Raw genomic sequence first — 134,352 nt, 5'->3', positions numbered from 1 at the left:
ACTCGACATGCCGGATCACAGTCCCGCCGTGCGCGAAGGCCGACAAGTGTAGGGCGAGGACCCGTCCATCGCCGCTTGCGGCTTTAATTTACTTTGTTTCTCATTCCCCAGCTGGTGCACAGCCTACCAGCTGATGTCAGTCACATATAGACACTGACATGGCCCTCCAGCCAATAAAGAAGAAAATAATTACTTCTGATATTTCCTCAAAAATCTGACAACACATGCACACACTGAATTATTTGTGACTGCAAAAGGACAGCGAAATGTGATTTCAGCGGGACTCTAACAATGCAGTAATGTTTTTATGGGACAGACTCTCCCCCATGTATTATGTAATTAGACCCTCATTTGTTTACCAGGGGAATGCTGAGTTTTAAAATAGCAGTGAGGGACCTAGTATTCGAATGTACAGTACTTTAGAACAACAATTTTGACATCAAAAGTTATATATTTTAATTTCGTAACAAATACCACATGCTTAATCATCTGCTTCCAAGGCAGCTTGCAGGATCATCTGTGTGAATGAAACTACTGTTGCAGTACTGAGAAAATTGCTTATTTGTCTTTTGTAATGGAGCTGAGCACCTCAGTTGTTATTCTGTGTTCTCCATGTGTGTGACCTAAAGTGTGGTTATCTCTGTGTAGAAGAATGCAACGCAGGTACACTATATTTTGGCCCATTTAGCCTTCCACAGGGCGATCTGCATATACGTAGGTGTTAATGAAATCCCTCCGCCCATGGTTTCCTGACTCTCTTCCGTGCTCTCAGTGATGCTTCAGCAGCAATTCATGCTCAATCTGTCGTGCCGTGGCTCTGCCTGAAAACACAGATGGGACTTCGACACAAGTGCCCTGGTCCCAGAGGCCCTGGGAATCTATCAGAGAACTGCAGAAGTAGATTCAATCTAGCAGGACGTCTTCTTAACATCCCCTCCATTACCTCCACGCTGCCTGGCAACCACTGCCACGTTGGTGGGCTCCTGTTTGCATGGTGAGCCCCAGAGAGACGATCCCATTGGCTGAGCACAACGCCGGAACATGGAGAAGGGTTATCCCGCAGGCCTGTGGGAATGCTGTGCCAGCACAAATGTACATAAGAGTGTGAGGGCGCAAAAGAGAGCGAGGAGAACTTGTCAAGGAGAGCAAGAAGGAGGGCGACAAAAAGATAATGATACTGATAATGATACAATTTAAAGGGAGTTGTGCTATAGATGCTGTAGTGAAGATTGGTTGCTTTGCGCCTGTGTTTATATGTGCGCTCTTGTTTATCTCCCCTGCCTCACCTTAGATTACTAAATCACAGCATGAGCTATGCGCAGGTCAACAAACATTACCGTGTTTTAAATGAAGCTCAAGTGGGGGGACGAGGTTGAATTACCATTCATTACCATACTCTTACTGAGCCAGGTATTCCTGCTGGTGCTCCACAGTATATGGTTTGCATGAATATGTATGGAAATTTGCCTATGAAGACGAGGCGTGCATGCATAAGCACATGGAGATAAGCAAACATACATCCGCGCACTGAATTAACCCCCCTCCTCCTCCTCCTCCTCCACCTTCAGTGGTGAATGAGGCCCCGACTGAACGAGCTCTCCGTCTGCTCATCGTCTACACAGCTCACATTATTCCTCCACCAGTTTCTCTTCAATGAATCCATCATTCAGTTTTAAAATGCAGAGAGGAAAGCAACGACAAAACACACACACACACACACACTTTGTAGCTGCGCCGAGCTTGACACCCAACTCTTGACTTTGATGGGAAAATGGCAGGTCTTTGAGAAGTGAGTGACTCGGATTACACTATCCTTTAAAAGCAGTTGTCCTGGTAACTGAGAGATTTATTGAGACCTACGTTTTTACATAGACCTGTGTATCGAAACTAATGTGCACTCAGACTTGTTTTCACACACATTCAGTACGTGCAGTGTAGTAAGAATGTTTCCGTACATTCCACTGTGTCAAAGCTACTTATTTAAAAAAAAAGAAAAGCACTCCAAGGACCAGAGTGTATCTGTTCCTCCTTGTTGCCTTTTCTTCTTCATCATCATCTCTGCTGCTGACTGCCTCACGTACAAGATGTTTGACAGCATGAGGGGGAAAAAGAGAGGAAAAAAGAGACTCTGAACTGTACTGTAATCGTGATGTACTGGGTTTGATGACTAAGGATGCATATGAGCCAACACTAACATAGTGGCTCAGGAGTAAAGAAGCAGAGCAATATGGGAATAGACACATACTTGATTTATTTTGCCAGACAAAACTGCGAACATAGCAGCACAGAAACGGGCCGAATTAAGTGAATTCCGTGCTTCAAATACAGAGTGACGTTTAGCTGCTTAATTCATACAGGATTTACCTGATCTACTCCTAACTGCCACTCTAAGTGATTTTAAACCCAAGGAATGTGTTATCGTGTAGTCACCATAAATCATTCATAAGTATCACTGGAGATCAGAGTGAATTTATCACCGGAGATCAGAGTGAATGCTTAAGTAGCCCATGTTTGATTTGATCTATAAGATCACAACTAAAATATCAAGCATGCAAAAGTGCTGTAGCTCAAATCAGTGGGATGTCAGGATGATCCGCAGTCGCTCTGACATAGGATGTGGTGTAAGCACTTGCTAACAGGTGGTTTCTTTGGTCTTTGCAGAAAGCCCGCTTGGCCAGGATACGAATATCCAAGACTGGAAGCTCCAACGCCTTCCTCCACAGCAAGCGCAACGGCCTGTTCAACGAAGCTCTAGAGCTCACGGTAAGACCTGTCTCAGACGCACAGACACCGCAATGCACAATGTTACGATCAGGTCACAGAATACCAAACCCCACAGGACACAATTACTGTTGTGGTATTTTTTTTTTTTAGTATTTTTAATGATGACACAAGGAGACTGACCTCTGTGGTAACTCTGTTGTTAGGTGCAGGCCTTGCTTGTCTGTCCTTTAATTATCCCAACATCCCATCAGTGCAGCTCACTGCAATCTTGTTTGATAAGCGGCACTTATAATGTGAGCATCTCTGAACCCAGCTGCCCAGCTGAGGAACAGGCTTCAGGCAATGCAGCAAGAAAAGTAAACACAACTCAAGGATGTTCCTTGCTTCACCAAAAATGTTGCGGTTCACAAGCACTATAGCGGCCCGGGGCTGACACAGCACGAAAACAAGTGCTTCCTCCACCCTCTCACTCACTCTCTGTGTGTCTCTATTGCTTTATCGCTCTTCAGTAGCAATGGTGCGGACAAAATCAAAATGGCACCAGCAACACACAAGCTATGAGTGAAATATGCATCAAATTTATATGAATGCCTTAAAAAAAACAATACACTAAGACAACGAGCTGCCAAGGTGTCTTTAGTAATGTGTAGTATACAACAGAAGTGTATACGCCACTGCGTGATATCACTTAAAAGTCAAATGATTTAAAATTGTGTCACCTCTTAATAATTACATTTTTTACTAAGTTGACAAATGGAGGATTTTCTTGTGTGAACAGTCAAAAACAAATACTTGAGGAAGACTTTATTATAAATACAGGCATTATCAGTGGAGAGTCTGTGACAGCTCCAGCTCTAAGGACAAAATCTAAAATAGGAAAACAATTCTGGCTTGCTTTTTGGCACCAAACTGCAAAATTATACAAAATTAATTAAATAACATGAAAAGAAGCTGATGATTCTTTGGTCGGATGAGACCAAGGGGATTTTTTTGCCATGAACCTGGCCAGGACTACCACAGTGAATGCATAATCCCGACAGTCTAGCACAGTGTTCAAAGTGTGTGGATGTGTGGCTGCATGAGTGGAAAAAGACATTTATAAATTATACCTGTGGATATACAGATATACTGGCTGGCAACATGAGTCCAACAGACTAGAAGCTTTGAAGGAGAGGAATATTTCAGCGTGGTAATGATCCAAAGCACACTGCCAAAATCACACAAGAGATCTAAAGAAGCAAAAAAAAAAGTGAAAACCATGACCTGGCCAAGTATTTCATCTATCAGCGATGAGCAGCTGAAACAGTCTGTGAGGACAAGCAGAACATCTCTCTGGATTGCTTACAGTGCTCCGTGTGCTAATCGTTTTTGTTTTATTTAAGATTATATTCATTGCAGAGTGTGCACTGCTCCATGAAGACCACCATGTCCAATTTTAAAGTTAATCACCAGCACAAAAACACATAATTAAAATATCTGATAACATCCAAATGTTTTCTTCCCTTTTCCATATTGTGCAACTTCAGCTTAAAACTAATTAGGTTCAGCGTTATCAGTAGTAAGACTTTTCCCCTTTCTTTTCATAGATGCAACCGTTTTAAAATTCATGAGACATTCACCTGTGCTCGCTTCTCAGAATAATAATCTATCTTTTATGTTGTATAACATTCATTTTGACCATGTTGGACTTAAAAAGAGCAACATGCTGGTAGTCTGCCGATGTCCAAAGGCGACAGCTTAGGGGCGAGTGTTTGAAAACACATGCGAGCTGAGTAAAATGATAATTGCTGTCAGACGTAGGTTTAATTGTGAGGCAGCTATTTACCAACAATATGAACAGCGCCATGCAGAGCGACACAGCGTGTTTTGTCACTCTGCAGATCAAGCTGTTTCCACTCTGCAGTATGGCGGCCACCTGGGTGGTGAGCCATAGCCGCCTCCAGACAGACTGCCGATATGGGCTCGCAGTGGCATGTATAGAGAGGGACAGAAATAACTCAACCTAAACACCTGTGTTTTACTGCTGCGTTAGGTAGAGATAAGCAGCACGAACACAGGTGAGCAGTCCTGTCTGCGAGAAAACCGAGTCATCAGAGCAGGAATTTACCCTCTCAGCAAAGAAGTCTCTGCTTACAACACCCGCCACCCGCTTAACAAACAGAAAATTGCTACTACAAATCTTCCAAACATGGCATTTCACTTGCCTCTCGGCGGTGCTGTGGAGCATGCAGGATAAGGGCAGTACTTTCTGGCTTTGTTTTTTTTTTGGTTTTTTTTTTTATAAACAGCTCAACCACAGATTCTGCTGGGAAAGACTGATGCAACCCATTGAAAGTCTATATGTGAAACACGGCCGTAATTCTGACGAGAGCAATGATGGCATTCTGCGGTATACTTGAAGAGACATCGTTCCGGGCTCAAGTTAAAGCGATTATGTAGAATTTTTTTTTCCAATAATGCAAAGTAATCTGTGTTTTCTGGGCACTAACTCTTCCAAAACATCCCACTTAGATGTTAGATACACAGAAATATGCAAGCTCCAAATCATTGGACAAATTTAGTAAGAGGCTATTTCAAATTTTGCCGTAGAAATAGTTCACACAAAGCCAAAAAACAAAAGCCTATAATGGTTTGTGTTTCTAATGTGATCTCGGTTTTTTTACACAAAAGAAATGTTTTTCTACAAACCTCAACTCCCTCTCAAGGTGTGACAGCAGAATAATTTACTGAACTAATAAAACAATATAAATAGGGAAAAAAGAAGCAAATGAACTGCGGTGTATTGACAATCAAACGCTATTTTAGATATTTTTGCAGCTTCCTTTACTTTGTTAGAGGATCTGTGAGCCTCCTCAGCAGTCGATAGTCCACTTATTGTCTGACTCACCTCCCCACTGCCTATAAATGAGTTTTGTATCCGAACCACCACAGAACTTGAAATAGCACCCACTTGTTCACGGAAAGATACACACACACAAACAAACAAACACATAAACAGGCCACAGCAGAAAAAAAAATAGGGAATATGGAAAACAAGTCATTAACGAGTTGCCTCTAGCAAGCCTTTGCAATAACAGAGATGGAGGCAAAATGTCACGATGGAAATTTTTATATGAATTGTATATACTGTATATCTATTAAGACGGGAGTTGTGCTAAAAGTCTCCCTTCTGGCACAGATCAATGCACCGGCTCCACTGATGTTAGCAGACATCCCTCTCAGGGTCAGAATAGTAATGTCCTCCGTGTCTGACTGGCATTACTGCAGCCCTGACGGCTGCCTGTTTTCAGTGCTGACCTATGAACACTAGTAAAACCCCATGTCTGTTGTTCCTTTTGTCTCCTTCTCCAATTCAAGCAACTTCCATACAAGATGAACCTTTCAGATCAGGTACTGAGACAGCAGTTGGCCGCGCACCTCTAACATCTGATTAGTGTCTTCCGAAAAGAGAATGTTGCGTAGTATTCATTTTGTGGGTGTGTATTTGTGTCTTTGTGTGTGTGTGTGTTGCAGAGTTCCACTGAGGATGAGCAACGTTTAAGCAAGTCTACCTCTCTATTAGAGAGCCAGCACCACCACCTGCTGCACTGTCTGGAGAAAACCACCGTGAGTATGCACACGCTCCAGCTTTTTATCTGTTAGAATGTTTGTTTTTCCTCAATCACAGAAAAAAAATCAATCGATTAGATTCTAAAATTGCAATTCAATATCAACATAGAAGCCAAAATTGCGCAGTCCTCAACAGACCTTTTTGTAGCTGTGGCTCATTAGGTGAAAATAGCTGGGGCATAATGTGTATAGATCTACAGTATTTTTATGTCCATGCACAAGTACTGCTCGCTCTACCGTGATGTCCAGTACACTGCATTTCCCTTATGATACACGCTTGCCTGCCCGCATGCGATACAGACACACTGTCTGTCTCAGCCGAGCACAACTCAGAGCATGGCAAATGAAATCATGGGCGAGTGCACACGCACCCAAACTCTCATTATTCATCCTACATAAAACGGACCACGTGAAGGATGTTTGGGACACTCAAGGGGAGCTGCAAAAAGCCGGGAAGACGACACTGACGTATTGTTGCCTTTTGAAGGTGATGCAGTCTGGCCAACACCAGCAAATAGTGGCCAATTTACACATTTACACAGAAGGGCAACATTAATTCACTTAAAGTTGTATTTGCACTATTTTGCTCTCCACCAACTCTTGAGGGAAATTCTTTTAGGCTTCTAAACGCTCACTTTAACTTCCTTTCAACTGCTAAATTAGTCTGTCTGCTGTATGCAAACTGCTGCATGCTTTGGCTGAAAACAATGCTGATGAGAGCAGTGAGCGTGAACCAGAACAGTAAAGTTTCCACAGCTACAACATTGAACTCAAGGTCTGCACAAAGCTCTGTAGCACTGGCAGGAACTGCAGTGATAATTCTGTGTGAATTCATCGCTCTGAGCGATTCCTTTCACGTACAACTGGTTGTGTGATATATTGTTAATATAGAAATATTGATTATATCTGCTTTAAGGAAGTAGAAATTATTCTGAACCTGGCTCCAATACACTGAAATGTAGACATGCACACACACACAGTGCCATGCACACCTATATAAAAAATAATCACACATTCTGAGAGGAGTTATTGACCCGGGGAAGAAGCAGAAAATGACAGGATATAACAAACCATATACAGTACATGGTCATAAATATAGATGCTGTAAATGTCACGTCTTTTTTATGACTCTCTCACTCCGTCTTACTTCCTTTGCATTGTCTTTTGTTTGTAGAACCATGAGTTTGTGGATGAGCAGTATTACCAGCAGAGCTACCTGGAGGCAGGGCTGCAGAATTACCCCTCTCGAAGCCCCTCCCTGTCCAGCCAGGACGGTGTGACCGGGACATGCTGCACCCGCCGGAGCAAGAAGCACCACACCCCTTTACCGAATGCCAGTGCCCCAGCACACATGCAGCCTTTGACACACACGCACACACACCAACAAGGCTTGCAGGAGCTCAGTACCATCCACATCCAGCCCCTCAGCACCAGGTAAGATCAAGATTATCAAAGGCAAAAAGATTGTGTACCACGGTGGTGATGGGTTAAAGAAAATAGTCTATATTGAGATATTGTACTTTATATTGTACAATCTGGGATCTTACCTCATAAAATCAGGTCAAGGTTACGTCATAAATATGTTTTCCCATCTGAAAATGAAAGCATGGCAAACACAAATGTAATTTTTTAATAGAAGATGCTCGTTTTATCCAAACTTCTTGATTGCCATGTTCGGAAACCAGTGAGGAAAATATAGTTATCATTCACTGACTACATTTTTTTTCATACAATGTTCTCGCCTGTGGCAGTGTGCTTTTATAATCTGTTCTGGCAGGGGAACATCTTAGAAAGTACCTTCTAACCAGATTCACTGTTCGGGCTAATGGTTAGCAATTAACAACTTTCAACCATCCACTACCATTAGCCTGATTACCCACCATGTTACTAACGACAACTGACAACGAGGTGCTAATTTACTCTCACGTAGTCCCCATAACATTTAGTCATCTGTGATTCTGACAAAGGGAATTTTGTCCACATTGAGGCCTTCATTGAGAGACATTTAGGTTGTATTATTTGACAACTTTTGGCCAGTCAGACTTAAGAATTAACTTACAGGAAGACACCCACGATACATTGGCTGCTTTACAATTGCTTATAATTAAAGATGGAGTGTGCGATCCTTATCCAAAACACTCTCTGCCAAATGCAGTGATCAGTCCGCTAGCTGTCCGTGATGTGTATTAATACGCAGTCCTGGATGTAAATGGGAAACAAAGTGACTCTGATCAACCCTATCCCAGCGTGCCCTGTGCATGTTCACGATCATTTCCAGATTTCAGAAAACACACAGCGACATGAGGTTCCCAGTGGAGTTGTTTTTCTGTCCACCTGGCAAATGTGTGTTGAATATTTATGCACCTTTTTTCATTTGGTTTGCTCCACAAACTTGTGGCTGAAACACATTGTTTTGTGAATTTTGTGAGCTCAAGTTTGTCCACCATCCACTGATTATTCTGACTTAATGTTGTGTACTAAAGAAGCCTGCAACCATTTCACGAGCAGCTGAAAGCCGTGTAGATCTGCAAAGATGAGTGTTGGCTCTTTGTTAACACGATAAGGAGTCTGTCTTTGTGCTGCACTGTGAACGTTTAATTTCTACCTGTTGATTCTCCTTTCGTCTAATTATAGTTTGGTGGAGCTTTAAAAAAAAAAAAAAAGAATTTTAAAACCTTGGGGATTGTTGACCAATTTGCACTAACGGATATTTCATTTGAACACAGGATTTTCCAGGGTTTGTTCACTTTGAAAGGGGTCTAAGGGCACAACTATCGTTTTTAAAGGCACCTCAAAGGAGAGAGGAGGATTTCTCATTAACTTTTCTTCAGCCACAGTCGATCTGGGACTCTAACCTTCACAAAACCCATCTCCCCTGAAGCTCTGTTCTGTCTTTGAGTGAAATATTTCCCCAGGATTACCCTAATCCTTGACTTTCTTCCTTCATTTATTCCTGCAGCCGCTCCAGTCTGAACATGCGCGTAGATGAGCCAGCACCTCTGAACTGCCAGAGCAGCCAGATCACCACAGCAATCATCAGCATTCCCACACCACCGGTGACGACCCCCGAGGGCGACGCTGCTCATCTGCCCGCAGGCCCCACCCACCAAAATGTCGTGAAGGTGTCCGCACTGTGAAAACTAGAGTGCAGGGCGCGGAAAGACAGATAAAGTCTCATCAAGACAGACTGAGGGACAGAGGAGGACTGAGAATGATGGAGGAGGAGGAAGGCGTTCGGAGTCCTAGCCTGGCCCTGGTGGAGCCTGCCCTCTGCTGGTCATGTACTGTAAAGACATGGACTCCCTGTACAAACGGAGGATGGCTTTTAGATACAGTAACTTCATGTTAGCGGTTGGCATACATGTGTGTGCGTGTGAGTGAAACAATAGGGAAGACGTGTAAGGAGCTATTTTAGACAAGGAGGCGAGTGAGTGTGTGCCACCCAAGTGTCAGAGGTGAGTTCCCAGAGTAAGTCATGTGTCACTGTGCACAATGCACCTTTTTTATGATTTATGCTTCCGTTTGATTTTTCTTTTCTTTTTTTTTTTTTAGCAGGAGATATAAGGGAACAGGCGGGAAACGCAAAGGGAAAGAAAAAAAACAAATACATAATCGAACTCTTTTTTTTTTTTTTTTCCCCCCCCTCAAAATGATTCATCCTTTTGTGTCATTTTTGGTCCACTTACCTGTTGATAGATAAATATGCCACCATTCTGTTTCAGGTCCAATATTATTCCACGTGAGTAAAAAACTCTTTTAAAAAAAAAAGAAAAAAAAAAGCTGAAATGCGGTAGGTGTCTGTGACGGCGTTACCAACGAGTTTCGTATTTGTGAATGAGTGCATGTGAATTTTTGCTAGATAGAGGAGTTGTGACGTTTCCGATAGGAGGTGTGTGTGTGTGTGTGCGAGCGCGTGTGTGTGTCTGTGTGCGTTTCTCTCAGTCGATTGAAAACTCGTGTTTCAATTCTTCTGGAAGTCTCTATGGCTCAGTATACGGTATATTTGACTAGCTGCCACTCTGAAGGGTTCTTTGCACATATTTCTGTCCAAAATTCTCAGCTACAAGGCTTTTACACAATATGTGCCTGTTTTTGCTGGAGTAAAAAGAGATTTACTTGTTTTTATAGTTTTCTGAATTTCTCCCTGTTCTTTTCCCTTTTGGCTCTTACAGCCCGACGGACCTCAAATAACTCAATTTCTCTTACAAAGAAACCAAAAAAATACAAAATACAAAAAAAAAACAAAAAAAAAGGAAAAAAAAAAACAAACCAAAAAAAAATACAAATAAAATAACCCATTTTGAAATTCAAAACCACCACAATTAAAAGCACAAAACATTCGCTGAGAATTTCTGACACAAATCTGTCCCGAGCCCAGGATCTTTGTGAATATTGTTAATAGAATATTTTGTAATATTTGACCATCGTTTGGCAGAACCAGTGAAGCTGTCCTCTCGTTCTCTCTCTCTCTTTCCCTCACTCTGTCTCTTCTCTCCTCTCTCTGCATTTTTCTCTCTCTCGTTGTTGTCCTGTTGTATTCCCTACCTCCTGTGTGAACAACAGTATGCTTTCAGTAGTCTTTATAGCTGTCAACGTTTTTTCTTCCCCAAACTCAGCGGGCATTTTTCAGAAGTTGTTGAGTATGTGTACTCTATGTGGTTAGGAAACTTGGTGTTTGTACTTTTTGTCCTCCTTGGTGTTTCAAAAGGATTTTACTTACTTTATCTTCTGGAGAATTTCAAGCAGGGAAGGTCTGTTGTACCAGTGACCACAGAGACACGGAGGACGCTGGATGAACCATCCACAGATCACCAAAAATGTGCTGTTCCATGTGTTCTCTCGACTCCCAGACCAATATATATATATATATACATAAATATATATATATATATCTTTAGTATTACTTCTCATCATATCCCATCAAAGTTGACCTTTTCAACTATGGACGAGGACCTTTTAACTCTGCTAACCTCCGAGCCGATGCTGCTCTGTTGGCTTTTTTTTTTCATCTTCGAATGTCGTTTTTGGGTTCAGCAGCCACAGAGACAGTTAGGTCTGTCTTTAGGTGGGTGATACTGCTGGAGTTCCACCAAAACACAGAAGAGCAGCCTCAGTCGTAGGAGACTAACCGCCCACTTCTGCTCCAAGTAGATGAAACAAAAATGGTGATCAAGAGCACACAGACTGGGCTAGAGCTGCACCAGTTTCAGCCAACAGCATATTTCAAAAAGCAATACTGGAACTGGTCTAATATTACGTCTGCCCACATGTAGCTGATGTGTTTTTTCCTGTAGAAGTAGACTATTTAAAACTGTTACACTAGCAGCAAATGTATCATGGTCAGTTAAAAATATGTATTTAATTAACTTGAGATGGAGACATCTTAAAAAGCTTAACCAGTTTTACATATGTATTTGTACTAAGATTTAGAGAGAGAGAGAAGAAAAAAAAAAAGACATATCATTACATCAGGCAACAGGTGGAATCTACGGCATATTGGTACCATATCAGTGCACCACTACATAACATCCAAGGGTCTGTTGGACTTTACTTCTACTCTGATCCTGAGGCTAGTCCCAACCCGAACACAGCCAAAACTATTCTACAGAGTTGGAGCAGGATGTGTTTTACCTCTGATATTCCTAGTAGTGATCTAGTACTGTTGCTGCTAATTTAGTACTGTACACAGTGACAACAACTGCCTAGATCCAGTATTCGTGTTTAGTCAAACTGTGCTCAAATTTACATGGAGTAAAAAAAAAAGAAGAAGAAGAAGAAAACAAGCACAGACAGACAGACAGAGCTTTTTAAGTGTATTTTTTAAAAGTGGGGTTAAAGACACTGACTTCATATTTACAGCATAAAGTCCGACATTTAGAATCTATTGAAGTCTACATGAAGAGCGTGACGTGGGTATCGGCAGAGGTGAGGCTCCCTGTATTTTGTTGCTGAGGACAGTGATTAAACGTGATTAATTTCCTGCTTCCCTGTTTTTCAAAAACAGGTTGTTTTCTGTCAAGCTGCACTTTAAAAATGACACGGTTTGAAATATACTGTAAGCATATATTCCTGCTCAAAGTGTCAAAGGATGGCATTTTTTTTTTATTTACAAACAGCAAAAACAGGTCTGTGGTTGTGTTTGTCTCTCTCTCTCTTTTCTCTGTTATGTACTCTCCTTTGATTGTCTTTTTTCTGGGCTCAGTCAGTTTTCTTTCCTCTCACTCTTTGCTTTGCCCTCCTATGCCACCTGTCGTTGTTGAGACTACTGCTGTGCGTATCTTGTCAGGTGTTGGATATTATTTATGACCTTGTCTTGTGTCCCGACTGTGAAACGCCTGATAAAACATCTATATCTGCCACAAATACACAATCTGTGAGGCTCTCTTCTTCCCCTTCCGCCGCCTTGTAATCACTCGTAAACACAAGGTAGTGGCTCGTACATATATTTAGCTCCGGGGGTAGTTTCACTTCCAAACTCTTTTGTGACACACGTTTATATATCCGAGCGCTAAACCCTTCAGGCTCTCAGTTTGAGGGGACACCCTGGGAGGGAGGAGAGGATCTTGCTGAGTTCGGTTCGAAACTGCCTGGTGACGAAGGTATAAATGAGGGGATCCACCGCAGCCTGTACGCAGGTCAGAACCACCGCTGATGTCTCCAGCTCCATCAGCAACTGCAGGAGAGGACGCAGATTAGTGACAGGCAATGCTGTGCTGCAATTAATGATTCTGATGTTTCATTTTTTTGGACTAATTGATGAGTTTGGGGGGGAGGCTGAAAATAGTGACGCATGATATTAAAATTTCTGGCTGATACCGATATCCGATATTAAGATTTCTGATATCGCGATAACCGATATTATCGATGTTCAATTTTTGTTCACACTGAAAAATGAGTATAAGTAAGCACTATGAGAATGTGAAAACTATTCAAAAGAAGCCCATTCTTATATTTAAACATAGTTAATGTTCAAGTCCAGCATCATTTAAGTAAAACCATCTGTTAAATAGCAGCAATATCAAATGTAGAGATGCTAATGTCAGACAGCTTCATTAGTTCATCAGACTGATACTGAAATATGGGGAAAAATCGGCCGATACTGATGTGGTCGCCGATATATCGTGCATCCCTAACTGAAAATAGTGAATCAGTTTCCAGGAGTCCAAGGTGGCATCTTTATGTTGCCCAAACCCAAAAAGATTAAATATTCGAAAAATAAATAGTAGAAACCATTTACAGCAAATGGAAGGATTTTTCTTCATAAATTGCTTAATCCGTTTGCTAAATTGTGATTAAACACTCCTCGGGCTTTGTGTTTGGCTGTGAAGTGAAGTTTTCTTTGGAGAGGTGTTTTTTTTTGTTTGTTTGTTTTGTTTTTTAATTCACAGAGCTCAGATTAGAAATCTCTACAACTTGTATGTATTGTAGAGTTGTGCGTGGTTTGCATATTGTGTGAACAACAACACTCACTCTGTCCGGCCATGAGATGACGTTCATGAGCAAAATGACCACCATGGGCGCCCAGAAGAGCGCGAACGCGATGATAATGTACCCAAAGCGCTGGGCCAGCTTCCCCTCCATCTGCTTCTTGCCTCGCTCCCTGGCTCCGGGTGTCAGGAGGCAGACCGCCCCCACGATCTCTGGGGGTCTCGCCGCGGCGGCCCCGGCACACGGAGCGCCTGCCTCGGCCACCAGGAGCGTGGTCCGGCGGAGCGGCAGCGGGCTGCGGGGCAGAGACCTGCAGGAGCCCCGCTGCGCTGAAGCCGGGACGCTCAGCCAGCCCCACACGTGCTCCGCCACCGTGGGCCTCAGCTGGACCCCGCGGTTGAACACTTTCTTCCGGTGCTGCCTCACCAACTTGAAGATTCGCACGTAGTGGACGACGATCACGGTCAGGGAGAGCCCCCACACCGGCACCAGCACGTAGGGGCCGAACGGATCCGCGGGGCGCAGGTGGCCGCGGCCCCCGACGTGCGGCCGGCAGAGCATGTAGAAAAGCGCCTTTTTGGAGAGCGTCAGAGAGATTACAGCCAAGATGAGGCCGCACGCCCAGATGGACGCGATCCAGAGCCGGACTCTGGTTTTCCTCCTCTCGGTTTGAAAGGGGAAAGCGATGGCTTGGAAGCGCTCCACGCTGATGCTGACCAGAGTGAGCAGCTGGACGCAGCTGCACAGCGAGTAGGTGAACTGCTGCAGGGCGCACACGGACACCTGGCCGTCCTTCCCCTGGCACAGGAAGGAGAAGAGCAGCAGCGGAGTGTCCACGGAGCACTTGAGGAGGTCGCTGGCGGCCAAGCTGACCAGCAGGGCGTTGTTACAGTTCTGCAGACTCTTTGTTCTGAACACGACCCAGCAGACCCACAGGTTCCCGGGTAATCCCAGCGCTAGGGACAAGGTGAGGACTGTGCAGTTGAATATGAGGAACGCAGTGTCCATGTCGGTGTCGTTGCGCCCAGTTGTGCCGTTCCACAAAGTGTGAGCATCCATAATGTCATCTGCATCCTCTAATGAATGCGTCCTGGTCAGTGCTCCTGCAGCACAGGGAACCTTTGGCTGCATGATTTAACAACATAAATGCTACAGATGGAGAAAAAAAAAATGGAGCTGAAGTGGGGGCCCCTAGTTTTGATTAATTGTTTCCAAGGGTGTTTGTCTTTTGTGCTGCCCGGTGCTGATTGGGTGGGTGGTGGGCAGCTTGATTAGACTGTAATCAGGAGCATGTAGAGCCTGACCTTGGCGTGCCCTGCTGAAGAAATTACATAAAGTACATGGTACAGTCTGATCTTTCTCTATACATCAGACTGGACTCATGGCTCTAAGTGTGTGGCCTATACTCTTGTGTACACAGAAAGACTATTTGCAAACAATAAAGTAGTTAAATAACATATGAGTGAACAGAAACGACATTTAAAATGCACTACTGATCAAGTGATTTATTAGAATTTATTGAAAAGTACACAAAACCTTTAAGTGCAATGTTTTAGACGAAGGTGCAAACATTTTCCACGAGGATCATTTCTGCCAGGACAGACGAGACAATTCATCAGTGAATATGTTTTCACTGATTGGAAGTGCTTGACATAAAAGTCAGTCTTTCATGAGTTCCTCCATGTAGACGGCGTTCATACGATAAGCTGCCATCCAGTTGTACGCTGCGCTGTAGTAGCTTTGGTAACCCTGCTCTTGAAAAGGGGACATGCAGGTGTAGTAATCGTTCCAGGCTCGGTAGCAGGCTCTCCAGTAAGTTTCTGCACTCCACTCCTCCTCCTCCTCCTCCTCTTCTTTCTCAATGTAATCTTCTTCATCCCTTTCCCTCTTTAGTTCTGTCTTCATCTTTTCTGAGAGCTTTCTGCTCCGTTTCCCAATCTGTTTTTTCATCTTTTGTGATTCATCTCCCCGAGTCTCTGCTGAGGCTGTCTGATTGGTTCGCCAGTTCGATTTAATGCTCGCTACAGACTCCCTGCTCTCAGGATGAGACGACGCTCCCCCACTTGTTGCATAAGGTATCCGGGCGTACGTTCTGGGTTCAGAAGAGGCACAAGCTTTAAATTGAGTGGAACCTGCCTTTGCTTTGGGCACAGCGGGTGTATGTCTAGCTTCAGTCTGAGGCTTCGCTCTGTATTCAGTTACTTTGGTGTGATTTGGCCTTCCCGGCGTCACGTCATCCTGGTTCTCCTCCCTATCGGAGCTAGAAGAACCAGACATTAACTGAGGAGATGACAAGTTAGATTTCCACCGTTGACCATTTTGTCTTAAATTTAGAGCTCCGTCATCAGTAAGCGTGACCGACTCTTGATAGTCATTCTGGTCATCGGGGCCGCTGTCCTCTCGGCCTCTGAACTCCCTGATGATCTCCACTGATCTCCCCAACCCCGTGGTGATGAAGTTATGGAAATCCTGCTCGGCCTCCTCGAAGGTCATAAACTTTGACCTGCAATTCTTGAACGAGCTGAGAGGAGGGATCTTCGGCAGAGCGTCCTGCAGCTCTTTTCGAGTCGGGATGGCCTGAGGGGGACTGTGCGGCAAAGCGTCCTCTGTTGAAGATATCTTTCTACGACCGTCTTCACCGCGTGCTCTTTGCCTCGGGGCCGGATGGGTCTGCTCTGGCTTTCTTTGACCGCTTTGCTCTACAGCTTGATCCCCAGTAGAGTGAGACTGAGAGGCCTCGGTCTTTGTACGCCTCTTCTTCTCTGTTCTGGAGAACAACTGGGATACGGGGCCGGGGGTGGAGGCCTCAGTGCAGACATCCCAGTCACATGGCTCGTCCATCAACCCAGGCTCTATGGTGGCTGAAAGGACAGCGGACAGATGAGACTGTAATTAACCTTCCGAATTAACAATAAAGGCTGCAAACAGGAAAGTTGCTGCATGCGGACATGGGATCGGGACTCACATGGCAGCGCAGACAACCTGAGGTCACACTTCTGAGCGATGGCCATCATCTTGTTCTCCTCCTCTCCATGGCAACAGTAGGTCACAGCCAGCCCCTGAGTGCCTACAAACAAAACACAATCTTGATGAGGACCCATTAAAATAACAGGAAATGATAAAAGGAGGTTCTAACAGTAGGGCTGCAAGGTGGACCAGTGGTTAGCAATCGGTGCCTCGCAGCAAGAAGGTTGCCGGTTTTGCGACACCCAGGATCTTTCTGCGTGGAGTTTGCATGTTCTCCCCGTGCAGTGTGGGTTCTCTCCAGGTTCTCTGGCTTCCTCCCACACATTTCAAAAACATGTTGAGGTTAATTGGTGATTCTAAATTGTCCGTAGGTGTGAATGTGAACATGCAAACTCCATGCAGAAAGATCCCAGGCGTCCTCAGCGGGATGCAAACCGGGGATCTTCTAGCTGTGAGGCGACGGTGCTAACCAACGAGCCACCGTGCAGCCCGCTAAGACAGGATGAAAATGCAACATATCAAGCCACGCTGCTTTGGTTGCCTCCAATTGCTGGTTTCTATGATAACGAAACATCTCTGGGGACTGACCAAATCGCCCGGCTCGTCCAATCCTGTGCATGTAGGTTTCCCAATCCTGCGGCACGTCCAGGTTTATCACCAAGTTGACTTTCTCTGCATCTATACCCCTGGAAGTCTAACACAGAGGAAGGAATGGCAAAAAAAAAATGGAAATGTTATTGCTCAGAAGCTGATAACACCGGCATAGCAGCAGATTTATTAAAGGATAAAAACAAGGATGCAAGGTGTCATATGGAAGTTGTGTGTGCGTCTCACCAGATCGGTGGAGATTAACACCCTGCACTGGTACTGCTTCAGTTTGGACATCGCTTCCAGTCTCTGGTCCTGACTCAGGCCACCTGCACATGTCGTCAAACACCAATTCATTAAATCTGATCAGATCAATTCTGCTGAGACAGTCAACGACGCAAGGCTGTTTGTTTGCTCTTTCACTTACTAACTCACAGCAGTCACTGCTTGGATATCACTTTAAAAAGTGTATCTGTAAACCATAGTTTCACCGTTTGGCAAAATATGCTCATTAGTTTTTTTTGGCAGAGTATAAGATGGAAAGATCCACATTATCCGCTGTAGGCAACCTATTTGTTCATATTTCCTATGTTTGTGCGAAGCTAGCTGGCTGACAGCTGGCACCTTATAATAAACATTATTAAATCCGTCTGTTAATCTTTACATCACAGTCTCAAATTGGAAGTAAAATATGGAACTATTTGTTCATAATTTCATGATTCAGTTTATGAAATAAGGTTATGTGAAGTTAAAAACAACAAAAAGTGTCCTGACTCCAAAATGATGCTTTACTCGCAATTAGAAATACATAAAATAAATAAGAAAAACTTTTTAAGTAAGTAGAAATTATTTACATTTCCATCAATTTATTTCCTCAAATTATCTCATCATTACTACACATGACACAAATATCACAGTTTTTTTTTTTTGCAGGACCTCTCACCTGAGATACAAACAGCAGGTAAGCCTTTGGAGGACAGGATGTCAGCCAGGTGCTGAGCTCTGTGGGAAGAATCAGCACAGGAGGATGTCACAAGTCACTTCTGAAAATATATATAATATAATCAGTCTCCATATCTAATGTATTCTGTATCAGTTCAGCATCATGCAAAGATCAAATCCACAACTGAAATACTGTTTTTCTTGGTCTTAAAGACAACAACACCTATGAAGGAGGATAAACATTAAAATGAACTGATACCTTGTGTGTAGGTTGGAAAATACGAGAGCTTGGTTGAATGGGATTTTACTGAACAGCTCTAGTAAGTGCTGCACCTTCTCCTCAAAGACCTTGTGAGCTAGCGGATGGGCCTGCACCAGCTTGTAATACTGCTTCAGACCTGGCAGGGTGGAACACAAAGACAACATACGTAAGATCATCGATTTAAACTGACATCAAAAACGTCTCTTTTTTTTTTTTTTTGCTCCTGGTGGGATGTGTTCAGTCACTGATGTGTGTGAAGTTCAAGGTTTGTTTTCTTAGCTTCAGATAAAACCACTTTCTGTCATTTTGTAAAATATAAAAAAAAACACAAGTTGGAGGCTTCAAAGTAAACAAGGTTTAAATGAGATCCTGTCAAAGAGAAGAGTGTTTTTAGTACTGGTCTCTTATGTTAGTCTCTGCCTACCACCCATCACCTCAAATCCTCAAGAACTTCTTAGCGGGAAATAAGCTCTCAAAACATTTTGTTCTAAATCTTGATTCTCTCATCTGTCCTGCCTTATTATGGGGAGACTCTTGTCATTGGGGCAGCAGTATTTAAATATGAAAACCTTTTTATAAAAACAGAACACAATTCAGAAAAAGATGGTTGGGGTAATTTATAAATGGTGTCATTATAGTTTGCCCAGCAGAACAATACTTTCAGCACTGTCTGCAGCACATGTAGCAGAGTACAACAGCCAAGCACCACTGAGCCACTAGTGGTGCAGAGTCAAGTCTTCATAGTAAGTCGATAGCTAATTTGTGAAATACACTTCTGGTAAGTAAACACTCTGAACCTTAAAATCCACCAGTGGGTTTGCAAGGTATGTTTTTTATAAATGCCAAAATGAAACCATCATCATGTATCGATAACAGGAAGAATGATGCAATTTCCAACTTTCCATGAACTAATCGTGTAACTTTGAGGCCACGTTTACACATAGCCGGGTATTTACAAAAACAGATCTACGTTTTCAAAAATAACATTGTTCACACCAGATCGTTTTCAAAAAAATCTTTGTTTACACAAACCCGCTGTGAGCACGCCAAACCTATAGGGGGCAGTGTAACGAGAAGCATAAAGCCATGCTAGCCAATCAGAACCCTGGAAAAATCACAACAACAAATGGCACAAATTGCTTCATGTTACTTCAACGATAGTAGTGCGAGGGTCGTTTGTTTGGACCAACAGAGAAGTGGAGCTACTCCTAAATGTGTTGTTAGAGGCCAAAGAAGTAAAATACTTGAAAATATTCATTTCTATCACAGTAGCCAAACTGTAAACATGGGTTGCACACACATGACGCTTTTGTCGCATGCTGTGACGTCAAACTCCGTCTCCTCTTTCCTACATACAAACGTAAAGACGGACTTTTTCCAAATCTCCACTGTGGACCTAGTTTTCAGATATGATCGTTATCGGTGACTTGTAGCTTCGTTTACGTGTAAACCAAAGGCCCAGACGCATTGAAGTATCACCATTTTTGCTACGTTTAAATGGGGCCTTCGTTTTGTCTGGAAAAAAAAAAAAAATCAAACCTAAGCTAAAAACTGGGATATTCCATCAAAATCACTTGATTCTACAAGTCTCATTTAAAAAGAATTGCCACCAATAAACCATTTGCAGTCATCTGACATTGTAAAAAATAAATAAATAAATTCTGTGCTCTTTGGCAGAACGAAAAAAAAGCCACTATTCACTACAGCCAACAGTCATGTGGCACAACTTGAGAGACTGTCAGCTGAACTGCAAGCTATGCTTACACAGAGAAGACAGGAGACAAGTATGAAAACCAATAAAAAATGTAAATAGTAAAATATCTTTATGTTAAAGCATATATCCACGATTGTGGTGTTTCCATAGAGGTGCAGAACTTGATACTGCAGTGAAGAATGGGACCACAGTGAGTAAAAATGTGATAGAGGCACAAAAAAACCCCAAAAAACAAGAAACTAGATGTAGTTCAGATGATTAATAAATTAAACTCCATTATTTTTAATATAACTCAAACACATAGATATCATATTGGAATCTATCAGAATAGCACTAGTCATATCTGAAAGTACCTTTAGGGCCCTGCTTGACAGTGATGCTTTAGCCCCTTGAATTAGATTTTGCTACACCAACGAAAGCAACCAAATGACCATTAAAAAGCGTCCTACCCTTCAGGCCCATGTCACTGGGATTGAGCCTGACGAAGGTGGGCTCCCTCATGTAGCGGGTAAGGTGCTGAGCCAGGGATTCTGGGTAAGTGGCAGAGAGTGCAAGCATCTGTTTGTTCACAGGGAGCGAGGAGAAGATCCAGCTGAAGAGGAGCAAGGAGACGAGGCAATTTCAGCACAGAAGGGTTTGTAAATGTAGATTCAAGTTGTTGAGCTATCATTCTTGAATTTTAATGACAGGTCCTCCATTGAGGGCTTCAGCCTAAACACCCAGCCTGAAAAACAATCTGCGCGCCGTACAACGGCCCGCTGCCATAACATGCAACTCATTAAATATGATTAAAGATGTTTGTGTCCGTCTTACTTTATCTGTTCCTGGAAGCTGCCCTCCTCCAGCAGCTTGTCCGCCTCATCCAGAACAAACAGCCTGATGCTGGCGGTTGACAGCATGCCCAACTCAATAAGCTGCTTGATGCGACCTGAGTGCATAACCAGGAACATTGTTAGGAGACAGAAACAACAGCAGGGTGATTACAATATGAAAACATCCCTCTGGCCTCTTACCAGGTGAGCCCACAGCTATGTGACACTTCTTCAGATGGATTTTGTCCTGGCTCACGGGCCTGCCGCCAATGAAAACATGGCACTCCAGGCCCTCCATGGCACAGCCTATGGCCATCACCACTGAGTGGATCTGCACTGCTATCTCGCGTGTAGGAGCCAACACCAGAACCTGCAGGATGAGGAGGGGAAAGAGTTGTTTTTGAAGAATCAGCAACTACTTACACTTGATTGAGAGCGGATTAAGGATGGACAGGTGCTGGATAGTTCAGTAATGAGACGGACAGCTAATGAAACTACAGTGCACGAGAATGTTCAACATGACCAGGCGTATCTCTCCTTTATTAATATTCCTTCTTTTTCATTTAGACTCTTGACACTTACCAACTTAAACTCATCAGATTAAGAGACAGTGATAAGAACTTGATTAAACTTTGATATACAACTTTTGTTACGATTCTGCTGTAATTACAACTAAAGTGAAATTAGCATAGCAAAGACACATTTCTCTATATGTCCGCTCATCACCATGAGTTCCACTTGAGTAAATCCACTCACCTGAGTTGCAGGATTCTCCAGGACCAGAGAGTCCAGGGCTATGGTGCAGAACACGCATGTCTTTCCGGTGCCGGACTTGGCCTGCACAATCAAATCTGAAACAAGAGATGGACAGTGAGGGCTGCGCAGTTAGCCAGAATAATCACAATCACAATTTTGGCATCCACAATTAATTACACTTGATTGGGTGACGCTTGATGTCGAGAGCCCCTCACCTGCTGCATCAAATCAAGTGGCTCCTATCCACGGTTCAACCATCTGACCAATCACAGGGGTTTACCTCAAGTACAACGTGATTACCCACTCACCGCTTCACAGCTGCCGGCAGAAGCTTCTACGCTATGCAGGCAGCCTCCGAGTGGAAAGCAACTGCAGTATATCTCGTCTGTGGCACAGTTTGTTTATGTCTAGTTGCATCCTTGCGGAGCCACTTCTCCAAATTTGTTTTCAGTGGAGATTAGCCATTTCTGGAAAATGTATTTAATGCATTTTAAATGATTCGAGCAACAGAAAGTAAATTTCATTGACTGCAATTAGTTGGGAGAAAGAAAATCTGACATCTTTGCACAGGTCAACCGTACGTATTTAGCATCAGTAGATCATTAACTACAGTCTGTATGCACACAAACATTCACGTTTCATTTTGAATAGAAAGAAACGGATAATTTTCTGTTCTCTCCGGTACTCGTGTCCAACACTGGCATACAGTTAATCTGAGATTCCTCCCACTCCCACAGTGACTCATCTTTTAGCAGACAGAACAAGAGTCTCCTTCTGACATAACAGTCAGAAGATTTCGACTAGTGCAGCTGCAACTAATGAGAATCTTCATTATTGATTACCTGGAAAAATTGGCAGTGGAAATTGTCTATGTCAAATTGCGAAAAAAAAAAAAAAAGATAATACAATTTTAATTTCCCAGAGCTCAAGGTGAAATGGTACATAACAAATTATATTACAAAAACAAACCCCCATAGTTAAGCTGGAACCAGCAAATGTTTGGCTTTTTGGCTTAAAGAGTGACTAAATTATTTCAGTCAGGGTGATTGTAAACCTTCGAGTAATGGAGCTAAGACTGTTCTTTTCCCCCCACATTAAATCCCCTGTGATCTTTAGGAAAGAAAAAAAACTGAGGGTCTTAAAAGCATTTGCTGCTTTTCTGAAGGTGTTTCTAACGTCCTCAGAGTCTTCAGGCTGTCTGGATGAAACAGTACTAAACCCAGAAATGACAACAAAACTTCTTTAGTCAGAAGCTGTTGAGAAAAAAAAACAACTTCTAGGAATTTATTTCTATAAAATAGAATCACTAAACTGCAACAAGGAGATATGTCCTGTGTGGTCAGAGTGCAAATCAAATTCTGGTTTGGAGTTGGAATCTTTGGAATAACATGGACGCTATATGTCGTTTAGAACATACAGTAGATGAAGCACATAAATACCCCATGATGAGCGTAACACTGGACCAAGGTAGCAATGCATTTTGGGATGATTAGTGTGAAAGAGTCACATTGTACAAAAACTGTTGGGGGAACAAAAAGCCATTATTTTAGGCCAAATAAACAAATTACAGACAAGCAATCAAAGTAAGTGTGCTGCTATATATGAGGCCAATTTAGAGCATTTTTTCTAACTTTCATTTGGACTAATGTGGGCACGAGCGTGAACGAAGCAAGACAAAAGGTTTGCGTTGTGTCGTTTCAACAGTAATACAATAACAGTCACACAGGGCCTGGTTATGGCCTCTCAGAACCACAACGGTCAGCTGTGACCCATAGATTTGATGTAGTTTTTATAGAACGGTCAAGCAGGGAGGCACAATGAAGAGCCTGGGGGTGAAGAGGAAGAGATGCAATATCATCTGAAAACTGGGATAACGGCGCACATTTTTCAGACAGTCGCTCCAGGGAGACATCAATGGTGCTGCACTGACACATGGGAAATGCCAAAAAATAGCTGAGTGACTTTTTTTTTTTTTTAAAGAGCCAGAGAGAGGAGTGTGGCTCTTCTCACATCAAACTGTCTGTTTTGGAAATCAACAGCAGTGACTGTTTTGTAACATACATACACCCAGTCTAACTGGGCTAATTTAACTGTAACTGTCGTTTCATCTGGTTGCCAGACTGACCATTTTACATTCAATGTATTAAAATTTTGTTCTTCTGTTTTCTTCACGTTCCAGGGTCGGCCACATGAAATGTACGGGTGAGATTATTAAGAGTAAATTATTTCAAATCAGGAGTTTAGGAACATGTCCATCCATCAAACGAACTGACGTCCATCCCCAGACCCCAAATATGCAAAAACACCCAACTTACTACTCTTCCTTCATTTCCTGGGAATATTTTATGGGAACCACAGCTTCCACACAATATATTACAACTCCAGCTTTGTGAATCTTGTCATTCTTGCAATCAGTAACAACATTGCTTCAATCACACAACCTCTCTCACGTAGACAAATCATTGTTGGAGCAAAGCCCTCATTTCATTCTGTTGTCACAACGACCGAATGCTAGACTTCACGTGAGGCTCTTGTTCAGATGTTTGATCATAACACTGGTGAGAAGGAACTACTAGTAACTGACAGAAGACAAAGAATCCAAATTGGAAGACACAGAACAAGATTCAGACAGTTGCATACTGTGGGATTGTACTTTGGCACTTTAGTAATAAGCTGTAACTCTTTCTGCACATTGGGTGCCAATACAGCCAACATACAAAATACACTACCCTACACTGTGCACTGCTGCTTTAAAACCAACTAGCAGCTGATCTTTAACAACCACAATGCTCACGCACAACATCGTGCACGAGAGCTGCAACAACTAATCAAATCACTGTCGACTACTAAATTGATTTTGCTCATTTATTAATTGGTTTGAGTCACTTTTTTTTTTTTTTGAGTGCAGCTTTTTAAATGTGTACATGTTATTTACTCTTTCATGACAATAAACTGTTTGCATGTTCTCCCCGTGCAGCGTGGGTTCTCTCCGGGTTCTCCGGCTTCCTCCCACACAGTCCAAAAACATGTTGAGGTTAATTGGTGATTCTAAATTGTCCGTAGGTGTGAATGTGAGTGTGCTTGGTTGTCTGTCTCTAAGTGTGGCCCTGCGATGGACTGGCGACCTGTCCAGGGTGTCCCCTGCCTTCACCCTAAGTCGGCTGGGATAGGCTCCAGCCCCCCGCGACCCTAATGAGGATTAAGCGGTGTATAGATAATGGATGGATGGATGACAGTAAACTGAACATCTCTGGATTGTGGACAAAACAAGACATCAACTTGGAGCTTTGGGAAACACTAATTGACATTTTTCACCAATAGTTGATATTATATAGCAAACTAATCGATTACTCCAGAAAATAATCCACAAATTAATCACAATGATTACAGTGGTTAGTTGTTGCACCCACTGTGCACGATGGCAGCTCTTGCAGCGTCACTACTGGATTTTCCTTTGTGTTACTCATCAACCAGACTGCACATGCAATAACTTCCACAGCACTGTTTTCTACCAGCCACTCGCACAACTTCAGCAAATTCGAGCCACAATAACAATAATCAAACATGTCAGTTAGGCCTGTATGCCACACTTTTTACATTACAGATAATATAGCAGCCAAAACAGTCAGCCTCTGGCAGACAGTTCACTTTATACCTGGCAGCATCAGCACTGAAACACAACAAAAACCTGCAGCAACACTATCCCATGCACACTTGATTTGGGGAAAAAATGCTGATTTTGCTGGGAGTCTGGACTTCTTTCGTGCGCACATGTCATTGCAGACATTTCATATGTTGTCACAGGTGATCTAATTTGACAACAGAGATGCACAATTCGGTCCACGTGATAAGCAGGGTGCAATCTGAGAAGTTTGGTTCAACTGTCCCTCATCTACAATCCCAGCCCAGAGGTGGAGGAACATCTGGTTCCTTTCAAAGATCACTGCATATATTCAAGCAGCGTGTGTCAAATAACCTGAGAATATGGGCTCAAGATGTGTCAGCCTGGAACATGTAGGTGCACACAGATGAACCTGCTGCAGTGTGTGATCCTGGACATGACATACTTCAGAAGAACACATCTAACTTCCTCCTACAAAAAGGCAGCAGGTGATTTTGAAGTAAGCTAAAACACACCTGACCTCACGGAAACACATTTGCACCCGTTTTGGAGGAGTTCCACAACTTTTAGTAATATCTGTTGCAAATCTACTTCAACAACCGGTTTGTGATGCGTCATACACTCATGGTTCTCTGCACCCACCGAGTCCGCAGCGGCCCAGCGGGATGGCCTTCAGCTGGATGGGGGAAGGTTTCTGGAAGCCCGCGGCGGACAGTCCGTCCAACACGGCCGGGGACAGCAGCAGGGAGCCGAAGTCGATTCCCTCCGATAGAAGCACGTCGTCGGTCCGCTTTCGCGTTTCGATGTCGTGGGCTGCCTTCCTCACGGAGGCGGCCATGTTTGCTGGACTGTTTACCGCCGGGGACCAAACTGAGACGGTTAAAGGCGCCTCAGAGCGGCAGCACATCTGCGCATGTGCCGCCCTCTGGTGGCCTGGAGGAGAATTACTCCGTCATAATGTAGGTCAAGCTTTGCATTTTTTTTTTCTTCCTAAAAATCCAGAAGCAGAATCATCCATCCATCCATTATCTATACACCGCTTAAGGGACCCTCACTAGGGTTGCGGGGAGCTGGAGCCTATCCCAGCTGACTTAGAGCGAAGACAGGGGACACCCTGGACAGGTCGCCAGTCTATCACAGGGCTACACTTAGAGACAGACAACCAAGCACACTCACATTCACACCTACGGACAATTTAGAATCACCAATTAACCTCAACATGTTTTTGGACTGTGTGGGAGGAAGCCGGAGAACCCGGAGAGAACTCACGCTGCACGGGGAGAACATGCAAACTCCACGCAGAAAGATCCCAGGCGTCCTCTCCAGGATGCGAACCGGTGACCTTCTTGCTGTGAGGCAACGATGCTAACCACTGGTCCACCGTGCAGCCCAGAAGCAAAATCCCACATCATAAAACACAACCCTTTTCTTCATTCCTCCTTTCTTCAGCATGTTTTGCATGTGACATTATGTTCACCAGTGTGGCATTTTCCCATCCAGCATGATGTTTTTTATCCAACCTGTAATCTCAAGTCAAAACCCCCTCATCAAGCAAGACTGTAATTGAGTGTCATAGTGGGGGTTATTATTATGTCCACCATCTAGAAGTCTAGGAACTCTGCTATGTCTGTCAAATACCTCTCTCAGCCTTGCTTCGTAATGAACCACAGTCTCCCCCTCTTCCTGTATTACCCAGTCAATTTGGCTCCAGTCATCCTGCTGTCCATATGCAGTTCTAAGCCTTCCCCACAGCGCTGTTAACTGGGGACCTAGTGCCTGAGTTAGATCGTTGGCCCACAATAAAGCATCGCCATCGTTATCAGGAGGGTTCCAGTCCCCTCTAACTGTTGCCCAGTCAGTAGTCAGACAACGAGCCATTTTGTTCCCATTTAGTGTGTCACTGTTGTACAGTCCTCTCATTTTAACAATGAAGTCATTCACATCAGTTTTGGGAGAGGGACTGTCCTCTGCAGCTTTTAATATGTCAGACTGGTCTGTTGTGACTGCCTCACCTTCAGGATCAGGATAGAGGGTTGTTGCTCTTGTGCATGTATGTGTGTTCTGGGAATTGTGTACTTCCTGTTGCTTCCTGACCGGGGGTAGGGAGGTGGCTGCTGGGCTGGCAGGACAGGATCAGGGTCATGGAACGGAGTGGCGACGACCCGTACAGGAATTTGTAACACAAGACCGTTCGACGCAACATTAGCTTCATCATTATCATGTTCTTTTCTTGCTCTTCCCTCTCTGCTCTTCTCTTTGTCTGCTTTCCTGCCTTTCTTTTCTTTCTTTTCATCTCCCCAACACACCTTCACAATGTTTTCAACTAGTTTTTTTTTACATCCATCAACTTGCAATGTGCCTTTAAACCCATATTTGTTTCTCTATTTTTCAAAGCATTGAACACTTGAGGAATTGAACATAAACATGAATTTGAATCACCGGTCAGAGGTTTTTACTCTGATTGGTTCCCATGGTTATTTCTCCACAACCTTTCCTCTCCCTTTCGGTATTTTTTTGTTAAATTAAACTTAGAATCTGACCACCATTTTCAGTAGGGCTTACACAACACAATACCCCTTGATCAGTCACTCACTTATATTGGTTCTTTACACCCTCTTTTGATTACTGAGTAGAGAAAACCTCTATTGAACCATTTTATTGCTGATAAAGAAACGGACTTCTCACTTCAATTCGATCTCATTGACCACTCCGTCCCCCCATTTATTCTGAATTCACAGATGAGGATTTCAATTTTGCTGTGCACCGCCTTTTCAATCTCGTGCCCGAAGGAGGAAAAGAATGGCTCCAGGGATCCGGCTAGAAGGACCAAATTTATGTGGGTGAGGAAGAATCACCACTCTCAAAATGAGGATCTTGAAGTCAGCGTCTCTTTATTCAGCAGTGCATAGAATCTCACACAACACAGGGTTATGGGAGAGGAGTGAGGAATGTCAGTGTCGTTCTGGACAATTTGTCTTTGTCCTGTCATGGGAGGATAGCGCTGTTCCTTGCTCTATAAGTGAAGCACAAAATTCTCTTATCTGCCACAGGAGTGTAACTCTTTGAGGCCTCCTGCACATTCATAGACTTTTAGGCGCCTGCAGGACCGAATCCAAAGTATTTTTCTGTCAGTCTGTAGGCAAGTAGTCTAGATTGGATCCATGCATGCTTACACAAATTTGTTTGGTTGTCTAATATATAAGATAATCCAAACGCGCTGCCTGTACAAGTTGTGCTGCGGCGAATCAGCGTTAAATCTCTATGCGTTGAATATTTCAGTATATTCAAAAATGTGTGATCTAAGCAAGCTATAATCCTCTTTATATGCCTTTACCCAGCAGCAACGCATTTACCTGTAAACATACGGAAACACATATTGTGCTACGGAGTCCCTGCTTCATTACTCATGGACAGCTGTAAACCCTGCAATCAGAGAAAGTGCAGCCTTAGGGGACATAAGACAGAATTATTGTCTTCAAAATCCGGATCTACGGATTTCCAAGAATTAAAAATCATCTAGAGCCCCTCTCCTCTTACTAGGCTTATTAAGAGGGTCCTGTCTCCATCTCTTCTCTCAGTTTGCATATGAACATCAAACATGCAGCACCTGCCGAGAAGAAGTTCAAGGTCATATTGTTAGATTTTCCTATGTTGTGAACCTGCTGCTGCTGTGGACATTTTGGACATTTTAGAGTTGGATTCGTCTTTACCTGTCAATGGACCATTAACACTGTTTTTTTTCACCAGGGAGTTTTTTTTTGGCATCAGCAAGCAGTCCCACTTGCAGACTTTAATCCATTTCAGCAATATGAAGAGCATCGCCCTCCGTGGAAACTCCTCATCGTCTGACAGCTCAGTCAACACAGAGCTCCTGTCTCGGACTGGCTACACCATACTGGCCATTATCATGGGTGTGTTCTCTGTAGCGGGGATCATCCTCAACGTCCTGGTTATCGCGGTGACGGTGAGACACAGAAAACTACGGCAGCCGCTCAGCTATGCCCTGGTTAACCTCGCCATATGTGACCTGGGTTGTGCAGTGTTTGGAGGCCTGCCCACCACAGTCACCAATGCAATGGGATACTTCAGCCTGGGACGAGTGGGCTGTGTGTTGGAGGGTTTTGCTGTTGCCTTTTTTGGTGGGTCTACTTTATTAGTTTTTTGTCTAGAACGTGAGTTTGCTATCATAGCGTTACTTGTACTACAACTTGGTAAGGTTTAATTTGCACAGTGGTAGAAGGTATACTTAGTTCCATCATTTTATTAAAAGTTGCAATACAGGAATATGTTCCATTACCAGTAAAACTCCTGCAATCAAAATCAGTAATAAGAGTGTCTACACAAGTATATGCTGTTGTATACCATCATATCCAATGAAGCAATGCACATGTGGTCCTTTAGAGAACTAGTTTTAGCTTCTTTATGCACACGAATCAGCCAAAACATTAAGACCATCCATGCTGGTGGAACTTAGCATGGGCTCTACAAAAGGTACAAGGTAGTCCTGCAAGTAGCGAAGAGAAATGAAGATGAAAAAGGTTCTGCTACACAATTTGTGACAGTTTGAAGGACTTTAATTTCTTTTTGAAGTATTGGATAATTTGACCTTTTTGGCCTTGAATTAAACAGTCTGTGGTGCAAGGAAATGTCTCAGTGACTATTTTTTTTCATGGCATCACAAGTCATAAAAGGCTGCAAGTCGCTACTTGAAAAAAAAACCCACTGTATTTTTGTATGTGTGTTTTATGTAAAAATGCGTATACATATGAATAATCAAGAGTAACTATCACGTTGTGAAGGATTTTCCCTCTGATATATAGTGTTAAAGTGGAATAAATGCAAACACTTGGGTAAAATACAATTATGTCATCTTTGTGCTCGAACACCGTTTTTGAATAAATGCATTTGTTGCTTTCCACCTCTATCATTAATTTGTACAAAGCTAAACTGAAGGGGAAAAATAGTGCAGTCCTGACTTATTCTTTCTTCTCTTATAGGTATAACAAGCCTGTGTACAGTTGGAGTCATTTCTGTTGAACGCTATGTAGTGGTGTGTTATCCGATGGGTGCTGTCCTGTTCCAGACCAGGTATAGAAAGGTCTCACTAAGCAGCATCGTAAAGGGGGGAAAAAAAAAACTCATAGCAGCATGTGAGACACCTTCTCTGTTGTCCTCAGGCATGCAGTTGCCGGAGTACTACTGGCTTGGGTGTGGTCATTTGTGTGGAACACTCCGCCTCTGTTTGGTTGGGGAAGTTTTGAGTTGGAGGGCGTCAGAACTTCCTGTGCTCCTAACTGGTACAGCCGAGATGTCGGAAACATGTCGTACATTCTCATATACTTCGCCCTTTGTTTCGCCGTGCCCTTCTCCATCATCATGGTGTCCTACTCACGACTGTTATGGACCCTCCGTCAGGTGAGCAACGAAGAACATATAAATGTATTGACTCTAATGACACATTAATGAAGTCTTTTTGCTTTTATTTTGTAGGTGACCAAGCTGCAGGTGTCTGAGGCTGGAAGCACATATCGTGTGGAGGTGCAGGTGGCACGCATGGTGGTGGTGATGGTGTTGGCCTTCCTAGTCACCTGGCTGCCGTATGCCGCAATGGCCCTTGCTGTCGTCGTAGACTCCAGTGTACACATTGACCCTGTCATCGCCACTATACCTGTTTACTTCGCCAAAAGCAGCACTGTCTACAACCCCATCATATATATTTTCATGAACAGACAGGTAATCCTTCATCAAGTTTGTTCATATTCACACACACACAGAAAAAGAAACATAATTCAGGCACCTATCGTCATAATAACTAATCATACTCATGTGCTCGTGCTTGTTTGCAGTTTCGAGGCTACGCTATTCCTGCTGTTCTGTGTGGATGGAATCCGTGGGCCACAGACCCTCAGATGTCTGAGGCTGAGACCTCTGTTGCCTCTGTCAGCAAGAGCCAAAAAGGCTCACGTCAAGAATCTTTAAAAGATTAAATATGTATGCATTTTAAAAATCTGTTTTAAATACAGTCATCCTCAAATGTATTCAGACCCTTCCGTTAAAGAAAAGGCTAAATTCACAACAGTCACTCACATAACTAGAAACTGAAAAAGTAATAATAAATTTAAAAAAATGCTAAATTATAATTTAGTGAAATAAGACACTGCTTTGAATTGTGGTTGAAAAGAATCATTTAAAAAAAAAAAAACCTTTTCTGGACAAATTAGAGCACTTTGCTGATGAGCAGTGGGCCAGAATCCAAATACTTGTCAACAGGTGCAGAAGTCTGACTGAGAGTTACAGAAAACACTTGACTGCAGTGATTGGCTCAAAGAGTTGTTCAACAAAATATTAGTTTACGGGTCCCATCATGCTTGTTTGCTACCACAATTCAAAAGCAATGTCATGATTTTCATTTAATTTTTTTATTTATTATTACTTTTGTCAATTTCAGCTTATTTCAGTGACAGCTGTTTGTTCCTTCTTTAATGGGAGGGTATGAATACATTTGACTGTATATGACCTTGATCTCATTCCTGCGGTAGTCTGAGATTACGAGTTCAACTTTAGAATATTAGCCAGTCTCTGCAGTATTTACACAATCAAACAAAACATCTATAAGACTGAAACATTGAAAGAAGGCGGCCGTCGAAATCCTGTGCGGTCTCCTCATGTTGTTAAACTGTGTCTTTTCTTGCTGTCACAACTTTCCATGTATTCTGACATAAACGACACCCCTTGTTCTGGGTCACTGATATTGTGTTGTTGTTTTTGATCTCCTAATAACAGAAGATTTAAAACTGTGCAAATTGTTAATTTAGATTTACACAGCCTCTGTTATGTGAAGTTCATGTAACAACACAAGTCACAGTCTGTTTGTGGATATCATGTAAAGCGTCTCTAGTGTGAGCAAAATAATCTCCCTTTACTTGGGTCTTTTAGTCAGTGGCTGGATTACTGGGGTTAAGAGGCTTACATATAGTATAATGTAAGCTTTAAGGGAAAACACACTACATTAGCTGACGGAGCCTGAATGAAAGTTTATAGATGCAAATATGTTTTTTTTGTTTGTTTTGCTTTTGCATTAGATTTTACCGTTACACCTAATGCCACTGTCTGACTGTGAGGCTACTAGTTAGGATTAACTATAAAACTAGCTTATCTTTTGTTATAACGATTTTAAATTAGTTTTTAGCTTAACAGCACTTTGGTCAACGTTTTGATGTGTTTAAATGTGCTATATGAATTAACTGACTGAGGCAGAAGCTAAATCATTATTTTAAATAATGTTTTGCAACAAACTCCTGAAGCTTTCGAAAGATTTAAGACAAGAAAAAAAAAAGTAATTACATGATTTATTTATGTTTTTAATATTTTTTTTATTAGGTGTACAAATCCTTTTTGCTTCTTAAGGTCTGTCCTCAAACATGGTATACACCCCTCACACACCAGCAGACCTTTGTCACCTTTATGGCTTTCATTGATAAAAAGCAAAAAAAATAAAAATAAAAATCAGTGTTTTATACTCCTTTGCAACATGATACTTCATTCCAGCCTTTTGGATCCAGCATGTTAAACAGCAAACAAACAAACAAACAAAAAAAAACAACCAAAAAAGAAAGTTAAAAAAAAACAAAAACAAAAAAAACAACTGTCATTAGTTTTGTCAAGTCTCACAGTTTGATCGTTCACAGTCACCTTCCTAAATAAACACAAATGCAATCATACTCATCCTATTACCATGGCTTTTTATTGATTACAGAAATATTGCTATGACTTTCATTAAAGAAAAAGAAAAAAGCAAAAAAAAAAAAAAAAGCCAGAATGTGAATAGCTGTATCAAACCTGTACACTTTTGTATATACAGAGTGAGGGATCATCTATGTACATGCTACATACTGTCACACTCTGGGAAAATAAGTAGTCCTTCTGACAGGCACAGACGTGGGATCACTTCTCCCTTTTTCTGAATCCATTTTGGGGGAAAAAGATGCAGAAATGACCCCGAGGTCAGCGCCTGAGGTACAGGAAACTCCAAACTACGCTCACAGGCCGTCTCATAGATACAGTACATGTTGACATGTCAGCTGATCAGTGTGTGAAACAGTTGTGTGCTTGAACACCTGGTGCTTGGAGGACTGACTTTGGTCTTGTTGTTTCTGGCAGCCTGTAACATTAACAGCATGAAACAACAGTGTGTCTGAGTGCTTCGAGATACGTCATAGCCCAGTTAGACGGGCTACGGAACAGTTTCTACTGCAGTATACACCTAGAAGATGAGTCCGATTTGTCGTACAAACTATCTGGTCCCAGTGCTGCGAGCACAACCACACTGTTGTCGACCAGTGTGTTGTCATTGTCTTCATGTTCTTTAAGGTACAGTCTCTAGATGTTGATGTGTTTTGGTGTATTAAAAAAAAATCATGTGATAAGGTCATGTCCCATGCAAACGTTAAAGGAGGTATTCCTTTTCCCAGCAGCAGCAGCTATTTCACATACCAATTAAAAAACATCTTGTGTTTAATACGGAAACATGCTGAAAGAGATGACATGGGTAAGGTAGTATCCGAAGAGCGACGTCATGGTCAAATCAACAGAGGATGGACGACACAGCAGACTTGACAGGTTGATGCAGAGAAATCTTTCCTCTCCTTCGCGTACAGTTTAAACCAGCAAAAAGGTTTTCAGGCCACGTTCAACATACTCTGCTCTACTGGGGAGACACACATCTGTACCTCGCCGCATCCGCACAACAACGCTAGCAATAAGTCCTGAGCTCAAGGAATGTGCAACACGTTCCCAGCCAGTCACCTACTGTAAAGACTGAGAACAGCATCCTGGAATTATCATTGCTTCTGACAGGTAAAATATATGATCATATATACAGATTTTAAAAAAAGAAGAAGAAGAAGAAGAAAAAACTGTAAAAAATAAATGCACACGGACTTGGGGAGGGGAGGAGAGGAGAGGGCGGGGTCGCTGAATGATCTACTAATTGTCTAAAGAGGTAAAATCAGGTGCAAAGAGAACAGTTCAACATCAACACCTGTACATCAGACAACGAATCGAGACAACTTCTGAGTCAAGGCAAAAGAGGAAGGGGGGTGTCTAAGAATAAGCAGGTGAGGATTTGTACACTTCCTTTACCTCTCTGTCCTTCAACGTTGTCCTTTCTGTCTGCTGAAACAGGAGCCGCTTGCAGTGTAGTGTTCTTTACAGCATATGAGAATGTGATAAATGTAGTTCATGTCTACTACTGGTGCGTGGATCGCAGAGCGTTTTTTCGACTCTAGAGCGGTGAAGTGTGCAACACATCTGTCCATTTCCTATGGTTAGTGAGACGCTGCTTTTTTTTGTTTTGTTTTTTTTTGGTCTGTCATTTTGATTCTTCTTCATTCCAATATCTCTAGCGTGTACTTGACATCCTACCCTGCTTGAGTGACAGATGAGGTAATGACAGCCACCCTGACCTCTACTGGACAATAAGGTGCAAAAGTTTATCTTTGTAAACTCCAATGTTATACACACTTGTTACTTTCAAGTGAACCATCAGTGTGTCTGTGTGTGTGTTCAAGTGAGATACAGAAAGATAGAGAGTGAGAGAGAGAGAGAGAGAGAGATTTTGTGTCTGTTGTTTTTTGTTAGAGATCATGTAATAAAGGGTCGACAGGATAGGCAAGGGTTTAGAGTTGAGGTGCAATATTTAGAGTTTGGATTCAGGCTTAGGTGTGTCATGATAAAAGCAGAGTTCTACAGCTCATCAGTCTCTTTATGTACAACGACAAAAAGAAAAGAAAAAAAAAAAACACAAGAGGGCAACAGGGTTCCACCTCTCTTTGATTCGTGTCCACTTTTGACTCCTTCCTCCTTCCAGCCCGCTGATTACAGCAAGTTCTGTTTCAAATCCGTGTCAGCTCACATCCTAAACGCTGCCCTCCTCTGGGCAGCAGCGGTAGTAGCAGCAAGGAGAATCTCAGACTCTCCCACTTTTCTTCCAGCATCACGCACGTTTATTTTCTCTTTTTTTTTGTTGTATTTTTCATCTTTAGGGTTGAGCTGAGTCGTTATTTTTAAATATGAATTCTTCAGCCTTAGTTGTGTGTGTGGTGTCACTTTGCTATGTGTGTGTGTTTCTCTTCAGTATAGGTGTGTGTCTGTGTGGCAGCGTGTGTCACTCCTTCAAGTGTGTGCGTGGCAGGGTCAGTGAATGTATGTCTGACACGACAGCTCCTTGTGTCACTGTCCTCCTCATCTCATCGCCCCCGCCAGCACTAAAACAACACACTCTGCCTCCTGCTCTTCCCCTGGGCTGAGAGAGACACAGAGAGAGACAGACAGACAGAGGAAGGAGAGAGAAAGACATGTGAGGGAAACAACAACAACAAAAAAAAAAGGTTTGGATTTGTTTTGGACACACAAACATCACCACATTCCTGCAAATTTCACACCATGCCAGCAGCACAAAATGTACACCGTAGAGCCAAAAAATACCGGCCACACATCAGGCTGCAACAATGACAACTTTCACTGTTGGCTGATTATTCAATACCCGAATCAAACAATCACACAGTTTTTTGTTTTTTTTTAAAAAGGCCTAAATGTGATTAAAGGCCTTTGTTTGAGTCACATGATCGCAGACCCCCAAATATTTAATATATTGTAAGAAAAAGAAATCCAGCAAATTCATATTTTGAGAATTTTTGAGACATTTTTGAGACAATAAATGTACATATAGTATTAAAATAGTTTCATTTTGTGTTTATGGATTCAAGAAGTCATTGTTGCAGCTCTTGACACAAACTTTAGACTCATACCAGTCTTTTTGGCGTATCTAGTTTAAAACAATACAACTGACTTGAAAAAAAATGCTCCTGAATGTTAGAATATTTTTGCTAGAACTGTTTTGTTTCTATTTATATAGTAATCAAATATAGACTTGCTAGTATTTAATGTTATATAGCATTGGCTCAAATAGGATCAGCAACTTAAAAGACAAGCATCAGGTTGACCATTAAACCAACTCCTTTATAAAACCGTTCAGAACTGATTAAGGTGTAACTGAATGCTTGGACCACTCTATTGGACTGCATGTTTGTTAGCAAGGTGTAGCTAACAGGCTAACAACTGTGCCTGTATTGAGTGATTCCTAAACCACAGGTATTAATCTGCTTCCACTCTCCTAAAAAGGCTGTTCACCAGAATTTGGAACATGTCTGCAATGATTTGCTCGCATTCAGTCTTGTGACGGTGGATACTGAAGTTGGGTAGAATAGGGACTGGCTCGCACCAAATTGGATAAACATTTTTTTTGTTACTGATCTTATTTCCAGCTAAACTTAGACAAAACCGAAGTAATGATTATTGGTCCTGGTTCAGCCACAGCAGCAACACACTTAGGTTCGTTATCCTGTAATATAGCTGCAAAATGTAAAAAATCTTGGAGTCATCTTGGATGAAAACCTGAACCTGAACCAGCATGTCAGCTCAGTTGTGCAGTCTTGTTTCATGCAGCTTAGGAGACTCTCTAAGGTGAGGTCAGTTTTATCCAGACATAATTTAGAAATTGTTATTCATGCTTTTATCTCATCTCACTTAGACTACTGTAACTCTCTGTACACTGGTCTTAACCAGCAGAGTCTTCACAAACTACAGCTGGTCCAAAACGCAGCAGCCCGACTCCTCACCAAATCCAAAAAGAGAGATCACATTACTCCTGTTTTAGCTTCCCTTCATTGGCTACCAATTCATTTTAGAATAGATTTTAAGATTTTATTGTTAACCCATAAAGCACGCTCTGGACTTGCACCTCAATACATTTCTGATCTCCTCAGACCACATGTGCCCGGTCGTAGCCTGCGGTCCTCAGCCAAGGCTCTGCTCACCGTCCCACATTAAGGCTGAGGACCAAAGGTGACCGGACCTTTTCTGTAAGAGCCCCCACCCTGTGGAACAGTCTCCCTGAGGAGATCAGATCTGCAAGCACCTTATCCTCCTTTAAAACTCTTTAAAAAACACATTTTTACAGATGTGCTTTTACAGGAGTTGTTCTATGAGTGGACTTTTACTCCATTTGATGGCAGTATTCAGGGCAGTACATTTTATCTTCTGTTTTATTCCTTCCTTTATTGTCTTTTAATTGTCTTCTTTTACTGGGTTTTATTTTTCTTATATATTTTTATATAGTTCTATTGTCTTTCATGCTTTATGTGCTTCACCTTTACCATTTCTTATTTATTTATTTATTTATGGGTTTTTTTTGCTTTTCACTTCCTTTAATGTTGTTTGATGTTGTTTTCCGTACACTTCTCTTTGAATCTGTACAGCACTTTGTAACCCTGTTTTGAAAAGTGCTATATAAATAAAGTTTATTATTATTATTATTTGTTCACACAGAGAAACAGCGACTATAAATCGGATTTGTATTCCCCGTGGTGAAACACACAATATAGAACATTTAACTAAATAAATAACAAAAAAATCGAACACGGCTGCTTCGTAACACCAGAGCATTGTCATGTTGTAACAGAATGAGGCCTCCCCAAGAAAGGTATTGCAGACAAAGCAATAAACAACAATGTATGGAGGGATACTTTTGGCCATATAGTGTACAGGTATTATTATTATTATTGATATAATAATTGCCGCTCACAGTAATTTGCAATACTGTGCGTGTCATCCCATGTTGCTGAACTTAATCATACTTACCGAAAACTGTAAAATACAGCCGCTAAACAAACATATCACATCCATGCTAATGCAAAAAAAAAAAAAGCATTTATAACACACAATCAAAGCAAGTCCACACAGCACACAACCCTCACTTACAGACTCAACAAAAGGCTACATCTCTCGCTGCAGAAACCTAAACAGGACTGCAAATGAAAACAATCAAATGACTCCCGGTTCTCTCATCACATTCTTTGCTTTTATGAATATAGCGTTGCCTTCTTTGATCCCTGAAATGAACACTGGGAGTGGCTTGCTCTGAGAAAAACAGGATTAGGTAAGTGAAAGCTGAGATGACGCTCGTGGGCACAGGGCTTGAAATATGAGGGAGGCCAGCAGAAGAAAGAATGGGGGAGAGGAGTCGATGACAAAAAAAAAAAAAAAAGACAAAAAGGAGGTTCTGGGAATGTGAGGAGTGACGCACTGGCATTTAAGCGCAGTTCAGCATGTAGTGAGAGTCATACATAAAATATGCTTGCAACAAAGACGAGGTGCTGATAGAGAAGGAAAAAAAGGTCAGGCGACAGCCAAACATAAGAAAAAAAAGAGAAGGTTACCCGAACAGAAGACAGACAGAGTGAAAGAGACAGTATTTACCAGAACGGTAGAGGCCACTCAGCCAGTGGAAGTGGAGGAGAGATTGTGACTCTGAGCCCTGGGATTGGCTGCGTCTCTCTGGAAGTACTGCGAGGGTGCAGAGCCTAGCCTATGGGCCATCGCTTTTTTTTTGGGTATAAGGAGAGGGGGGAAGGTTGGGAATATTGAGGTGTTGCGGAGGAGTTGGAGTAGGGTACACAAGGGAGATTAGAGAAAGGATTAAGGAAAAGATGAACAGTGCAGAAGAAGAGAGCATGGGCACCAAAGAGAAGGGACAGTTCATCAGAACATGGCCGAGTGGCAACGGAAGCAGGAGAGAAGAGACACACACACAGACTGTGATCAAGACAGAAACACTGAAGTAAATTGACGCAAATGCTGAAGGCACATCAGGTATGCACAGTTTAGAGGCTCAGAAAAAGCGAAAAACTCCCAACCTGCACTTCACCAACCTTAGTTACCTAACTGCTTGCTAACTTTGCTAACGAAGTTTGTTTGAACAGTTAAATGAATATAGCTGACTATTACTTAGCTACAATTATATCATTGTCTTTAATGGTTACCATTGTTATCGGTGCGACAAAGGCAGGATAGATTTGTTTACCCACTGTGTGGTAAATCTTGACCAATCATTCTAAGCCAAGCACACTCAAAAGATCAGGATCTACAACCATGCTCGCAGCTCTGGAAGTCTGGACTTGAAACTGAATTAAAGCGAGGCAACAGGCTCGTAACGTAACAATATTAGTTTGTCATTTTTCTTTAGCATTTATGCATTCTGAGATTTGCTATTTTGCACTGAAGTATGACTGAGGCTGTTGGACATGGCTTCAGTCTTGTAGCTATTCAGTCACCAAGAAAAGCAATTTTGACATGAAGATTGATGAGAAGTTCAGAGATGACCTAAGGTAATTCATTCGGACATGACACGAAAGTCTGTGTACAAATTTTATGGTGGTTTGTTCAGGCTTGGTTCTACCCTGCTATATTAGGTAAGGCTGGTTGAAATAACACGTTGGCACCCTGGCCGATAATATGCTCAGACATAAGTCAAAGGTTGCTGGTTCAAAGCCAGATACCAGTATCTCCTCATTTGAGAATACTGCTCCCATCCATAATGCAGAACATGCATTTAAAAGTGTGTGATTTTTTTTTACGAGCGGTTTGCACTTTTAATTGCTTTGCATGTCAAAACTGACACTCTGGCAGAAGTTACAAATGGTACGGGTATTATCTTTAGCTATCTTTCCACTGGCTGAACTTTTTTTTGTATTTTATTTTATCTTATGTGTTGTTTTTACCTGCTTGCCTGTATTTTTGCTTAGTCTACTTTTGTATTAGTTGCTTTTATTCTTCTTTTATCCTGTAAAGCATCTTTGAGTTTCTGAAAAGCACTACACAAATAAAATGTATTATTATTATTGTTGTTGTTGTTGTTGTTGTTATAACTTTCACTGGCTTGGAATTTATCTGACAGTTCGCCAAAAGCTAAGAAAGTTAAACTCAGAGTGGTGCTAGAAGAAAAATCTGGGTATTTATTTTATGTACTACTATGACTGTCTGTAAAAATAAAAAGAGGTATATCTAATAATGTCTGAGCTGTTTTAGTTGGGACCAATATCATGGACTCACCAATGAAAAAATGTCCCACCGTTTGCAGAGCACAGAAGCAACTGTTTTGTAATTAACGACCACACGCTTAGGATTATTATTGCTACAAAATGCATGGCAGTATGTATTGGGAATCTGAATCTGGTGAAAGCGTGAATCTGGTGACAGACTGGGAAACTGTGTGTGACATGACCACACAGCGGCATGAGAGACGACACAAAGCAAACAGTTGGAGAGAAAAAGAGAGAGAAGAGGAGGAAGAAGACAGGGAGCGAGTCCTATCCTCTGTTATATCTGTACCATGGATTCCTAAGTTTCTCTATTTTCTCCTGTCTATTTTTTTTAAATCTCAGAGGACTTACTTGACTCTGGGTAGACAGAGGATCTCTTCCCTGGATCTTTCTGGAGCTGAATGCCTTTTACAGAGAAGATGGATGCAGCTAAAAAAAAACAACAACAACAAAAGACAGCAGGTGAGACTGTGGTTGTGCATTAAATGTGCACATTCAAGTCAAAATGTATGTACTCACTATCAGCCAGCGTTTGCAGCTGCTCCCCAAGACTTCTGAAATACGAGTGTCTGAGGGCGTCCTCGGCTGATACGCGCTTCTTCGCCTCAAACTAGAGACAAGCGGAGACGGGAATGATTATCAAATGCATATGCATAAATGTGCTCATCATTATCTGAAAACAGCAGTGTTCTTTACCTGTAAGAGCATTGAGAGCAAGTCGTGACCATCGTTGTCTATCCTGGGTGACCGAAGGCAAGAAAAAAAAAAAGAGAGAGAGAGATGGAGTGAGAGAGATGAAGACCTGAGTGTCAGTGAAGTCAAATGCTGATCTAAGCTGTATAGAACAGTGTAGTGTTCCTGCCATTTTAAAAGAGAGGGAAATGATTGACTACATTTCCTCTGGAAAATCAATCCTGCACCTCATCTTATTACATCTAGCGTATCACTTCGTCTACACACACATGCATCCATGGCTGGGTGAAGACGCATTCAGGTCCACGTACCTGGGTGCATGGTTGACGAGGGGCTCTGCGTGGTAGTGGGGGAAATTGTACGTCTTAAACTCTTCACTGGTTGTGATGCCGGGCCAAGTCTCTTCTGTAGGAGTACCTGTTGAAGATACAGAGGATCGGTTAACAGACGCAGAGTGCACACACACACACACACGCACAAAAGCATGAATGCTACACAAGCAAAATGCTCGATCTGGATTCCACTGGTGTCTCACCAAGGATGCGGAATATGAGGTGAAGCTCATCCTCCACAGTTGATCCAGGGAAGAGAGGTCTGCCTGTGATCATTTCGTAAAAGATGCAGCCAACACCCCTGTACAAAGGACAGAAACAGTTGAAATGAGTGCAAAACACATCACATGTAACACTCAAAACAGTAGTTGTGACTAATGTCTTAACAAAACACTTTGCTTTTGTTATTTTGTCACTTGTGATGCAACATTAGACCATCAAGTAACAAAAAAACTGCACAATAGAGCTGCACTGAGGTGTGTTTAATGAAGGAAACCACTACTATTTAAAAGTAACTGCAAAGATGAAAGAAAATCTAGCTTAAATCAATACAGAGCAATTATCTACACAACTATGGAAAAGATGTATACATTCTGATTAAGTTCTACTTTGACTAAATCACACATTAGACGCAAAGTCTTCCAATGCATGATCAAAACAGTTTTTTCAATGACAGAATAGACAAATTTCCCAACTATGGTTTCTATATAATCAGCCCAATGAACATTTGTATCATACATTATATAGGACATTGAAAGCAAAACAAAAGACTAATTCCAAATCGAAGTTCAGAAATAAACAGGAGGGTTACATAGGACCCCAAAGCAACCCCACATCTCCCAATCTCCCCAAGCTTGCTCAAGCTTTGCAGCTCAAATATCAAGTACAGCAGAGTTTGTTCCAAAGCCTCAACAGCGACAACTGCAGAAAAAACGTGGGGATTAGGAAAGAAGGCTGGGGGATTAAAAACAAAAGGTAAGAAAAGGGCAGAAAGGAAACGTTAAGCAGGGGTAGTATTAATGGTTTTCTCTGTAACAGTGTGAATTTGCCGTGCATGTGTGTTTGCTCACCACATGTCGATGGGCGTAGAGTACTCAGTGGAGCCCAGCAGCACATCTGGTGGCCGGTACCATAATGTCACGACTTCATTTGAGTAGGTCTTCGTAGGGACAGACTTGGCTCGTGCCAAACCTGAATTCAAACACAAAAAGTGACATTGAATTATGAGAACATTGCAGCTTTTTTTCAGTGTTGTGGGTCCACAGGTGAACATGAAAGAATGTCCCACCAGAGCTCAGTCACACTTTTTCACCTTTACATTATCAGCGTCATGGATGTGGTTTCAAAACTGTGCAGTAGAATACGTCATTCTTTTTTCAGATTCCTATTTTGTATCTCACAACATAGAATTAATAAGCAATTCACAAGAAGGAATTCTCGAACACTGGGGTATGACAGCTTGCCATGTTTCAAGTTTTACCGAAGGAGGGCAGTGTTGGGTGCTTAGTCACTTCAGACTACATTGTCTAATGAGCAGTATGGCCTTTAGGAGTCACTAGTGGGGCTTGTGGTGACTCTTAGTTTCATTTCATGGTACATTGTTTTCACAAATAATGACAAACACACCTCAGCTTAGCATGTTAAGAAAGAACGATTCAAAGATGTGCAGTTCAGTTGCCTCAATTACAAATTCCAAGAATCCTTAACACATAGAAACACAACTTCTGAAACAGTTGCTAAGTATCAAAAATAAGGTTATATTATGTGTTGTGGAACAAGTAAATTTGATCTTGTGACAACAATAATATACAGCTGAAGAAAAAACAGGTAAAACATAAAATTTTATATCATCAAAATCAGCATTTTTATGTGTGACTCCACTTTTCATGAGCAACAAAGGAGGTTTCAGCTTCACATACAGGACTGATGCTGTGTTTGTAGTTGGTGAAATGGTGACATACCAAAGTCTGCCAGTTTGAGCTCTCCTTTCTCATTGATGAGCAAATTCTGGGGTTTAAGGTCTCTGTGGAGGACCTTTCTTCTGTGGCAGTACGCAAGACCTCTTAAAAGCTGAAACAAGAAGATCTGAAGAGGAGAGAAGAAGAATGCAATTTATTGGCACTGCATTCTGTGGCATTGCTGTAACACAGAAACTCTCCAGTAACGACTCTAAATTACCTTGACATTGTGAACACTCATGATGCTCCCACAGTCATCCATGTATTGCTTCAGATCTTTTTCCTGATGAGGGAAAGAAAGAAAGAAAGAAAGAAAGAAAGAAAGAAAGAAAGAAAGAAAGAAGGCAGATATGTTGATTATAGTATATAAGCTCATTTAAAGACACATACACACACTATAAACATTTAAATGACACTCACCAGGTACTCAAACACGAGTGTCAGGCACTTGTCAGTGTGGATAATGTCATGGAGAGTGACAATATTGGCATGCTTCAAGTCTTTCAGGAGAGACACTGGAGGAGGAAGCACATCAGACATTGTCAGTCAAACACAGACAAGCGGTGAGAACTAACACAGTTCTCAGTTCTCCAACAGCCCAGGGAGCCACAAGGCACGCTGTCAAAACTCCACAAGCTTCTTCACAATCCGTATGTGTCACGCTGACTTCTGAGTGATACACTTCCAAAATGCAGGATTTGAACTTGCTGACAGCGGCTTCGTACCTTCCCGGATAGCTGTGCAGGGCGCGCCCTCCTCGTGCTCCAGTCGGATCTCTTTCAGAGCTACTAAATTGTCCGTCAACTTGCTTCGCCCCTTAAACACTGTAGCATAGGTCCCCTGCAGAGATGGAAAACGTGTGAATGCATTTGTAAAAATAAAGTGAGTAGATTTAGGACTGCATGGGTTTTTTTAGTGCCACTTTTGCTGACTTTCTTTATTGATCTCACCTCCCCGAGTTTGTCCAGTTTGATGTAGGTCTCAAGTTTCCCAAAGCCGATTTCAGACTATAGAGGACAGAAAGAAGACGGTTGAAGAGGTTAGCAGTGGTATCACTGTGCATTATCACCGAGGCAGTTTGTATTTATATTTTTGGAACTGGCTGAGGGCTGCATGGTGGCGCAGTTGGTAGCACTGTTGCCTCGCAGCAAGAAGGTTGCCGGTTCGCGTCCTGATGGGGGCACCGGAATCTTTCTGCGTGGAGTTTGCATGTTCTCCCCGTGCAGCGTGGGTTCTCTCCGGGTTCTCCGACTTCCTCCCACACAGTCCAAAAACATGTTGAGGTTAATTGGTGATTCTAAATTGTCCGTAGGTGTGAATGTGAGTTTGCTTGGTTGTCGGTCTCTAAGTGTGGTCCTGTGACAGACTGGTGACCTGTCCAGGATGTCCCCTGCCTTCGCCCTAAGTCGGCTGGGATAGGCTCCAGCCCCCCGCGACCCTGATGAGGATTAAGCGGTGTATAGATAATGGATGGATGGTACTGGCTGATTGTGGGCAAGACTAGGCCACAGCATCGTGTTGAAGCTAACTATTTCTTAAATCAAATCCTTCAGGCCAAGGCTGTTCAAGTTTTAGTCCTGCTACTTTTGACAACTGGCCTACAACTGCAGGGGTCTGAGTCACCAGGCCGTACTTTACCCTCTGTGAGTGTGTGTATGTGACATCTCTGCTACACTCATTTATACACATGTAGTACTTACGTTGACTATAACTGAACCGTCTTTATAAGAACATTTGTGTAAAATATCTGCAGTTCTGCATCAGGAGCACTACATCATTTGTACATCCATCCATCCATTATCTATACACTGCTTAATCCTTACGAGGGTCGCGGGGGGAGCTGTGGGATGAACTCAGACAACCCAGAGAGAACATGGAGACTCCACACAGAAAGATGTTCTCACTGGGACGCACACCGGCAACCTTCTAGCTGCGAGGCAACAGTGCTAACCACCGCGCCACCTTGCAGCCCATCATTTGTACAATTGTTTAATATTTTTAAATCTGATTTTTTTTCTTTGTGACAGGTGTGCAAACATCATCACATTTTTTCTAAATGCAGGTGCAATACACTTTGTAAAGAAAAAGACACTGACACATGTAAACTCCTTGACAACACTGACATTAAAGGCTAAAGTTGTCAAGGTCATTGTATGTCATTTAACACCTTGCCTAATCTGAAAAAACAAATCCCTCCTGTGTCCCAAGTGCATCGTTTCTTTGTCTCTTTAGTGCTACAAAGTGATGTCATTGTCAGCTGCACTTATATTCTTTGACCACAGGAAGTCAGTGTAACAACGGCAACCTAATACGGCAGCACAGACATTACATATCTATTTCTAAACATTTCCACAGATATCAAGCAGGTACACCTCACATCTGTATGAGCAGAGTGAACCCTGACATGATCCTGAATTCAGTTAATAAAGGTTTAGTTGTATAATGTATGTGGCCCCTGGGTTTCAAGGCCATGAATTATAGATGGATGTAGCTATATCAAGCTGTGATACCCACAGGCCTGTCAGGGTTTATCCCCCTATCTGCCACTTTTCCTCACTTGCTAGTCTATCTCCGTCAGAGTCGTTTCAGCCCTGTTTTATTTGTGTTCATCTCTCTGACCACCACCTCCACCCCTCCCATCCCTCTCAATCTTGCGCCGGCCCGTCCCATCATGACGCTCATGTGATCGCCAGTCCGACGCATGAACTGCATGTGTGTGTGTGTACGAGGGGGAGGGTCTCTGGTGACCAACTTAGCTGATGAAGCATGTGATCTCTTTAAAGGCATGCCTGAAAACCGACATCGGAACAAGCGGCGACACAAGATGAAACGCACTGAGAACGCTTTAGTGTGTACATGGATACACACACACACGTTTTTCATTTGCATAATTAATTAACAGACATGACCTTATTTATGTATTTTACATATCGTTATCTGGTTTTGTAACTGGTAATATATAAAGCATGTACAGTATAATGCACATATCTAAGCTCTATGATAAAATGTAAGCACAATCACACTGTGTACAGACACGCATATAAACATGCTGCATCCATCTCTGTGTTTGTGACAGGAGGCTGTCAGGAGCTGTTGCTGAGCTGTGCTGCTCTTTTGGCAGAGTTGGTCTCATGAGCAAAACACACACACACCAAAATGTACAACACACACGCGTTAACACCAACCCTATTCCAGAAAATTAATCTTGCCCCGCTGAATTGTCCCTAAAACTCAAAAAGTCCCAGCTCTTTACATCCAGCATAACTTGTGCGGCGGTACTCTGAGTACCTCACAGTCCTTTTCCATTTGCGAGCGCCTGTGTGTGTGTGCGCCTGCGTATGCTTTCGATGGCAATGGGTTCATTTCATTCCCAACGCTCCAGTGAGCTTACTCAGCAGAACTAGGTCAGACCAAGTTTTAGTGACAAAATAAAGCAACATAAAACCAAACAATATGTGTGTGTGAGTGCGCGTTCTGTCTGAACCTGCACGGAAAGCGAGCAGACGTACAGATAGGCAGATGGACTGCTTCAAGTCTATTACTTAGGCCGCGTCTCAATTGTTATTATGGCTTCGTCGTGTGTTGCCTATACGATGGTTTGATGTTGAGAGAGGATGGATTACGAGCATTGTGTGGGAGAAGGAAAATGACAGCCTTCTGCGAAAAGAAGAGGTGGCAAGCAATGAGAGGTGGGAGGAAAGCAGAGGCCTTTCATTAACATGATGTTGCCAGTTCTCAGAAGTAGAATCAATCAACCAATAAACATCTTGCACTGTCACCTTTTTCGTGTAAACCTGGTAATAAAAACAGACGTGCTTCGAGCCAAAGGATGGGACGAACGCTTACCTCAGTTGCAACTTTTTGGTTTGATTTTAACAAAAAGATCCTACATGCAGTGTGCATGTGCACTGGGAACACATAGGTTTACATCTAAAGTTTATTATCCTGTTGCTGTGGTGTCGAAAGGGTAAGAAAAAAAAAAGTGAGCATTGCATAACATGATTAAGTGTAGTGCTTTGAGATAAAATGACATCTCGTTTCTCAGCACCATGGAACACTGAATCTCATTTGACTACTGTGAATAATTGATTATCAATGGGCAACAGCCATGAACGAAAACTGATACCGGCCAGCTTCACTTGCATTACATTGGAAACGATTCAATGATCAAAACACACGGTTTCAAATACAAGCATCAGTCATGGGACACCGTACACATGTTCTATGTTACGGAGACAAACGACGAGAACACCGCTAGCCCGGGGAGACCTTTACGTCAGAGCACTCAGATACATTTTAAACTCAAATATGTGCGACTGAAGGAGCGCGCTCGGCCTTTTGTGATGTCGCTTCTTTCAAACGTCCTAAAGGTGCACGAGCTGACCTCAGGGGCAGAGATAAAATCAGTGAGGAATGCCGGTAAAGTCACAGTCTAATCAGAGCATGTTGAAAGTAGGCCTAAAAATAACGTGTGTGAATAGTGTACAGCACAGTCAAAACCATACTTCTGCATGGAAGCTGCACAATAAATAAATGAACAGTGTTAGCAACTCTATTAAAAGCAATCCAGCTGTGATGAAGCTTCTTACGCACACTAAGCAAAGTGTCATTTCCTTAGACGAGGTTAGATTAGATTCAACTTGATTGTCATTACACGTGTATAAAGCAACGATGATGGAGAAGTGGGTTTTCTGAAGGTTTTTGAAGATGGAGTTATCGGTTTTTGCAAATGAACTCTTCATATGTACATATAAATATACTCTGGTATTTCCATGAATATATGGCGTGGTGTATATTTACAAATGTGTAATGCATTCTTGGCATTACACCTGAATTTAAATACAGACTAGTGTAAAATTCTCGAGCCATTTGAATTTGCTCACATATTTGTCATTTTTCAGCCCTTTTAAAATCTTGACATCCTGTCATTTATGCCCTTAACATTCTCTTCTCATAGCCCTGTCTTTCTCTCCTTCCTCCTCCTCCTCGCTCTCTCGCTCACTTCAAGGTGTCCTGGGGTGTAATCCTAGTCAGGAGAGGAGCTGCGGCAGATGAGTCTGACACTGCTGCTGAATTATTGATTGTTCTATTACATCACATACAGTACATACAACAACCCCTAAAGATACACAGCCACACACAGGTGGACAGACCCAAGAAAGCATCCTCTGCTTGTTTACACTTTAAAGACACAAATAATTCCTCTGACTTTCCTCCTCCGCTGCTCTGCCCTTACACCAAATACTTTTCTTTTCCCCTGCAAACCTCTCTTCAGAGATTCTTTCCTTTCATCTTCGTGAGACTCTAGCAGAAAAGCTGCGTCATTACATTGCTTCAAGCAGAGAGCTAGAGGCAGGGCACTGGCCCTGTTCAATAATTACAGCAAAAAAAAAAAAAAGGTTGATGGAGAGCGCATCCCTTACGCTTTCCCATAGAATGTTGAAGCTTTCAGTAATCTGGTTTAAAGTAATGTATGGGAGAGGCAGACTGAATGTAATTTAAAACAGAGCCCGCATCTAAGGTGGAGTGAACGAGCGAAACAAACAGCAGTACACTCTTGGTTTATTCAGTCATGTATGAAGCGAAACTGGAAAATTCAAGTGATGGTAGAAACAAAAGAAAATGTGGAATCAAATGTAACCAAAATGAAAACCAAGTGAAAGAGCAGGAGGAGTACTTCAGCAGTAATACAAAGAGAAATAAAGGGACATGTTGCATATTCATGAATATCTGCCTATTTCTCCCCCTGTCGTCCCCTTCTCAATCCATCCAGTAGCAAACCCTCCTCTCTCCCACCCCCACCCCAATTCATACCCATAATGCTCTTGGCCTGGATACATAATACAGAATTTATCATTCATCCCCCTACTGAGCCATTGTAAGCCCTATAGCATAACTCAGGCTGTGTTTAAAACTAGTCTATGTTTGTGCGTTTGCTCTGTGTCAGATGGTACAATGGCCTTAGTCAACCATTTCAGTGGCACACAATGGCACTGAAAGTCCATATTACTTTTGTTTCCAAACAAAGCGGCATCAAAAAGAGCAGCACACACCCAGCATGGCACACAGGCGGACGCTAAGTAGGAACCAACAGGGCCAGTTTCAGTGGCTTTGCACACGTATACACAAATGCAAATATAAACAGAGACCCACTGACCAGTGACGCGCGTCGAAGCCTGCGGCTCATGGGTTTGTCAAAGGGCGGGCTGTTCATGGCAAACTTCTCCAGGTAGCCCTCCGGTAGCCTGATATCCGCTGGGAGAGACAAACGTTTGTTTATGTCCTGAAACAGAAAATGAAAGAGACAAACTTGTGAGTTTATGAAACTGAATTTATATCATGCAACCCCATGACAATGATTATGTGTTTAAACGAAAGGTTATTATACATACAAGAATATAGAAAATGCGATGTAAAAATCTAAACATAAAGCATATTCGGCATCTTTAAAATGTTGTGTAACATTAAGTGTTATAATAAAACATTAACAAGTGGATTACTGTATAATCACTACCAGCAAAACCCACAACACAATCAGCTTTTCTCCATCTGTCTCCCGCAGCGAGTTTGTCAAGCGACAACAGCTTGCTCCAGTCAAACTCAAACCTTTGGTTTACAGGTGCCATCTGTTGTTGTGAATGACTGATGAATGATGGTGCGAATGACAGCTACATCCAGTAAGGCTGAATAAAAGGTCAGTGCAAGTGCACTACAAAATGGGACAAATCCCAACAAGTTTCTGGCTAGTTCTAAATTAATTTTCACAAACTCATTTGCAAAACACTTGTGCAAACCAGTTTTTCTTAATAAGCACACTTGGTGTCTTGTCTTCTACTCTACGGCCGATTGTAGCTAACGGATTGTAGTTAATTTTGTCCTCAGTTTAAATCTGTGTGATCTCTTCAGAAGAAACATATAGGCCCCTTACAGACATGCATTCTTTGACCTGACGACAACTGAACGTGTCACCCTGTAGAAGTCACAAAGGTAATCTTAATAGGTCAGACTTAGTAACATTTTCCTATCAATTTCAACACGGCATAAGTCTGAACTGCAAGCTGCTGCATTACAAGACACAAATGACAGTACTTGCATGATTCAACTTGAGGAAGGCATTTCAACATTTCAGCACCAATACTGGTCCAAAAGCATCACAGAGAGCACAAAAGACACGGTTCTCATTCACTTTGCCCTATGTTTATGTTCGTTAGTGAGATTCACCAATAATTAAATAAAAAACGTCTACAAGCTTTTAAAAGGAGCTGAAGTTCAGTTTGTTGCTTCCAGTATATTAAACAACTACAGCATCAGACAGCAGCAGGATTCATGTTAGCGTTTCTTAAGCAAGAAAGTTGTGTGCATTCACGCAAATGTAGCAGCTTCAGTAACATCATGAATTATCTTAAATTATAAATTATCCCCAAAAATGGTGACAGGACCAGTCAGCAGCTGAAGGCAAGTCACACTGTGAACTTCTCCTTTACAGCTGACAAGTCCTGTTGAGTCCTAAAAGCAGCTGTTAGATTATATTCATACATGGACCAAAGCGTTTCGCATATTTTAAATAAATTAGGTTATCAGTTTTTTGGACAGGTCGGTAAGCTTGCTGTTAGTTTAGATGTAGGCTTTGTTTACTGGTGCATTAATATGCATTATGTCATTTGCTGTACTGTCTTATCTCACGTCAATATCATATAATTGTGTATGTGTGGTTTAATTCTATAGTTTCCACTGTGCAACATACTCCACAACAGCTGGAACAACTTCCAGCCCAGTGCTGGAACACAAAGTTGTGACTCTCCCTTTCCCACAATGCATTTCTCCTGTATACTATCCATGTAGAACATGCTCACCGGCAAGCTGCCAATCACACATTGTTTCCATGGCAGCGGTGGATGGCTGGCTGGCCCGGTCCCAACAGCCCCACAGTGTGTATCACCGATGTGAGTGTGTGAAATGATATGTGTGTTTACATGTGTGTGTTAGTGGGAGGATAGAGTAGTGTGTGTGTATGCCTGAAGATGAAAGGTAGGGGGATTTTACGCCTGTAATGGTTTTATCTGTGTTCAGTGGCTAAACGTGGTAATATGCTGTATTAAAAACTGTAAAACTGATGGCAGTAACAACACAAAACCATCCTAGAATCATACATGGACACACATTAAAAACGTCAAGCGATGCTCTGCAAACTGCATAGGCATATGCTCTAAAATAATCATAAAAATTAAGCCACAAGCACATGCACTGACATGACCTACTGGCTCAGAAGCTCCACCGAGTATCTGAATCATAACAGAATAAATTACAAGAAAGGACAGCGACACCGTTTACAACAGGAACAACACAATATGTACGTTGCTCTTGGAAGAAGAATAATTTTCCAACGCTTTTCCACAAAAACAATTCATATTTTACGCAATTCATACTGAAAGTGACAGCTCACGACCAAAACAAAAGACCTTCACGCAAGTGCACTGTCCATACTCGTTTCCAATACGACAACAATGGACGCAAGTTCACAAAGAAACTGACACTCATGCTTAAATATCAGTAGAGACCGAATAAAGACCCACACACGGACGCACATGTGTCCCCATACTCACAATGCAGAACAGCTCTAGTAGCTCCCTCATTGTCCTCCTTAAACGTATTTTTCTATGCACTCACACACGTGTGCTTTCACCGATGCATGTCTCTGACCTGATACATGACTGCACACACACTGACAGGGAGAGAGAGAAAGAGAGAGGGCTGGCATCGTGGTAGAATGCCATCCACATGCTTAGGAGGAGGAGGAGGGGGAAAAAAATGAGGAGGGGGGGAAAAGAAGGAGCAGAGGAGAGAGGAATGGACAGATTCCTGAGGGGAAGAAGGCAGATGGGGGGAAGGGGTGAATGGAGAGGGGGAATGGCTGAGCGAAAACATTGGTTTTTTTTTTGTCCTCTCCCACCATCATTTTGCCCTCCATCTCTCCTTCACCCTCATCTCTCTTATCATCTCCTGAGCCCCATTCCTCTGCATCTCCCTTTTCTTTGTCATACCAGTAATTATTCCTACATCCATAATTATTCTCTCACCCCAGTATTTTCCTCTCCCACACTGCCCCTCCATCCCTCTCCTCTCTTTCTCTCTGTGGTAAACATGGTCTAAATTAGTCCCTTCCACTGCTCACAGCAGTCAGAGTCAGTGCATCCAGAGGCATTTCCCGTAATACTGCTGCGCTCATCACTCTGCACCTCCTTCAAACGCACTGTCTGACTGAGGCACACACTCAGAGAGATGGGAAAGCAAAGCAACAAATAGCAAATCTGTCTGGTCGGCATTAGTGAAGGTAAAAATCATACAGACATACATTATGTACCTCAAAACCCACCAGCGAGTTCAAGAGGCGTGTTATTTTAAAGAAACATTCCAAAATTCAACCATTCCATCACGGTAAAAACAGGAGAAACTGTCCTATATTTATTCCAATGGTCCTTGGAACTGGAAAATTTAACCACATCGAAACTTGAAATCTTGATATTTCATCAAAACCACTAAACATCTCATTTACAAATTTGCACCAAAAAAACTTTCAGTATCAAAATCCTGTAAAAAAACAAAACATTCTGAATTCCTTATCACAACCGAAAAAACCACGACAGCTTTGACCAACAGTCCAAAACTCCAGGACTATTCAACTAAACTGGGCTCAAGTACAGACTGCGCTTACACAGACAAGTATGAAAACCTATAAAAAATTAGGAAGTAAAATATCTCTATTATGTACACCCATTTTTTTGGAAATTTTTTTGTTGTACATGATTTTTTATTTTTTTATTTTTTGGTTGAAATTCAAATTAGAAGCATTTTTAACTTTTTTATATAGCACAGGAGACAGTTGTGAGTTCGTCTAGCTATGGGTGTTCTGTTTCCACACAGGTGCAGGACTTCATATTGCAGAATGAAACCACAGTGAGTAAAAATGTGACAGGAGCAAGAAAGCATCCAAACACAAAATGGCTTTTTGCTACTTATAGAACCAATTGATACTGGCATAGCACATGTTTTTGGATGTTTAAAATTATATTTCTACTAAAAAGCACATAAACACATACCATAAACAATCCTGATAGAGAATCCATAGAATTTTTTTATTATTATTACATTTAGGCAAATTGCTGTATGTATTGGTGACACTGTATGTAATTCACCTCTATCCTAGTTTGGCATTTCTTGTCTGCAATTTCTTGTTGTTTATCGACCAAGATAGAATAGAATAGAATAGAATAGAACTTTATTGATCCCTTTGGTGGAAACCTCAGGGAAATTGCTGAAGGTTCAAACCAATACCAATATACCATCAAGAAGGCAAAGCTGATATATGGCCCTGTCTAGTGTATCAGCACGGCTCAACAATCTAACACACCTTAAAGTTCTCTACTTAGAATTTTCTATGTAGTGTGTAGTGAATAGTGAAGGAGTACATGTTTTTGCACAGTCTTTGGCATTACTACTGAATCTCAGTGAATAATGTTGTGTACAGGTGTGTTTTCCTCTGGAAAGATGCACTGAGGGCAGTATGCTTGGTGTAAAAGCAGGTGTGTTTGTGTGCAGGTGTGTCCCCGCTTCCAGTACCTCATTAGAGATGCGCCGATGGTGGTTGTTCCTCATGCGGACCCTCACTGGACTCTGGACCTCATCAGAGGACGTCCCAGATGCCTGGTCACTCTCCCCGTCTGAACCCATCTTCACGTTTTCATGGACGATGCCTATAAAACACAAACGTACAGATTTATGCTCAGTCTGTCACTGTATTGTTAAATTTCATCCACCCCTCTCTGTAAACCACAGTAGAGTCCCAATCCCCAGATGATGGATTGTACCACCAGCCATGGAGGGGTGTTAACTGAGTGTGTATAAAATGCCATTGGTAAAATGAGGAAGTCAGAAATCAATATTACCCTGCATGCAATCGGAGCGTTGCCCGTCTCTGCCTGCCACCCCCCACACCTTCATCCGGCCCAGAATCCATCTGATTAATGAGTCACAGTGCAGCAGACAGGACTGCCTCCTTCGATAGTGTGTGGGTCTGTATGTGTGTGAGTAAATGTGGGGGAAGGGTCTCCGTTTGGCTTTCAGCTCTACAGTCTGGGTCATGCTCACACATACAGTATGTGTGAGCATCTGTGTGTGTGTCTGAGGTGGAAACTTTTCCATGAAAGGGGCTAAAATGACGCTTCTAACATTGGTAATATCTTCCCTTACATCATCTACCGTTCACACTGACTACAGCCACCATCAGCAGAAGACGGACAGATAGAGGGGAGATTAGGAGATCGGGGGGAGGTTGGTTTTGGTGGGTAGAAGTGATGAAGTGGAAAGAAAAATAAGTCCCCTGAGTGACTGTGACACCTCAGCCGTGGGATATAACGACTGAGGGCCAGATAGGTAAAGCTATTTATTATAGCGCACTGTCTGCCAGCTGCGAGAACACCTGAGGCTTTTTCTAGGCCATTTGTGTGTGTCCCTTTCATGTAATTAGGGATAGGGTTTGAGAAAGACGAGCTAGTCAACGAACTCTGTCTTCGGGTTAAAAAAGAAAAAAACAAAAGGAATACAGACACAGGGAGCAGTGTATGAGCATAACACAACTGCCTAGCTTTTCAACACAGCTTTATTCATATTTTTTTATAGCCTGTCATTATTTCTCAATTGTTAAGCAGTTCTAAAATAATTCTTTATTTACTATCAGTAAAAAGAGGGCGTGGTTTAAAATGCATCTATGAAGTGTTCATAGTGTGTTCAGTGTTTAAGAAAATACATAGTTATGAAATAAATAATCACAGGAATAAATTGGTGAAAAAAATATGAAAAGGAACACCTTGTTAAGACGTGTTTTTTATTCATCCTTACTTTTAGGATCACACGGGACTTTATAATGTCAACATTTTTAGTTTTTATTCAAAATGATTTTCTCCAATGGCAAATATTTCATTTATTTCATGACAGTGGCGTTGCAAATCACGTGCCACATGCCGTCACCCATTAACCAATGCAACAATAATGACAAAGTAATTCTGAATTAACAAGCTAGAAGATGCGGCTGTAAAAGGGAAAAACAGTTCACAAACAGGCCATTGCCTACTTAGCCAGCTGACGAACAAGGCAGATGTATTTATTCCATAATGACTTATGTATTCTTTTAACTTTTGGATTGTACGTGCATTGGTCCAACATTTTTGTTATGAATGGACAGGATGCCACCTTCTGACTGTGCTTTTCCTAAAATTAAGCAAACTCTGCTCTGAAGTTTGTTAATTTGTTTTTAAATCCTGAATCCTCTAATCAGTGTTTTTGTTATTTTACCAACTTGGCCTTTCACATTTTTATTGTCATTGCCATTGAAAATTTCAATTTGTGCACCTACTTTCTATATTTTATTTCCTTACTCGGCTACATTGTAGACAAGGCCTCTGTACGTCAATGTACTCCAAGTATAAATTATATAATATTAAAAGCAAACTGTATATTTAAAATGTATCAGAGACTTGTATAATGACATAAACAGTCAACTACCTGTATAGATGCCAGCTGATAATTCCAACCTACATCTGCCCAGTCGTCTATCTGTTGACAAAAGCACCATATGCTCATTAGCGTAACCCAACTCAAACACAACCCATCTGTGTAAATGCTTAATACACCACTTCAGAATCATTTAAATCTCCCCGTGGCCTCAAAGCCAGACACGTGGATGCAGGCAATGAATGTACCTTGGTAAGAAAACTGAGCAGTCAGTTGTCATATCAGGAATCAACCCTTACAACCCTGACGGTGAAACATTAAACCCACGGTAACTGACACCAGAGTGAGGAGAAACTGATCCAGGATATCTACATACTGACAGACGCACGCGCTCAGAACGAGTGAGTATCCAGCACTAGTATTATATCACAGGGCTTTCTCGCTTTCTGAGAAGTCCTGATCTTATCTGTTTGTGTAAACAGTCACACAGATGTGGGTAGATGAGACAGGACAACCTGGCTTTGGGAGGAAAATTCCATCACTGGGGACCCAAAACAATATAACACATGCAGTACGTGTATTTGTTTCAGACACCAACTTCTCTAGCACAATTTCTCGCCTTAAAACAAACTCAAAGTTCCCATCAAACAAAACATTACTTTCCAGTCTCCTGCAGGCTCTGTCTGTTCCACTTCTATAATGTGACTGAAAGAGCAGACAGAAAATGTCATGAGCTACCACTGCCTCCCTGTATGAGGCCAGACTGGCCTAGTTAGGGTTGCTGACTCTCTGCTAGTCCGTCTGGAAGAGTGAGTGGTCTACTTTGAGAGGCTATCCTTACCTCACCTAGCTCTGCGTGTGTTCCACTCAGCTGGGAATTCATCTCCAGCAGATGATAACGGGGCCTTGAAAATGATGGAAAAGTCAGTGGAAAGGGTGACAAAAGAAGTGAAGCAAGTCTAAGATTCACTTCATGAGCCCTTCAAAGAGAAGCTACAATATTGGGATTTCTTGTCATAAGCCTTCACTTGACGGGGCCAGACACTGAGTTCACTGGGTTACTGGTAGAATTAATAGTTACTGGCCACATTCACGTCACTCACTGTGGCGTTGGCTTTGAACTGAATCCTTTCGCTTCCCTTTTTTTGCTCTTCAGCCAGGAGTTCTCAAACTCCTTTTAAGCACAGGACAGCATACTGTCTGAATTTGGCCTGAGCAGCAGGAACAGAGATACTGCAGTCATTGTGCTGACAAGCAAATGAATAAAAAATTCAAAAGGAGGACTTCACTTCTCCAAGGAGCTCATGGGATCCCTGTAGATACCAACACACATTGCTCTGGGCTAACACGCCGCATCTCTCATCTTTAAACCGGCAACATGAAAGAAAGCAGATTTTGATGTATAATAAGTTTAGATGTTCAAATTTGTAGGATCAGCACATTCTGAGAGAAAGCTACTTGCATAAAGTCACGTCTTTGTACAGAACAAAACCTCAGTTTCATGTCCCACAGAGTAAAATCAACAGACATATCATATGTGGTAAACCAAAGGGAACACAACTATTCTAAGGCTTTACTGGCACAGGTATGTAGTTACTTACATCTCATCTACATAGTGTCAGAAAAACCTGATCAGTATATTCTTGGACATCGACTTAAAATGTAGCATCAAAAAATAGACGAACTTGAGGATATATGATGACAGACTCACCAATACGGTTTCCTGGAGGACGGCATGAGTCCAGCACCCGAAGCATACGGAAAGGTGACAGCCTCAGTGGCGTGTCTCTCTCCCCCATTCTTATCCCCTCTCCCACTCTAGCCTCCCCCATCCTAGAGTCTCCCGCCCTGGGAGCACGAGCAGGGCACCCTTGGGGGTTGTCTGACATATCCATTGTTCCAAAAGATTCAAAGCACTGACATTTGAAAGTGCATCTAAAAATTCAAAAATGCATTCAACAAAGAAAAGACAACAAAAAAAAAAAGTCCAGGCCTTTTCAAAAAAGTTGAGGTCACTTCAGTTCAGTCTTCAGGTGTCTAATCACCCAGGCCGGTTTAAGGAGCTGTAGCCGATCAAGGGTTCAAGCTTTCTGGGGAAAAAATAAAAATAAAAAAATAAATCACATCCTCAAGCTCTCACCGCACTGCCAGAAGAGCCCCATGCAGTAGAGAACAGGTCTTACATTGCGAGGATAGTGCAGACTGCACAGGCACACTAATCACAATGCAACAACTCCCTCGGCTGCTACTCCACTTTAACACTCTCCCTCTCTTCCTGTGTGTTTTTTTCTGTAGACGCTCCCTCTCTCCACCTCTCCTTCTTTCTCACTCTTTTCCTCTCTGCAGTCACACTCTGCTTGCTGACTAAGGAAGGTCAAACACCGTGCAGGTAGGAAAAATGCTGCAGAGACAGTCCAGTGCGTGAGCGAAAAGACTGTTACAGTCTGTCACTTAGAATAACAGGTGTTCTCTGTCTTCATCTGTATAATCCAGACACAAAACATGTGCAAAGGCTCGCAATATGCTTCACTTACAGTTCCCAGCGAGAAAAACACTTTCAATCTCTGGGGTTCAACTATTGGACCCAATCGTCCTCCAGATCTTCCCTTTACCTTTATCTCCTGTCCCTATTTCATTTGCAATTCCAGTTTACTCTTTTTCCTGATGTTTTTTCTCCTTCCCAGTCAGATGTCTTCCCTTTGTCCTCCTTGTTCTTGCACAGTTATTTCAGCACACCACTCTATTCAGGCTGTTGTGCTGCTCTCCTCCTTTCCACTCCCCTCTCTCGATTACTCTCTCCTTGCCTCTGGCGCCCCTACCAGAGCTTTCAGTGTCGTTAGTCCTCCTGCTCTCTCCCGCTCCCTCCCCTCACCTTGCTATTACTCCCCTCCCTCTCATGTGATAGCAATCTCTCTCTCTCTCCCCCTCCTTCTGTCTATCTCTCCCTCCCTCGTTCCTCCCATCTCTGTCTGGGTCCAGAGATGGTGTTGAATATCAGTGCGATCATCCTGTCTTTCTATTCACGAGACGATGACAACATTTTCTGCCTGATCAGCCTCTTGCTTACACTTGGTTCTATTCGTCTTCTCTTTCTCGTGCTCCTTCCCTCCTTGCCAGCCTCTGCCTCCTTGTCCTTATCATTCTGCGGCGCAAAATGAAAAAAAAAAAAAAGAAACCCAGAGGCTTCTGAGTGACGCCTCTGGCATCCTAGCTCCCCCACTTCTCTATTTTCACCACTCTCCTCTACCTCTTTCTCCCTCTGCCCTTCCCCATGGACATGAAGCACAGGCCATTACTCATGTTCAACCCAGGCACTGATACACACACACACACACACACATGCCACTGCACATACAGTTACTGTTAGTTATCCATGCAAAGACAACTCACACAGTCAGCTCTGTCTCCCACACCTGTAGAACATACACACGATGCACATTTACATTAGCGGGATGCAAAAGCAGTCATCCTGAGCAACCCACTTGAAAATGTCAAAGTAAAATCTGCAGTATTGGCTTTGACAGAACCACCAGCATCAAGATGTAGTTTTCTGCAATGTACAGTGAAATCAACATGCCTAATTAAATAAAACTACTTATTTTAATCTTATATTTTTTCCTTCACTGAGAGATGCTTCTTAAATGTAAAGCATTTGGCGTTGGTTTTGTTACATATATTATAACGGTGAATAATGTTTTCTTGGTAATAACCTTCAGTGGAAAGTACATTTATCCAAGTAATGCACTAAAGTACAGTTTTGAGGCACTAGCATTTTACTTTACTCCATTTTGTTAGTTTGTACTTCAAGTACATTTCAGAGAGATCGTACTTTTTACTTGACTGTATTTATTCAGCATTGATAGTTACTGGTTATTTTTTTGGAATTGGGGTTTAAACTGCTCACATACATTAAAAAAATGTGTTGAAAATATAAAACATGCTTTTTTCATAGAATAAAACAGAAAACATTGTATTAAATCCACATCAGGTAACTGCTGTTTACATGTTTATGCATCAATTATAGGCAGATAAACTCTACTAAAGTGATGGTGGCCATTCTGCATAATGAATGCGTACAGTACATTTTTATTATGTTAATACTTTTGCACTTTTACTGAATGAACATTTAAAATTTTCAATGCACAACTCTTCTTCTCTGCATTTTTTTCCTTCCTCGTCTGGTTGCCAGTCAATGGAACAGCTGACCTTGCCACCATAGAAACAAAGATCAAAAGAAGTATTTAAAAGACATGAATGTGTTGAATGGCAACTGCATGCAAATGTCAGCAAGATAAAGTATTAAATGTCCTCTTTCCTCATAATATTCTCAAGGATTAACACTTGAAAAAGCTTTTCCTCAAACGTTTCCAACTATTGTGAGATAGAATCCCACCTCTTCCCTCATGTCAATAACCAAGGTGGCCTGTAAACCTTCACTAACAAAACACAGTAAGACTCGCACACCCTACATGTCAACAATGACGCTCTTAATTGTAAGACTACATGCACAAACACAAAACCCTAACTGGGATAGTGTATACTTAACACATCCTGAAAGCATTTTTAATCTGGGTAGTTGTGGAATGCGTTCAAATAACGATTTGTCAGGAATATAGGTATAACTAAACCTATGTGAGATGTATTTAAGACTGCTTTATTTGGGCCCATAGCTACCTTCAGGTAGATTCAAGTAGAGAGTAATGGTCATCTACAGTGCATTGACAGACACGTATTGATGTGAAGTGATGAATCCCTGGGCTTCACGCTGCTTAAAACGTCAAGGACAAAAGCTTGCCACTCAGCCCTCCACCCATCACTGTCTCCCCACATCTTTATATTCACAAGTGCAGCTGTATACATGGAAGATTTCTCTCTTGCTCTGCAGTCATCTCCACATAGCTGTTCTCTCCCCTCAAGGTCTCATTCCTTGACATTTTCTCTTGTCGCCCTGTTTTAAATGTCTTCAGTGGCAAATTTGCTTGACCACATTTGTTTCCATTCAAAGCATAGTGTTTTCTTTCTTTTACCATAAATACCACACTGTGCTTACAGGACTAGTGAGACAATAAAAAAAAATCAAAGTGCATATAGCATCCCAGAGGAACGCGCACGCAAAGAGAAACACAATCACAAGGCGGGGGGCTGGGAGACTTTAGACTGCAGTAATTACCTCTAAACCTTTTATCTGCATCTAAGGAATCTTATTATTCAATTACTGGGACCAGAGTGCTGCTACTGTAAGCTACCGGCTCTGTTTATGCTGTTCCCAAACATCTCACCCCCACGCCTCACTTCTGTGGCATATAGCTCTGAAAATCACCAGCATTTGTGAGCAGCATCTCCCTTTAGCCTCGAGCGTAAGCCAGCGAAACAGCAAGTCGCCCTAACACACACATAAAAAGCTTATAAGACCAACTACATAAAAGGAGTCCACTCCATTGTTCTTATAAATCCAATCCGGGAGTGAGCAAATGGATGGCTGAGAGTGTAGGGAGTGAGGGAGAGGGCTACAGCGATTAATGCAGTGTTAATGCATTACATTAAATCCCTGGCACAGACAAGGTCTCTCATGGTGTACAATGCACAAGGAGAGATAAGGAGGGTCTGAAAAGCTTACCATCTTTCATCTTCACCTCATTCTGGTTTTAATCTGGAGGTTAAATATAGTATTTTGATATATGCAAAGAGAAAGAGGCAGACACCGAGACAGAGGGGAGAAAAGAAGGAGAGGAGACATCTGTGATGGTATCGAAAATAGCAGCCAGCGACGGGTTTCGACTAGAGTAGGCAGCTTTCAGCAGTGTTCTTGTTCTCAGTAAAGCAGACAGGAGGTCCAGCTAATCCTCAACAGTGTAACTACAGATAGTCAAAGAGAGAGAGAGAGAGAGAGAGAGAGAGAGAGCGAGAGAGAGATGAGGTAGTGGTGAAAAGCAAAAATGAAAAGTGCAGTGCTCATCTTTCCTGACTGTAAGTACAGTGTGGTGGGAGTGGGTGTTGGCCCAGTGAGCAACAGATGACTCACAAACCTGTAATATCTTCCGGGGCTCTGGTTACCGGCCAAACACCTCGAACACATAACCCCGCACACAAGCCCAATTACTCAGATTAATAGCGTAGTTAACTGAATACTCATATGCATAAATAGAGCCAGTTAGAACAACATGGAGGGAGACGGCGAGAGACAGAGAAAGGGTGGGTAATCTCCTTAGTGCAGCAGGAAAGAGAGATTGCATCATCATGTTGCTCTATTAAAGGGTGCAACGTGCCCCGACTGCTGAGTGGCACACCGTGAGTCAGCGAGACCAACCGGTGGGAAACACACTCATACCCACACACGCAGCGACACAGCGTACCTTTTAACATTTCAAACTACGCGTTATCAAGATTTTAATAGTAGGGTCGCATCTATTCTAGGTTCTGAGTCAAGCTGTGTCCTTTTGGGGGCTTTTCAGAGCGCAGAGGCAGCTGCCGATTTCACAGAATGAAGTCACTCTGCCAGACCAAGCAACAATCTGTGGCCTTAAGCTTGGTGCGTACACACTATTCTACATATTACCGGATGTTCATCGTTACAGCTACATAAACCATTGCAGTTTATTTGAATTACAAAATAATCCACTTAAATAAATTATGTGATATTTATACAGGACTTTCTATATTCCCACACTATTCTCATATACAGTACACTACAAATGACTTTAAATGTAAATATTAATCTGTGTCAGTATGCTCTGTAGATGTAATTGTCACAAACTGGCTCAAAGAAAGTCACAAATAAAGAGTCCATGCAAGAGATTTACCAAAATCAAATGAAATTAAACCTAACTAGCATGAAACAATATAATGTGGAAAAAATTAATTCTAGTATAGGTGCCAAAACTAAGACACCATATCAGCAACAGTACCAAAAACAGTAAGCCACATCCATCCTCACTCTGCAGTATCTTTTACTTCCCCGGAAATAATTTAAGGTTTATCCAAATATACTTATCACATTTCCAGGTAGCAGGATTGCAACGAACTGTAAGCTCCTGTTATAAGACTGGTCTTCCTTCGCTAGAGTTCAGTGGATGCAAAGAGTCTCATTATGGTCTGTCTGCAGTTCACTCAAGGGATACACAGCACAAAGCCAATATGACTCCTGAAGGAGCCATTGTGAAACACTCTCCTACCACTCCGTCTGTAGTTCCCCCCCGCCCCCACCTTCATCCATACTTTTCATTTCTTCCTCTCTCATGCTCAGTCCCTCATAAATCAATCTCCCACCGCTTTCTAAACTCCGTTTCATCCGAAACCGATCTCCAGCATCATCATCTTCAGTTCCTCTCTCTCCATCCATCCTTGACTCTCCCTCCCTCAGTGCGATCTGCCCTACTGCTCCTGATATAAGCCGTTCTGCCACAGTGGGAAATGAGATTACTGGGATCCATATAGCCACAGACCACATTACATAATGCAGACAGAAGGAAAAAGTAATTGTGTGAGCACGTGAGCGTTGTGAGCATGTGCATGTATGTGTGTGTGTGTGTGTTTGTGTATGTTGGATTAAGGTCATTAGAGATTTATCCTTTCACATTCATAGTGAGCATCGGCAGAATAGCCAGGTTGTGTCAGTAAATACGGTTTCAGTCAGTGAAAGCCCACTTAGATGCGCGCACAGAAACACAAGCACGCATGCATATATACACATCCCCCTTATGGTAAGCAAAATTGACATCATTGGCAACTACATGACATCAGTGTGTATGTTTTCCACCCAGAGGTGGCAGTATTGCTCAAGCCTAATATCCTGTTCTGGTTGAGACATATATTCAAGTAACCAAATGCACTACTGAATATTAAGCAAATCTTAAGAAATTCAAAGACAGAGAGATACAAAAGAGTTGTGTTTACTGAATAATTGACACACACAAGCAGCAGAAAATGTTATAACAGAGACAAATGACAAAGTCTCAGAATGAAACTGAAAACAGTTGGATGAGTCGTCTATGTGAGGGATTGTGTTTGTTTTGCTCAAGAGTCTTTAGCCGGAAGTAGTCATAAAATAGTCCACTTCAAGTCCCTCAAGTTTTGCTTGAGTAAGTACTTTAGCACTAGTAGCAAAATGTAATCACTGGCCCTGCTGTGTTAGATTATGTTATTAGATTTTTCTGACTTGCATTATTGTGCGTGCAATAGTTGTGTTGTAGCTGGTTGCAGGAAAGGTCATTTATAGGTATGTTAAGTGCTACATAGAGTTGAATACGTTCTAAACAGATCAAAAGGCCTTTAATAGCGTACAAAGCAGCACAAAATGGAATAATCAGTACCTTGAAATGTTCCTTGTTGCTTATGAGTGTGTCCAAGTGTCTATATGTGTGTGTGTGTGTGTGTGTGTTTGTGTGTACCCAGAGATCCAGTCCTGTGCAGGCTCAGGAAGGCTCTGTCTCTTTCCAGCCCCCCACCCGGCTCTCTGCGCAGGGCGGTGCGGCCCAGATGACCGGCATACTGACGCAGGAAGGAGGGAGCGCTATGGGAGGCAGGGGGGTGCACAGCGCACACCACCATGGGCTCTGAGATACACAACGCAGACGGACAGCCGGGGAGAGGGGAGAAAACGAAGGCAGACAAGAAGAGAGTGGCAGAGAGTGCAAGAAAGAGTAGAGGTGGGGAAAAAAAAAAACTCAGAAGGGCAGCAATTCGACAGAAAACAAAAAGAGGTCGGGGTGAAAACCAGAAAAAAACAAACGTGAGAATAAAAAGAAAAGGGGAGAAAAAGAGGGAGAAAAAGTTGAGGAATAGCAGAGGAGAGGGAGCAGTAAAATAAAAAGGGGCCAGATGACAAGAATTGCAGGAGGGGATTGGAGAAAAAGGGAAAAGAGAAAAAAAGACGACACAAGGTCACATGGAGACCAGACACAAGAGAGGTAGCAGAACATGTAGGAACAGTACAATATGTAGTGGTGATAGATAAAAAGGTGAGGATGCAAACAGTTGCTGTATTCATGTTAGAAGAGGAAACAGTAGGAACACAGTACTAAGAATTGGAATAACAAGTGTATGAGGCGTGAGGCATGCATAGTGGCAATTATGTTGAGTCACAGACTGATAACGACTGCTTACGAACAACAAGATAGTGAGAAAGGCAGACATTAAGACACACGAAAAACGAGCAGACGCACCGTAGGAAGCAGGTCATGGAGGTATGGGAGCTATCAAGTCTCTGATGGCAGGACTGCAATAGATATTTAGCTAACTGTAGTCAAGAAAACAAGTGTCTAGAGGTCAAATTTATACTTGTGGATAAACACCTGCTTCTTCGGTTATTTTAAAGCTAAATACTTCAACCTAAGCTCTCATAAATGTGCAGAACAGCCTGTCAGCCGGCGTGTCCTTCTTTTACATTCATTAGTATTAATTAAACCTTTTTTTGTACAATGTGAGTGGGAGCCCACATGTCACATCTCCTTTTTGATAATGCCCTTTTCATCCACATTGCACTTGAAATTCCACCGCGATCACCAAGCCTTTTTCATGTTCCCCTCAATTCCTCACATAATTCCCTTCCAGTAAAACCAGTCTAAGCCCTCCAAGATAACAGTGGAAGAAGCGATATGAGGTCAGCAGCAGCCTCGACATTACTTTCTCATTAGCACTTTGAAAAATGTGAGAATTATATTTTACCGCTCTTTTGCACAGTCTGACTAATATTTATAGAGATGTGTGTGTGTGTGTGTGTGTGGGGAGGTGATATAGCAAGAAGGGAACAGCAAGAGAAGATGGCAATGTAGAGCAGTTGTTAAAGTTTAATGTCCCTCTCCTCATCCTCTACATCACTTCCTCCATCCCACTCCTTTCTCCCTCACTTGCTGCCTGCGCTCTCTGGAAATGAACTGACGTCGCTTATGCTATTAAAGACAAAAGAGAGGGTTGTAAAAATAGAAGGAAGAACAGAGAGATGGCAGTGGGGGAAATTAATCAGATAGAGGTATGGATGTTGCAGCCCGAGAGCTGAAAAAGCAGAACAAACATCACCCCTCCTTATAGCCAAACTGCAAAAGCAGCTAAGATAGTACAACAATATTTGAACACTGAGGCTTTTCGTGTTTTCTCTTGTTTTTTTTTGAGTGAAAATCACCTGCTGAAGCTGAGGCAACGGCATGTTCTGACCTGGTTTCTGCCTGGTGCCAGAATATGACGCAGACACACACAAAGACAATCACATGCACACCTTGTCTGGGTTTGAGGTCTCTGATTTTTCCAAAGTGGAACCTGCAATCCCGGAAGATGTCCAGCAGATGGCAACCAGGGTTTCTGAGCATGACATTGCTTTTCACCCTTTATATGAGCAGCTAAGACATTTTGTTTGTGTGAATAATACAAAAAAAGCTTTTCGAAGTCACATGCACGTCCATCTTACTGTGCCTTTCAGTCTTGACGATTAAGTAATGAAGTGTAGTGAACAGTGAAGTTAGTTGTGATGAAGCTGATGATGATGTAAAGAAGACGGTAGTTAGAATGGCTCTGGTGGGTGAAAAAAGCATGTCTGTGTGCTTTTGTGAGAGTACTGGAAAAAAATACCATGACACACAGGTTTCTGAAACAAGGGCAAATAGTGTTTATGGGTTACTTGCAATAAAAACACATTATCTCAGTTCTGGATCAGTGTAAATGAAGGACATAAAAGAGTGGAGGAGAAATGTGGTATCTGCTGCCACACGTTTGCAAACTAACCCTCATGTATCACTTACAATAATCCAAAAATATGTTGTTGTTTTTTTGTTTGTTTTTTTACCATTTTCACCGTTAAAAAAAAAAAAGTGATGTAATGCTTCTTCATGTACTGAAACAGCTCCAAATGAAGTTGTAAGGTCTTTAACTGTGAGAGAACATGAGCAACTGCTCTTCAATAACTGCTCTTGTGAGGTGAAATACTAGTCATAACAGATGCTGGAGTCAAACTAATCACTGTGTGACTCCCGAGAGGGTTGTGGAGGTGACACAATTACTCTTCATCATCATGACAACACATGCTACCTTGCTACCATTTTTAAAGCTTCTTCTGTTACCTGCATGTTATTTTGTATGTTATTTTTCTTACTTTTCTTAAATGTAACATATGAGTTACTGGATTTTCCCAAGGGGATAAATAAGGTATCTATCTATCTATCTATCTATCTATCTATACAGTATATTGCCACAGTGCAGATGGTGTAGTATAAATTAATACGACACATTCTATTCACATAGAAGACAATTTAGGTTGGTTTTTGAGCTGTGAATTTTGAAGTAGGCCACCTCACGCCTACAATATGCCTAAATGACGGCATCCGCTTGGGTGCTTGTGAATACGTGTGCGTGCGTGCATTTGTTCATGTCTCACCGTTGTCCCTGGCTGTGGATGGCTCATCCAGCGCCATCTGTTCTGCGAGTTCGGACAGAGAGTCATCGACGGGCCGAGCGCTGCGTAGAGACATGGACAGTCTCCGTTTTATTATCTTCATCCTGTCCATCTTCTCAGTCGCACCACTGGGGCCCACGGGCCTAAAGGGGAACCAGCAACATCATCATTACCATCAAAAGCACCACCTGCATCTCCAACATCATAATCGTGGCCATTGTTGTCATTACAGCCAGTGACTACTGCAGTGCAGCCTCTGCGCATTTTCTGCAGTTCTTTGGGCTCCCAATGATTGTGTTTGCTCACGCAGCGTGTGTTCTCATTGTTATGTATCCCAAGTGCAAACATTGCAAAATAAAAGACAAAGAATGAGAGAGAGACAAACCCAGAGAGGCAGAGAGAAAGAGAACAACAAACAAAAATGTACAAAAAAAACATGTAAATGGCTGACTATGCAGCTCCCCAGAGGTTTCAGACAAGAGCACCTGTCCCTGATGAGCTGTGATTGACATGCATTTCACTGGTGGTATCCATAATAAATTCATGGAATAAAAATTTCCCAATGTAAGAAAAAAAAACAAAACATGGCAGACAAATTATCATGAGACACAAGAATAAAGTTCATATGTATAATCTATTTATGGCTCTACAGCGGTCCATTCGAAAGCAATGTTCCTGTGACAACAAGCACACAACTCCGATGGAAAGCGAGCTTCAGGTGCTGTACAGCAGAAAGGCAGGAGAGAGCACCATGCCACCGTTAAAATAAAGGGGGAAGAAGCATATTGTTATCCTAGCAAAGTGCTCGGTATATTCGCTGGTGACCCAACTGTGAGCACTGTGTGTTTGTGTTTGTATACCTCTTAGCGTCAGTAAGCTTTCAAAGTTATATATTGTTGAGAGTGCCCCTCAGCAGACATTTAATATCTGGTTTATAAGAGTATGTACAGTATACGTGTCGTTGCATGTGTGTATTTTTGTGTGTGGAAGTCACTTTGTTCGTCTACTCTCTGCTTCACTGGCCTGAAGGTAGAGGCGGTATGGCGGAGTATTTCTGTTTCCCTTCCACTTCCTGCTCCTTCTATCTAGCCCATAAGGGCTTGGGAGCTGACACGCACGAGCACACACACCGACACACACAAATACACACTGCACCCGCTGCCTTTCTCTTTGTGTCCAACCTTGGAGGCTTCAACAAAAGCCATTCATCCTTTCAGGCTCTCAGTCTTTCAGGCCTATTAGAGACAACCAGCGCTCTGAGGGAATTCAAACATCCTCGCTACAGACAACTGGCTTTTTTCACCAAAAGATGTGCTTAGAAGACCATTTATTGCTATGAGCGTCGCATCTGACAGTTTACATGAGCCCAGTTGGATGTGGTCTGCACCTCAGCTAAATGGGTATGTCTGACATGAGAGAAAAAAAAAAAATAAAAAAAGTTGAAGAAGGGAACAAAAGAGCCAAAAGAAAGCTGCTCACATGTATTTCATATCATCCAGCTACATGGATTATCAATCTCCCTCCCCCCTCATTTGCATGTTTTCCCAGAGTTCATTAGAGAATCAGCCAGCTTGGACAAGAAAATTGGGTCCTCTTCATGCACAAATCGTCCACAAATTTTCAGAAATAAGTGAGTCGCATAATGAAGAAACGGCTGATTTATGACACCCTGCTTATTACCCAGATAAATACACAGCAATGTTATCACTAACCCACACTTGGACCAGCGTCCAGGCATGCATGCATGCACACACACACGTAGACACATATTAATAACTAATTTCACAGTCTTCATCTTATCTGTGTTGAATTAGCATGAGCAGTTAGGGGAAATCTCATTTCCCAGCGGGTTATTGAGAGAACCACTTCAAGATACGATTGCGTATTGTATATGTATATATATACAGACTTATGGTTGTATTTATACTGGGACAAAATAAAGGTTAGTGTCTGTGATAAACATCTCCACACAAAAAAAGCAAACAGCATTCATTTTGTTTAACTTTTGTTCATGAAATACCAAGAATATCCATTAATGTTTAGCTTGATCTTTTCTTTTATCTGCATTAAATAGCCTTCGATTACAATTTTAGCCCCATTTTTGTGGTATAATAACATTTCTGTATGTTTAAATCTTTGCTGCAAAACTACAATCTGAGCTTTGTGTAGAAAAATTAGGGGCTATGCTGCATTCGGTAACAAATTTTAATGTTTAGGGAAGATATACGACATTTCAATGTGTATATATGTGTTGGTCACAAAAAACAAAAAAGTTGAAGGAAAAATGAAGTGCTATCAATGTCCACTGGATACTGGGCCTTGTCTAGTGCAGATGGACGTGGCAGTGTGAAGAGCTTCAGTGAGTGGGACGAGGCATGTGGCTCCAGGCAACAGCATGCGCGGGCCAAACTCACCAGACACCTGGCAAACCACAAACAACTCAGATACATAACTCCTACTAAACGGAGGGACACACTCCAAACGACAGAGGCTCAACTCGCTCCCCACGACATTCAAAGGCAGCACTTGTGTTGTTTCGACTGTGTTTGAAAGCAACACGGTGCACGAATTCACGCACATCAGAACACGAGCTGCGTAATAAAACAAACAGAACAGAGCAAAGGTTAGTGGGGTGACTGATACACAGGAGCAAAGGAATAACAAGTCATTCTTCTGTCTGTTAGCAGCTGGTGAGCATGTGCTCGTGTGTTCCCACATGTTTGGGGTGGTTGCACAGTTGTGGTAGCTTGGAGGTGAGGTGAACTGACACACCCCTGAGGAGGACAGAAGAGGAACACAGTCTGATTTATTCAAGACACACACCATTTAGGTTGCTAGGCTACAGGCCCTGGCTGGAACCGCAGTTTCTGTCTCTGAGGTGAAGTGAAGAAGAAGAAAAAGAAAGGAGATAGATAGAGGCGAAAGGCTGAGAATAAAACAATTCACATCTCTCTGTACTCGCCACTCATGCACACACACACACAGACACTCTCTCACACATGCTCATGTCAGCTTCAGAAACTTCCAGCCCTCCAGTTATTGGGACACCGCAGAGCACTGCATCATGCAATCCTTGCCAGCCTGGCTCTGGGATTCCACTTCCAGCTAAGCCTCTGAATGGAAGCGAGGACCTAAGCCTGCAGAATCTATGTGCCATCCACACTCATTAGTAAGCTGCATATATGACACAGTCGCATCCAAACAAGACACACAAATGCCTTTTGGGTCTCGTTTTGTTTCAGCCATATTATCTTACGACCTATGCCTCTCTTTCTTTCCTTTTCATTAAAAACAAACGAGTATTATTCTGCCATTCGGTGACACATATAACTCATACGCATGCATGCACACACATGCAATGTGGCAGAGTGGAACGGGCACTCAGTGGCACTCCAAACGCTGCTTTTGCGCAGCGGCCTGAGGATGCATGAGTAATGCACAAATCTGCCCAACTACAGAATCCTACACACATCCACACAAAAACACATAAATAGATAACCCAAACAACAGTCTATTCTCCTGACAAGCCCAGTGGCTTCCCCTCTGCATCCCTTCCATCACTTAACCTAAATCTCCAGAGTAAGATGAAGAGAAAAAATCATCTTGGAAGAAGATGAGCACAAGCAAACTTAAAAAAAAAACTAAATCACACATAGCAAAAAAAAAAAAAAAAAACTAGGGAAATAATCTGAAATGCCATTTTCATCCACAAGAGGACGGAGAATAGGGTCTGATTCTATGATTGTTGGCAGATCTGGATCACAGGGATCACACCGAGCATAGAAAGATCTGTACAACTTAACATGAGCCTGGGTGCAATAGCATTTAATAAGCATAGTTCTCCGACGTCTATACGGCAGATGTATGTAAAACCTGCAATTGGAAAAATCAAACTGCAGTACAGTGCAATGACCTGTGCCCCACTGTTACTTATTACTTCACACAAAACTTAGAAACATGCTGGCTAATACATTACATTATACATGCAGCTGGAAAAGAAACTTTTGTCTAATAATGACACCACATTGTTTTTAATATCATCTTGACATAAATCCATGGAAAGTTTGCAGCATACGAATAATTGGGAAGCCAAAATTTCATTTTTTTGTCAGTATTACTATTATTATTATTATCATTATTATAATTGATTGTCAAAATGCTGCTGTACAATAGCTTTAAACCTCAGTGAGGCCCTTTTCTGGGTAAAAATTACAATATTTGACCTCAGAATGGTGTACAGCTGGGTGACAGTAAAATAAGGCTTCTAAATACTGTTAATTGCAATCTAGAGGTATAAGACAGGTAAAACACACGGGTACAGCACTGGGTTATAGCTGTTCTGGGATCATTAGAGTGTTTTTTCAGCAGAGGTGCATTGCAAGGGCACAAGAACTGATGGGATGTTTTTCCAATCTGGACATCCCACATTGAGATGGACATAAATAATTTAGCGGCAAATGATACTCCCAACACGCTGCTGAGAAATGAAACGTTCACAGACATGGGTTCAACATTAATTGTTCAACCCATGTCCACGGGAGAACCACTGCAGAACCGCAGCACCGGACTTGGCACATTGGCGGACGAGCGAAGCGTCCTGCAAACGACACAAACCCAAGTGACCGCCGGGCAGGACGAACACAAAGCGGGCAAGCGAGCGGATAAACCCCGGGGACACGAACCGAACGCGCAGCGCTTCGTGTCGGGGCCTGGCTGGCGGAGATTTCCTCTCTACCTTCCAGGCCTTTTGCGTTTTCGGTCAGTTCCTCTCTCCCCGTGTTTTCCTGACGCAAGTATCCGGGAGGAGGAGAGTCAGGCAGGGCAGGGAAAAAGTTGCACAGCCGCCCGGCCGGCGCACAAACTCTGTGGAAATAGCGCTGGGGTTAATCCCCGCCACTGGATGTTTGGGTTTTTTGTCGCCAGAATCGTTGCGAAATTTCAAATCCACCGCTCTGTTGGGAGTTAAATACGCTCGGACCGTGGCGCTAGGATCGCCATTTATCGTCACTTTAGTGGTCCTAATGCGATTTCTGCAGGGGATCGGTGACGAGTGCCAAAGTGTCCACATCGGGACGCACACTTACGCAGTCAAAATCATTCAAATGCTTCTGATTTAACAAGTCGAGTCCACCTGCAATGTCAGGTGATAGGACAGCCGTGTGTGCCCAATATCCCAACATTGTCAATACGGAATCGAAACGAGTGAGCGATATAAACAACACTGACCTGCTTGCGTTCCTGCTGCAGGAGACTATTGTTCCACTTGTGTATGGTAATCCAGGCAGCACGCCGGGGATCCACTGCGACAAGTTCCTCCAATAACTTTGCTGTTAAATACACCAAAATTGCCAGTTAACCCCCGTCGGATAATTCCTACCCCAGCGTCACACGGCGTGCCGCAGTGTCCCGTCGCCAGAATAAGCGCATCGCGGACGCGTAATAAGTCATTATTCGTGTGTTAACTTTCGCTCAAGAACGGCACCGTCCCGTCCGGTGATGATCAGCCATATCGCTGATGCTGGATCCCAAGTGGAAGCGGTGGCGTGATCCCGGAAAACACCGCAAGGGGTGTGCGTGTGCCTGTGAGAATGTTCTGTGCGCATCAGAGCCTTTAACATTAACTCCCCCCCTCCAGCTCCAACAGTCTCTCCAAGTAAAAAAGAAAAAAAAAAAAAAAAGGGGGAGGTCAAATAGATTAATTTCGGGGGGCACTGTCACCAGGGAAATTAGCCTTCATTATCCGAAGCTCCATTCAAATCTAAATATGCACCTCAGAGAAAAATTCCTGGTGAATAATGCATGGGAATTATGGAAATCCAAACTGTATAATGCACTGCTGCTTAGTTGGCATCAACATGGATGAAAAACACAGTAATTGCCAAGTTGTGCTGTGAGGTTTAAATTCCCACTGATGCACACATGAGTTAGAATGTGCAGGCCCAGATTTCACAGAAGTCTTAACTATTTTAAGTTTGGTTCAGAAACAAGCATGTGGCTATGAGGTATGATGTTCACATGACCAGCCTGGAGTGCTTTTTAACTCATACATAAGTAAGAAGCTAAATTATAGCCCATTTTTATAAGGGGATCTCCTGGATCCCCCAGCAATTACGTCGACAATCACAGATGACACAGCAAACACAGTTGGTGAAGTACAAGTCTGCCTGCTGGCCTTCATCGCCACCATGTGGTTTATTCAGCAACCGATTTCATTCACAGGCCAAATTCATTCACTGGAGCAAAACGTGCAGGGAACTGCCCCACAGTCTCTATACACACAGCATGCACGGAAGGAGGACGCTTTCGGAAACTTGCTTAGTTGCTGCAACATGATGCATCATGTCTTTTTCAAGAGGGTCATTAGACACAAAACACAGGATGTAGGTGTAATAAAACACACAAACACGTAAATGATGATGACGATATAAAGCTAAATCCGAGTGGTTCAGTAAGGACTTAATAATTTAATCATAATTTCAACATCTATCTTTCTCTCTCACACACATAAAGATTTCCAAATCAGGCCAAATTCATTCACTAGAGCAGGGGTTCTCAACCTTTCTGCTGCCAAGGTCCTTCTACGTCCAATGAAAAGTTCCAGAACAAATACCAAGGTCCAGACAATGGGAACCTCAGTGATGCGTACGGCCATGTTACTGCCCTACACTGCATTTTGATCAGTTTATTTATTTGTTATTATTGGGCTCTGTAGTTAGTTTATATAAATGAAGCACTACAGATTGGATATATGTTTAGTTAGATATAGTTTCTCTCGTTATTTTGTCATGAGAATATTTTTTGTACTGTTCTTAATAACAGTCAGAGGCATCTCAAGGCCCCCCCGGCGGCTCTCTGTGGTCCCTGAGTGGGTTGTGGCCCCCCTGTTGAGAACCACCGCACTAGAGCAAATCCTACAGAAGCTACTTAACCTGTAGTCCCTAGGCACATAGCATGTGTACTACAACCCATAGTCTCTTTGCATATAGCATGTGTAGAGGAAGAACTTGAATGAATTTATTTGCAGAGACTGCATCAGAAAGTTTTCCAAATTCTGAGCCTGTTTATTATTTTTTTTAGATTGTTTAACAACTAAGTTTCAAAATTATGCATGTTTTTGAGATGGTCATCATAACAAAAAATAATTTAGTCATCAAAAATGTAATAAATAAATGATAAAAACGACAACAAAGCAAAATCCAGGTGGCACAGCAAGGTTGTAACATAACTTCAACAACAACTATCTCTTTCTCACACACACAGATTTCATTCATAGGTCAAATTCATTCACTGGACCAAACACTATAGGGACTATAATCTGTTGTCCTTGTGTGCATAGCACATGTAGAAGAAGAACTTGAATATTTTTAGTTACTGAGACTGCACCAGAAACTTGCTGTTTCCTAAAGTCTGAGTCCTTTATCTATCCTATAGATAGATAGATAGATAGATAGATAGATAGATAGATAGATAGATAGATAGATAGATAGATAGATAGATAGATAGATAGATAGATAGATAGATACTTAATTCCTTCTGGTGTGGAAATTCACAACTTCCAGCAGCATCAACACACAATAGATAGAAGGCATTCAATTATTCGTAGCAGACACTAGTAAACTACAGAATACAGAATTTAAATTAAAGGTCTGGTACGAGCAGGATGTGTAATTTTAAGATGCATGGTGATCAGTCCATTGCACAGTTACAAAAATCAGTCACAAAACATAAAATCTGGGTCTAAAAATGTAAACACATAAATGATTAGAACGATAACAAAGCAAAATCCAGGTGGCGCAGTTAGAATTAAGCACAACTTTGATAATCACACACACACACACACACACACACACACACACACACACTACACTTCTGTGTCAGCTGCAAAAAAAGAACAGTTAACACTGCCATAAGCAAATACATAGTGAAACCTGAAAAGGAGGAGAAAGATTTCAGAGAGTCTCCACGTTGTTTTTTGAAATGAATGACACAGAAATTGTGAAATGTAAAGAAAGGATTCTAAGTAAGTGAACATGATGAGCATGAAATGGAAAGAATAGTTAAATCAAGTGCAACTGAAAGCAAATAACAGATAAGCGCATAGCTTATAGTGTTATTTGAAGGGTAAAACAAATAATAGAATACACTGTTCCAAGACTGCATTTCATTTATTGGTAATTAATAATGTGTGGTCTATAAGAGGTTATCAGAATCTAAATATTTCTCTTTACCTAACTTAAATTTGTCTCTAGTAATTCCTCCTCTTTGACCATTAAATAACTGGCACAGATTATTTACGAGTAAAGTTCTACTCACCTGTATTTCAGAGGGATTTTTTTTTCATCAAGTGGTCAATGTGTTTGACCACTACTGGGATTGGTGAAAATGTCTCAGTACAAACAAATTATAAGCTTATAAAATGCTGAAAAGATCAAATCTGTGGTTCCCAACTTCATAGGCTAATGTGTGACCTCAGATAGTTTCATATAAATAACCCCATGAGGTCGGGAGAGGTAAAATCGTGCAATATTTAAAAAAAAAAAGGTTTTAAACAACTCCAAAACACTAAAGCGTGAATACATCTATTTTAAAAACAGTTTGGAGTTGACCAGTAGAGGTCGCTAACGTTTTGCTGCTGCCGCTGTGAAGCCGCAGCTCCTGACTCGTCAGCTTGTCTGTCTGGTTGTTAGGCAGGTTGTCAGGGGCAGCGCGTCAGTTAGCTAACACGGGATTAAGGGCCTTCAGTTAATGATGACACACTTATTTATCAAAGGACACGACAGTCGGCACATCTGCTTTCTCGGCCCAAACCACCCTGTTTCTTTGGGCAAAAGCAGCGGAGACGACGACGTCCAATTTTGTCGAAACAGTCAGAGGTTTGAGGTGGGGTTTGCTCCGTAGCTAGCCAGCTAGCTATAGTTGCTAACGTCAAGCAGCCAGCTAACATTATCAAACACACCTTATCTGGTCGCCTCTTGCAGTAACGTTGCCCATATATCTATGTAATATATCAGGCTTCCCATTGCGGCTAGTTTGCAGTAGTTTAAAATGGAAGACACTCAGGAAGATTTCATGGAGCAGGAGGAAACCGTGGACAGCGACGAACCATCATTGCCCCCCTTCAATGCCCCTTTTCGGTCCACTCGACTGCACATCCAGAGAAGTAATGTCTGCTCTCGGGCTTATTTCGTTGTGGTCATGGTCTTCTTTCACGTGTACATCCTGAATGTCATCGCCCTGCTGCTCTACGTGCACTACAACAACGGCCCCGGGGATCTGGTCAGTGGGGACAGGGGCTCCTCAGCACCAGTCAGCGACACTGGAAGCCGTTTACCCCCTCCTGCCCCATCCTCAGGAGAGCTACATGTGGAGGACTACAGTCAAAGTTTCAGTCTTCCTCGCATTGAGGGGATACGGGTAAGAAATGGACAACATTTCAGTATGATAAAGCATGCCATTTAAGCTCTCTGATGAAAAGTGTCATGCGGCAAATTAGTAAAAGTGCATCTCAAAAGGGTCAGTACATTAAAAAAAACAAAAACTACACACTCACAGGAGTTAACACTCATTTCCACAGCCACTGCATGCTGTAAGGCCCTCGTCAAATGTTGCTGCCTGGTGAAAAAAATGTTATAACTGCAACACCTGGACCTAAAAAAACATCTAATTCCTCAGCATATAATGTTGCTTAGAGCTACTATAGCAAGACAGCCACCCACACCCACACTCACACACTGTCTTGTTTACATCTGCAGGTTGGACATGTTCAGCAGGTGTCCCTTGTGCCTGACAGGACACATGAGATGAGGACACTAAGCCTAAAGCCTCTGCTATTTGGTAAGTACACTGGTGTTTATGGATATGAGCTGCTAATCTTGAATAAATGCCATTTCCTTGAGGTTTCGAACACAAAATTTAATCATTCTCAAAGCATACAAATATAGACCAACAATATTAAGTTAACTGATATGTACATTTTCTACTAAACAACGTTTATTGCTTTGACCTCAACTGCCAGAAAGACAGATTGATGATGCATAACCTTTGTAACCAGCTCTCTCTGTTTTGTTTCTTCCAAAAACCACTTGTAAAGAGGAGACCAAGTGTAATTTACAGTTGTGGACTTGTGAAAATCTAATTGCTATCCCCTAACCATAGCTGCTTAATGCTTTTTCAAATTTTCACTGTAGTTCTTCTGAATTTGATAACTGAACACACAATCCTAAGTCCTGCATCGGTGATGTTTCCATTTGCGAGCAGCTGCCATGAGGTCCTTGTCTCGTTTTTGCCAGGCGTAAGCTTTGTTGACCACCAGGCGCTCCCCCTGCACTGTGCCTGTTACGAGGAAAGTGCCGCCTCGCGGGTGTTGCCGTGTCATGTTCCTTACGCAGGTGGCATCTCTCTCCAACCACAGCTCAATGCGAGAGCGGATCTGCCCACCCAAGAGGGGTCCATGCTTCAGGACGTCCAGTTTTGCAGCTAACGAGAACTGAGAAAGACTTGCTGGACTATATTTGAGCCTTGTTAGACGCAGTTTCACAACTGTAGAGAAAGCAGATGAACGCAAAGCCTGAGTGACAACATGTATTTATTAACAGTGCACTCTTGTCTCATAATCACCAACAAAGAAATGTGCAAAAAGGGATTTTAGTTGGAAGAATACCAGTACTCACCAAAATCACTCCTACAAAATGTCTCCAGTGTCTCTTTTGAAGAGGAGGCCTCTTCCAGCTCACAATCCCGACAGCTTGCCTGAGGCACTGGAACAGTCAAACCACTAATTGAATAGTTTGTTGAATGAAGTTTACTCAAGCATGCATGTCTGTGTAGCCACTTTCTCACCTCTACGCCCCCCTGCGTGAACAGTGGTGTTCGTGATGGAGGAGATGCACATGAGATGGTCTGCAGGATACTGGTCACACCGCAGAATCTCAGGCCAGGGATAGCCATAGCAACTCATGATTGGTGCACAACTGTCTCGTATAGACTCACACAAACTCCTGCAGGGTGATATAAACCTGGTAAGGAAGAGATGGAGAGGGAGTATTGGCGGCTGTGAATAGTTGAAAGGATCGGATCAATAATATAATGGTGGAGAACACACAGAGCTGGATTAGATAACATTTGGTGCTTGCTTTTCTTTTTCTCAACTGGGAGGTGATAAACTGACACTGATAAGGGTCCTTTGATGGCCTGGATTCTCTGTGAAACCAGGTTCTTTCCACAGAGACTAGCACCAATTTGTGCAATAGCTGTCAAAAGGGCATTATCCCATGATGAATCTGCCCCTATTTAACATAATCATTTATCTAACATTTAAAGTATTTTTATTTCTATTAATTAAGCTGGGCATTCCTGGTTGTTTTCTTCCCACTGGGATCCTGGCTACTGCACTTTTGCAATACAAAGTCTGTACAATTAAACTTATAAGACAATGTCTTGTGAAAATCAAATTTACTAAAAACAAAAACCTGATTTCTTAAAAATTTTGACTATATACAAAAACTGTTTTGTAAACCTACCTGTCAAGACAGATTGGAGCAAAGAGAGAGCAGAGGAAAATGCGGGCATCGGGATGGCACTCTCTTGCAAGTAGTGGTAACCAGCTGGCACTTTGTTGTACAGCCTCAGCTGGAGACTCATGGCCCAGCAGGTTGGGCATCCTCATGGTGTCATAGCCAATGTTTTGGCACAAGGCCATGCCCGAGGGGATGGGGACACAGCGAGAGAAGCTGCGGGGTTCCCATAGTCCACTTTCGCTGATAGAAAGTGTGGACCTGAAGTTGGTCGTAGTATCAGGATCCTCCCACACCTCACCATCTTCTCCAACTGCCACTCTTGGCTTAGAAACATGAGTATCTCCAATACCTGTTTCAGTGTTGCCTACAATGCTCGCCCTGTCCCCGGTCTTGTCCTTTGCTCCAGATCGAACCCTACCTTCTGCCCTGACTCGTCCCTCCAGCCCTGCCCTTACTCTACCAGGACTCAGCGCTAATGTGCTGCTAGGCCCAGCAAGCAGAAGAAGAAAGAGCATGGAGGCTGAATGGGAGGACATTCTGGATATAAAACGAGGACAGATCACTGCAGTTATCCTGGGACAAAAGTTGGAAAACAGGAAAAGTGTGTCTATTGAGTAAATGAAGATCTCTGTGTGAAAGTGGAGAAGAGGATGACAGAATAGGTGTATTTATAGTGGGCTCTGAACAGATTTGCATATGAAGGGGGTGAGGGGAGGTGTAGCAAACAGTAGGGAGAAAGGGGTAGGGAACGTATTAAAGTGTTACAAGAGATGTGAATTGACTTGCATTTATGAGCAGATTTAAGTGTGTTTGACAGAGCTCAAAATTTGTAGCATCGAGGATTTGGCACTTTTGACTTTCTGCCAATTGTTGTGCCAGCTGCTTGAACTGTGGAAGACACTGGTCCTGATGTACTGAAACTCCTCCACCCTTTCCACTCCACATTTCTTCCAGTGACTGCCTTGTCCCACCCTGACCTCTTTGCTGTTTGCACCTTTTTGATCACCCCTCCCCCAACAAATTCCATCTTAGATTAAAGTTTTTATAATTACTTACAAGAGACTGAGGATGTCCGTAGTGATAAAGACAGAAGAGACAATGAAATTGTCACAGGTTGAGGTCATTGCTGACCCATAAACGTTCAAGAAACATTCATCAAAAAAATCTCTCCAAATGACAGAAGATGTGGAGCTTGTGTGTGGACACTTGCATACATGAAAGTGCATACTGTATGTACATTTGTATGCGTGTGAACATGTGCGTAGGATACAAACAAAATTAGTGTTGTCCTGCTGTGTAGCCATGGCCTGATTCCTGTTCAGACAAGCAGGTCACTTCCTTTCCGGGGGGAGAAAGAGAGACAGTGGTGGGAGGGAGAAGAGGAAGGCTCAGTCCCCCTTCATTCATATCAGTTATCCAGATTAATGAGGCTTGACTGGACAATAGGGATTAACCGAGGGTACAGTGTAAAAGACACGGGTGACAAACAAGGCCTCTACTGTACAAGCAGCCAACCTGCCGGAAGCCTTTTATTAGGAGGGGACATGACTGAGAAACATGGATGGATTGCTGGAAGTAAACACGAGGAAATCATGAAACAGTACTGAATGCATTCACACTTACATCTGAAAAAATTCTATGAATGGATGAAGAAGTATACATAAAATAAGATTATTGCTGATGTATCTAATTGTCCAGGAAATGCGGGCAGACCCACTGAAATAAATATTTCGGAGCAGATATCAAAATTTAGATACCAAAATGGAGGATTTGCTCTTGGGCGGCTTGGTACAGCGTAGGCAGTAAATATATCATGTGTAAATGAGAATGAGCATGCCAAATTCTGATTCTGTTACTACTTTGTACTAATTAATTTTAGCAGTTACTGACTCCCAGAAGCCCGGACTGTCTACCTCCCCCCACTGGAAGAAGTCCAGTGTCGTCACTCATTAAAACTGCCTGTGAGATAGACTTTACCACAAATGACCCACTGTGGAGTGACAGACTCTCATTATATACACAGTATATGTGCACAATCATGCAAGACTTTCTTACCTTAAACCCCGACTGAAACATAACACATGCAACAAATAAATATGCAGCGAGTTTTTTGCTTTAGCTTCATTTTATTACAATTAAATGGAATATTATATAAGTGTTTAACTCTTTATTCCTGTGGTCTGCATTATTACAACATGGAAAGTACATTTTCAAAGATTGTTTTCTTTTTTTTTCAGAACATAAATCAAATATGTGGTTCAGAACTAATTCTATTAAGATCTGTCTGTTTTTTGCTATCATGCATTGATCAGGCTGTCTCTCTGAAAGGTTTTATTAGGCAATCTAAATAATCAGTTTAGCCGTCTGACAGATCTTACCAAAACTCTTAACAGAAATCTTGCTAATCCACTTAAGGTCTGTCAGTCTGTCACCAGTTCAGATGTGCAACAAAGTTCTGTTTGACTTGTGTGTCTGCAGAGGTTGTTGGTGTTACTTTTTAAACATGAATGAAAGTAGGTGACAGATTAGACATCAGTAATTACCGGTGTCAGTCTGCAAGTAAAAAGAAATGGTTACAGTTTATTTGCTTTTAATCACTTCGTGGCTTACAGCTACCTAGCAGTCATGTGTAATATTAACATGTGAATGTATGAGCCAACAGTTTGTCTTTGAATCTCCGCCACACTTTGCATGTTTTTGATTAGCCTTGCTCAATCTCCAAGCCCATCTCTTTGATCAACCATATGTCATAGCAGTCACCACTATTGTCTTTTTTGTGTTCTTGTCAGAGATCCCTGGCTTCCTGTCAGAGGAGGAGTGCCGTGTGGTGGTGCAGCTGGCTCAGCTCAAGGGTCTGATGGACAGCCAGGCAACAGCACCCAGCCAGGGACAAGAAGAATCAAACCAGCCACTTCTTTCTCTCAGCACAGACGAGGTTTTCAGTCTGCTGGATTTGAACCAAGACGGGCTGCTGCAGAAGCAAGAGGTAACATATATGACACAGCTGCAGGAGGAAAATTGATTTAGCAAAAAATACATTTGTGAAGTCGTGAAATAATAAAAAGTCATGAAATGTTACACAAACTATCAGAGCATATTATGCTTTTTGTTGAAGTGAGATGTGGTCTTTTCTCCAGATTGTGAGTCATTCACGTTCTCGAGATGGTACTTGGTTGAGCCCAGACAACTTACGACAGATACTGACTGGTCTGGAAGCCTGCCCAACAGGTCTGTGCTCCTGTGTCTAATGGGTGTCAGTAGATTTGTGATTCCATTTAGGACATGAAATGAAATGAATGAAATGAAATGAAAAATACTTTATTTATCCCAGAAGGGAAATTCAATAAAGAGCATCATCTGAGTTAAGACACATCAAAACTAGGTTGGAATTCTTTTGTGACACACTAGTAGAATGTGTTTTCAAATGAAATCGGTTAATGAATTCATCTTTTGACCATCATTTTAAGTTTCAGTTCAAAAGAAGTTTTTGTAATTGTGATGTCCTTTTTGACACAAATATCCACCACTATTCATTTTTACGCTAGTTAAAATTTGTCCTCATCTGATTTCTGTAATTCCAACCCACTTACATGCAAGCACCCTCATTTAAGTCAGTGTTTCGGAGTGAGGCTGCCAAACTCAGATGTGTAACAAATAAATCCACTAGGCTAGTTCTCTGCTGTTGTGTGTTTCCTACAGTGGTTGTGTAGTGGTAAGAGTACAGCGAATGGCTGACGGGTGGCTGTGATTGCGTGCAAGTCTTTTTGAGTGGCAAGGCAGGAAGAGGGGTGACACCGTTTTGACCTGATACCATTGTGCCAGGCATTCTACACATCCCAGTCCGGATGTGCCTCGTCCTATCTCATTAACAACTGATTATTTTCCAACCCCTTTTCTTAATTTTCCCCCGGATACCCTGTACTCCCCAACTCCCTCCTCCACACTCTTTGGCTCACCCACCGCCCTACCCCCTCCTCCCCAGCCACCTCTTCTCTGGCACCCCAGAGCTATTGTTGCGGCTGGGGCGCGGTCTCCCAGGGGAACTGATGGGGGCCAGACAATCATTCAGCTGAGACTAACAGCACATGGTTGGACAAAGAGGGAAGGAATGGAAGAATAGAGAGAAGGGAGGCTGTTGTAGCCTGCTCTTCACTGTAGTAGAATTCCAAACTGAATTATACTGCATTGGAATCATGATACTGCATAACCGTGAGACTGCTTTAATAATTTCTATCCTTGTGTGTGTGTCTGGCAGGGATGCTGACGTTGGGAGATTTTAGGCGTGTTTATGATGTGTCCCAACGTCCAGGACAAGCACAAAGTGGGAGGCTCCATAGTCGGTTCAAACAGAGAAGCAAGCATACATGGCTCTACCAAGGCCCAGGATCTCACCATGTGCTGCGCACACTCAGGAACAGGTCACTACCGATATGTACTCTTTTCTGTGCTCTTCGTAACCGATACACTTGTAGTTGAAATGTGAAAGACTATTTTGCTGTCTTGTTTCTTTTACTTAGAGTAACCAGTCTCACACGTTTGCCCTCTGCATTGGTTGAACTGAGTGAACCACTGCAGGTGATTCGCTTTGAGAACGGAGACTTCAGTAATGCCCACCATGATAGCAGCCCTTCCCACTCAGAGACGACCTGTGCACACACACGACTGGCAGGGAACACATCTGCTCTCACAGAGGTGTCCTGCAGGTATGAATGCATTTTTTGAGTTTGAGTTTGAGGTTCTAATTTATTTGTTTTCTGCTTAAATAATGTAGTTGTATTACAAAGCAGAATTCAATGCTTTAGGAAGTTAATCAGCATGTTAGTGCGTTGAACAAAACAATGTATTTTTAGTTATAGGAAGACATTTTTCACAAATATCTGTATTTGTTGCTTCCCTTCTTGTTTTATCCTAGGTATCTTACCGTGTTATTCTACCTCAGCTCTGTAGAGGAAGGGGGTGAATCCACCTTTCCTGTGGCAGATAATCGTACCTATGAAGAGCAGGTAAATGTGCTTTCACAATTCATAGTCAGAAACCTGCAAAGCCTCTTTTCTGTTTTTTTCCACTCTGAATTAATGATAGTTGTACGTGGCCTTGCTGCTTCTTAGAATGCAGACAGATAATGACCCATAACAGGGACTCTCATACTTAAGTGAACACATAAGCTTAGACACGAGCTGTTTACAGTTTTGTGTGTCCTAGGCACTGGTCCAGGATGGAGTTGATTTGACAGACACTCAGGAGACATGTGGCAGAGGGAATCTGAGAATGAAACCTACTGCTGGTACGGCTCTCCTCTGGTACAACCATCTCTCTGATGGTAGAGGTAAGAATAGAAAGATTTAGCTTTATTGTGTGCAAAAACATATGTGAGCAATCCACTGTGTTCATTTGCCAGCCTTTAGGCCTAAATCCAGAAAGGTTGAAGCATGCCAGTGTACTTTTTTAATCCCAACTTCTCTGCATGTGGTTACTTTACAGAGATGAAAACATACCACAGTATGTATGCCTGCTGAGAAAGTAGGCGGTCTCTGCATTTCAGAGAAAAAAGACCTTTATTCAGTGTCAGCTGATAGACATACGATCGGCTGAAAGCTTGTACTGAAGCAAACTGTCAAACAAAAGTCTTCAGTCTTACTTTTCTACTGCCCTTTTGCTTCTTTTTCTGGTCATTTGTTGTGTCATCATCGTTTTCATTTTTTGTCCTACAATACATTGTTCATGGGATTAAATGACAATAGGATTGTATTCAAGGAGATGACAAAAGCCTGTTGCAATACTGGGTGATATTCAGATATTACACTGACTGCCGTATGACCAGGTCTAACCCGTTTCAAATATCAAAACTACACCTTTCATATTAAAGTATTCAGTGGCAACAATATACAGTGTAGTATGGCACACTGAATCGTGGGGACTTACAGTTATAATATGACCACAACAGTTGGTAGCATAATAATGACACTGATTTCTGGGTAAACCTAAACAAAACTCTGTGTTAAATATTATCCTTTTTTGTCGCTAAATCATCCAGCGTTTCATCTGACACTTCATTACTGGTTGTTGTTGAAATGTATCTGAATTTATTCATCTTGTTCACCTCACTCCAGTAGCTGTTACATCTATTCCTCCTCCTTAAATTCTGTTTATCTTCTCCCCTGGCTTCCTCAGGTTGGATGGGTGAGTTAGATGAGTATTCCTTGCACGGCGACTGCCTGGTCAGGCGTGGGGTGAAGTGGGTGGCCAACAGCTGGGTAAATGTGGACCCAGACTACCAACAGCAGGCCCGCTACCAGAGACTAGTGGCTCAAAGGTATCGAGCTAAAACTGGCATGGAGGACCATTACAAATCTCTCTCACACAGTGACCTCCACCAGGATCTATAGCCGAGAATTTTTAATAGAGTCAGTGTGATCTGGCAGACCTTTCCACAAAGTCAGATGTTGTAGTCGAAATGAAAATTGCGCAAAATGGCAGCACATAACTTTTTTCAGTAAATCTGTCTTGCAGGTTTGGTGAATTTTATTATGGATTTTACCATAGACTTGTGGGGGCAGATTGATTGATTGATTTCTTCACAAATAATTTCTAATATCTAAATAACAAATACTCACAAAATTAACAGGTGAATTGTAATCCCTATGAAATTGCACTTTAAAAAATGATCACTGATTTAGAGTAACAGATATTTATAGACGCCATAATGCAAGTTGGAAAAGATGCAGTCATGTTGAAGAAATAGGCCTGCTTACCTGCCTTCTATTTAGGTTTGCTAGGCATCTGCCCCCGTTGCAGGTCAATGTTATGTATATTATGGAATTGAAGCCTTTTGTTACAAGCCATATCACAATATTCATATGTAAATGTATTCTTGAGGGAAGTTTTGTGAGATCTTGTATATCTGTTTTTCACTTTTGTTTCCAGAGTTAAAGAGCTTTTATCATAAAGTATTATTTAAGAAAGGTTTGCTATACCTTCTGCAAAAGCAGGGCTGCTCTAGCCTGGACTAAAGGATCACTTGTCACACTGGCTGTGCGAGGCCCGTCCTTCAGGTGTAATTTAAACTTAGATCTTTGGTATTCCAATTTTTGTGTTTCTTTTTCTCACAATTCAAACATATTTAATTGTCTGACTATTTATTTGAGTGCTATTTATTGTCACCGCCTGGTGATTTAAGTTAAAGTGATGCATATTTATAACGGCTTGATGTTGCACTGAATCTGTCACTGTGTTCTTATACATTTGTTATATGTTATGAAATATATAAAAGAAATGTTTTATTAGTGGTGTTAGTGGGATCTTTTGTGTTTAATCCGGTTGATATATACAATGGCCACTAGATGTCGTCCAACATCAACTACAGAATTACAGTTTCTGTGATCAGAATATGAGGTGGTTCTTACATCCAAACTGTAATAGCGTCATCACATCGCTTTGGCACCTTTTGCTATGGATAAGCCAATTATATCATATACATCTGGCAAGGACTACAGTGCAATCTAAAATTTTAGATCACTTGAGTAGAAGTAGCATCACCACAAATATAGGACACTCCATCACCCAGTGGTGTTGCATTCAACATGGTGCCTAAGTAAAAGGAAAAAATGTATCGACAATATGCACTAAAAGTAACTCTGAAGGCATCTCATTGTGCAATTACTGACTGATGAATAAGTGCATGTTGGATTATTATTACTATTTATTAACATGTAAGTGGTATTTTCATTTTAAATCTGGTTGTGAAGTAGCTGATTGGGATTTTCCATACTGTTAGAAGGTTTTTTTTTTTTGTTTTTTAATTTTAAAAATGATAGAGTTTGTAACTTCTGTATATATTTACAGGTTAGTGAAGTAGAGTTATTAAATAAATACGGTGGAGTGAGAAGCTTGCCATACTGCAGTCTGACAGGGCCTAAAAATTCAATTAGCATCTATTTACTAGGGCTAATTATGTACCTGTGGGTATACCAATTCCCAGTTACATCTCTGTGTAACTGGGAATTGTTGAAGCAGTGCTGCAGGAAGCGGGGATGAACAAAAATGTTCAGGAAACTACAGATAAAGTCATTTAGTGGGTAAAGTTGTAGGCTATTTGTCTGGGAACCAGCTGGTGGGGGGGTTGGGTGGGCACAAGGGCACCCTATACACCTTAAACACAGTCCCTGAGATATGCAGCAAATAAGCAGAGCGACTCAGACACCGCTTTGGGCATCTATCTGCAGTTATTTGTGGGATTTCAGGTCAAGGACGTATGCAGTGTAATAAACCCATCCTTGTGACTCCTCTCATTTTGACTGCTGCTGATGCTGTGCGCACCGCACTGGGCTCCGTTCAGCCAATCAGGTCGGCCGGCAGCGGGAGGAGGCGGGGGGAGGCGTCCGTCACAGCTAACGGACCGTGGAGCAGATCACATTCTTCGTCGAACCGCGGCATCCCATACAGGTTCATGGACTTCTGACCGGGCTGCTGAGAGAGAGCGAGAAGAAGAAGAAGAAAAAGAAAAAAGAAAACAAAGCATCTTAACTCCAAGGCGCAGTATCATTTTCATTTAACCGTTATCCATGAGATTCTTCAGGCTTACCTTCAAGTGCTTCGTCGACTGCTTTTGAATCTCCTCCGTCAACGGCTCAACTGACCGCGGCGCTTTGTGAAATTTTTTTTTCCCATCTCTCTTGGCCGAGCTGAGGGGTTCCGACGCGTGGTAATCACAAAAACTGCGATTCTTTCCCCCCCTTTTTTTTTAATATCTAAAAATATTCAGGAGGGAGAAAATAACAAACTCAGAATAAAGAAATCATAAAAAAGACAACTGGAGCACTGTATATCGTGGCTACATCTCTCCGTCTGCCTCTCTGAGCCCGCCGGGTGCCTTCTTAGCCAGGCATTTATTAAACTTCGACTGCCCCCTGGCTAAATTAAAACAGCCAGCTTGCTTTTTTTTTTTTTTTAATTGAAAAATATATATATACTTCTATATTTTTTGTGCCGTTACCCAGCAACATGTCACCTGAGTTGGAAGAGACCAGCCAAGGTGAGTATGACGTATGACCTCCACTGCTTAAGAATGAGTCCTTTATTTATTTTTTCTTCCCCTCCATATGATTCAACCACTAGCTAAGACATAAGCTGGGGGGAATGAAAGCATCCCTGCTTCTACCACTGCTTTGACGTAGGGGATAAAATCAGCTGCACATAACATGCCTCAGTCTTCTTGTCTCATTACATCATGCATACACAATGATCCATCACTGTGGCACCAGAAGTGACTCTGAGCAGCCTCAAGTCTTTTTTGAAGCTGATGTTGCTAAGCAGGTGTCACTTCTGGTGAGTGCAGGAGATTTGCAAATGGCCAAGTTTTTATGTGGGCATCATCATTCAGGTCAGCAAACCTTGCCCTGATTGTAAAATTAGGCAACTCCTGCACATGCATCAGTCTGCACCTGCATGGATGTAAGTGTCTAGCATTTTCTCATTGGCATACACCCCATTTATGCTCCAGAACAATAGGTGTCTCGTTTATTCTTAACCTAGAAAATTATTATTAATAACTATTTTTATTTTCTTTTTAAAAACATAAATACAGTATGTAGCTATTCCTCTCACAAATGATCTTAAACCACAGGAGTACTCTTATGAGTTGTTCCGTAGATGCTTACATCCATCACCTTCCCTACTCTTTTCCCCCTTCTCTGTTCACACACTCCCCTCAAACTGCTCTGATCTGGATTGATCTGCCTTGCTTTGCATCCAGCACGGAGCGGCTGACACTAATATCACGGAATGGCACTAATGAAGTGGCACGTTGCGCTTATTTGTGTTGGGGAGTCTGCATGCGTTTGCTCAGTGACCTACGTGAAAGAGAGGAAATGAAAGCTTTGTGAGTAACAGGGGAGCCCGAGATATACCTTGAGGCGGCTCTCTGCTGTGTTGTACCGCAGCACACTAATCACTCTGTGAGACAGAGACAGACAGAATGAACATCGGGGGAGGGCTCAGTGATGATAATATAGCTGCAACAGGATGTGGGCTGTTCATGTTATAAATAAGACCTATTGAATGTGTATAAGATTCATTCTAGTCCTGTTGCTGCTTAAGTGTTGCAATATTTGACTACAGTTGTACCGACTGTTTATTTCAATGAATGGGAAGAGTCTGTTCTTCTCTCCATTCATCACGAGTGTGGTCTGAGAGATCATCTGTCTATAGTGTTGACACGTGATGTGAAGTTCTGGATGTGTGCACTTCAGAACTGAATGGTGTTGCAATATTGCGTGCATTTTTTAATTTATGTTTTTGTGAAAAGAGATTTTCTTAGTGTCACTCCACCATATTGATTCCTTTTCCTGTCTCTTTGTTTCCTCAGATTGTCACCTTCTTTACTATCTGATCCCATTGTTTTTCTGTCCAGGTGAAATCAGTGTCCCCCAGTTGGAGGCAGGGACCCTGTCTGAGGAGGAGGGCGGCGGGTCGGCTCGCCCCCTCGTTCCCGTGCCTGGAGTGGGCCAAGGGTGTGGTGAGGGCGGCGGGGCTGGACCGCCACTCACCCAGGACGGGGCTGCAGCTGGGACTGGAAATGGAGCTGTAGCAGTACCAGTGGTGGAAAGAGAAACTTGGACCAGACAGATGGACTTCATCATGTCCTGCGTGGGTTTTGCTGTTGGCTTGGGCAATGTGTGGCGGTTCCCATACCTCTGCTACAAGAACGGAGGAGGTGAGCCTCAAGAGCACTGTGTGGTTCATCTGGTTCTTTGTGTTACGTTTCAACACGAGTGAGCACAATTGCAATGACCATGTGAGAAGTTTCGCTTTTAAATGTTTCATCCCCATGGTCTGTCATCATTGGTGGCGTCATCTGCAAACATATAATGATTGAAATACCTATATGCTAGATATTTAGATACGGTGATGACTGTAAACTGTAAATGTTTATAGTTAAACAAGAGAGGTCACAACCTTGAGGGTCGCCTGGTGTGTTGTTTGCCACAGTAAGAATGGTGGTGTTTTGCAGATTTCAGTGTGCGAATGACTTCTGCTTTTCATGTATCCACACTGTCTGAGTTCTATTGGTGAGGAAGCGCATTATTCACAAAGACAAGATGGGATTCACGTCTTGAGTATTAAAGTAGGTCTCCTTGTTTAAACAGGTTGATTGTGTTAAATGCTGACCTTAATTCAATAAATCAAAAGGCTGACCTCCTCAGTACTCTTAAAATACAATTAAATATGAAGACATCAAAACAGAAAGATTTAGAGCTACCATTACCTTGGTATTAAAATACATTATGTATTTTCAGGAAAATAAATTCCCAAAAATCTTAAGTTTTGCTAAAAAATAATCCTGTAGTTTAAGTTTCCTAACTTCAGAATCACCAAGGTATTTTATTTCATAGTCTATATAAAACAGGTTATGTAACTCAAACAGAAGGATAACAGTGAAAGGCAGCATGGCGAGAGGTTAAACTGTGAAAGACATAAAAGGTAGACGAAGCAGGTCCTGCATGTCTGTGAACACGTAGCTGCAAAGCTGTGACTCCCCCCACGTGATTTCACTTTATTTATTATAGCTGCCACTTGCTTAACAGACGGGCTAAGTGCAAATGGCACTACACTACAGTGTTCCTCTGGCTCACATTGGCATATTAGGTTATTTGAGCTGGTATAAGTGGCATATCCCTTTTTATATCTATGACAACTTGTTCAACAGTAACCTGACCTGACTGCAGCCTTTGGCCTTGACTTTTTTCTTATCTCTGCCCTACCCACTTTTCTGTTTTTTTATGAGGTGTTCAGTTGTAATGAAGCTGAATGTGTAACTGTGTGTATGTGTGCGTTTCTTTGTCCAGCCCTCCCGCTCCCTCATGTGTGTGTGTCTTGTGACCAGTGGCTCTGATACCCACCTTGTGGTATCATGTAACAATGGCCTGCCTCACACAGTCCACCCCCTGTGCTCCTGCCCAGCACTCATGAGGCACACAAAGGTGCTCTCTCCCACCCTCCTCCTGATAAGGAGGCATATGGATATGTCACACAATAACTGTTCTGTGACTGTCCCCGTTTGTCTCCTCTGCGTCAGCACAGTCACATCCGCTACAGTATTTACACCCTTGACCAGCTGAGGGTACACCTCGTAGCACAACAAAGGTATCAGATAAGAGCTGGGGCTTTTAGAAAGACCTGCTTGTTACTGAAACAAGGTCACAGTCCACTGGAGACAGTAATAGGTGAATGAACTGTAAAAGCATGGAATTAATGCTCTGCAAATCTCATCTACTTATTTGTAACTCAGCTGCTAGGCCTGATGTGTCTGGTCCAGTCATGATTACAGAGGATTTATTTAAGCCTATTAAAGATGCTGTTCCTTGATGATTTGGCCAATATGTTGGGGGTATATCAGCAAAAGCATTTTCTCCACTCACTCCATTCACTCCTTTCATTGCATCTCTCTCCCCTTCTCTGTCTTTCTCTCTGCATCTCTCTCGCTCACCCACCCCTTTCTCTCTTAGACTCACGAATGTCTCCTTATATGGCTACAGCCCTCTGCTCTCAGTGAATGACATAAAGAATGATGAACTGAATGAGGCAAAAAAAAAAAAAAAAAGTCAAGCAATAGCACTGTTGCAGAGCCAACCAGGTCAACGCCTTGACGTGTCATTTTTGTTATTTGTTGAACCTGCTCTGCCACGACGTTGTCCCAGTTTTTCTGCGTGCCTCTCCAGTAATCTATCCATGTTTCCCTCCTTTCTTCATACCCTTATTCTGCTCTGCGTCACAGCTGGTCATGTGACTCCCTCCCATCTGCGCATTGTGGTGGCATCACTCAGATATATTATTATTCAAACCAAATTGTTGCACCTGGATTTAGTGATTTAAATGTCTCGCGCTGCCTTTCTATGTATTTTCTACTGATCGGAGTAAGCGTCTGCGACAGTAAGAGAATCCAAAAGGAGATTATTTATAGAAAACGCTAAGCACAAACCAATTGCACTGGGCCAACTGCTGCTAATCAGAATGAAACAGGTATTAGATGTCTCTATCGGGACTAATAATTCCTGCTTGAGTCTATTGTGTTCTTCCCTTCTCCATTGACAGTCCTTTGTCTGTCGCCTCATCATGCAGCTTTCAAGTTGACGGACAATATTGTGCCTGCCAAAAATGTCCAAGCACTTGCGGAATGGGAGACAATGTGGTCATCTCCCACATAGACTTTCAATGCGTCTGTTATCTGTGGCCTTGTCTGTCCTCTTTCTTGACGTTTGCTTGCTCTTTTGTCCTTTAATGCTTCCACCTCCTCTTGATTGTTTCTTGATCTGTGGATTGCTAAGAGCCAAGTTTGTGTTTGTGCTGCCATTTACTTGTACAAATTTTAAACATGACTTTTGTTTCTGTATTTTCTGTCTGTTCAAGTGTTACTGCTATAACTTGGCTTCTAAGAGCAACACATACTTAAAGAGCCTGGTTGTGAAAAGTCAGCAATAAAAAACAGAATACGCAATTCATTTAAATATGAATAGCTTAATGTCATTTTACTGGTGTAAGTATCATGGTAATTTTCTATAAATGTATTGATCTCTTTCTATATGCTGTTGCAGTTGTGCATGTTAAAATAGTTGAAAGCTATATACACATCAGTTCAGAGTTTATTCACACCACGAAACATAAAATCACAAGAAATATATATATATATATATACTTAAAGTTATTCAAACCATGCCAGGGCTTTTATTTTGTATATTGGGGCACGCTTTGTTTTTACAATATCTTTGGCCGGTATGAAACAGTTTTTCTGCCTGCCTGCTACTTCAGCTACCATATGACAAATATGTGTCTTACAGGGGTTTTCTTGATCCCTTACCTGCTGATTGTGTTCATCGGAGGCATCCCAGTCTTCTTCCTCGAGATTGCACTGGGGCAGTTCATGAAGCAGGGGGGGGTCTCTGCCTGGAACATCGCACCCCTCTTCAAAGGTACCAGTCTCTGTGTATGTTAGTGTGCAGGAAAATGCAGAGAAGACGAGACATTTTTTTTAAAATCATGTCGTCACTTTTGGTTTGCAAATTTCATACCCTTACACTTCTATCGCTCTCTCTTTCTGTTTCTGTCAGGTCTGGGCCTGGCCTCGATGGTCATAGTGTTCTTCTGTAACACCTACTACATTATGATCCTGGTGTGGGGCCTCTACTTTCTCTTCCACTCTTTCACTAACCCACTGCCCTGGGCCACCTGTGGACATCCCTGGAACACCCCCAACTGTACACAGGACTTCCGACGCGCCTGCCACAACCGCAGCGCTGCCCAGTCTGCCGTGGCGTCATCTGCTGCCACCCCCTCCAACCTTGTCTCCTCCACGTCCCCGCTGAACTTATCCTCAGCCCAGATCCTCCTCAATGGCAGCTGCATGGAGGCTGAGGGCATGCGCTCCCCAGTCATCGAGTTCTGGGAGTATGTCAATCTTTGACTTAACAGGGTGTTAGCAGTCTTTAAAACACACTCAAAGCCATAAGGACTTAAATACAGCCCCAAACAGAATATTTAGGATCTTAACAATGTCTTGCACACCCCATTTTTTTCTCTCACACAGACATTTATACTGGTTATTTTAGCAAGATGCAAAATTTTGCTTATATTTATTTATTTTGCTTTTGTTTTAATGAATGTGTGTGTTTTTGTTTCTTATGGGGACACTTCTTTGTTGTTCTTTCCAGACGCAAAGTGCTCCGTCTGTCTGGAGGCCTGCACGAGCCTGGTGACATAAGCTATGAGATGGTGCTTTGTCTCATAGCCACCTGGGTCATTGTTTACTTCTGCATGTGGAAAGGAGTCAAATCTACTGGCAAGGTAAAGTATTTTCTAGCTGTTCATTTCCTGATGCATAATGTCACATGTCACCATTTGGGTTTATGGAGTGCAGACTGATATTTGCATGGCTTTATTCAAAGGTTTAAATAATTGCAGCATTTTGTCCTTTGACCCCAAATCAGCTTTAGTATAGTGAGAGGATCAGTGTCTAGACTGAAACACATATGAACACAATATAAGCAAGCGAGTATTGTTTGAATGTTTGCTCATTTCTGTGGTTGTTTTTAGTCAGGGTATAATCTTCCACTGAGCCCAAGATTTATGTTGTTATGCTAAACATACACATTGTTTAGAGTGACTTCTTTTTTTCCCTTTCTACATTCCTATATATTTATCTATATATATGTGCTCTGGTACATCAACATAAAAAAACCACATCTTTATTTTGTCGCATGTGGGGATGTCTGTGTTTGCATACTTGTGTCTCCAGAGTAGCCAAAGCTCATAGAGCGAGGGAAAAAATAATGAAAGAGATTGAACCAGCCAGCTGTAAGCCGATTAGTAACTTTCCACCATGTAGATGTTTGAAAGCTGGAAAGGGGCTTTTGTGCCCATGTTCGCCCTAGATCAAGGCAAATATGTGCTTTCTCGCTACTTTGCTTTTACCGTTCTGATTTAGCTGGGATTTGATGCTTCTACTAGGTAGCAGGGGGTGGCTTTCTCAGCATAACTTGACAAAGACTACCTTCTGAAAAGGTCTGCCAAAAACCCCTGCTATTGCAGGAGGTTTACAAATTGTCTGGCTTTCCATTTACAGGCTACCTTTTCTTCAAAGTAACATGACAGGCCCCATTACACATCTACTACAGGAAGGACCTAATGGGCTTCTACTTATGACTTGAGTATTTGCAAAGCAGGTAATTGCTTAATCAAAGTGATAAAAATATACTTCGGTGCAATTACATTTGACCATAGCTGATGAACCATGTTGATAAGCACTAAACCTTTCCAGCTAGCCTATTAAATTCATAATATAACCACATCTTTTTTTGTACTTACATCATGTAATATGAAGGGTTAAGTGTTTACTGTGGAGTTTTCTACTGTCACTTAATGCAAGTTAATGCATAGCACTCAAACTTCACCTCCCCACCCCAAGAATATCATGTAAATTGGTCAAATATTATCTAGAAATGTACTTCACAGTTCTCCTTTTCCATCTTTCTGTAGGTTGTGTACTTCACAGCTCTGTTCCCCTACCTGGTTCTGGTTGTTCTGCTGGCCCACGGAGTCACTCTACCTGGAGCTTTGGATGGCATTGTATACTACCTGAAACCAGACTGGTCCAAACTTGGAGAAGCACAGGTTTAACTTTTGCATTCGCATTTGGTATCAGTGCACATTTTTCTGTAGCAGAGTCGTGACAAGGAAATCTGACAGATTTTCACAGCAGCGTCTCGAAAAACTTAGCTCAAAACTAATGTGACGCATTGCTCACACATTTCTCTTTATGATAGGTGTGGATTGATGCCGGCACTCAGATTTTTTTCTCCTATGCCATCGGACTAGGTGCCCTGACCGCACTGGGCAGCTACAACCGCTTCCATAACAACTGTTACCAGTGAGTTTATACACAACATAAAATCAGACGCCACTGTCACTGGAAGGAGGCCAATGTCAACACCAAGTCACAGTCTGCACCTGTATTCTGCTGCGTGTTATCAGACTCAAATACTATTAAATAAACTTAAAAAAAGGTATATATATTCTACTAGAAATAGGCTTTTTTTCCGCCCACTACACACACTCTCAGAGAAGAAGCATATCTCACTCTGCCTTTACTAACAGTCACATGAAGTACCAGAAGGATCCTTTTCTGCTTAAAAAAAGAAAAAAAACACCTCTCCTTATTCCTTTATTGCAAGGACTATGCTGTTCACTGGACTTCACAATGACCATTGCACTTAAATCGACTATGCCCAGGAAATATAATCGAAAGCCCAACGACTTCCCTGCACACTACTCTTGTTTAAAGTATTTTCCATCCCAGATCAAAATAGAAGTGAACGGGTTGCCAGGAAGGCCTCTGTAAGTCCTAAGTATGTGGCAGCTTTATTTTTATTTTCAAGCAAACATTACATTCTGCATTTTGAAAGGCTTTGCTGCCCGTCGACTGACCTGTTGTTTTTGCCGTTGGCTGATAAGCTTGCATGTGTTTAGCTTAAACAGAAGGACATGTGAAGCTATTAAGATCCTTATGAGGTAGCTAGCTCCACAGCAGTAATATGACTTTGTTTTGGTAAATCTCAGAACTTGCTTGCATATTTGGAATGCCCATAATAGGAGGGGCCTCATGAATATCTTGCTATCTGATATTTTCTCTCCCCTGACCTTACTTGGAAGTTAAAAGATGAGTACACATTCTGAGGTATGTCCGCTCTATTTCTCACACACAGACAGCAATAGGCCAAGGAGTATATAGCAGGATACATATATAAATTGTACTTAGGCGTTAATATATAGTAAATTTTGCACTAGTTCAGATCACTTGCTTTAAAAACACATAGCTTATGACTTTGCAAGCCGTGATGGCTGTGTAGCTTTATGGATCAGTCTGTCCATCTGTTGGTCTAACACATTGGTCCAAAGTGAAATATTTTAAACTCAGTTTGACACGTTACTACTGCTAATATTGCATGCTAATGTGTTAACCAATGTTTCCAACGTCAAAGACCCATTTGCAGTCCTTTTGAAATAAATAAAAAATCACTAGCAACAAATTTATCATCTTTTTGGGCAAAATCTAACACCTTTTGTAAAGTAGTGTTACACTATTTCTCAGTGAGTGTTCTCTCATGTGACTGTGACTCTCTTGACTGAGCTCCAGTTTCTCTCCAGGAATTTTGTGTCTTTGTTGTCTTGATGCAATGATAATAGGTGGATAGTGGCACACACCTAAGTCTTTTCTTAAAGGCATATATAGTGCGTTCTCTTATTTGAATACGCAAAAGAAGTTAGCATCCACTTCGTTTTCTTACCTCCACACCAGTCACTCACTAAGTACACGGGATGTCAGATTTTTGGTCTCGGAAACTTACCAGCGATGGGTGTTACAGTCACTCCCCCTGAGAGGTGTGGAAGAAGGAGGTTTTGGAAGCTATCCGATCGTCTGACATAATTCAGACAGATCATAAGTCCAGCATCACCCTGTCCTGAGTGTGTTCAGGGGGCGAGGGCAGCAACCATTCAGCCGTCTAATCAGCAGCCAGACAGAAAAGTGAATGAGCTGTAAATATACCCACCCAATGACCCATCTCTTCCTCATTGTTTGTCCGGGTAATTACTTCTGTGCTTTTGAATGAAAAATTTAGCTTGACTATTTCATTTTTTATTTCCTTTTGAAACACATAAAGTTTTCTAGTGTGAGCTCATTTTTGCGTTTGGATCATCTTTATTCATGATGCTTAAGCACCTTGTTAAAGTTTTGGAAATCAGAGGTAGTTTTAGATAGACAGCAGCAGCTCGAAAATTCACAACAGGCGATGATTAAGCTTGCTGGAATCAGGTATGTTTAGTTGACTTTTTTTGTTAATTCAGTAGAGGACAGCTTTGTTTCCTGGCATGTGATGAGCATCATGGCCCGGAAGGGCTGCTAATATGACCGTAGACTTCTTTAATGACTGTGGCCTCGTAATGGGCAGCTTTCTCACCACAATCACTCTTTCTCCCTTGTTTTGACTATCTACATCCGTACGCAATCGCCTGAGTACTGCCTCAGAGTGACAGGAGAATGTTGACAGTTGACTGCGTGGAGGTTGCTGGTGAATGCAGCTGTGTAGCAGTGTTATAAAAACCATCCTGATGCAACTGTTGTTTATACATTCTTCATATCAGCCAGGATTCTTGGTTTGTGTTGCCAGCAAGGCTCGTCAAGATAAACAGAAATTCCTGTCTGCGTAGTCCTCACTGTACAGACAGATATTAGGGATGCTTTTGACTTTGTACTTAAATGAGAATTCAGTCTTTCAACATCACTGATTTATTTATTATTACAATGTCACGTACAGTGTATACTGTGTATGTGTAACGAGTAGCCAAGGAAAGTTTTTCTTTTATCCTCTCTCCTCTCAGACCTTGAGACAGACTTCCTGTTGGCTTATGTGTTCCCTGTGCTCTACCTGCCAACTATAAAGACAACTGCAGCTTTCAGAGAAATTGCTATTGATCCTCTATTTACCATCCCAGGCCATCTTCTCCAACCCAATGTTTGTCTTGAGTATGTTACTTGAGCCTCATGTTACATCATATTAGAATGCTTTTTTCTCACAGTGTCTTTTTCTGTGCTCTGCTCCCCCCCTCTTTCTCAATTCCTCTGCCTGTCTCTGTATTTCTCTGTAGGGATGCATTTGTGCTGGCCCTCATTAACAGTGGCACCAGCTTCTTTGCAGGCTTTGTGGTGTTCTCTGTGCTGGGTTTCATGGCTGCAGAGCAAGGAGTGGACATCAGTAAGGTAGCTGAGAGTGGTAAGAATACAACGCCACATCAACTTGGCAACCAAACAAAAATGAGCGAGTTATTGACACTAAGAGCCATGCGAGCTCGATATTTCTGACTCTATCTCTCAATGTGCAGGTCCAGGCCTGGCTTTCATAGCCTACCCCAAGGCTGTGACTCTGATGCCTCTGGCGCCGCTCTGGGCAGCACTTTTCTTCTTTATGTTGCTCATACTGGGCCTGGACAGTCAGGTAATCACCTGATAGTAGCCACATTTGAGTTCACTTTATTATGTCCACTATACCAACACTGGAGAAAGAATTTTGCTTCAAGGGAATATATGCTAATAATAAATATAACTTACTGCTATATTTTCATGTCATTTTGATTCTGTAGCGCATTCATATTTTTTGTGGAATATATCGTTAATCCACATTCCTTTTTCTGCCTCACTCGCTGTCACACAAGGGTGACACAAACAGACTAAACACGTCACGTCCAGTTTTAGCATTACATTTCTCAGCAGCCTGTTTGTTGTGTGTCTGTTTGAGCCAGTGCCTACATCCATTGTTTTACAGCCCAGAGATTTGTCAATGAGCTTCTGTCTGATTCACACAGAGAGCGCCTGTCTACTCTCCAATCCATTCATTTACTCTCGCTTTCCATTCTCTCCCGCATTTCTTCTCTATCCATCTCTTTTTGTTTTTTGTTGTTTTTGCTGCCATAGCCACATTGCCTATAAATGTGCTGCCATTTCTGTGAAATGATGTAAAAATAGCCACACAGCTGTCATTCTCTCAGCTCATTCCATCGGCCAAAATATAAAGATACCATACATTCCTGCATAGGAAGGCAGAGGATGGGTTTGGGCCAACATGCTCACCTGGAAAATCTCAATTACATGTCAGGCACATGTGCAAGTCGGTATGTCTAACATGTGATGGTTGTTTCAAAGGGAAGGTTGTTGAGGACTTGTGGGGCTGATCCAGTAGACAGTCTTGTACAGAAACAAACAACTAACCCAATGTAAAATTTTACACCTTTATTTTCATTTCCCCATTGTCATTTTCTGTGCTGTTTGCCTTGATATATCCAACGCCCTCATCATCTAGTGAGCGCAGTATTATTTGTAACAACAGCCATTAATGGTCCGAGTCAGAAGCATGTTTCAGAGTTCTCTCACCTTTGTGCTCCCTTGCCTCTTACCTTTTCCCTTGTTCTGTTTTCTCTCTTTTTCAGTTCGTAGGAGTAGAAGGTTTGATAACAGGAATCATGGACATGCTACCCCCTAAATCTGTCCTGGGCTCCCTGCGGCGAGAGGTGGTAGCTGCCATCTGCTGCGTCATCTGCTTCCTTATTGACATGTCCATGGTCACTGAGGTACGGTGGGAATTTTTAGACGTCATTTGGATGCATTGTTCGCAATTAGGTGGACAACATTTATTTTTGTACCATAACACAGCAACCTTGTAGGCCGTCTATACGCAAAAAAAATAGATTTGAATGTTTCTTTAAGATACTTGATTTGATACCTAATGCTGTGATTGGAACAATAAACCACAGCCAGACATGATCTGGGATGAAAGCTTAAACAGTAGAGACAAGGCTGTAAACAGGCCACACATTAAGTATTGACAGGATGGCTCCGATGCTCTCTCTCTTTCTGTCAGGGAGGGATGTATGTCTTCCAGCTGTTTGACTACTACTCTGCCAGTGGCATCACTCTGTTATGGCAGGCCTTCTGGGAGTGTGTGGTGATTGCATGGGTCTATGGTGAGACAAACAATTACAGTACAAACTATACAAATTGCTCGATTCAGTGCATTGTCACATCATCCTTATGTCACCCCTATCAGGCGCAGACCGTTTCATGGACGATGTGGCGCGAATGATTGGCTATCAGCCCCTACCCTACATGAAGTGGTGCTGGTCTTACATCACACCTTTTGTCTGTGTGGTATGTGTAGCTCTGTTTTTTTCATGTCACTTTTCCCTACTAGTTGCAAAATGCTGATGTTTTTTTGTGCATATAGGGAGTGTTCCTGTTCCACGTGGTGAACTACAAGCCCCTGACTTACAACACAGTATACACATACCCCATATGGGGTGAAGCACTTGGCTGGGCGCTGGCCCTGTCCTCTATGCTCTGTATACCAGTCACTGTTCTCTACAAACTACTGCGCTGCAAAGGGTCATTGCGGGAGGTCAGTATTTCTGTTTGCAAGCATGGGCGTTCATATCGGTTCCCTTGAGCATGTTCATAATTGGTGATAAATCTGTAGGAATGTATCTCCACTCCCTCTTCTAGCCATTATTTGTTTAAGTGATCTCATCATTGCTTAGAAAGTTGAAGCATTCGTCTAACAAAGAGTTCACCATGTCCTTGTGTTTGTTTCTGCAGCGGTGGCAGCATCTGACCACCCCAGTTTGGGGCAGACATCACCTGGAGTACCTGGCCCCGGAGAGTGAGGCCAAACTACTGCCCCCTGTAGGAACCAAGAGCACGCTTCTCTTTGAGAGTGTCATCTGATCAGCTGAGCTCTGCAGAACACAGAGCCATGTAACCTTTGACATCAGCACACACGTACACTAAACACTTGCACACTACACTGACCTGGTGATAGTTAAACGCAGATTAGTTACACAGCCCACAGTTTTAAAGCTATGAAAAAGCCCTGGACAAATGGACCAAAGATTAGATTGGAGAAGAACTGAAACACACGTGCACCCATACGGTCATCACAGGCTGATATACCCTCTGCTCTGTTTTCTCACTCTACCTCGCTCGCTCTCCCCTCTCTTTCTGCCCCCTGCCTTTGTGCTGTCCTGTCCTGTCTCGTCCTGTGAGTGTGATGTGTCTGGTGTAGTTGCAATATCTTCCCTTTCCACACCTTTCTGTCAGGATTTCAACAGCTTCATCTGTCCCAAGCCATTATGTCGTTTTGTTCTGAATGAGCAGAAACTTAAAAGATTCTGGTGAACCTTTTTAAATGAAAGACCTTATATCTGCTGCTGCAATGCATTGGTCTGAGCGTGTATGTGTGTAGACGCACATATGCCTGTGCGCAGGTAGCTGTACGTGTGTGGGCGTGTGCAGAAGTCTGTAAGAGGGAGTGCGTGCTGAACTTTGGCAGCATTGTCTTCATTTACATGTGGCAAAGCCTTCAGCCATTGTTACCTGCCATCTGTGCTCTCTGAATTAACTGTACAAAAAAAAACAACTTCCATTTGTAAAAAAAAAAAAAAAAAATCACAAAGAGACAATACATCACCACTTCCAGCTGTGTATTATAAACTAACTTAAGTATTCAGTGTATCGTAGGGTCTGTGAATCAGTGTTACTATTTGAAGGGGATGATGATCATTATGTCCACACTAAGAGAAGGAGAGAAACTTCCGACTGAACTGTGTAATGAGCAGGAGATTGGGTTGTGGGGAGGGGAAAGAAACTTGATGCGGTCAGGAGAGAAGCAATAAATGACCAGATAAAGAGGGATGTAATGTGTTTTTATGGGTCTTTATTTACACCGTCGCATTCATTTCTCAATCATAAACGAAATGCAGTGGATATGTACAGAGAATATTCAGGTTCATTCACATTAAATATGTTACACCTTGACACCTGTATAAAAAATACATTTCAAGACACATTTGACGGTTAAACGTGTCAGACAAGTTTTAAAGATTCTGTAAATGAACAGTGAGCAACATGCTCTTGAGACAAGAAATAGGTGTTCTACCATTCAGAACACTTGCCGTTGGTTTAAGCTGCAGTGGTCGATCCAGCAAACAAATAATTTAAAGATCCGCGACATTCTGCAGGGTTTATCATTTCTTTGTGGTGGTTGGCCCCTGTGAAGGAAAGTCCCGCTGCACTCATGAGCTGGTGTCTGATTAGGAAACTCATTTTTACAAACTATAGGCATAAATGCACCTCTCAGATCGTGAAGACCTTCTAAGCCCCCTGCGCTTTTACATACATTTCCAGCATACAGTACATTTTTTACAAGTAAAAAAAAATAATCACAAGGTTAAAAAAAAAAAAAATGTCTGGGAGCATTTATCTTTGGGTGGGTTATCCAGTTGAATCCATAGGAATCTTCACGTATTACTACACAGTGTTTAACTTCTCTATAGTTGCAACAGCAGATGACACTGGATCCTATAAATAGAATGGAGCTCAAGATGTCAGCGGAATCAGACATGTGAATACAAACTATAAATACACACACTTTTTTTTCAAGCTCCTCTTTTAAAATGTAACACGTATTATACTATATCTGTCACTCAGCTCATTATTGTTGGCCATTGGAGCAATGAGGGGCACAATTAGAATTAAGAACCCCTCCAGACGGGAATGGCACGTCAATATCGGTGAAGAATATTTACATTTTATTGATTCATTGGCGACACCTGGCTTTAGTCTTCTTGAGGAACATAGACAGACCGACACATGCACACACATTGCAGCCTGTGTATTCACAACAAACACCTCTTGCATATGAGTTTCCCCTTACAGTCAACCTTTCACTCACTCTCCACTCTCTCACACAGGCTATAAATACAGACTCCTATTAGTCCAGTGTTACATTCTCCCACTCAGCCCCCACCCCTTCGCTGTCTCTAACACACACCACACAGCGAGAGAGCTGCAATGACGTATTGCTGGCTATCTCATTAGACAATATCATAAAAAGCCTGTTGCCACAGCAACGGCTCCCTGTATTTCCATGGCAACCGTCCGCCATGTCAAGGTGGTGCATTCTCCCCCACTGAAAGGGGAGGAGACACTGGTGACCAATAGTGAGCAACGGAACAGGCAGCCTAAGAAGAGGAGGAGGAGGAAGATGGCTGGAGTTGGAACAATCTGACACCTGCTGGTCACATCTGGGTGTTGCAGGAGACATCCTGAAAATGTTTTTGAAAGATTCAGTACTGAGGGAATGAAAATTTCTGAATATGTCACATCAATAATGAGTGATAAGTAAAGATGCGAAATCTCAAGAGTGTAATGAGTAACCATTCATGTAAGCCTGACTCACAAGAACAAAGTCTTTCTGCCCCAGTTTCTTGAGAATATGAAGCACTGCATCATGAACTGTGACAAACAGCCTGCTCTTTGGGATGGAGTCCGAGAAGAAACCTGCCGTTTCCAGCTGTTCCACGACACAGGCTAAGGTAAGACGGCGAAAGATCATTAATGCAGAAGCGGGAAAGCATTTGTGATTATAGGAATAAACATTTATCTCTGACTGACGTGTCTGACAAGATATTTTGTGGCACCACTGACGCTGAGATCTTAATGCATTATCAAAAACTTAAGTGCCTTCTCTCTGCATTGATGACATTAACTCTGTCTTGGTTTGATCTGGTGCAGCTCTCACCTTGGCAGCCAGCAAGGTAGATTTCCAAATCAACCTGTCCAAAGTCCTTGAAAATCTAGAAGAGAAGACAAAAATCATGTTGTGTTTGTTTTTGTCATCTATTCTTCTTTGTAGAAAATTGTAAATGGTCATTTATTTAATCTATTATTTGATGTCTGGTGACTAATTTAATAACTTCATCATGGACAGATCCTGGCTCATACGTACACTTTTTAGTGTCTTCACAGAGACTGTATCCACAAAGCTGGTCGTGGAAATGTCCAAGATGATGCTGTGTGTGTCTGATCTGCAGGCCCTTCCTTTATCCTCGTCACTGTGGTGCGAAACCTGGGTGATGCTGTCATCGCCATGGCAACCTGTGTCTGAGTCTGAGTCTGACATGGTTGTGTCAGGTTGGTAAGCCCAGTTTACTTGGCCTTTACTAAAGCCATTTGCGGTTGTTTCTGTCACACTTAAGACTACACCATTGCCTTGACTCTGCCCGTTTCTTTCTTCAGGGACTTTCCTCTTGTTCATCTCTGTCTCCTTCAAAGCGAATGTGCCATTGGATGAGTGCTTGATGGCTTTTTTCTGCCAAAAAAAGTTGAGAAAGTGAAGACAACTATTTCAAAACATACCAACTGAAATCCATAACTGATTGGTATTATTACAGAAGAATTCAACTCTGTCTAAATATGCCATTTAGGATACCGTACTTGTTTCCTTTCCTCCTTTTTGGCTTTCTTTTTCTCTTTCTCTTGTTGACGCTTCTGCTTTGCGAGCTGTTTCTTCTTCGCTGTTAGCAGCTTCCCAATTTCAATTCCACTCTGCACAAAAAGCCGAGCATCACATTAAAGAGAGAGAAGAGAAAGTGAGACAAGTGGGAGAGATAATGAAAGCAATTATGGGTGCCGTAGACGGCGGACAGGGATCGCATCTCATAATCAAAGGCACCACCGGCCTGTACACACACACACACATACACCCACGTTCATGTGTACTCATACACACACACCTTCTCTTGCAGGACCTCCAAGTACATCTCAGCATTTGTGTAGTAGATAGTTGAAGATGAACGGAAGATTTTAATTCCTGGAATCTCTTTAGCCTGCAGGGACAAATCAGACAGTAGAAGGCCTTAGAAACTTAAACCCTGTTCCACTTTCATTTGCACTTCCTAACTCCCCCAGGTATTGTTTGACTAAACTGAGCTCTTCTATCTCTTAATGATTGAAAGTGGATGTAACGCTATCCAGAGTGCTCCTCTAAAAGGGTCAGTTGAACCCAATAGCAGAAAAAAGGAAAAAAATCTCATATACCCTTAGTATCTAGTAAAGGTAGTTCTACTTTTGTCTGACCAGTTATTGAGATATCTGACTTTTCCGTCGACATCCCTGAATGAAGATGGCTCACTACTTTGACAGCTCTCTACTTGGCTAACTACTGCACATGATGAATGAGAAAACATGTCTTTTTTCACGATTTGGGTTGAGCTAAATTTAAACTTTCTTCGAATCAATACAATATTGAGCAATATTCTTACCTCCTTGTACGTCTCTGTGTCCAGATACAAGTCAGTGCCTGGCACGTTGCCCAAGATAGAGTAGTGAGGTCTGAAAGGAATTAAAATGTTATTATTGCAGCAAGAACTGCCTTCAGCTCTGTAAAAATCTTGTTAAATGTTTTGCATGTACATCCGTATTTAATAATTAGAGTTGTGTAGTTACAGTTGTGTTCTGAAGATGACGGTAAGCATGGAAAAGCCAATGGAAACAGCCAGGCCCAGGTCCAGGTTTAGCAGGATGGTGCTTATGAATGTTACCAGCCACACCAGCTAGAGGGCGGTAAAAAACACTGACAGTCAACGGGGTCAACAGTTCAGTAATGTGCCTGCAGGATTCAACTGAGCTGAATGACTGTTAAAGCGGATTAAGTCTTACCAAATCAACCTTGTTGGTCTTCCACAGCATAGGCACGTCCAGGAACTGCTTAAACATTCCTTTCAAATTCACAAACACTATTGTGGATAAGACGGCCTGAGGAGCAAACACGCACAGAGACAAATGAATTCCCACATTCCCACAGTCGGATTGGTTATAATATTGCCACGAGAGATACCGATCGCTAGTGAGAAACGGCACAGGAAGGAGAGTGGTACCTTGGGGAGATCTTCAAAGAGAGAACCTATTTTCAAAACTGTGATCAGCACAATGATAGAAGAAATTACCCCTGCAACCTGATGAAACACAGACACACACACACAGAGAAAACACTCACTTATTGTACAATAAATAATCTTAACAGTAACTAGAGAGTCATATGTAATCAGGAACCCTACTGTGCAAAAGTTTTAGACAACTTAGAGGTATACCATGCGGACATCATCTGATCAGTCCCTAAATCCACAGAGGAACTGAACTTCCTTACCTGCCACGTATACGTGTGCAAATATACATTTAAACCGTTGTGTATTTATTTAACTTGGGCTTTTCTCTACGCTTTGTTGAACTGTCTGTAACATTTTTTTTTTAAAGCTTCCTTACTTTATTTTTAGTGCCTGAAAACTGAAAACTACACAGGACTATATATGTGCTGTGTTTTTACTTGTGTCTTTCCCCCTGTGCTCTCCTGGACAAGACTCCGAGACAAGGACGAAGTCACAGAGTAACACTGGAAAAAGCCACCGACAGTGTTACTGAGTCCCAAGGCAACCAGCTCCTGGAAAAACAGAAACAGGAAGACAAACATAGCATTTTAGTTAAACTTAATATCATGCATGTATAGGCTGAAAAATAGATGACCTTTGATATGGATCGAGACGTTTGGTTCTATTAATACCATGACCTCAGTTTAAAAGGTTTGAAGTCAGGGAAATTAGCAGAGCATTCATTACTATTATGGCCTGGTTCACACATCAGTGCCACGTGGAGAGCCGTGGACAGTATATTTAAGATGCTTGATTGAGTAAAGCTTGTTGGGCATTAATGTTTTAGCAGGCCAGCTCTTTGCGGCTCTGAGTGCTCCTAACCCGTCTCTTTACAGAGCAGCATGGTCCCAATCACATGACTCTGCCAGTGTGCGTTTGTGTAAACAAGTCTTTGTGTTACACATAATGATAAGAGATAAAAAATACTAATGCCTACATGTGCTTGAAAAAAAAACTGCAGGTTGTAAGAAGTTATTTGCATCTATCTTTTAATCCTACTTCCTATAAACTGATGGCTGATTTAGCAGCAAAGGGCAGACAGTGCACTTCAATCCCTGGCTGTGGTTGGACACAAAGAATGAATAATCAGAAGACAATGAACAAATGAAAAAAGGAAAGCTTTGAATCTCCATGACAGAGCGACACACCTTTCTGCAGAACCTACTGGTTTCATGCGCCTTGTATCTTTATTTTATTGTAGCACATAATCTCATGTCATTTATTTTTGCCATATGCACAGCAAGTTGGCTAACGAAAAGCAAAGCACGCTTGCTATTGAGCAGATTTACGTTGAAATTTGTCACATGACACAGGGAGGAGTTTGAGGTGAACATGGATTTGTATAATTACTGAGTTAAACACATCTTTGGCTAACTCCTTAAGAAATTTAGACAACTCAATTATAGCCTGTTGTTACTACTAGGATATAATCACACTGACGGTACATAAAGTGCTATCAGAAAAAAAAGTATTTCCTTTGATCACACAAATATGCAAGTGGAAACTTCTCGAATATAAAATGACATTTTACAAACATTGCTGGTGAAAAACTGCAAATAACTTGCAGAAAATGCCTTAAAAACGTTAGTGATAAGAATGACATAAGTCCATTTTTGTTTTTGCTTCAGTCATGCTGCCATGACTGCAGTCTGAATCTGAGATGAACCAATGTTTTGCTTTTGCAATTAATGCCAATAATTACTTGAACAGACTTTTTAAAAAAAACAATAAAAAAAAACAAACAATACACTAGAATTATCATGAACGGAAATGCACAAGTCTGTGGAAGTGATCCTGTCGAGACGAGGCTTGATCTGGAACAATCTGAACAATAGTTTCCACTAATGTGACATGTGTCATGACCAACTGTGAGTGACTCGAGGGCAAAGTCTAATATTACTCTCCCCTGTTAACAGTGAGTCAGACAAGAACAGGCACTCCAATTATAACTCTATCAGCTGTTTGTGAGTACCACAGTGTGTGTGTGTGTCAGTGTCTGTGTGTGTTTTTCTCACCTGGTTACTATCCACCTTGTAGCCGTGTTTGAGGGCAAATGTTTTGCCGAGAGAAATGTTGATGGCATAGCCCACAATGGCCACAGCAAAGGCATCACCTAAGACCTCTGAGAACAAAGTGGCATCTGGAGCACGAGGAGCCTTGAGCCTGTAGCAGGGGAAAGAAAAAAAAGAAGAAGAAGCATGGTTTAGGTTTTAATCATTGGCACACATATATGAAATGATTAAAACACACACACACACACACACACACACACACACACACACACACACACTCTGAAACTGTATGTACGTGACATTTATCTACTATTATTTCCTAAATTTACACTTCCCTGTTTTATGACTTCTATGGAGATGCATTGCTCACTTATGGGTTTTTCCACCACAGGAACTTTCCCAGCTTAAATAGACGCTCACTCATACAAACACACAATGTGACCTTTCTTTTTTTTCCCCCCCTAGAGAGTGTTTTTGTGTCTTATAAACAGCTCTGCATTTTTGACAGCTGTGAAATGTGGGTCTTTAGTAAACAGTCTTGCCCTAACAGGTATCCTGTGGGTCACCCTCCTAGCCCATCTCTTTTGCTTACTGTACAAACATACAAAGACGAACTTACCCACTGGGAATTTCTCCAACCACATCAATATAGTATTTGTCACTAAGTCCGCAGAAGTGGGTAATGATTGTAGCTGCTATGATCTGTTGAAAACAAGAACAAACCATGGTGTTTCAGGATGAGTACATGAGGTAAATCATTATTTTCCTCACATGCAGTCCCAAACAGTTCCTCTACTCCTCTGATCACAGAGGTCAAGATGCCCCCTGCTGGATTAATAAATGTGTACACCTAATGTTTGTGCAGAAAAAGCAAAGGCAGGACTCACAACTATGAGCTCTATTGGAACAGGCATTGGCAGCTTTTTTGCGTAGCACGCATTGACTTCTTTGACCACAATAAGAACACTGAGCGCCACCAGGCTGACCACCAGCTCTGGAACCTTCGTCTGAGGCAGCAGTCTGCAAAGGTCCACCAGAGTCTGCGAAGGAAACAGTGGAGGGGAGATGGAAATAACAGTTGGAGGTAAAATGAATGCAAATATACTGTAAAAAGCAACAAGAAGGCAATGGCCACACTGCTTCCCCTGAGATGAGGAAGTGGACACAATTGTAGAAATATCAGTTATGATAACAGCTCTGCAGGGAATCAGAATCTGAAGATATTTGCCATGGTTTTTGTTTGCCCTCGGTTCATTTATACTGTTTTCAGCTATGAGGCCTTCTTCCAATGTCCAGTGTTTGCCGTGATCATTTTACCTGGCTTGTCTCCTTTTCACATTTCACATCTTTGCAGAGTTTGTGAGAGGTGTTTCTGCAAGTCTCCAGCTTTTATGCACATTGTTCAGTTACCTTTGAAACATCAAAGCACTAGCCTACTGCTAATAGTTCCCTTTTTGTGTAATATGAGACATGCTTGTAGCATTTAGCTGGAGTGCAGCAGGAGAAAATGTATACTGACAGCGTGTGCCAAAATCCATCCACACAATCCCACTTGACAAAAGAAAAACCCCAACAACTAAAAGCACATCTGGTACTGCACATTCTGTACTCCACATGGGCGTATTCATTTAAGTTGCATGATGTTATTTCATCTTGGGACTCTGTGGGTATGTAAAGTTGCACAGATTAGGAGGGGTGAAAGTACACCTTTATCATATGTAGTATATGGCCTCCTGTAGCGTTGCGCATCGCACCACCCAACTTCAAACAGATCAGCAGAGATCCGCTGGAGCTACTGACAACTCCTGTGTGGCTGTCCAGGGCCTTTGATTGTAAGTGAATTAGTTGTGAAATGTGCATTAATACTTTAATCAATGGTATATCAATTTTGATATTTGGTAAATTGCTTGGTTAGGCAACCAAAAAAAGAACAAGTATTAGGAATGCATTTACAAGTAGGTATGCATGTATAGCCAATTTAACTATAATATGCTTTGTAATGATGCACAGATCATTACTTGTTTTGTAAGGAATGTAATGTAAGTAAAATCTTAAAGCACAAAACACAATTTATTGCCCTCAAAATGTAGAGTTGTAGAAGTAGCATGAAATGGAAGAGAAGAGGTGCAAGTAAGTCAGAATACTATTTTAGTATGAGTTGGATAATATGTGACATACTCACATAAATGAGGGAGAGGGGACCAGCGTAGCGAGATGGTGAAACTCCAAACAGGTACTTTAGCTGGGAGACACACACGTGACATGCTGATCCTGTAGTGTAGCCACGAACAAGTGGTTCAGACAGGTAGGTGACCACGAAACCGAACCTCACCACACCCAGCAGGATCTTAGGATGGGAAATTAGAGAGCGCAGGTTAATCAAAAGGCAGGTTACTGCTCAGTAAAGGCACTGGAAGTTTTCAGTGCGGTCAAAGTGGACTCACACACATACAAAAACACACACCTGAAAGATTCCAGCCAAGAATGTGAGGGCGCATGCTATCTGCACTCTGTGTGCGTCCCTTTCGTCGAGGTTCACGATTTCTGTCCCATTCGTCCCATTTACAATAAAGTTGCTGTCCGGCGCCAGCCTTTCTGTCACACTCCCAATCATGATGCTGATCACAGCAAACGTGCCTGGACACACGAGCATGTACACACACACACATTCATGCAAAAAGACACAAGTAAGAATTTGTTTATCCATCTTTACATGTTTTTCTTTGCTTTCCACCTTTTAAATCCCACACGTGTGTTTCCCTCTCACCTATGGAGATGTGTCTGGAAGTACCAAAGATGAAGTAGACCAGCACTGGATAGAGGGAGGTATAAAGGCCAAACACTGGGCGTAAGGAAGCCAGAAGAGCATACGCCATGCCTGGTCAAAGAAGAAAAAGAAGTATGAGAAAGCCTGTCCCTTGACCAAAACTAATTCAATGACAGTTGAGGAAGACACATTTTTGGCAGTTGAAAACATTTGGGAAACATATGCTCTTTATTGATGAAAGTGAAATAAGTGGACCAATCTCATGTCTGTTCATTAAATATGAAGCAGCAGTGACTCCACAAAAAACACAATTTGTCGTCTTTACATTCGCACAGAGCCGAGCGAGCTGTTGCTGCTCGCTTGTCTGTTCGTGTCTGTACATTTGGCTAATTTAACCACAGCTTCATGATTAACAGACAGACGTGATTACGGTATCGATCCTCTCACGTAGCTCTTGAAAAAAAATTTTTTCTTTGAAAGTGTGTGGATAAACTCTGTGAGCCCCCGTCAGTGTACACATTCATACATACAAACCCTGCGGCAGATGCATGATGCCCACACTGCAGCCAGATATCAGGTCCCCTATGGCATTTTCTCTGAAAGAGTAATGAGGTAACCAGCCAAGAACAGGTATCCAGCTCAGAAGCGTTTGTTTCAGCCTGGGCACTGAACACCTGCAACCAGAGAAACACAACATTGGAGCTACTGAGTATGTAAGGTACACAACAATGCTGTCAAGTTTTCACTGAATGTTTTTTTTTTGGCTTTAGTCATCTATGCTACTTGCAAGATAAAGAAAAGAAAACACTATGATTACAATATATATATTAAATTAGCTGAAGAGAGACTGTAAAACATACATAATAATACATTTTTATAAGCAATGCAGTGTCGTCAGATGTGTGAATTGCAACATCTGCTGCAGGTTTTATCAGCTGGCCTTGCAAAACAGTGACACACAAAACCGACTGATTGATATATTACTGTTCACTTCAATCACAACAAATGTTTACTATTAAAATGCCAGAATGCCTGCCTCTGTGAATAATTTCTTTTTCTAAGAAGAGGTTCAGAAACTTCTCCCCCTCTGCTAAAATGTCACAAGATTATTTCACTGATTGGATGGAAAATCTATGTTCCTAAAATGCGCTGTGCTATTGTAAATGCTCAAGAGCTTTCTAAGAATCTTATGTAATGTATTACAGGCCATTGTAAAATCTTCAAGAGATATAAACCTGTGAACTTAGCCAACTACACAAGTACACTCTGCACGCAAATGCAACATGACTCATTTGCCTATTTGTGAGCAACTTTTCAAAGGTTCACTGAGCAGTTAGAGGCACACATACAGACAAGCACATATATAGTTGCTATCACACAGAAAAATGCACTGGCACCAAAAAAACAAGTGTTTTGTTTTTTCTGTTTTGTCTGTTTGCGTCAGTGTTTTTCAGTGGTCCGATTTGCCTTTGGCATTTCCCTCCCCTGTGTCCTCTCCTCTCTATTTTTACCTCAGGGACTCTTTCACCCGTTCGCCCAGAGTTGGTTTAATGGACCACGTCCCTTTTTGTGCCACTTCATCCAGACGTAACTCATCCAGAACCTCCCTCTGCACAAAATACTCCATCTCCTCCATGTCCTTGTCTTGTGGAGCAAATTCAGCAGACCCTCTGCGAAGCTGGTGTCTTTTTGAGTCCCTGCTTTCTGTCTGAGGGTCCTCGGGAATAGAAGAGATAGTTACAGGTGTCACCACTGTGTAGTGAGAGTGAAGCCTCCTCACTGGTCGATGCTGACTGACAGTGCTTGTTACTACAGCTGTTTTTGGACTGTGGGAGTGACTGTTCCTTTCCTGGCCTTATAAGAGAACAACAACCATCCCACAAGTCCCTGTTCTGCTCACACACACCTGAGCTAATGTGTGTACAAGCATGTGCGTTAGCCGACAGTGATTAACTTGGTGAAAATCATCTGAAAGGCTATGCTTCAGTAAATGCTCAAAAACTGCACAGCTGGTAAACTTGACACCAAGACACTGTAGCACTGCATGTGATCCTGAATATTGCAATGCATGTGCATTAACACGCACTCAGCAGGATGTGACTGGATAGAAGCTTATATCTTAGTTTTTCTTTTATCAAATGCTTGCATCAGACGTGTGGAACAGACAGACCTTATCTTTATGGCCGCCAGACTTTCCTTACTCAGGTGAAAAAGTAACACAGTGTTAATTGTCAGCAGAAAAGCTGTAACATTCTGTGCTTCTGGAAATGTACACTGAGTTTTATGTAACTTCATGGTCCAAAAAAATAATTAGAATAAAAAATCCTAAGCATTAAAACTTTCCCCCCCCGACGACGACCAACAGGTGACCAACAGATTTTGATGCTCTATTTAAGATTTCTACAACAACTTATGTTTTTATAGACTTTAATTTGAACATGTTTCCTTTACTAAAATCTGCTATATCTCATACATGTGTCTTTACTATTTAACCAGCGTCTGCGCGGCATCAATGTTTGGTTTTCTTGTCTTCTGTGAATAAGGAGACCACGCCACATCGTATTGTATATTTGACTAACAAGATTAGCAGAATCTTTGATGCCCTTTGAATTCCATCTGATTCACTGGAATGCTTTTAGAAATGCACTTTGTCATCCCACTGGTGACAGGTTATTTTGTACGTATGACCTTATTCCCCTCTGTTTTAGGATCACTGTTGTTTTTTGTTTGATTTTAAATGATGTTGTCTGATTCTTGTTTCCCTTTCTGTTAAGAACTTTATTGCCTTGTTAAGAAAAGTGCTATATAAATAAAAGTTTGTAGGAATGAGAAACAAAACAAGGGGGTAAAATAAGTTGATTAATGCATTGTCATTTTCAAAACTACTTCAAACCTCACAGATGTGCTTTCATACACAATATGTGTTTATGCCTTTTATATTGAAGAGGTTCCAAGGCGTCACGTCAGCATCGAAACATATTCAATAAATGGCCGTTTGAACCAGGTGAACTTATAGTACAAACTCATCCATCACACTGCTGACGGGGCTCCTTCGAATCATCTTTGTGATGTTAATGTTGAGCTGGTTAATGTTTAATAGGGTCTTTGTCAAAAGGACTTTCATTATTGATTGGGGTTTATCTTGCTACACACACTTTGTGAGACGGGGATCAGTACGCTATAACGTTTGAGACGAGTAGGTTTAACCAGGTGCTGTGGTGCAGCTCAAGGCCCGGCAAGGCCAAGCTGCCCCTTCTGACCCTTCAGCAAGGCCCTTAACCTTATCAGCTCCAGGGCTGCGGCATCACGGCCAACCCTGTGCTCTGACCTCGACTTCCTGACAAGATGGGATATGTGGCAGAAGAAATGTACTGTGTTGTAATCTGTGTGTGACAAAAGTCAAACTCTGATTTAAAAAAAAAAAAAAAAAGACTTTCTGTTTTTCTTTTTGAAAAAGTAACACACTCACTACTGGCATGTTTGCTTCCCATCGGAGAGAAACTGTCCTAGTTGCCTTTCATTTTTAGCACCAATGTTTTCCTCGAATGCAGCCTGCACAGAATATCTGTGAAATGTGATCGGCAGGACATTTACTGCAGTGTAGATGTTTTCAAGTGTTAATGTTTTAGTGATTATGTTTTCACTGGTGAGGAAGTTGAAGCAATTTAGTTGTAACCCTCTGTTTTATACAGTAATTCCATGCTTCACTTCAGCAGCACCACTGTTCAGAACGCCTTTCCAAGAGCTTTAAATACTGAAAGCTACTTGTCGCCACCTAAAATTTAGTGTCAGGAAAAGAATCCTCAGGTTTTTGTGTTATCTAGTGATCACCGGCAAAACAATCGCTTCAACGAGTCCACAGCATATGTAAAGAAACTCAGAAGAGGACATTGCTGAAATACCTAACAGCAATAGATGAGTGTTGGATGTAACATTCACATATTAATGTTCACATATTAACCCTGGTCCCTGTCACACACATGGAAATTTGTCAAAACATTTTGATGACCAAGCGCAACTGAAAGGGTAACTCGTGAAAACTGTGAGAGCCCTAATTTACACAAACATATACGTAACCAGACATGAATGAGTACATTATTACTAAAATTTGAGTTAAGATTCACATTGGATCCAAACACATTTTGATGAGTAGGTTTTTTTTGTTTGCCTTTAACCTTATTGAACACGATCCACTTTTATAAATCCTGTTGAAAGAAACTGAGCATGCTTAGATTATATCTTTTTGGTCAAAGTTTGCACCATTTTCCCATCACCTTATCTGAATTCCTCTGTTTGCAGGGAAGTCAGATTTGTAGAAAACTGAGAGGTGTCAGCCGAGCTTAGTGGTTTTTGTGACAGTAAGGACACCGCGTTATTATAAGGCTCAGTCTTGCATGTTTTCTTCAAAACACAAATTTGTGCACGAATGTGTGTGTGTTTTTTTTCTTTGTTTGTTCGTTTTTCAAATTGAAAAACTCCCCAAAAGAACCAGAGTCAGGGTGAGCAAGCGTTTAACACTTGAGGTGAGAGGACAGAAACTTCCTTCGTTCTACAGAAACTGCATGTCATAGCTTTATTCATATGAGTTTGTTTGTGTGTTCATGTGTGTCAAATGTTTTATAAAAACGATCAAGGTCATTTCTTATAAAGACAGATGTTCAAAATCCTTTCTATCCTGAAAGTATTTGTTGATCCGAATGCCGTAACATTTGTTAAAAATAGAGACGCACAAAGGGGTCATAAAAGTAGCAAGGAATAACAAACTGAATAACTGGGTTGAGCAAAGACAAATATTCATGAAATAAACTCACCGTTACCTTGTGATTGATGTGTGCATTACCTCTGTATTCCCCTGCACACCTCTTTGCTTGTATAAACTCTTATCAAAAGGTAAATAGCCAGATAAATCATTTAACTGCTCGGGATGAAGAGGTGAAGTGTTATGTGGGTTACGTGTTAAGAAATAACCTATTAGGGTTGTAGATTTCCTCGTGGTCGGGAAGTCGCTTGTTTTCCTGACCTAGTTTCTTAAATTGGTTTATATGAATGGAAACTTTGGAACGGCTTGACTTTATGATGATAATAGAGCAAGCAACAAAACAATTATGATTCACTGAGCACTTCCCATTCACAAGTTTTGCAGCGTGATATAGGAAGAGCAAAAAGGGGATATAAGTGAACGCTGTGCAGTCATCACCATCTTATTTTAGCAAAGTAATCCAGTCAGAGGATCAGCAAAATGATTCCAGTTTGATCTTATGAGGACTCTTAAGCGCTGCACTTCGACGGGATGTCATGGACGTCTTCCTAGTTGTTGTCAAAACTTCAGCAAATGATCTATATGGTATTGTCAAACTCAAGTTAGACTTTTTTTTTTTTTCCCAGTAATTTTAAATCCTAAATACATTCAGTTTCATGCATGTAAACTGAGGCCTTCCCAAGGTCCTGCTGAAGTGCTGGGATCAGAGCTGGCAGAGTGCTACCGGCACGTGCACACGTTTGTTATATAGAGACGAGCTGGTGTATTCGCATTCAGGTCCGGTGTCACTGATTAATCTGCACTGTCCATAAACGGTGAACTGTCTATACACTTTGCTCCTGCTGTTGCATAATGTCGTGCGCTCAACTGTGCGTGAAAATACTGCAAGGGAACAATAAGCCTGAAATAATACTGCGTGTAAATTTATGTCACCTCCAACAGCCTGTTCCAGGAAGCAGACACCTCCTCCACCCTCATGCCACATTTTTGGACTTGTGACGAAGTCTATGAAATGAACAAAGTGTGCTATGAGTACGTGTTTTTGTGAATGTTTGACTTTGTACCACCAGAAGTTTGTCACTTCCATCAGCAGCAATTTAAGCAGAGACGCATGGAGCCACTCAGTCACAGTCGGTAGCAAACCGCTGCTGAATATGACCATAAAATCTGCTTTTAAGACTACTGTACCCTCAGGCGTGTAGAAATATTGGCCAATAAAGCAGAGTTTACAACAGGCTCTGATTAATGCGGTGTCTCACTGATGCTGTGAGCCACGTGCTGACTGTGCCAGCCGGCCCATCCACATGCTGTTGTTTTTATTGTTTTTTTGTACGGTGGTATACACGTGTGTGCATGAGTTTGCGTGCATGCATTTACACACATGGATAATATGTGCACTGTTTTAATATCGCTTGATCTAATTTATCCTTTTATTTTACAGACATGAAACAAAATCCAAGAAATGACATGTTAAAGTGAAGACATATTAAACATTGTTATTTTTATTCATCTTCATTTGGACTTATTTCGTCACCTGGAACCGTATTCCAACAGATTTAAAGACGTTCCCTCATATGCTGAGCACCTGTTGGCTGCTTTGCCGTCATTCTGCCGTCCAGCTCATCATCAAATCATATTCTCCTTCTTGGTCAGATGGCCATTATAGAGTCTGAAGATGTGTTTTGTGCCATTTTCCTGCTATAAAATCTATTGATGGTTCTACTATGCACAAACCAGATGTGATGCCATAATGTCGTGGTGCCAGAATGTTGCACGAGCTAGAAGACCAACACTGTCACCAGTAAACACCCTGACAGACACACCAGCTGGAACTAAAACATCTCAAATTAGGGTCTTATCAGAACAAAGTCTACTGACCATTCCTTGTGTTTCTTCACCCAAGCAATGCTCCGTTTACAACTAACGTGCTTCAGTTGTGGCGTCCTTGCAGCAACTTGGCCATTCAGGCCTCATTCATGAGCCTGCTGCCTGAAATTGGTGATTTCTGAGGCTCGTAACTAATCAAAGCCTGTTTCATTATAATGTTTTTGTGACTACACTTGGAGAAACTTTCAAAGTTCTTGATTTTTTCTCCAGATTGAAGTCTTAAAGTGATGGTGGATCATGGTGTCTCCTCCATACAAAGCACAACAGTTGAGGCTGTTTTCAATCTTAGCAATCTATACAATCTTATACTCAAGCTCAAATTTGACTTTAAATTGAGCTATTATTGATACTGCCCCCTCATGAGCTGCATTTTAATTCAGGATGTTGCTGTTGTGTGAAACATTAGCTAATCTCGGGCCAATATGAAATAAATGGCCCAGCGTACACATACGTAACACGTTTTACACTGTTTATTTCTTGCACTTGATGGCATAACAGCTACTGCTTTGTCTTAACAAATTGTATGCTGCCTGATAGTTTGCAGGGCTGCTGCTGCTGCTATCGCCTCTCTGCAGGTGTTTGCTTAGAGATTAGTGGAAGTGCTGATGTTGCAAGGGGCTGCCTTCTAACAGACACCACACAGCAAGTCTAAACTACATTATGCATGTGAATTGGAGGAGCTGCTAATTTTTTCGTTGTTATTTTTGTCTTTTTGGGCCAGTTGCATTAAGCTTCAACTTTTATTTTTTGATGTAAAAAATGACCAAGGTCGAGTCCTCGGGGACCTCGGAGATGGGTGTCGAAACATGGACTACTACATTAGCTGAATAAGGCTATTTGCTGTGTTTCTTTGGCAAAACGCAAGTCATGGTTCAAATGCAAAGACAAGTTTAAATGTCTTCAGTACTATTGCAGAATTTAGGAAATAAGAAAAATGAAAAAAATAAAATAAAAACCTTTGAATAAGCCGACCCAAACTTTTAAATGTTACTGTATTTTGAAAATGATCCCTGGAGGAGATACTTAAACCTGATGTGGACATTATTAGATCATTAATCCTGATCTCTCAATTGCTTGTGGAGTTGGACCTATTTTTAACTCCTTTATATTTAGGTAGATTAATCCAGTGTCTCCCAGTGTAGGAGTCAGATTTCATAGATTCCCTGGAGGCCAAGTGGTGGACAACAGAATAGGACAGAAGAAAACAATACCATTCTGCAAAATAATTTAGATTTCTTTAGATTTTTCTCTAATTGTTGCTGTCTTTGCTGATGTTTCTTTTAACCTCTTTGCACCTGAAGCAGGGATTTGGTCATTTGTGGAACTAATAAGAACTCATAGACAAGTAAATATTATTTTCCAAGTTTATATGGCTATGCAGAGGCCTTTGGAGAACCCAACTAAAGGATAAACTGACAGAAAATACCTTCTGCCTATTATTACAATTCCTTCTAATTGTCCAACTTCAGTCCAGAATAAACAACTCGAGCTTCTATATATAAAACATCCCCTGACATTGACATCAAACTGTGAAATGCTTTTCCCCCTTCATGTCTGGAGAATTAAATGTCAACCACTTGTTACTATTGTGCTACTAATTCTTTTAGCTTGTGAAGGAAATCTGTACCTTCATGTCAGAAAAAAAAAATTGCATGCAGTTTTGGAAGATAGCATTGTGGAACACTGTTTAAACAAGAGTAAGCTCTGACTGAAAGGCAACTTCTAGAAACCTGAACAGACCAACGGCTCCACAGGCACTTGCTGGTCTATTTTAAACTTTCTTTTTTTTTTTTTTTTAACTAGTGAGTGTGCAATTGCCCCTACTCCCTGTCGGTAAATAGCACAGAACACAAGGCAGATCTGTGTTGTAGTTCAAGCTATGAGACGTAATATTGACTCAGAACCTTCTAAATCTTGACCTGGGATAATCTTTGGACACTACTGGTATGATACCTGTTTTTCTGCATGTGCTTAGCTTAAGTCATGCTAACATGCTATGGCTCATTCTGTGCACTGCCTGTGCATGTCTGGCAGGTGACCTGGGCATGTTTAGCTTTCGTATCATGATCGATTTCATACACGTGTGTGGGCCAATATCCCTCCAGACAACAAATAAACAGTCTGCGAGGCTCCATTCCGTTGTTTGGCATTAGTTACAATTCTTTAAAGTATGTGATGTGTTGACCTGCAATTAAATAATACAAAATACTAGACACATTTTGTCAATGCTGGCCTTTCGCAATCCACTAATCTAGATGGACCCAATTAATTTTACTTTCAATCCTTCACTTGTGTAACTTCGGGAAACATCCAGGTGTCCACAATGTTTTGCACATTTCGTGTGTTCATAAAATGGTGACTACAGCAATTGTTATGGGTGAAGTCACTCGTGCAAAACACCCGGCAGTGATTCATTAACTCAACTGGAAGAAACAGAAAGTGGAGCCAAATGTGTTTTGTGCGTGGATCCAGCACATTGGAGATAATGACAGTCCTTCAGCCTTCAGTCTTCACTTAGGAACACATTTTTTCTTGTCATGCAGGATTTCATTTGGGGTGTTTGATTTGTAATTTTATTCAAATTACAATTCAGTGGAGGTTTGAGCTCAAATTGCAAATTACACAAAGACTGCAAAACAAGTCTGAAATGGAAGCCAGAGTGTTTAGATGTCACCTCACTGTGAGTTTTGCATGATATTATACCATAATAAATCTCACAATCAAACGAATTTCAAATCTGGATTTTTGTTTGGCCCGACAACATGTTCTGTCTGATGTAAATCAAAAGCAATAAGCTAGAAATATAGTGAACATTACTGACATGTATTCGCTTGATCAAGCAGCACAAGTGCACTGGCAGAAAGTTGCCAGGTACATTTACAAATGTGTCTGGCTCTCCTGATGGCCTCTCACAATTTTTTCTTAGATGTGTTTGGCACAACTCTGTCACAAGGTCTTCCTCTCTGCGCTCACATAAGTGGTTCAGACGTCCAGAACAAGAGTCCATGGATGTTGAGTTGCTGCACGCTGCTCATGCAGAACACGGCTCACTTCTGCTCAGGCAGCTTCAGAGGATGAGAGCAGCCGAGGAGCTCACCGATGTGGTGCTGTTGGCAGAAGGGATTCCTTTTCATTGCCACAAGGTGGTGCTGTCTGCATTCAGTCCATATTTCCAGGTAAAGTGGCGATGCACTGTGAACATACTGAGGACAATGACGCAACCTGATTTTTAAAAATTTTTTTTGCAGAATTGCTACAAGCAAGTGTGTAGATGATGTTATGATACTGTGATTGTATCATGTTGCATTGTTTTTTTTTGATAAATCATTGTGTCCAGGCCATGTTTACATGCGGTCTGAGAGAGACCCGAGGAGGAGAAGTGCCTCTCAGAGACATTCCTGCCCAGAGCCTGGAGCTGCTGCTGGACTACATGTACAAGGCTGAGCTCCCACTTTCCAACAACAACATCCAGGCAGTGGCTGCTGCTGCCTTCCTGCTGCACATAGATGGAGCCTTTAGGTGGGCGAAGAACCTGGAGCATGGGGTGTTAATTATTGTTACTACTATTTTGCTCACATCATCTCTTTTTTGTTAATGTGTTAAGGTTGTGTCAAAACCACATGGAGGCCCGCATGGACCCGTCGAACTGCATCGGTCTGTACCACTGGGCCAGAGACCTGGGGGCAACTATTCTGGCGGACGGTGCCTTGAAATACCTCTACCAGCACTTTGCGCGGGTGAGGCATTTAGTATTATCCATTATCTATACGCCGCTTAATCCTCACTAGGGTAGTGGGGGGCTGGAGTCTGTCCCATCTGACTCAGGTTGAAGGCAGGGGACACCCTGGACAGGTCACCAGGCTACACTTAGAGACAGACAACCAAGCACACTCACATTCACACCTACGGACAATTTAGAATCACCAATTAACCTCAACATGTTGTTGAACTATGGGAGAAAGCCAGAGAGCCTGCACAGGGTGAACATGCAGAAAGATCCCGGGTGTCTTCACCGGGATGTGAACCGGCGACCTTCTTGCTGTGAGGCAACCATGCTAACCACCGATCCACCTTGTAGCCCACATTTAGTATCATATGTGTAAAATATTTTTTTAACTCGAAGCATCAAAAATGGTTCCATGTTTAAAGATAAAACATGTTATGATGTCTGAAAACAACGTATGTCCTGAATATGATTAATGAAAAATACCTGCTTGGTATGTTTATATAGACAAGAAAAGGAAGGGGAGCTCCTTATATAAGCCCCTTAGTATTAGCCTGCTTTAAATTTCCATAAAAGATGATCTTCCATGATGCTCTTTGTTACAGTGACGCTTGAATGTCACACTGCTCTCTCTTACTCCTCTTACTCAACTTCTTAGCACTGCCTTTAGGTGACAGAAACCTCTGGATCTGTTTTGCGCAATTTTTCTCCTCAACAATCTTGGCTACCATCCACTAAATTATTTTTTTCTATTTTGATATGATTGCCATTGTTTTTTTCTTTTCCTTTAATCTTGCTCTCTAGGTTTGTGAGGAAGAAGAAGTGCTGGAGCTGGACGCCCAGAGTCTTGGCGATCTGCTGAGCTCGGATGACCTCAACATATCGCAGGAGGAGGCTGTGCTGGAGTTGGTGCTGCGTTGGGTGGAGAGGCGCAGGGGTGACTCACAAAGCGAAGCCCAGGCCGTGCAGTTACTCAGGCGTGTACGGCTGGAGCTTGTGGAACCTGGATTTCTCCGCAAAGCAAGGAGGAGAAACCCGGTGAGAAGGGACGGGAGGGGAGGACCAAGGCATAAGACAAGACTCCTCATCAACGTGTATAATGAGATAAGTAGACTGATTGACTTTCATGCTTATAAATGAATCTCCCAGGTGCTGCTACGGGATGCTGAATGCTTTGGGATGATTGATGCTGCTCTCCACACCTCAGGTCTCTGTGAGACATCAGCTCCACCTCGCCCAGCTCTTCGCTATGGCATGGAGACAACTGACCTGCTGCTCTGTTTGGGTGGAATAAACAAGGAGGGAGTGCCTGCCCGACGTGGAGGAGTTGCTGATCTCAGTTTTTGCTTTGCCGCCCACGGTAGAAAGATTTACTACATCCCCTCTCCACTGAGGGCCTGTGGAGGTATGGGACAGATCATAGCAGGAGCAGTGACCAGAGAGAATAATATAGTGGTGGCCATTGAAGCAGAAGACCAACACAGAATCAAAAAGGTTGATTTCTACAGGTGGGTGTGGGGTAGTGCATGCAAAATCCAGATTTGTGAATGGCATTGGAAATCTGAACCGCCTGTTTGTGTTCCAGGTACGATAATTCAGAGGAGAACAGCTGGGTGGAGTTGTGCTCAGCTGCATACAGGGACATGTACGCTTTAGGGCTGGTAGGCGACGCCCTCTATTTAATAGGTGGCCAGATGAAAGTGCGCAATCACTACATAATCACAGACAGTGTGGAGAGATGGTCGCTGAAGAGAGGAGGGAGCTGGCTAAGCTTTGCTCCTCTGCCACTTCCTTTAGCCTGCCACTGTGCCGTGAGCCTAAAGGAGCATCTCTATGTGCTGGGTGGCTGGACACCACAGGTACCGACAGACCTGTCAGTGAATTTTTGCAGTCAGTCGTAAATGCAGGGTAGGGAAGTGTACATAAAAGCTCCTTTTCACGCACTTGGCTCCCACATGAACAACATTGTAGCTGTTGTTTTTGCTTTTCTGGTTAGATTGCATTGGAAAAACTCAACTGGAGAAACTTGATATCACAATTTTTCACTCACAAATTTGGGAATTTTTTTTTTTTTTTTTTTTACTAAACTTTAATTTGAGCATTGCATATTTCTTCAGAAACATTTCATAATATGGAGGAACACTTACAATGTGAAGCCATGTTTTGAGGGTTTAAAAAAAAATTCACAATGTGTACAATATGCATATTCAGAACTTTGGCACCCTCTATTGGTAACATCCCAAAATATTTGTAAAAAAAAAAAAAAAAAAAGCACTATGAGATGAAAGGGATGACACTGCAGCTTCTTCAGTTATTTCCAACAAGACTTCATACCATCAAAATAAATGTGAAATGTATACAATTTAGTGGCAGTGAATCTTTTCTGTGATTTAAAGTGAGAAAGTGAAAACATTTGCTTCTTTTCCATCCCCCTTTTTTTTTTTTCCATTTCTGCTTTTCAGTTCTCACTTATCACCCCATTTTCTTGTCTTTTTCTTCCTCTCTCTGCCTTAATCTTTCCTCTCATCCTCTAGGATCTGCCAGATGATGAGCCTGACAAGCTGAGTAACCGTGTGTTTCAGTTTGACCCTGGCAAAGACAGGTGGACAGAGTGTACCAGGATGAAGCACTCTAGGTACCGCTGTGGCACAGCTGTCCTCAATGGAGAAATCTACATATTAGGTCAGACTACAACACTGCATTACTGTCTAGTACTACTGTACTTTTTAAGTTTTATGCATTTGAACAAGGTTATCTGTGCCTCATTTCAGGTGGTATAGGCTGTGATGGAGAGGACCGTGGACAATCACGGCGCTGTCTGAGCTCTGTAGAGATCTACAATCCAGATACAGACACCTGGAGGGATGGACCAACCCTCCCAACATCCCTGCTCGCCCTTCGAACTAACGCCTCCAACCTAGGAGTAGTGGAGGGAAAGCTTTACCTCTGTGGATACTACAAGGGGGCCGGTCAGTCACCTAACACCTGTGAATGTCTTTTTTTTTTCAGTTTTTTGATGTGCACATTTCTACCAGACTGACTTGAGGGTAAATGGCATTTGCTGGCTACATTTCCTCCTGTTGCACAAACCAAAGGCAGACTTTCCATTGTCAGAGTTAAGGAATCCTAACTAACTGAAGAGGCAGTGTCTCTGGAAATTAGATTTTGGCTAGCCATCACTTACATGCTTTGTCTTGTGGCTGCAGGCCGTCATGAGATCATCACCAAGGAGATTTTGGAATTGGACCCTGCGGACAATGTGTGGACGGTGGTGGAAAGACGAGCAGCCATGCACGACAGCTATGACGTCTGTCTTGTTGCCAACCTCAATCCTCGAGACCTCTTCACACCGTGATGCATCTCTTCCTGACTCTGAGTAACAACGCTAGGGTTCAGCATGTGTGAGAAGTGAGCATCTATTCACTAAATGTCATAAAGTTTTCTCAAAAATTGCCTTCACTCCTGGATTTGAAATGTATCAACAACAAGGTCTGTGTGATTGCTGTTTTATTCTATATGCCAGTCTATAACTTCCCAAAGAATATAGTAGTGTCTCACGTCTGTCTATTAAATAGACAGACATATCTGCGGTGAGGACATAGTTAATTTAGCTTAAAACTGTGAATAGGGGCTGGCCTGACTCTACATATGTAGAGCAAACATCTACATGCAGCTCTAAAACCTACTTATATATATACAGGTTCAAGTCCACTGTGTCCGCCCACCACAGTGAGGTCACAGCAACAAACCAATCTGACAAACAAAACCAAAAACGACAGCAGGAAATGGTGCACAACAAGCTGAACAGTCACTCTAAAAAGCACAAACAATAGACACAAAATTAACGATTAAATGAAATCAAACTCCCAATTAAAGCTGTACGGCCACACTGCAATATCCAAAAACATACAGCTGTTAAAAGAACCTTAACTTTTGTGGAACAGGCTACCCCTTAAACATCCAACAAATCACGACAACTGAGGCCTTGTGTCTTCTCTGATCTCCCACATAAAACGATCAACACCTCCCCACTCACCTAACTCACTTTGCTGCTTCCTGTCCCAATCAGAGGCAGATAGCGGGGGACCCCCGGGTGCCACTGGTTACATTCAAGATCATGATTCAAGGCCATCGTAGAATATTACAATGACTGTGTTTAAGGTAGAGTTCGAAGCTCATAGATAAAACTTGTGTTAGTCTGGCATAGTAAAGTTGATCTTTGGCTTATCAGCTAAACTGTCACATTTTATAATACCTTGGTGTCTTAGCTATAATAAATTACGTGGTTGATGTCCATAATTAATACCACAGGGTCTCCCTTTTTACTGAGTATTATGGACAGGTTAATATATGTTCGAGAGGCTTAAACCATTACTTTTACTGTGGGAAATTCACACCATAGTAATAGGGACTCAATGAATATACTTACACTAGGTACGTAGTTCACACTTCCAATCATATTTCTTTACTGGAAAGGCACAATGGCTCTTGTTTTAAGCATGTCATATTATTTGCGACTTGACTTTGTCTCTGGATTGCAGTAGATGAGCATTCTCGTCATCTTGACATGAAGACTCATGATCAGATTCCCAGTGGTTCACCGTTACACAGACTCTGGAACAGCATAACCTTCTTTTACGGCACACTACAATCATTGGTCAATTCAAGGTTCTTATGTGACGCTGCTGCCTTAGCAGGTTTTGGGGTCTTCTTTATTTACGGATGTTTTGCAGAAGGGGCTTCCACCCTTGGCCTGCTCGCTTCCAGCTTACTGCTCTGTTGGAATCTATTCCCCGTCCTGTGGGAAAATAAATTGTAGAGGAAACATCATTGTGTCGTGCGATGATGAAGTATCAGTCAACAATATTAAGACTGCTCCTCAGTCACATCTGCGCTTCGTTTCTCCCTGCACCCTGCCTTGCCAACATTTGACCAAACCAACCAAGTCCAATCATAATCTGGTTCAATATCTGTTCAACTCCGGCACTTCTTGACTCTTAAACCTATATTTCTGAAGTCAGGTTTCATTTAAGAAACAACACATTTAAAACTGTGTAAACTGGCTTTTATATAATGAGCACCATTTAAGTGGGTCCTCTTGTTTCCATGTTCATCGTGTGTTCATTCAAACATTGTGAATCCCAGGCTCTGTCAGGGGGTTTTTGTGATCTCATGGACTGTTTGTGTTGGGATTGTTTCAGAGAGTTACGGCCAAACGCAAGTTATTCTGAAATAAATGGTTGAATCTGATGAAGTGTCCTGTCTGAAATGAAGTTTTATCTCATCTGTTCTGCAGTTTTGCATTTATTACAAACTGAAATGTCCATATAAATGCAACAGTTCAGATTAGACATTGACTAATGATAAATATGGGTTTAAAAAAAAAAAAAAAAAGAACAGGAGCTGACGCTTAGTTTGTTACTTCCATCTCTTTGTAGGAGTTTTTTTTCTCTGAGTTTGATAAATACCTGCAGCATCAAACAACAGCAGGGGCCATATCAGTGTGTCCAAAGCAAGAGAAAGGCATGTATTTATGCACATGGCATCATTCATTACTTACAATTATAGGTTATGTCTGACACGAGTACAGGACTGGACAGATCTAACTGAAATCCTTCACTTTCACCTCCGACTGCTGAGCTGTCATTCACATAGTCACAGTTTATCAGCTGCTGTTCAGTCATTTGTTACATCATGGCTGTCCTCAGTTCGAGTTATTTTAAGTGTGATTTACTTAAGTCAAAAATATTAAATGCGTTTTAAATTTCAAACATTTTTTCCATTTTGCACATCATGCAGTAGACACTGTGTGCATGGATGCTGACTATGATGATAATGATGATAGCAACTACCAAAAATAGGGCAACAACTAACTCAAATGGCAAAGAAAGTACATTTTGTAGTACCATAAGTTGCTGTATTTGGTTAAATTATTATTAGACATGTAAAGAATTGCTAGGGTTTGGGAAACCATAAGTAATCTAACAAAAATATTTTGTTGGCAGATTATTTATTTGGCTTATCATTGTGCAATACGGTGTTGTGGATGAACTGTTTTCCCCCTTTAATACATCACAGCATCTCATCTTCTGTGCTGTTGAAAGAGCTGATTGGTCCAAATTACTAATAAACGATTGAGCTAACTGAATGCCTTTTTATGGGGGCCTTGAGGAGCTTTTTTTTTTTTTTTTTTTTCACCTCGGGCTTCTCAGAGTATAGGATAGCCACTGAAGACAACACAAGTGTGCACATGCAAGGATACAATATGCAGGTGTGTGTCAGTGGGAGTGATGCAGGCAAACGTGGGAAACTCCTCTCACATTCCCAGGATTGATAACTCACTCCCTGCTTGGCCACAGTGGGCTCAGAGTGACCATGATCCTGCAACACTGGCGGCTGGTTTTGGCTGTGGGTGAGTACACTGTTCGAAAAAGGAAAGAAAACAAGAATTAAAAAAACGTTCAATCTGTCAAAGTAATTAAGCTGCATGTGTATATGTTAGGTTTCTTTTCAAGGCAAATCTTTGATGAATTATTTTCTTCTTAATTTGCAATTTGATTGCTGTTTGTAGTCGTGTTGCTGAAGCACCGACTGAATTACTCTCATACCGAAGAAACTGTAAAAACTGAATCGCACTTATGAGTTGTTCGTATTCCTGCCCAATTAGTAGAAACGAGGCTCAATTTGCACTGGGTACCTCACTGTATGTGTATTGTGAGCCAGGAATGGGCACAGTTCCAAATGTGCCCGAGAATCCTCTGGTTTTTAAGATTTCCTGAGTATTATATTATTCCAGTGACAGCTGTATGTACACCCAGCGGTAGACAGCACTAAGGAACTGTTAAATTAAATCTGTAAATGTCACTGTTCTAAATGTAAACAAATATTCAGTGCCCCTGATGTTGGTGCCCACAGTGTAACTCTTATTATCAATAATTTAACAACATTAGAACAAATCTGTTTTTGTGTGTATGTGTGTGTGTGTTTTGTGGGCTTTCTTGACTTGACTTCTTGCTTGGCTACATAGGTCAATAAATATATGCATACATTTATGCTTAAGAGCTGGTGATGCTACCAGAGTATGTGCTGTAAATAGGCTACTGTGTTGAGGAAATTCTTCTATGGATTGTGTATTATTAAGTCTTGTAATTTGCTGTTATTAATTAGGAAGGAGTGCAGTGGTGTTTATAGGTGATTGAGACTCGTGTGACAAAATCATGATGCACAATTCACTATTCAAAAATCCCACAATAGAACCTTTATTAGAATTGACTCAGCTAATAAGCATTATAATCATACAGTATTTGTCTTTCTTCCTCTTCACAGAATGCATCTGTCTATGCATTTCCAGCTCGTCTTCGTTACGGAGATGTGTTTTTCAAGTGACGTCACCGAACTATGACAAATACGCTGCTGCTAGAAATGTGAATGGATCAATACAGCTCTGTGAGAACACCCACTGCTGTGTGGGATATTATGTGATCATGAACGGCCAGCCAAAGGTTGATTATCTTGGTAAGAAACCGTAATATCTGCAGCAGTGTCAGACCTACACGCTGGATAGTCATTGTGCCATTTCACCATTAAACATTTTTATCAAAGTATTTCAAATCTAATTTAGCCTCCAAGCAATATAAACTGATCAATATCAGTTTCTGTAATGTTTAATATGTAAACCGTGTTGCTTGAAGGTCTTGGCTAGTTTCTCATAAGCTATTTTTTATCTTTTAAGTTGCAACATGTGAGATTTTGAATATGATTATGGCGTTGATACAGCAGAAAACAGCAAACTGTTGTGGAGTAAAGACATCCATAGCATAATCAACGCTCCCTCTGTGTGGGCTTTAATCTAAGCTTCTCTGTCCTACAGGTGTGTACTTTAGTGTGCATGTGATTCCCTCTCTGGTGCGCAGCGCATTTATAAAGACATGGAATGAAATCCAACACTGCACTATTAAAACGAGAGTGCAGTGCAGAACGTTCAAGCAGGTGCCTCAAAAAGCAAAGTATTGTATTTATGTTATTTACTTAGTTCATGTGCAGTTGTTCAACTTCAGCTCAATGTGAGATTCTGTACTGCTGTTTTGTAGCTCTTGTTCACTCTCCTCTGCTTCTCTTTATCGTCTATGTTTGCTCCACTCTGCTCCATTTATGTCTGTTTCCATACATGGGTTTGCTCCGTGCGTGGAAACAGACACTGACGGAGCGGAGTGGAACAGACACAAGCAGAGTGAGAGCGTGCTGGTCCAGTGAAGACAACAACTTGTTACAGCCATAATTTACAAAGTATTTAACAGTTCAAATGTGGGCCGATGGTTGTATTCATATTTTGTTGGCTCTCATGTACACAACTTTTCTGGTTGTAAACAAACTGTGAAGGGGGAGAGGAAGTGTGTCCCATTTGTTGTGGTGTGAGATGTTGGCGCTCTAACGAGAACCTCTAAATTGTGTGTATTGTGCCACTGATCTATCTGTTGCAGCTTGTGATAGTGTTGAAAAATCCTGCCCAAGTTCAGTCTGCGAAACCCATTCACACTTCAACAATCGCTTCCTCCGGTGTGTGTGCAACACAGACCTCTGCAATAGCAACATTATTTGGACCCCAGAGTCAGAAGAGCCTCCACACACCTACACTTATCCTGCAGGTATGACAATGATAAAAAATAATTGTTGTTTCCTCACTAATTACTGAATATAACTAAACACCCACAGTGAAGTAGTTTATTTCTATCACAAAAATGAGACAAATTTCCACAAATCTCCTCCAGACAAACCAACTGCCACTCACCTTTATTTTGAAATCCTGACATTTGTAAGATTACATTGATTGGCCAGAATCTTTTGCCCATTTTAGCTAATATCATTACCATATTCTCAACATATTCAAGAAATATTTGCATTTAGAAATGCATGTCAAAAGGGGGCAATTCATTATTCCAAAAGGGCATTTAACATAGACTTGATTGTGTTTTTCAGCTGAAATCTTGAAAATGGCTGTACCTCTGGCTGTGATTTTGCTCGTCATGTTTATCATGATTATTGCCACCAAAAGGAGAAGCCTTTTCAAAGAGAAAAGTAAGATTCTTTCTGTGTTTGCATCTGACTGTCTATTTGACTAATCCAATGGGATTTGACTGTAGCAGTATGTCGTAATACTTATATATTGCTATCACGCTGTGCAGTGGAATTCCATCGCTTCCTCAGTTTTCAAGTATAAAGTGAAAGTTAGTGTTTGATACTATTGACATGACTGTAGTAAATGTTCAATCTCAGTGTATACAAGACTTAGGACTGTTAAATTGGTACATTTTGTATGTTTTATATTTCAGTTATTGGGGCAAGGGCTACATGCCTTTCAGTTAAAGTGGTCATGGAGTCATGTGTCAATGTGTCAAGTATTTATTTATTTATTTTTGTATATGACTTACAGCCTCAAATCAATTATTAGTCAAAAGCCATAATCACTGCATTTCTAAAGCTGGTCCTGTGGTAATAATGTGTTGCATGGCCTGATTGAATACCACAGCAAAATGAGTTCAAGTTGTGGTCATCAGATGTCTTCATAATGAAGTAACTGTTGTTTAGTTGTTGTCTAGTCTCATACAGAGGTAAATAACAAACTCTACACCTCATCAGCACATCATACAGACTGTATCGTTGTTCTGTAAAAAAAAAAAAACACAATAAAAATACACTTTTTATAATTGCCCAACCAACAATAGCTGAGAAAAATGTCACTGTTTGCACATTTTATACACTTATCTTCAGTTCTCATGATGTCTTTATTTGACCTTGGAACACTTTCATTCTCTCTGCTACACTGAGTTTGCTGTTTATCTCTGCTACAGTACTCCCTCTGTGCCTCTGCCACTCTTCAGTCACATTTCTGTGTCTTTCAGTCATCATTCGGTCAGGCCAAGTTTCAAATGAGTGACGGCTTTACTGTGGTGTCAGATTACCTTCAATGATTGCACGGTGATAAGACGTATTGTATTGCATTATTTTAGAGCAGAATCTACAATCCTCCTGTGATGACTACAGTTTACCATCACCATGCTCCTGTCAAACAGTCAAATCCCCTGAGATTGACTTTGCTCACATTGAGCTACAGCAGGTAAGCCCCGCCATCAAATCGATTTAAACTCCACGGTCAGCAGTGTGCGAATTAAAGTCAGGTTGTGACAGTTTACCTGTTTGTTTATATGTCTTACAGATTGTGGGCCAAGGACATTTTGCAACTGTTTTTCAAGGGAAATACAAGGGATCTGTTGTGGCTGTGAAAGTTTTACCTGCGGACTGGAAACCTAAATTTATCACAGAGAAGGAGATTTATGAGCTACCACTGATGACGCATGCTGGGATTGTGCACTTCCTCGGCACTGGGAGGAAACCAGATGATAACAGCTGCTTCATTGTGCTGCAGTTTGCTGAATATGTGAGTCAAAGCCATATATAAAAAGAAACTGAGCGGTTTCCAGCCGTGTTTCTGAGATATCAATAGCTATAAGAGGGAAAAGAGGGAGCGGACAGACAAAGAAAAAAACATGTCGTATTCACGGGATAGTGAATATGGAGACTAATGTACACCACAACTGTGTGTATATAAATGACGATAAAAGACTTTATGAAAAAAAAATTAAAAAATGAATAAATGAGCAATGAAAGACACAAGGCGAAAGTCTAAAATGTGAAAACGCTACATAAAACAAATGGATTACACTAAAACAGTAAAATGCTCCAGTCATTAATGAAAATAATCCCTTCCTGCGGGCTGCAGGGTGGCGCAGTTGGTAGCACTGTTGCCTCGCAGCAAGAAGATCGCCGGTTCACGTCCCGGGAGGAGTCTCCATGTTGTCCCCGTGCAGCGTGGGTTCTCTCCGGGTTCTCCGGCTTCCTCCCACACAGCAGAAACATGTTGAGGTCAATTGGTGATTCTAGATTGTCCATAGGTGTGAATGTGAGTGTGCTTGGTTGTCTGTCTCTAAGTGTGGCCCTGTGATAGACTGGTGACCTGTCCAGGGTGTCCCCTGCCTTCACCCTAAGTCAGCTGGGATAGACTCCAGCCCCCCCGCGACCCTAATGAGGATTAAGCGGTGTATAGATAATGGATGGATCCCTTCCTGCCTTAAAGTACTTTAGATTTGCCTCCTTTGGAATGTTCACATTCAAGTCTCCACCTCTCTCTCCATGCACCTCTCTGCCACTGACTGCAGCTCAAGCACACCAGCTCACCCTTGACTTTATGATACACAAAGACAAGTTGCAATAACTACGCACGTTTGAATCAGAAACTGTTTCTAAAAAAAAATAGTTACACAACTGAAAGCCTCACAAGTAGAGAAGAGTAGCCCCTTAAGGATTTTTTAAGGTGTAACACCACAGATCTCTGAATCTGTGTGTTTTAGACTGTCATATGCACAGGCTCATTTCATTCACAATACATCCTCCAGTGAATTTTAAAAAACAACAACAACTTTATTTTGGTCGAAGGGTGTCTTGAAGAACCATAAAACTGTTTTTTAGAAAATTTCCCTACATAGACATAAAACAGATGGGTTTCAGCCTACATTAAAAAGTGTCTATTATTTTATCTGTTCTATCTATATCTGTTATCAGTTTCACTAATTTTAAAAGCTCCTCTGAGATCTTCAGGCAGTTGTAGTGTCACACAACTTTAAGGCAGCACCCATGACCCTACATGTCTAGTGATGTAACCTATTAAAAAAAACAAAAAAAAAACTCAGTTAATAAAATTCTAAATGTATGGCTTTCGTCGTTGATGAGATTGTAAAATGTTCTCAGTCATTTGTTCTGATGCAGATGATAACCATTTCTTCCATCAAGGGCTGGATTTATAGTCGGCCAGTATAAACTTGCGGAGAGTGTGATGAAAGTGGTCAGACATCAGTAACTGGTGTCTCTTTGATTTCAGGGTTCTCTCCATTCCTTTCTGTCTAAACACACCACCAGCTGGATGTCGTCACTGAAGTTGTGCCAGTCGCTAGCACAGGGGCTTTCCTATCTCCACTCTGACCTTCACAGCAATGGTACTGACCAGAATAACACTGTGAGCGTATGTGTGTATGTGTGTGTGTGTGTGTGTTGTAGCCATTCTACGTAGAAAGCAAGTGTGTTAAAACTGTTATCACACAAAATGAAAAGAATAGAAAAAGGTGCTTATATAGGCTACATGTGCAGTCACCACAACCTCTGCTTAATGATTATGAGAGTCTTTATAGATTTAGCGCCCACTCCAACTCTTTTCACAATTAATTATGTGTGTCTTTCTTCTTGCAGGTGTGCATAAACCCCCTGTGGCCCACAGCGACCTCAGCAGCTCCAATGTGCTGGTGACAGCAGATGGTACCTGCGTCCTGTGTGACTTTGGATGCTCCACCATCCTGCGTTCTTGGTCGGAGCGTCGCTGTTGCCAGAGCCACACCACAAACATGGAGGTGAGACATTCCAGCGATGAACATGGAGCACAATTATGAATTCTTGGTGCAATGAATTCATCTCATTATAATCCAGCTTCAGTCATTAATTAAACTTAAACATATTTAGCATTTTACCCCCCTGAAAACAATCCCTTCTTGCCTGAAAATGGCTTAGATGTAACTGTACACATTTGCCTCCATACTTATGCCCAGATCTAGTATCCCTGCCTTTCTCTCCACTCAGCCCTCCACCATTCACTGCAGCTTGTGCACACCAGCTCAGCCACGATGCAGCTAAAACACTGTAAAACTGCTCTACCCTAGATAATGACAAGTTGTAATATTGGAGAAATTCAGCCATACTCATTCAAATCAACTGGAAACTGGTAATAATATAAATATGCAGAAAGACCCACCTCCCAAGTTCACTGGATTGAGTCCTTAAATGTTCCGAGGGTACTTCAAAAAGATCTCAGCCTCACCCAGAAACAAGGGGTGTAACTCCCATTTTGGGGTGTAAATGCATATTATAAAGTCTTATATCATTGTCCACAACTGTTCCAGGACAATGTGTCCGCCCACACAGCACAGCTAACAGACATAGCCAAATGCCGCTTTGAACTGTTGCCCCAATTACCTTACTCACCAGACCTGCGTCGTTTGACTGTTTCCAAAACTGAAATCCCACTTGAACCATTTTCCTAGTGATGATGAAGTCATGCATGCTGTTGAGGAGTATCTGGAGGCTCAAGATGTGACCTCCTGCTGCGAAGGGATAGTAAAGCTTTAACATCGATGGACCAAGTACATTGACATTAAAAGGGGACTATGTTGAAAAGTAATGCAAGAATGATTTTTCTTCTGTGATGGTTTCTGGTGAGGCCAAGAACTTTTCAAAGTACCCTTGTATGTTTTTGAAACTTTAATTGGTGCACGGCAGTTTCATGTTGGAACTCAACCATACGGATGAGTGCTCATTTTGCTCATGATGTGTTTAGCAGCATATGAAACCATATGGACATGTTACCAACATCAAATACAATTTTTTTTTTAAAACTGTCACCTTTAAAAGGAAAAAGATTCTGCTTAACTGTGCAAATGTATCAAGAATTATTTTTTTTTCCTGCAATTAAAAACATTGTATTTTTTTTAAATTCC

At 41.9% G+C, this 134,352-nt stretch overlaps 9 protein-coding genes across 10 annotated transcripts in view; 6 read left to right on the top strand and 3 right to left on the bottom strand.

Annotated features, from left to right (window-relative positions):
- Positions 1-2,661: 2,661 nt before the first annotated feature.
- Positions 2,662-9,470, top strand: LOC103370871 (potassium voltage-gated channel subfamily D member 3; the record flags this gene model as incomplete). Its single annotated transcript, XM_008300041.1, has 5 exons — positions 2,662-2,763; positions 6,082-6,114; positions 6,238-6,330; positions 7,508-7,767; positions 9,293-9,470. Coding segments are annotated over 5 exons (666 nt in total), but the record flags the coding sequence as incomplete, so codon positions are not given.
- A 5,776-nt stretch (positions 9,471-15,246) lies between these two features.
- Positions 15,247-26,284, bottom strand: ddx20 (DEAD (Asp-Glu-Ala-Asp) box polypeptide 20). The gene is made up of 11 exons (XM_008300037.1): positions 26,067-26,284; positions 21,803-21,897; positions 21,248-21,416; positions 21,048-21,162; positions 20,684-20,826; positions 18,518-18,656; positions 18,260-18,318; positions 17,563-17,645; positions 17,317-17,422; positions 16,727-16,828; positions 15,247-16,622 (listed from the first exon to the last, which is right to left on the bottom strand). The coding sequence occupies exons 1-11, from the start codon at positions 26,260-26,262 to the stop codon at positions 15,421-15,423; spliced, it is 2,409 nt and encodes an 802-aa protein (XP_008298259.1). The 5' UTR covers positions 26,263-26,284; the 3' UTR covers positions 15,247-15,420.
- A 2,948-nt stretch (positions 26,285-29,232) lies between these two features.
- On the top strand, positions 29,233-31,411 carry LOC103370869 (parapinopsin-like). The gene is made up of 5 exons (XM_008300040.1): positions 29,233-29,563; positions 30,422-30,512; positions 30,602-30,839; positions 30,915-31,157; positions 31,271-31,411. The coding sequence occupies exons 1-5, from the start codon at positions 29,233-29,235 to the stop codon at positions 31,409-31,411; spliced, it is 1,044 nt and encodes a 347-aa protein (XP_008298262.1).
- A 1,353-nt stretch (positions 31,412-32,764) lies between these two features.
- Positions 32,765-72,739, bottom strand: LOC103370865 (cyclin-dependent kinase 17-like). 2 transcript variants are annotated; one of them, XM_008300035.1, is made up of 17 exons: positions 72,460-72,739; positions 67,216-67,376; positions 64,241-64,405; positions 53,964-54,097; positions 49,504-49,629; positions 44,297-44,353; positions 44,072-44,186; positions 43,767-43,861; positions 43,567-43,629; positions 43,350-43,473; positions 42,459-42,579; positions 41,592-41,689; positions 41,368-41,473; positions 41,060-41,102; positions 40,883-40,973; positions 40,715-40,792; positions 32,765-35,727 (listed from the first exon to the last, which is right to left on the bottom strand). In XM_008300035.1, exons 2-17 carry the CDS (start codon positions 67,343-67,345, stop codon positions 35,690-35,692), a joined length of 1,584 nt encoding a protein of 527 aa, XP_008298257.1. In that variant the 5' UTR covers positions 67,346-67,376; positions 72,460-72,739; the 3' UTR covers positions 32,765-35,689. The 2 variants fall into 2 exon arrangements, with proteins under 2 accessions (XP_008298257.1, XP_008298258.1); XM_008300036.1 differs by lacking the exon at positions 64,241-64,405.
- Positions 72,740-75,938: 3,199 nt separating this feature from the next.
- On the top strand, positions 75,939-86,039 carry LOC103370864 (transmembrane prolyl 4-hydroxylase-like). Its single transcript, XM_008300034.1, has 9 exons — positions 75,939-76,647; positions 76,986-77,067; positions 81,539-81,735; positions 81,887-81,977; positions 83,005-83,167; positions 83,267-83,452; positions 83,662-83,752; positions 83,952-84,075; positions 84,921-86,039. The coding sequence occupies exons 1-9, from the start codon at positions 76,279-76,281 to the stop codon at positions 85,133-85,135; spliced, it is 1,518 nt and encodes a 505-aa protein (XP_008298256.1). The 5' UTR covers positions 75,939-76,278; the 3' UTR covers positions 85,136-86,039.
- Positions 86,040-87,169: 1,130 nt separating this feature from the next.
- On the top strand, positions 87,170-101,535 carry LOC103370863 (sodium- and chloride-dependent creatine transporter 1). Its single transcript, XM_008300032.1, has 14 exons — positions 87,170-87,780; positions 89,158-89,460; positions 92,582-92,713; positions 92,852-93,188; positions 93,452-93,584; positions 94,776-94,910; positions 95,063-95,166; positions 97,944-98,068; positions 98,178-98,290; positions 99,279-99,419; positions 99,710-99,812; positions 99,896-99,996; positions 100,073-100,243; positions 100,441-101,535. The coding sequence occupies exons 1-14, from the start codon at positions 87,750-87,752 to the stop codon at positions 100,567-100,569; spliced, it is 2,058 nt and encodes a 685-aa protein (XP_008298254.1). The 5' UTR covers positions 87,170-87,749; the 3' UTR covers positions 100,570-101,535.
- Positions 101,536-101,540: 5 nt separating this feature from the next.
- On the bottom strand, positions 101,541-116,124 carry LOC103370868 (solute carrier family 26 member 6-like). The gene is made up of 20 exons (XM_008300039.1): positions 116,080-116,124; positions 111,899-112,095; positions 110,922-111,061; positions 110,388-110,498; positions 110,085-110,257; positions 109,803-109,967; positions 108,508-108,660; positions 108,240-108,322; positions 107,624-107,771; positions 106,007-106,120; positions 105,561-105,638; positions 105,343-105,438; positions 105,130-105,236; positions 104,946-105,015; positions 104,418-104,510; positions 104,119-104,229; positions 103,631-103,993; positions 103,424-103,478; positions 103,082-103,212; positions 101,541-102,947 (listed from the first exon to the last, which is right to left on the bottom strand). Exons 1-20 carry the CDS (start codon positions 116,122-116,124, stop codon positions 102,921-102,923), a joined length of 2,460 nt encoding a protein of 819 aa, XP_008298261.1. The 3' UTR covers positions 101,541-102,920.
- A 2,766-nt stretch (positions 116,125-118,890) lies between these two features.
- On the top strand, positions 118,891-126,007 carry LOC103370862 (kelch repeat and BTB domain-containing protein 12-like). Its single transcript, XM_008300031.1, has 10 exons — positions 118,891-118,977; positions 119,960-120,209; positions 120,371-120,552; positions 120,638-120,770; positions 121,562-121,795; positions 121,907-122,265; positions 122,343-122,616; positions 123,292-123,439; positions 123,529-123,726; positions 123,964-126,007. Exons 2-10 carry the CDS (start codon positions 120,039-120,041, stop codon positions 124,110-124,112), a joined length of 1,848 nt encoding a protein of 615 aa, XP_008298253.1. The 5' UTR covers positions 118,891-118,977; positions 119,960-120,038; the 3' UTR covers positions 124,113-126,007.
- Positions 126,008-127,116: 1,109 nt separating this feature from the next.
- The window catches only part of LOC103370861 (anti-Muellerian hormone type-2 receptor-like), a 9,760-nt gene continuing 2,524 nt past the window's right edge, over positions 127,117-134,352 (top strand). Inside the window, exons 1-8 of the mRNA XM_008300030.1 lie at positions 127,117-127,169; positions 128,084-128,272; positions 129,238-129,402; positions 129,734-129,832; positions 130,765-130,871; positions 130,971-131,192; positions 132,690-132,804; positions 133,055-133,212. Coding sequence (XP_008298252.1) covers positions 127,133-127,169; positions 128,084-128,272; positions 129,238-129,402; positions 129,734-129,832; positions 130,765-130,871; positions 130,971-131,192; positions 132,690-132,804; positions 133,055-133,212 — 1,092 coding nt within the window. The 5' untranslated portion in view covers positions 127,117-127,132. The remainder of the gene's footprint in view (positions 127,170-128,083; positions 128,273-129,237; positions 129,403-129,733; positions 129,833-130,764; positions 130,872-130,970; positions 131,193-132,689; positions 132,805-133,054; positions 133,213-134,352) is intronic.

Source organism: Stegastes partitus, unplaced genomic scaffold, assembly GCF_000690725.1.
Source record: "Stegastes partitus isolate 25-593 unplaced genomic scaffold, Stegastes_partitus-1.0.2 Scaffold1492, whole genome shotgun sequence".
NCBI lineage: Eukaryota > Metazoa > Chordata > Actinopteri > Pomacentridae > Stegastes > Stegastes partitus.
Note: the sequence above shows the minus strand (reverse complement) of the source record. Positions and strands in the feature narration are given on the sequence as shown.

What these genes read in the sequence shown, in the direction of transcription:
- ddx20 (XM_008300037.1), bottom strand. Translation starts at nt 26,262, where the DNA reads ATGGCCGCCTCCGTGAGGAAGGCAGCCCACGACATCGAAACGCGAAAG. An exon ending in CATAGCTGTGGGCTCACCTG is followed by an intron (nt 21,163 to 21,247) that starts GTAAGAGGCCAG and finishes TTATGCACTCAG; the next exon opens with GTCGCATCAAGCAGCTTATT. An exon ending in TGGACGAGCCGGGCGATTTG is followed by an intron (nt 16,829 to 17,316) that starts GTCAGTCCCCAG and finishes TTTTGTTTGTAG; the next exon opens with GCACTCAGGGGCTGGCTGTG.
- LOC103370869 (XM_008300040.1), top strand. Translation starts at nt 29,233, where the DNA reads ATGAAGAGCATCGCCCTCCGTGGAAACTCCTCATCGTCTGACAGCTCA. An exon ending in TTTTGCTGTTGCCTTTTTTG is followed by an intron (nt 29,564 to 30,421) that starts GTGGGTCTACTT and finishes CTTCTCTTATAG; the next exon opens with GTATAACAAGCCTGTGTACA. An exon ending in GCTGTCCTGTTCCAGACCAG is followed by an intron (nt 30,513 to 30,601) that starts GTATAGAAAGGT and finishes TGTTGTCCTCAG; the next exon opens with GCATGCAGTTGCCGGAGTAC.
- LOC103370865 (XM_008300035.1), bottom strand. Translation starts at nt 67,345, where the DNA reads ATGGACAGGATGAAGATAATAAAACGGAGACTGTCCATGTCTCTACGC. An exon ending in ATCCACAGCCAGGGACAACG is followed by an intron (nt 64,406 to 67,215) that starts GTGAGACATGAA and finishes TGTGTATCTCAG; the next exon opens with AGCCCATGGTGGTGTGCGCT. An exon ending in TCTACGCCCATCGACATGTG is followed by an intron (nt 41,690 to 42,458) that starts GTGAGCAAACAC and finishes TCCTTTGTACAG; the next exon opens with GGGTGTTGGCTGCATCTTTT.
- LOC103370864 (XM_008300034.1), top strand. Translation starts at nt 76,279, where the DNA reads ATGGAAGACACTCAGGAAGATTTCATGGAGCAGGAGGAAACCGTGGAC. An exon ending in TCTGGAAGCCTGCCCAACAG is followed by an intron (nt 81,978 to 83,004) that starts GTCTGTGCTCCT and finishes TGTGTCTGGCAG; the next exon opens with GGATGCTGACGTTGGGAGAT. An exon ending in CTGCGCACACTCAGGAACAG is followed by an intron (nt 83,168 to 83,266) that starts GTCACTACCGAT and finishes TCTTTTACTTAG; the next exon opens with AGTAACCAGTCTCACACGTT.
- LOC103370863 (XM_008300032.1), top strand. Translation starts at nt 87,750, where the DNA reads ATGTCACCTGAGTTGGAAGAGACCAGCCAAG. An exon ending in GTTGGAAGAGACCAGCCAAG is followed by an intron (nt 87,781 to 89,157) that starts GTGAGTATGACG and finishes TTTTCTGTCCAG; the next exon opens with GTGAAATCAGTGTCCCCCAG. An exon ending in ACATGTCCATGGTCACTGAG is followed by an intron (nt 99,420 to 99,709) that starts GTACGGTGGGAA and finishes TCTTTCTGTCAG; the next exon opens with GGAGGGATGTATGTCTTCCA.
- LOC103370868 (XM_008300039.1), bottom strand. Translation starts at nt 116,124, where the DNA reads ATGAGGGTGGAGGAGGTGTCTGCTTCCTGGAACAGGCTGTTGGAG. An exon ending in GTTGGAGAAATTCCCAGTGG is followed by an intron (nt 107,772 to 108,239) that starts GTAAGTTCGTCT and finishes CCCCTGCTACAG; the next exon opens with GCTCAAGGCTCCTCGTGCTC. An exon ending in CTGTGAAGACACTAAAAAGT is followed by an intron (nt 103,479 to 103,630) that starts GTACGTATGAGC and finishes CTTCTCTTCTAG; the next exon opens with ATTTTCAAGGACTTTGGACA.
- LOC103370862 (XM_008300031.1), top strand. Translation starts at nt 120,039, where the DNA reads ATGGATGTTGAGTTGCTGCACGCTGCTCATGCAGAACACGGCTCACTT. An exon ending in TCTACCAGCACTTTGCGCGG is followed by an intron (nt 120,771 to 121,561) that starts GTGAGGCATTTA and finishes CTTGCTCTCTAG; the next exon opens with GTTTGTGAGGAAGAAGAAGT. An exon ending in AAAAAGGTTGATTTCTACAG is followed by an intron (nt 122,266 to 122,342) that starts GTGGGTGTGGGG and finishes TTTGTGTTCCAG; the next exon opens with GTACGATAATTCAGAGGAGA.